Source organism: Homalodisca vitripennis, chromosome 4 (assembly GCF_021130785.1).
Source record: "Homalodisca vitripennis isolate AUS2020 chromosome 4, UT_GWSS_2.1, whole genome shotgun sequence".
NCBI classification, from domain to species: domain Eukaryota; kingdom Metazoa; phylum Arthropoda; class Insecta; order Hemiptera; family Cicadellidae; genus Homalodisca; species Homalodisca vitripennis.
In genome coordinates, this window is record NC_060210.1 from 65,880,226 (window position 1) to 66,024,404 (window position 144,179).

Below are 144,179 nucleotides of genomic sequence, written 5' to 3' on the forward strand. Positions count from 1 at the left end.
TGTATTCATGTTCATATACAGGTATTCATTGGATTGGTCTCAGATGAATATATATAATTATATACATATATACAGTGCCGGTTTTAGCATTACTAGCGCCCTGGGCGAGATTTCTTTGGCACCCACCCCGTAACTGCAATTCAATTACATATGAAAAAAGGCAATGGCGCCCCTTTTCGTCCGGCGCCCCTGGGCGGTCGCCCAACCGCACCCTACCTTAACGCCGCTCCTGTATATATATATATATATATATATATATATATATATCTGGACTCTGAAAAGAAATAATTAAGGTGAAATTCATAATTTGGAATAAATAATTACACATTTTCTAACTTACAAAATGTATAATTGTACAATTATTTAGTTAACAATACATTTGTAAGTAATAAAGACAAAAATGAATGTTTATTTCATGTTGTTGTGTTAAAACTAAAAATATGATTGAGGTTTCTGGCTTTAACCTATTTCTACTATCATCGGTGACAAAACCTGCAGTAGAAAAGAATCTTTCAGATGGGACTGAAGTAACAGGTAAACAAATACATTGTTTCTGAAGTTCATAAATCATGAGTATGACATGTTTGTAGGAGGCATAAAATAGCAAAGGATTTTCCCATTTTATAGCAATTTTGGGCAATTACAAATAACCAAGAAACAGTTTATTGCGGGAAAGAAGTAACACATGGCTACACTTGTCTGTTAGAAATACTCAATGCAGATACAGAACTCTAATACAAGGGTACTTTTGAATACACTGTATTTGATTTATCACTACCTCTAATCAGAAAGTTACTATGTTGTGTGTGAGTAGTCTTTCTTTCCTTCATATGAGGCAGCTGCCAATAAATTCGGTGTTGTTAAGGGTCAATAATTTTTGTCATTGGCAAAGCCAGAGAGATATCAGGATGTAACCCCCCCCCCCCCAAATTTTGGAAGAGTAAAATATTTTAAGAATAGTAAATTGTCAATTGCCACAAACAAACCAGCTTAATAAGTTGGAAAAGTATAATATAAATTTCAGCTTATTAATAGTACGGTAATTAATAAGTAACTATTTTATTAGTTAATGGATAGTGCCTAATCCTAAATAACCCAACAATGAAAATCAGGGCTTGATCAAATGGAAGTACAAGTTCAAGTTCAAAAATCGTTATTTATTTAGGAATTTACATGTATTACTACATTTCATATGCCAACATGGCACGTGCGAAATGAAAAAAAAAAAAAAACATAAATTTAAGTTGATTTACAATATCAGGTATTAGCACACATTACAAAAAATATTTTTGCTAATGTTTTTGTAATAGAGTTTCATAATTTTAACCTGCTGAGAGGGCTGGATCAAGTTCCAAACTGGCTTAAATTTATAAATTTTATCTGTTTATCTTTTTCTGTTGTATATGATAAATATGAAATAAATTCTAACAGTCTACAAGTTAAAGGTATTTAATCCTGATGGTAATTAGTAATAATTAGACTGAAACTGAACCGAGCATAAAATGTTTTGAAATTTCCTGGGAACAGCCCTTTTTTAAACCATTTGGATATTTCAATCCCATGCCCCCTCCCACTACTGAAAATTTAATCCAGCTATGCCTCTGATTAACGTATATTTATTTACCACAATTTTAATTTAGGCTGTAATGATAATGTACACATTGTTAGTTTTTAATCTCAAACAACAAATTTTGATGTTAGAAGAACAGGTTTTTAAACCGCAAATAAACGAGAACAGAAAACAAAGTTATTTACACCATGTCAAGATTGTCTGGTTCCTAATCTTAACAATGGAATAAGGAATCAATTCAGGCCTCACATTACTACTGAATAATAATAGATTAAAGAATGCGGTTCGAAGAGGAATTAATGCTAATTAGACTAATTAATAATAATATATTTGTTTAAAGAAAATTAACGTGTTTCAAGGGGGAACTTATCCACACATTGTGTAAGTGAAAATCACTACGTAGTATATAAAGGGCAAGTACAATTAGAGAGTTTTAAGTGGTGTATGTCGGACAACTCACTCGGGTTCACATTTTGGAAAGGAACGTGAGAGAGAGTGAGAGGGGGGTGGGGGAGAAAGCCACCCCACACTGTCAGATTTTGAAATGACTGCTGACGTTGGCTGACTCGGGCAGCGAAAAAGGGGCCACGCGACGACGGTGGCGATCAGGTGATGACATATGAAAAGGGGTATTTTAAATTGTGTCGGCCAATATGGAGCAATCACCTGATCTACGTAGTCGTCTAAATAATGGATTTCAGCCAGTATTGAGTATTAGTCGGATAATACAAATATAAACCAAATTAACCTAAAAAGTTAAATTATATTTTACACTAATGAAACAGAGTTGTAAATATTTGACTCAAGCACCGTAGGAGATCTCACTATGGTAATTCTGTTCCAAAATGGCTTTCCTTACCCTGTCCTGTCATCATTCGGAATCACAAGCAATCTAGCAAATTTGATCCTTCAGTGGAGAAGTGAAATTATTCAAAATAACTCAGGCTATGAACGTCAGATTCTCATACGGAAGGAAAAGTATTATCAACTAGTGACCTAGCTCGAGCACCAGAACCTGAATCATATGAAAATCCAAGATCTAGTTAGTGATTAAAAAAACCTTGTTGATGAGACAAATCGTATACGTATCACCAGACCCTGCCAAATTTGCCAATGTCTACTGGTGATAGGATTGCCTATTCCCCTCAAGGTAGACATTATTACAGAAAAGTATTAAACACATGTCATATTGAGTAAACTTTAACAATAATACAAAAATACTTAAAATTTCAAATTTGATGCATAAAACGGAGGTAATAACTAATGTGAGATTATAATGGATTGAAACTCCAAACAAAAGTTTTTGTATTGCATTACTTATTTTTCAAAGAACAGAAATACGTAGATTTACGAACCAAAGTTCTGCTACACGATCCTTATATGAATGCAATGTCTGTTATCTGGAATCTGGATAGTCAAATGGCCACTACGTTAACTACAGGCTACGTAACAGAATGAAGAATTATGTAATGTCTAGCAACATATTAATCATCTGTGTATTTTACCGGACTATATTCTATAATAAACTACTCCTTGATTTGTGTACATTAACTACTATTAATTACTAAAGCAAAATGTTCATAGTTTACTTCTGTCTAATAAAATTTATCTTTAGGTATTTTAATACTTGTTTCATTCCCCATGCTAATCACTTTAGGTTGAACACTTAAAGTATATTGTTTGGCAGGGTGTGACCACTACAAGAATAATTTCACCATTCTTCACCATCCTCTGATTTTTCTTTCTTTTCCCTCCGATTCAAATAATTCTTGTATTTTGAATCATTTAGATAAGAAAGCAAGACACCAAATTATATGAGTTTCACATAAAAATATATGTACATTAATGTTACTGTTATAATAGATCCTAAGTGACTACAGTAATAGTAGTAACTTAAACAATTAATTATGGAAAGAGAAACACCTTGCATGTATAAGATTCTGTGGGAGAAAAGCTGTGCTGTCAAAACCAATCAATACTAACAACTATGAACTAATCACTGTTTAACTAATAAAATGTACGAATACGCCACACCAAGAGTCACGTAACAAGTTTAGTAGAAATTAATTGCAAAATTCAAATGATATAGCACATTTCATTCTCGAAATGTCTTGCAGACAGACAATCAACCATATAGGAATAAATGTTTACATCCCCCGACAGTCAAAAGAGGAATGTCAGACTACTGAGTGATAGATAAGCTTCAATGATACTCAGTCCAATTCCATGGTCGGACATGCACCATCACAGAACTCATTCTTGTCTATATGGAAATGTAGCCATGCAAAAGTTAATGTCTATAGATAAAATCTTGCTCGAGATATGCTACATGACATATTAACATTTTTCTTTATTGAGTTAGATAGATTTTATAGCAGTGTTCAAATAATAAAGGTTCCGGTGAGCTAAGAAGGGTACTACAACTCAAGATTGCGCTGAAATCAAATCTCATTATTGACTTTTAACGTTGAGTTCCACTCTCCTTTTTCTATTTACTCAATGAATAACAATGTCACAAGCTAAAATATGTATTATATGATTGTCCTAAGTTTGTTTATTAATTTATTTATCCTGCTATTTTCTAGTTGGCATCATGGATACCCATAGAAATGAGAAATGTACAAATATACGCTAGCGCTCAGCTAAATCCCATGGGGTGTCATATGCTATCATCGAACTCAATGTTGCCTATATAGAAAGCAAGCTTCATGCAAGATTTAAAATATATATGTCAGCTCGTTTTCTAGTTATCGTGCAGGCGGACAGGCAGATATGCAGACATACATACAGACAGAAATCACATTTGCCAGACCCTCGAGAGATAGGTTTCGCTAACGCTCTGCCAATTACATAAATATATAGGTAGTTTAACTACATAAACACTATAGCATTTAATCTAAAGTTTTTTATGTCTTCATCACAAAGTCCTATTCGCGAACTATTAGAAAATCTGAGAAGAGTTTCGCTCTATTTTACCAGAGAGATTTTCGGCAATATAGGTACAATTGCATCTAACACTTTTAAATGTTATTTGTTTACACCACATAAAATGTTAACTCTTTAAGCTTTATGGAACATTTTAGAGTTACATGGAAGCTTCATAAAGGTACTTGTAACATGATCTACACGAAGAAAATATACAAATCAGTGAAATAAAGTAATAAAGTAACGTGTATAAGACCCAAGTAGCAGCACCGTGTTAAATATTAGCATTATAACTACGTATATCTTTATAGTTAGACTCATAATATTGTATTAATTGTTTTGGTAGAGAGCATGTTTATAGTATTTGAGAACTAAGAAAGCATGTTGTTTATATAGTTTGATAACGGACATTGTATGTATCTATTATGATTTTGACGACAAGGGATATTTATTGTACGTTTCTTATGCAAAGAACCTTATCTTTATGTTATCTTAAAAACAGATTTGGTACCTACTTTTTGATAAGGTACTATTGTTCTCTTCAATAAAGTAGCTCTGTACTGTAAGTCGTATATTTATATAGCTTTCTTATAACATTATTGATTAATAAATTTAGTTGTTTAGAGATGTTCTCTTAAATTATGGTATATAACTGTTACATATGATTATACTCTGTCAAATTTTTGTGTCAAACACAAAAGGTAATTTATAAGGCATAGTAATAAAAAATGTTCAGTAGACGTATGGTCTATAGTGCTGCTACAACTATCACTGTGTTGTTTTGACGTCTTCGTGTTTTCATGTAATCTTGGGGGTTGGGCTGTCAGGTTGCATGTCAATCTCGGAGTAATTATTTATGATTTAGATATCAATAATTCCCTTCAATATCTCTAATGTTTCACTCATTGAACATATTTTCGTTATCCAAGACAAATGGGTAAGTATTGACCCCTTTTCTAAAAGTAGGTTACAAAAAATATCGTACCTTGTTCAGATCTTTGAAAGATTAATTTGCTTGAGATAAATTAATTTTTGTCTCATTTTCAGCCGAACGTATAGAGGCAGTGGTTGAATTCGAATATAAAGCACAAGAATCTGATGAATTAACAATTAAGAAAGGAGACTTTATCAATGATATCAGAAAGCAACCAGGTGGTTGGTGGGAAGGAACCCATGCCAAGACTGGAAAAAGAGGAATGTTTCCTGAAAATTTTGTAAAGGTTTGTTATAATATTTTTAAATGTTATAATAAGATCAGTTCTGATAATAAAACTTATTTAATGGTGATCTTTCTAGTTGAACTTTTAACCTAACAGCTAGGCTAGATCTTATAAATTTAATATCTTCTGCCAATGTATGTGTGTAGTATAATCATTCTTGTATCTGAGCCTTGATATTCAGAACTTTCGGTCACGTTTCTCGGAATGACAACCTATGTATTAAAGTTCAGTACTACAGAATAGGGTATATATTTTTAGGTTAGATAGGCCTAGTGCAAAACGATACTTGTAGCGTGATTACTAATAATATATCAATTGTGAAATTGTGTAACAAACAATTAATTGCTTTGTGTAATAGCAAGTCGTGGAGCATTGTTAGGTGCAAAAGACCTTGAGCGTAAAGTATATGTTACACGAGCCTACACACTCTATTGGGGAATATTATGAGCAGCTGTGTACTGCTAGTTACGCCCGGGCTGCAGTGGAATGAATAGCCACTATAAAAATCAACTCATTGATACTTCTGACTATCTAAACTAGCCTACTAACAATGAAAAATTAAATGTCAAACTAAATTATGTTATAGGTAGGCCTATCTCAAATTATTATAGTATAATTTAGCTAGGTTTTTTAATTTAATGATCAATTAAAAACTATCCAAAGTGTATTTATTAAAATGTAGCAAACAAAGCAGTTTAACTTGCTTAAGTAGCCTACTTCTTACTACATTAAAGAATAAACATGCCCTACAGCTTGAAACAAATTTCCATTTGTTCATTTTCATTGCATGTCATATTGCCACTTAATTACCACATAGATTGTATTACTTTGTTTGATTTATTAATTTTAAACAATATTGTTTACATTAGAAAAATCAAGCAATAACTAGGTAATTATTGTAAACTATTATAAGTAAAATGTTTTTGATTTAATATAGTTGAAGTATTTAGTTGATAACATAGTTCACTGCTACAATTATTTTGGTGGCCACCTATTATACTGCATTACTGTAAACATACAGGGTGATGCTTGGCACCGCCATGTTTATTATTACATTTAACTGTTCTGTTTCTTTTAAATTTACTTTATATTATCGGGATTGCTAGTGCCACAATGATCTAGATATTGGAGGTCTTATTATATAGGCTATTTACATTTACACAATAAAAATGGAAACCAGTAGAGCCTGCTATAGTTTTATATTATTAGATCACCAAAACGATCAAATAAAATGTTGAACAAAATTAATTAGGGTAGATTTTGCAAGAGATTCCCTTAGATAATTGATATTAATAACAATAACCAGATTATCAAATGCTATTGTCAATAGGTCTAACTAGAGTATCACTGTCTCAATCTCTGTTTGAACCCTAGATCTGTGTGATGCAAAATGTTCAATTAAATATAAATTTAAAAGTTTTTTACTCAAGATAGGCCTAAATTAAGTTTGTGTTCATATTTTACAAAAACCTTTCTTACTAGCATTATTTTAATATCATCTGAATCCACAATCTGAATGTGTAAGGTCAAAAGTGACACCACAACAATAACACATTATCCAGGACCATGACCACTGACTGATTCAAATCCTACCATGACGCTCACTGTAATTTTTAACAGATATTATATATTTAATTTACATAAATGTAAAAATGAACGTAATATTCATTTCTAGATGTATAATTATTAAAGACTAAAAGTACTATAAACTTATATTTAGGTAAAGAAAATAAACACTAGCCTAAGTGAAATAATGACTTGATTCAAATTTTTAAAGGCCAATATGTTGTGTGTATATAGTGAAAGAAATTTGTTTAATAATAATTATCATTAGAGAGTAATTTAGAGATTCACACAATATAAAAAGACTTGCAAGATGCTACTGCTACAAGAAATAAGCATCTAAGTAAACAGTGTAAATATCTACAAATAGATTCAGAATTTCGTGGAACAATATTTTAAAAATATCAGGATAACAATCAAAGAGTGAATGGATTTTTGGATTCAGAATTTAAGAAAATATATTTTTACCTCTAATTTTATTTGACTATGTTTCTGAATTAAAATGAATGCAAATTCTGGAGTCATGTGAAGATGGCAGAATCCATTAAAAAAAGTACTTATTGTAATCTATTTTTTAGAGTAGTTTAGCTACTTGCAGCGTTCGTTTTACATTCATGTGGAAAATATTATGAAGTGCTGTTTTATCCAAGGGATGCCACTTCTAAGAAATTTACGGTCTTGAAGGATTATAAAACAATATAAATTTAATTTAGTTTTCTTTGATATTGAGTGGGGATAGCAATCTAGAATATTTGTTGGTATGTCACACAGAAATATCAAACAAAAACTTAAATCTACTTGATTTTTATATTATTGGCTAAAAATAACTAAACAAACCTTAATAAAATTTAAATAAAGAATTCTACAAGTTTTTGGTGTATGTTTTACAGTTGTTACTAACATTGGTTCCAACAATTTCCGTTTTTATAATGTGTATTCTGTATAATGTATATACATTATATCACGTGATAGAATTATAAAAAAGTATTGTTCCTTTGACTAATAAATATCATGATTTAGAAATAGCTTACTGATAATAAGTACAAAATTCATAACTCAAATATTCAGAATATGTTTGTAGAAAAATTACTAAATTTCCTTGGAACAATCTTATTTGTAACATAAAGGCCTAAAGCGACATGTAAAACATATTTAATTTAATTGTATCTAAATTTAGGGGCATCTACACTGTTTTTTTTTTTTAATATTTCACACATGAATACCAAAACAAACAGGTGTAATATGTTTTTAAGTAATTTTTTAAAATGAGTACCACAGGTTATGGCTGATTCCCTGGTAATATTTGCTCTGCAATTACAATAAACAAATCAGGACAATCGTTAAAAGTAACAGAAGTTAATTTAAGGTGGTGCAATCAATTTTGGGTGTGGAGAATATTATTATGTTACATTCATAACATTTTAAGGTAACTTCCTTCAATACAGAAAAAGAAGGAATTTTTTATCACTTCACATGAAATTACACTTGTGGAAGGTAGGAATTTGAGCACTTCTGTAATCTGGCTGAAATAATAACAATTAACAGCTAAAGGTAAAAGTATGTAATGTTTACAGTTTATGCATTATAGCTTCAGTGAATGACATGATTTTTATTTACACATGACTTAAGAAAACTATATTGTATAAATTAAGAAAATAACATGTTTTTAATAATCTTTTCCTCAACAACCCCCAAGAATATAGTAGTATTTGAAACTATTTTAATATATCTATCTATCTATATATATAAAAATGTATGTTTGTGTGTTTGTCCTTTATGGAATCGTGAACTATGTGGCCGATCATTATGAAAATTTGTATGTATATGTATTTTTCCGCTGAGAAGGTTTATGTGCTATGCCCATTGATGTAACTCGTCACAAGACGGCGCTGCAAAAGATAAAAGTTTTCAAATCGCCTGCATATTATAAACTGCAATTGCAAGGCAGTTACGTATATTTAACTGCCAAATACTATTTGAAGGCGCTAAGTTATGATGTATATTTGTCTTTAAAATAAGATTCTGGTTGAACTTAAAGGTTGAGTGTTAGACCACTTTATAATAAAGGACATCAAAGCAAACTCTACATTGGCGATGGAAATATAATTTACTTGAACCAGAAATGCTCTTACACAGGGGCAAAGCTTACGAAAACCGTGCAAAGCCGCGGGAAACAGCTAGTTGTAACATAAACCTACTTTAAAATTGAAATGTTTTATCCATTTTTTAAAGCTGTCCACTCATATTTATATGAACCTCTTGTTAGGAACAAATAAAGTGACCCATTATCATAAATCATTCGTAGGTGTATTAAGGAGACTAGGACAATAATTTAAAATGTGTGTCTTTCGATGGATCTTAATTATGGTTATGTTATTTGTAGAAAAATAAGATAATGATTTATACAATTTTGTTTATTTTGCTTTTTGATTTGTAATATATAAAGTCACATTTTTTGTGTAAGGGGTTTAAGATAAATAAAACTGTTTTAGTGAATACACAGAGTTTTTGACTTAATAAAAATCTATGACTTTATAAATGATGAAACTAAAAGTAAAATAGACCAAGTTTCATGAATCAATATTTTATTATTAGTAAATAATATACTGTTTATATTTTAAAAATAATATAACCACATTCAAGATGCACCTAAATACACACATATACTAAATTACTGTCATACTCTTCTGAATGTGCCTGTAACCCTATGACCCATATACAGGGTCCGGCAAAAAAACCTCCCTGATTTCAATAGGCATTTGCAAAAAGAATAAGAAACATACAGAACAATTACTTATATTTGTGAATACCCTATATGATGCCATTTTACATCACTTAGTACACTTTACTTGGTTTTGAATATATGATGTCCCCCATTGTTAAGACATTCACGAAGTCTTTCCCTGAAGTTTTCCATAGTTCTTCGTGTAACTTCCCTTGGAATGGCTGCCACTTCCTGCCTAATGGCATATTTTAGTTCTTGCAGAGTTCTGGGACGATGTTTGTACACTTCAGCCTTTAGGTAGCCCCACAGAAAGAAATCACAAGATGATAAGTCGGGTGACCTTGGGGGCCAGGAAATGTCTCCTCTTAAAGAAACAAGACGTCCAGGGAACAACTCTCTTAACATTTCCATGGACCGCCGAGCAGTGTGAGCTGTGGCTCCGTCCTGTTGGAACCAAACTTCTTCTTCCTCATGGTCTAAAACAAACTGGTTGATCTTGGGTCGGAAAAATGTCTCTATCATGTGACAATAGCGATTGGCATTGACCTTTACTGTTTGTCCATCTTCTTTAAAAAAGTACGGTCCCCACACACCAAATTTCGCAACGGCGCACCAAACTGTGACTTTTGGGCTGTGTAGTGGTTGTTGGTGGAGTTCCTTAGGATTTTCTGCAGCTCAGTAGCAGAAATTCTGTTTGTTAACAGTTCCACACAAGTGGAAGTGGGCTTCATCAGAAGAAATGAAGACAGCATTTGGGGGAATGTTTTGCAAAATGTCATAACATGCAGCCCTGCGAGTTTCATAATCTTCTTCAGACAAGTTTTGGGCAACCATTATTTTGTAGGGATGCAGATGAAGTTCCTTATGCAGAATTCTCCTTACACTCCTTTCTGACAATCCCAGAGCAGCTAGCTGCATGTTTAACCGCTGAACGCTTTGGAGACTGTTGGATGGATGTTTTCACTCGCGTCACATTCTCCGGTGTTATTGCAGTACGAGGTCGGCCAGTTGGTTTTCAAACACTGAAAATGGCATGTACGCCGCTACGGAACAATACCCCCTCCACATCTCTACCCCCACTACAACACATGCAGTGGCTTGCTCAAACCGAGGAGGTTTTTTTTCCGAACCCTGTACAATTACTATAAAAATTTAATTGAAATGAAAATTAAGTGCATTGGTGCATTTTATGTCTGTTCAAAAGTCGTTAAAAGATTGTCTAGACAAAATTTTAAGGCCTTATTTTAAAAGCTGCAAGGTTATGAATTGGATGAATAAAATTGTCTCTATATCTGGTGTAATAGTGTTGCTATGTAAAGTTGTCTTGTTAAATTTGGATATTTGTGAATAGCCTACATACAACTTAAATAACGTATGAATTGACGAGAAGTAAACATTTTTTATTTGAAATGATTTTTATGATTCCCTGGGTTTAAGAGCATAAATAACTGTTTAACTTTGATTTTAATTTTCATAAGTCAAATAAGGAAACATAGAAGCACAATATACCGTCATTAAAGTATTTGGTACTAACAGATAATAATCACAAAGTGCGTTCTACCGATATTTTTTGTAGGTTTTGATTATTTGTTTTGAAATGCACAATAACTGATTTACTTCTATTCAGAACTAAATTTGCATTAAACTATTCTGGAACTTTATCACTCAAATTCTGAATTGTATGAATAGATAGATTGTTTCAATAGAAATATCATCAGGAAACATTTTAGTACCCATTATGTGGGTGGCATATCATTCAAGCACACTAGAAACAGAAACGGAGCCAGTAGAGCCTTATGATGCTTTATTTGACATAATTTTATACCTGGAATTAATATTTGATGATTTAAAATTGATGTTTTAACTCACAATGATTTTAACCCTTTAGTAAAGTATTTAATATTTGTAATTTGTTAAAATTATTGGATTTTAAAGCAGTTCTATTAAAAAATTTAAATTTAAAGATTTTTTTAGTGCAACAAAAATTACTCTTTGTTAGCTTATAATTTTATAGCAATACTATAATCTTGAATGATAAGCAGATAAACTAAAATTTAGTTGTTCTAGTTAGCATATTGGAAATTGTATTAGCTAAAATGGGCAGGTATTTGACTGAATAATTGCCATCAAGATGCTTCTATTTTCCAGCAGTTAATGTGTCTGCCTTTAATTTGACGTAGATTTTAGTATTTAATGTTTTACAAATCTTTCTGCGGAATACCACTAAAATATATTTGTACATAATAAAGATATACGACTTACATAATTGTTTTTCTATATCAAAACAGCAAATTATCTAGCAAATCCTTGTGTGTTCCACATTTTTTGTTTTTTGTCATGAGTGAAAATAATTATAAAAATATAAACATTAAGCTCATTATAATATTTTATATTCTTGGAGTTATTGTGAAATGATGGTTTTACTGATTTTTTCCATATTGGACTAAACTTTAATCAATTCGGTGTAGTAACTAGATGGAACTGTATTTTTTTTTTGTAGTAGCCTAGTGGCTTATGCAAGTAAACTGCACATATACAGTATTGATTTTAAAACTAATTTGTATTGATAATTAGTAACGAATAGAAAAAAGCTAAGTTATTGTATTCTAATATTTTAACGAATGCAAATCCACAGCACGCCTTGTATTAGGATCAGCTCGACAGTTGTCAATTGTCATGCATAACATAGTTCATTGTCTGCTGTTGTGTAATGTGACGGGCCTGTGTTGCAGATGCTGGATCCTGCCAACCCAAAGATGGATGTAACTTTAAGACCAGGTGAGTTGCTATCACAATACTGTCAGTAATTATAAATAGTTACAGCTGGTTAAATGTAAAGCTTACATTGTTCTAACTGCCCACATAAAGATAATTATCAATCAATGTCATTGAGGGAGTTTGTGGTGTTTTCTCACCATCGTCAAAAAATCTTGTTCATGCATTGATTAAGGTTGTATTAGTTTCCTGAACGAAATGCTATATTTGAAGAATTATTTCTTATTTATGTTTTATTGGAGTTCAAACATCTTAATATTAACACTAGAATTAGCAGTAAGATACGTCTTCCTTATGTGGGCCATTTGTGTGCTTTCTTTAAAAATACAGAAATAAAAGATTTTCGTGGCAAGCCTATGGTGTTGTTCAACAGTACGTACTTGGTTTTTTTTGTGAATTAATTAGATCCACATAAAAGAATATTTAGATTTTAATACAAATATGAGAAATCTAGATACAAGCGATTTTTAAGGAAAACTTGTTTAAAAGATTAAAAATTGTTTTCAGCATTAAAAAAATTGTGATTAGATTGTGGGATTCATTAAATTGAACAAAAGAAAGACCTTGATAAATGTATATGTCTACTTTTGTGTGATTTAATGTGCAGCCATGTTTACTTGTTGAAAACTTTGCTGTGTTATCTTGCACAGTGTCTGGCCGCCGATGTCGGGTGCTGTTTAGTTACCAGCCAGCCAACGATGATGAACTGGAGCTGCAGGTGGGCGATGTCATCGACATCCTCTCAGAGGTGGAGGAGGGTTGGTGGAAAGGCAAACTCAATGCACAGGTCAGTACAATTCAAAATGGATAACATTTGACTAACGATACCCAACTAGAAAATTTCTGAAATAATGATTTATAGGGAATGTTTATCTTAGTTATGAAACTCTAGAATGTAACATAATAAAATATGGTCTTAAATACATGAGGAAAAATTCAGTCCACTTCTACATTACATTTCACATTCCTCAACACATTCAAAAATGTTCCAATGGACAATTTGTTGAAGTAATTATTTGAAAGATTCAAAAGATTAAAACTTCACCAATAATAACACATCAAAATGTCTAGAGTACATAATTAAAAATTGGCATAATATAATAAATTAAATGTCTACAAATAGGGTGGGTCCAGTATGATTATTTCTTTTTGTTTAAAATTGTGTAGATACGTTTTTAATATGCTACTTCTTATACATGAGATAATTGATCTTCTTAGAGTAATAAGTCATTATTCTTTCTTAATTTAACCTCCGGTGATTTTAGAAGTTTAGTGATCTTCTATTTGGAATAGTAAATGGTGGTACATTTTTACTCTACTGAAATATAATGAATTGAATATAGGTTTAAACAGCTGCATTAATTTGAAACTTTCTGTTTCATACTGTTTCCATATAATTTCCTACTTAGCTGGTTTCTAAACTTAAAATAATTCAGTAACTGGTTAAGATGATAGCTGTCTTATTATGTCTGTGTTTTATTATGTTTTGGTACATTACCAACTAATTTTATGCATTATATCCCAATACTAATTATATAATAAATGTGCCTTTGTTTGTTTGTTTTACTTTCACGCATAAACTATTCAACTGATTGTACTGAAATTTTACATGGGCATTCTTATGAACCCTGGGATGAATATAGGTCTATTCTTATTTCAAAAACCCCTCAGGGATAAACCCCACTGGTCTTTTAATTAGCAAAAAATGCCATCATCGTCTCTAAAGTTGTCAAATATTATTTTAAAGAGCTGTCAAATGTAATCAACTATTTTAGTAAACAACATATTTTAATTACATTTTAATAAAACTTCCTTTGAAGCAGTCTGCAAGAACTATGCTAGATGAAAGTTCACTGGACTGTGCTTTTGAACGAATGTACCATTTCCAGCTCTAAATTTAACATTAACAATATTTTTCAGCTTATAAAGAAACAAATTGTGTAGTGTCATTGTTAATGTAGTTTTAACTGTACAAGTATTAGATCTAAAACACAATGTTACTATCAAACTTTTACCATAAATTTAAAGACTGATATGAAAGTCATCATAGTTCAGTTTTGAAAGTAGTGAGTGGACTTATCTAATCTGTGATATATATTTTCTTGATCAGGAAAGAGGCAAAATCAGCTGTAGAACAAAAATACTAAAATCAGAGTAAATTATAATCATCATAAATATACACTTTTCTTAATCGAAGGAAGAAAGCTAACACAATAATGGTGTCTAAAATAAAACTCACTCAAACCAGAGGTGCTCATAAAGGTGCAAAAATATTTTTATGCAAAACCACAGGTAGTATTGCAAACTGCTAGTATTGTATTGAAAACTGGAAAGCACAGAGAAAAGTAATGTACCACCTTTTCTCTCACATCTGCATTATTTTTTTTACTACTAAGAATATGAATTGGGGTTTTGTTTCATATATTTTAAAGTTATTTTATGTGTGGTATTAACTTTTCATGTCTTCCAAATTGAGTAAAATTTGATTGTAAAAACCAATAAAGTTTTATTCCCAACAAAATCACTTTTTGTGTGTACTACAGTACAGGGGAAATAAGAAAATATATTTTAGTGTGATCGTATTTTGAACAAAACAGATACACAGAATAATATGTTTTAATAGTAATTCGATATCTGCATATTTTTAAGTGAGAAAAAATATAATGCAAATGAGTAGCATTTTGAATGCATAGAGGCTTAACTAAGTATACTGTTATTCATGTATAACAGGAATGTACGTTGTAAGGTATATTGTAAATAATATCATTCTTATAAGCTAATAACAGTTCTGATATGCAGCGTAGCATGCCTTATCAGTGCCCATGTGACACTTGCAATAGTGCTGAATGAAGGTTTTCTTTATCTACTTGCTCATCATTGTTCGTTAATTAATATCAAACTCAAATATTTTTATTCTACAAATTTTGCATTTTGCTCCAACTTAATTGAAACTATTGGACATCTTATATTTTTAAGATGTCTGTCTTTCAACATAAAGTTTATTAATACATTTTTACACACATAAACATTATTACAACTGTTTTGGTGTTGGGTACTCCAAAATGGAAATTAAAAGTTTCCTTATTACATTTAAACACAAAAAAACCAATATTTAATCCTTCTATTTTTGTGAGGCCTTTCGATAGCAAGGCTATCTTTGTCAGACACATCACAAAAAATATATGGCCTTGCTACCGAAAAGCCTCACAAAAATAAATGTATTAAATATTGGTTTTTTTGTGTTTAAATGTAATAAGTTAACTGTAGCCAATATAAGCTCCATCTTCAACATTTTAAAATTTTCCTATAAACTAAAAACATTTAATGTAATGCCTTTGTTTAACATTTCCTAACAATCAAACCATTTCTTAAAATTAAAACTAACAATCAATTGAGTTTAAACCTTTTAGTGTCCTGGCTTAAAATAAAAATATTTTCGTAAAATATACTTTGTACAAGATATTTATAAAATACCAGACATGTTTAGGTTATTTTTAACCTTTAGTAAAATATTTGGGAAAACCTAATATTTTTATATAGGCTTTTAATTGTGTTTGAAAATGTTTACAAATCTTCATATAAATGACTCTGAAAAATATTTCCCATTATATAATTGAAATAGTATATTTCTATTGATTCTGAATATTTAATAAAAGTATAAAGACAAATAGTAAATTATTGATGAAAAAACAAATAAGCTGCAAAAAATTACAAAAAAAGAAGTTCAAAGTACTTTGATTATAACTTAATTTCATTTTCTGAATAATAACATGGACTTTAAAATTCTTATCACATTAAAGAGATATAAGCATGAGTACTGTATCAACAGATTGAGCAATCGTTGGTGTCTTAATAATTTATTTATTTATTTATTTATTTATTCACGGCAATACGCCAATTACAAAACTAAACACAGATTGCAGATGGCTGTCTGCAATAATAAAATAAAAGCCATCTGCTAATTGTTCTGCTACTCTTGCATTAATTGTTTTGGATTACAGTATCATTTTATTTACTATACTGTATGAAAACAACATTGATTCTGCAGTATGTCAGCCATGTAGAGTTGTGAAAGTTTCTAGAAATCTTTCTGCAAGCAGCAGCAACCAGCATTTTCTGACCTTTAACCTTGTTGCTTCCTGATGGCTTCATTCTCTGGTTAACCTTGAGGAATTTCTTTCCACTGGTGCCAGAATTGTTGATTTACATTAGTTGACTGATTGAGTAAGCATCACGTGTAAAGAACTTATTCTTATGTATGCGTATTATATAAACTGTAGAATGAGTACCTTAATTACAGCTGAACATAGATAATATGTGTGTGTTTCTAATATAATAACTTGACTGATGTTGATCCAAATGGGAATAAATTAAGTATTTATTGACCTCCAGATAATTTAAAAATTGGTTTTATTCTTATTAAAAATAGGAGGTTTGGCTAAAAGAATTTGAGATATTGACAGATTTAAATTACAAATTAAAATTTCATGTTTTAATGCTTCTAAATTTGTTCTTGTCTGTTCTAGTACATAGTAATAATATATTTTTTATTATGTGTTTATAAGTAAATGTATAATTATATTAACATAATAATTTTATTTGTGTGTATTTCAAGTTGTTAAATGTCTAAATTGCACTGAATTTTAGGCATGAATTTTAAAACACAACTTCTGGTGGGGGTTATTCTAAAATTAAGAAGGAACAATCTGAAACTCTCCTAGACAGATTATTTACAAATACTATGGGTGAGACGTACACCCAGTCATAGTGGCTGGACCCACCTACATTGAGTCAGTAGGTGACTCACACCATCTCCCAGTAGATGATGTCACCAGTCTTATTCAGATTACAACTGAGAACAACTTGATAATTGTTCCTTGTTTGCTCAATTAATCAAACAGTTGAGTTTAATCCAGGGCTAAACAGTGTGACTTCTGTGGAGCTATATGCCTACTGTTTGTTAAAAAAATCATCTATTAAATATTATAAAAATCTATTCAACACTAAAATTTACTTTTAACCCTTTTTGTGTTCTAATATACATTTTATTTTAACAGTAACAGAATTTATTTAATTGGTATCTTAAATAAAAAGCTATGTGTTTAATATCAGTGCAACAATCAATAATTGAAAGAGTTGTCTTCATTTTAAATTATATTTTACATGGTATTGGTTCTTTGGTTTATTATTTTGCTGTCAATATTTTTAATTGTAAATACTTTCAGTTACTTTATGTATATTTAGAGTGTTTCCATTGTATGTAGATTTATTAAGAACAATTTTTTATAATACCAAATTAAATTCTTAGAATGTAAAAGACATGTGAAAATTAGTGATTATAAATCAAAGTTTTGCTTGTGAATGTGTATGCTTATTTGGGTTTAAAAATTGGCCTTTTATTCTTTCAACGACTATTTCAATGTGCAATGTTTTAAAATTTAATTATGCACATTTAAAATTAGTTTAAATTTTGGACAATTTAACACTATTTTATGTACGTTAATGTGCATTTTTTTAAAATAAAGTCATTGAGTAAATGATTGTTGAGAAATAATAGTGATTTCAAACAATTTTAGTCTTGTTGTGTATTGGTAGAATATTGAAGTAAACAAATCACTTTTTAAACCCCCATTTCAGTGTCTTCGAAAACTCAAATTAAAACTTGTCTTATTAGTGCACATCACTTTATTACTTGGCAAATTTGGATATATTCTGTAATTTTTGAAAACTATTTGACATTTTATCAAATAGAGTATAGATTTGGAGGTGTCATAATACTATGAGAATAATTAAAACCCTTTTCAATATATTAATGTAACTCAGTGTACTTCATAAAAATGTTAAAACTTGGATCTACTTGTGTGTAGATTATTATATTGGAAAATGTTGTATTCATTTATAGTAGTCATAGTACAATTAGATCTACTTGTTTTGCACAACATTGTAGAAGGCAAACGTAACAGTTGTAAAGGGACAATATACATAATTGCAGATTTTATTTCACAATAATATTAACACGTTACTACACTCATATTTTTGTAGTATTCACCTGGTGTCCCAAATAAATTGTTGCCCCAACAAATATTATGTACACACTCTGCATTAGAGGGTTAATAATGCACAAATAAGATTATACAGAGATTTATTACTCTTAAATGTAACACAGATTGAATAAGCCAAAATCCAAAACTTAAATTTGTTATAACTTACATCCAGTTGAAGATAAATGATTATATATGTATATATATATATATATATATATATATATATATATATATATATATATATACATGTGTGTGCGTGCATGCGTGCGTGCGTGTGTGTGTGTGTGTGTGTGTGTGTGTGTGTGTGTCTAGGTACAATATGATTGATAAATTCATTACCATGTTTATCAAAATCTTTGAAAGCCTTTGATTTTTGTGCTCTTTGCAAGGAGTTTTGGAGTCCACCTTGCACAAAACTTTTAGTAAACAAGCTTCTTCACAAAACTTTTTATGAACTAGACTGTATGGAATTTGGAAGAAATGTCTTAAAAGTATTTGTGAAACAAGGAATTTACGATTTTTTTCATTGATTTTCTTCAACAAGTATTCAGTAAACAGGCTAGGCCAACCACTGCACATTGGTTCAATCATTTTCTAAATCATTATATCACTGCCTCACTCTGCTTTCACTTATTTCATTGCCATGAATGTTACAAAGTTGGCAATGGATTTCAATCAATCTGCAGTTTTTGCCAAAAGAAATCTTATTACAAGTGGCGGGATAAAATTGCAACGCACATTTTACGTAGTCACAGTGAGAAAATTAGAACAATCTATCACAGCTCGATGCATACTGAGCATAAGACATGTTTTTAACCCTAGATGACATCTCTAGTATCTCTAGCCCCACCCACTGCTAAGCTAGGCCCAAATGTATGTATGTTAATTTCTGGGTAACCTCCTTATTTTTGTATACTTAATATAAAACATGGTTTATTCCAAACAATTATTTACTTTTCATCTTTATTCAGACTTTAAAAACCACTCTTGGAATTGTGTTTAATTTTTTTAAATCTGCATGGATGGAAAACAAACATCTACTAGAAATTTTATGGTTGGTCATATAAAATAATTATGTTCCAGGTAGGAGTATTCCCTTCAAATTTTGTTGCCGAAGTTTTTGAAGATGCCACTGAGACTAAAGAAGCATCGCATCGGAAAACTTCAAGAAGCAGTTTGGATTCTGATTCAACCAAACAATCAAATGGTAAGAGACTGATTTATTATTGGCTGAGCTTTAACAAAGCCTTGTGGGACTGGAAAAATGTCATTTCTCCCTGTCTAAACAATATCTCAAAAAGAAACTGACGTACAGACTTGAAATTTTACATGATAGTTTATTTATATATTAGTAACACTCACCGAGTTTAATGTTGGTGCGTCAATCCATGGGATTTGGCTGAGCATTTGCAAATATTTTTACATTGGTCTCATGGGTAACCATGATAGCACAAGAAAATATCAGAATAAATACATTTGTAAACAAACTGAATCGAATCATTTGAGATTTCAACATGCATTTTTATTCATAGAGTAAAAAGAAAAAGTGTGGAATATCAATGTTAAAACTCTGTTACAAGGTTTGATTTCAGTGTACTCTTGCGTTGTAGTACCCTCCCTAGCTCACTGGAAGTGAGTTTTATTATTTTAACACTACTGTGAAACCTAATGTAATGAACTAAAATAGGAATGAATTATGTAGCAATCTCTAGAAAGATTTCATCTGTCAACTTTAATTTGACATCATTTAGAAACATGAGTCAATAGCAATTCAATTCAGTTAAAAACATTTTTATTCATTATTTAACAGGAAGAACAAACAGAAAATTGTATTATAGATAGTATAAAATTATTTTGCAAATTAATTATATGTGTTAATAAACCATAGTATAATATGATTTAGAACATTTCCCATCATTATATGTTATAAAATGTATAACAGTACATTTCAAGGATTGAAATCTACCCTCTTCCTCAGGTCTATAAACAATTTTACACATAAACATTATACATTTTGGGTCATTCCATTTCAAATCAACCAATGATAAAATAATTTCGGACCTTGACCTCCTGATGATTTTTGTATAGAAGTTGTACCTACCAAAACTATTTAAATACAACATTTTACATTTTTATGCCTTTTGTTTTGAGTGATATCTTTTTAAAACCATTTTTGAGGGTTCCAAAAAATTTTAAATATACAAAAAATAGTCATATGATATATGAAATTAAAGAGCATTTCAAATGGAAAAGAATACCACATATTTGAGTTCTTTAGCTTTGATGGTTTTTTAGGTATGATGTTTAAAAAATACTGAAACATAACCAAAAACTGCTTTTTTGTGGGTTTTTAAAAGGCTGTCACTCAAAAACCAAAAGGCATAAAAATGTAAAATGTTGTTTTTTAACTAGTTTTGGTAGGTACAACTTCTATAAAAAAAACCACAACACCTCAGAGGTCAAGATCCAAAATTATATTATCGTTGGTTGATTTGAAATGGAATTACCCTTTTGTAACATATAACGATGGCAAATATCTAAAATCCTATTATCCTTTCAAACCGTCCATCCTCAATAACTTTAACCTTAAAATGGCCATGGAGATACAATGTAGTCATTTTAGTAGTCTGTTACAAATCAACATTTCATTGTCAAATACTATTCCAAATGCAAAGTAATACATATTACTTTAAAGATAATAAAATGAACTTGATATTTCATGTATAATATGCCTTACATAGCCTTGTAATTTGTATAATCGCAATACAAACTATTTATTAAGTTTTCAAACATAGGAGTTTACGTTAGTTGAGGTTTACACAATTAAAAAGAATTACACCTTAATTGGTTTTTAGACGATGGCCAACCAAACTGTACCATTGGAAAGCTCAAATCAGTACTTAATCTTGTCCATTGTAAGTTTTTGACTGTGCTAAACTGTTATGAATTTTGTTTGTGTAATTTATGTCATCTATTCAAATGATATATACAATTCAAGCTGAAGAGTTGCATCTATTGGCCCAAATAAACTAGCTGTGGATTTTAATTATGGTGTTTCTACAAAACAAAGCCAACCTGTGCTTTATAACTCAGTGAGTCACCAATTTATTGAACGCAATATTCTTGGAGAAGGTGTGTTGTGATTTTTGGATTTCATTGCACAATATAAGATTTATTGTTGTAATAGAAAAATTAGTGTAGTTTTGTAGGTATATTGAAATCTATTGTGTTTAAAACATAGTGAGTTTTGCCAAGTTCTAACCTAGGTCTATGTGGTCTAATTTCTGTGTAATGTTTAAGTAGAATTTCTGAAACTATTTTATTACTGTGGTACAGTGTGTCTAGAATGAACTTTAGCAACACAAAGAGTACAAATGCAATTTTATGAAACATGAATTACCACCTTAGTAACAAGTACTATCATGGTACAAAAAACTACATAATGTGAAGGTAGATATATACACAACTACACTACATGCAGATATGTAACTCTAATGTTACTAACAGTTGAGATATAAACAATCAAAACTAAAGTAATAGGTAACTGTTGTTCTTTTATACAAATTAAGTTTTAATGAATTATTTCCAACCACATCCTTCCTGACTACAAACCCACTTCTCTTCATCTCCAGCATAAACATCTCTGATAAGCTTCCTACATGTTAGAAAACTTACAAAACCACCTCTTAACGTTCTTTGTTTTTGCTGAAAAATTGGCTTGGGTATCTTTAAAAAAGCAGCTTTAATGTTGGAGGTAGGATGTTTATTTAGATCTTAATTTAAAGTGGAAAATTAATTTTGTGATGATAACGTTGCATCATGTCTAGTATCCAAGACTGGGGAAATAAACGTGAATTAGTATTTGTGTCTTTCCCAACCAATGATGAAACCGGCTTAGTTCAGTATGTTGAGAGATACTGCTTCTGTGGACTAATAATTGATAAACAGGAGGTTTGATAACATGAGCACTTAAAGATAAAATGTCATAATGTTCACCTCAAGCCAAGATAAAACTTGCAAATATACACTAGCCACATTATTATCTCATTGAAATATTGCAAGAAAATTTAGATTATATTTTTGTGTTAGGTATTCCATTTATTTTATTTTTCTTAGTGTTTCAAAACAATGTTTTAAAATATTTTGAATATCAGAAATTGTGTTTATTTTTGTTTTTGCTCTTCTGACCTTTTGATATTAACACTCTTGATAGTTTTCTTCACTTCTCCTTTTTTTCTTGTCTTCGTAGAATTCAAATCTTGGTTAACCAAACTTCTCAGGCATTAAATATTTTAAACTTTTTTTATCCTGTATTGTGTAATTACACTGTAATTGCTTTTATTGATTAGCTAATCAAGTAAAATAAAAAAATAATCTCTGCTTTATCAGTGGCTATAAAATTGATATACTGAAATTAGAAGAAATAAAATTGATTGTTTATAAATATATAATGTGATTTTCAACTGCACAGAATAATTGTTAAATATGTTACAGTTGGTTATTGAGCATTGATAAAAATTGCATTCAAAACCTTAAATTTTATGTATAAGATTAGAAATGTGTTAGTTCTAACTAATGAAATAAGTGAATGGAAGACATTACCACTCACTTGTATTTTAATAATAAAAAAGCATACATTCAGGAAATACTAACTACAAAAACTAAAAAAACATATGATATTAACCCATTGCGGATCGTATTGTTTTGGCGCGCGGGGCACCAGCGGGTGCGAATTAATTCACGGCCAGCGGCCGCACGAACAGCAATGGTGCGCTACATCATATCGCTCGCTATTGTTTACTAGAAAATTCAGCTGCGAAGGTATTCATTCAGATGGAACATGGGCCTGCTGGGGTATCCGTGATGTAGGAACGATAACACGCGAGCAAGGTTACGGCGTGGCAGGGATGATGTCTGAATCATAGTCTAAATAAAGCGGCTCGGGCGAATCGATTGCAACATCCGGGCCATTGTCTAGACTAAACCCACCAACATGTACGTCTGCGTCGTTTAGTTGTGTCACTACCTCAAAAGTATTATAATAACAACTGAGGAAAACACCCAATCAGAAACGCTAAAAAGCAGAGGGTAAACTCATATGAATGATTTTTCAACTTCGACATACAACTGCGATCTGTAGGATATTTATACAACTTTTGAAAACTCTAAACGTAGACTGTGTTAAACACTCTTAGTAGACAACTGAAGACGATCGCCCGATCTATCAGACATTAACAGAACTATTTGGAGGGAAATTTAAAAGCAGACCGCTTTTGCGACCTGAGCTCGTCACCCTGCCGTTAGACCCGGCCGCTGCGTGACGAACCCAGCTCGTCAGTGATCCACAATGGGTTAAGATTTAAATTGACACATGTCAAATAGTCTTTGTACATAGCACTCCTTCTATCTCATAAAGGAGACTACTGATTCACCAGTCTCCTAGAATGTTCTGAATGACGAACAGTGCCTTGGTTGTGTTTCATTTAGTTGGTAAACCTATATCCACATGATTCTGGTGAAGAGGATTGTTCATCGGGTGTATTTCATATATAGCTCATGCTCCTGAAACTTTAATATTAACTTTCGCGTTACACACTTCTTATTAATTGGTAGTGGGTTTTCATCCTAAAGTTTCTGAAGCATATATCAAAGTACAAGTTGATTTTGATTTGGAAGCATTTATAAAAAAGTTAGTATTAATTACAAAAATTATAAATTTCGTAACAAATTATTGCCAAAAAATTTGTTTACAATGCAGCTTTTTTTTATTCAGTAAAACTTGTTAATAACGCGTTAGTAAGCCGTGTACGTTATAGCTTTCAGATTATTATTAGAGGTGGTTAGATTTGAACTTCAAATAGAGGAGTACACTGATGCAGATTAATTCTGTGCAACCTAAGTTGTTGCAAATTGAGCGCAATAGAGGTGAAAAGTTGACTGACACTTGGGCTACATTTATCAGTTAACAATGTGTACTGATGAACATCTGTAGTATCATCAACCACAGGTTTAAAGAAGGAGGAGAGGAATACAGAAATCTATACATGTTTTATAGAAATTTAATTTTGATTTTTAGACCGCCATGGGCAAGAATTGAGTCAATTTGACAGTGTGATTTGAAAATAGGACAGCACTCCCGAAACTAGTAGGCGGAATAAAAAATTTGGTTTGATAAGGGAAAGGTTATTTATTTGTAGAACACAAAAAACATTTGGGTATCATTATAGATTAAACTGATAGTCAACATTATAAACCTGCCTTCTGCTCAGAATAGTCGTCTTCTCCGGTCATTTAAAATCCAGTGTCTATTTTTTTGTTAGTTACAAAAAAGTATTTATTTCATGAGAGAGTGTTAATTATGGATCTTTTGAAATAGATACGTTGTGTTTTGTTAGTAATTTCATGGTTTTAAACATATTAAACAAAGTAAAATATAAATGATTTTCGATTTTATTAAAATTTAAACATTTGTCTAAGAATGTGGTTAAATTGTCTGTTTAAAGATTTGTGTTTCAACCACTCCTAATACAGTAGAGCAAAATGTATTTGTTGTTTTTAACGTGACTGATTAAAAATTTAATTAACTCACAGTTACCTTAAAAAAAGTATTCTTTTTAGTTTGTCTATGAAGAAGTTAATGTGCAATATATATTAGTGAACGTAAATTTTGAACTATTTATGAAATTAATTAATACATGTGTTGAATGTACTCAGTACTTAGTACATGTGTTAAGAAATTGTTTGATGTGGTGGTTAACTCTAAGTGTTAATAAACAAATTGCTATTTTAAAATTGTGTTACATTGACAAATTTAATACAAAATGTGATTTATATAAATTTATTGAGATTATTTGTTGAATGGAAACTCAACTAGTTTCAACACACAAATCTGTAAACAAGATTTGTTGTTACATAATGTAAAACATAAAATCTCAGCAAGTAGTTTATATGTCCTCACAGATATAACAAAAACTCTTTAGAAGAAAAAAGGCTTTAAGAAAGAATACATTATTTTACATCCAAACATTAGTTCCACAAAATTTGATTTGACAAATGACTTGAAAGTTACATAGTCTAAGATACAAGATAAGCGGGTAGTAACAACATAAGAAGGTAAGAATGACATGAGCCGTAAGTGTCATTGCATAAGCAAGTCCAACCCCCCTTGAAGGTAGGTACACTGCGCCTGAAGCAGTGCAAGTGTCTGCAGCCCTACAAGTGACTGGGTTTATTTGTCCACAGCCACAACACACAACATGAGCCATGACGAGACCACCCCTGCAGACTCTGAGGTACCTGAGCTTCCTCCTAAACCTAGTGAGTACACAATGTTTTCTTTTGTATGTTGTTGAAGATCATTAATTATTCTTTGGGCTGTTTCTAATTATTTTCATGTCAACTGTTAGCATCATTAAATTTGCTCTTAACTTATATTTGAAACCAATTTATTTGTAAAGCGTAAACTGATTATTCAAATGTTTCCTAAGTTAAAACCATGTATTAAGTTACTTAATTACCATGTACCAAGTTACTTATTTGGTAATTATATATCAACTTGTTTTATACAATTTGTATATTTTATTTTTGTTAAAGTACATTTGCTATCAACCTTAATCATTAAACATCGTTTACCATTGAAATAATAAAGTTACATTTCAAGCTATTTATTAATGTTAAAGTTGAAATAAGTAAAAATAACAAGTTGATATATCTCTGATTAGTAATTAGTTATCTTTGCAATGATGTGCATTTAGTATTTAACCACTTTTATAAGTTATGTGAAAATCAATATGTGTAAACCTCTGTTCTTTGGGAATTCTGACAAATTTTAATAATTTCATAAATAATATATACCATAATAGACATATTATATATAATTTTACAAACTACCTTTGGATCATCTCAAACCAAACGGCATAACTTTATAAGGACTGAGTCAAAGGCCTAGACATTGTGTAAACAATTCTATCAGTAAACAATCTTTAATTATTATATCAGATAATAACCTTAAAATATGGAATATGACTTCATATCAAATATACTACACTTCTATGATAAAATATATTTCAAATTTATTTTTAATAAAGCATATGTATGTTGTGAAAGTTTCCTGCTATGAAGCTTTTCAATTGGTAAACAGAGGTTTAAAACTAAGGCAACTATTAACTGGTTTATCTGGAACATTATCTTCTTTTCAACTAATGAACTTATTAGGCTTCTTTCAGTCCTTGATTTTTAGCTTTTGTTGGTTGTTTGTGTTAAACTCATATGCCTAGTGTAATAACATAAAAGTTAGTTGTCTTTATTCAAAATGCATTTGTAATAATTGCTATAAGACCTAAGTAGTACTTAAAAGAAAAATTTTAATTTGATCTTGGGACGTAAGTGCCAGATTACAGTTCTTGAAACAAAGTTTGTGTTTTGAAATTGTAACTATTCTCAAATAATAACTTAAATTGTACATATATTTTGAAGTAAATAAAAAAGGTGCTAGAGTATTATAATGTTAAAAATTGCTAAGTTTATGTAACAAGTGTTACGTTTATGTCGGTTGTTATGTTTTCAATAAGAATTATACTTGTTAACTATAAACAAATCCTATTGTGAGAATACATAAAGTTGAAATTTGAAGTAAATAAAAAAGGTGCTAGAGTATTATAATGTTTAAAATTGCTAAGTTTATGTAACAAGTGTTACGTTTATGTCGGTTGTTATGTTTTCAATAAGAATTATACTTGTTAACTATAAACAAATCCTATTGTGAGAATACATAAAGTTGAAATTTGAAGTAAATAAAAAAGGTGCTAGAGTATTATAATGTTAAAAATTGCTAAGTTTATGTAACAAGTGTTACGTTTATGTCGGTTGTTATGTTTTCAATAAGAATTATACTTGTTAACTATAAACAAATCCTATTGTGAGAATACATAAAGTTGAAATTTGAAGTAAATAAAAAAGGTGCTAGAATATTATAATGTTAAAAATTGCTAAGTTTATGTAACAAGTGTTACGTTTATGTCGGTTGTTATGTTTTCAATAAGAATTATACTTGTTAACTATAAACAAATCCTATTGTGAGAATACATAAAGTTGAAATTTGAAGTAAATAAAAAAGGTGCTAGAATATTATAATGTTAAAAATTGCTAAGTTTATGTAACAAGTGTTGCGTTTATGTCGGTTGTTATGTTTTCAATAAGAATTATACTTGTTAACTATAAACAAATCCTATTGTGAGAATACATAAAGTTGAAATTTGAAGCATTGCATTATGTTTTAAGTGATTTTATTGTAGCATAAATAATATTCATCTTATTTTTAGGGAGCACATGTAGGCAGATAAGTGGAACACTGCAAAATTTTATAATGTTATGTTTGCAAGTTGTCTTTAACATAAATTACTGAACATTTGATGATATAAATAAATAAGTCTTTATTGGTCATATGGATTTTTACAATCATTGACATTGTCATAATACAGCCATTAGACAAAGTCAGAAGAAAAACAATTTAGACAAAATAATAACTTAATCAACTATTTAGTATGAAATTTTATGTTGTAAACTAAACTATTAATTTCATTACTTTCACGAAAATACAAACAAATAAATTAACAGAGAGGTTAAAGGAATGTCACAATCTAGTTAACAAAATTACTCTATAAGGTAAACATTAACTATTAAATTTAGGGTTGATTGAAAATAATGAAAATTAATAAAAAATAATCATTATAACAACAAAAACCAACAGTAATGCAGCTAAAATTCAATTTTCCCCATTATTAAAAATTCATTTGAGCTATAGAAGGGGTGCTTCAAAAGCCAACCATAAAGAAGCCTAGTGAAAGGTTGTGAGGATATTTATTCAGTAATCGTTCTAAAGAATTGGAGATTTTCGGGATATCACTATATGGCTATTCAAGGTTATACTGAGACAGTGAAAACCAATCGCAGCATCATTCTTAGTTTGTGTATTATATGAATCAATTTCATTGTAAAATTGTAGAAATTTTAGATTTTAAAAAATATAGATCATTAAATCATATATATATATATATATATATATATATATATATATATATATATATATATATGTATATTAATAATGGTTTGAATTTCTAATACAATAAAATGTGGTTTACAATGTCCCAGTTGATTAGAATTAGTCATCACTCTAATAGCTTTTTTCTGGAGGATTAAAATGTCTTCAATTCCCACACAGTTGCCCCAAAAATTAATCCGTTTCGAAGAATTGCTTGAAAATAGGCAGGCCTCGTGTAGTTTGTAGGAACGACCATTTTAAGACGACCCAAAAGATAAAGTTACTCTAGAGAGCCATTTACTTATGTATTGTGTGTGTTGGTTCCAATTTAATTGATTGTCTAGATAAATTCCTAAAACTTTTGCATTGGTGACGAAACTATTGTCAAGAGAGGCCGGGTAAGGTTTCAAAAATTAAACTTTGTGTCTTCTCTTCATATAAAAGAAATCCATTTCTTTAAAACCAGTACAAAGCACCTTTTAAAGTATCTTCAAACAATTTTGAAAGTTCTTCAACATTATTTACAATATTAATAAAAGTTGTATCATCGGCATAGAGTATTGTTCTAGCTGACACAGAGTAAGGCAAATCATTTATGCTGATAAAAAAGAGAAGTGGTCCAAGGACAGAGCCCTGTGGGACACCATATTTTACTGTTATGTCCTTGGACCTTACACTATTGATGCTGACAATCTGTTATCAGTCATGTAAAGAGGATCTAAACAATTTCAATGAAGAGTCTGAAAACCGTAATAATTTAGCTTCTTTATGAGATCACCATGATCAACACAATTAAAAGCCAATCAAGTATGGGTACAGTTTTTCATTGAAAGGATATTGTTGTATAAATTGAAATAATGTGTTTTTTATAAAATGTTATAACTCAAATTATTGAAACATTTCCCTGTAACCTACTTTATATGTAAAATCAAACATTCAATGTGACCATTTCATTCTGCATTTGAATGCATGAAATGCAAATGATAATATAGTTTATACAAAATTTTCTTTAAATCAACCAAATAAGAGAAGGTGATGAAATAAGAAATTAGTGCTCACATGATCATAAAATTGGCTGATGCAGATTTAACAATACTGATGCAATATGCAAACTTGCAGCTTAATGTTTTTGCACATTTAGCTGATTGCATTTCAGAACCTGACCTCCAAGTTGAGTTTAATTGTTCTCTAGTATTTAGAGAACACTATAGTACTAGAACCAAAAAACAAGGTATACAAGTTTAAGCATTTGTTACTCTTTTCACTTAAAGCAATTAACAGTTAGAGTGGATCAATTTTGGTTTTCTCTTTAAAATACGTTATTGTAAATTACATTTTTTCTTTAACTTATGCTTAGAAAGTTTAACATATTAGGGTCACTGAAAGTTTAGAGACATATTGAAGAGTTTTTGTGCTACTTTTTCTAAATGTTAGGTATGTTCAAAGTAATCATCTCCAATATCAATGTAATTTTTTAAACGGAGTAAAAATATTTATGTATCTCATCACCAATTTTGCCCTCCAAAGAAAAGTGACCACACAAATGTTTCTTCACATGAATAACAGTCAGAAGTCACACATAGCGGGACTATGCGAATAAGGGGGTGCCTCATCATTTTGATGTATTTTCAGCCACAAACTCCAAAGTTTTTAAGGCATTGTGAGAAGAGGCGTTGCTGTGGTGCAAAACGAAACTGTTAATTTTCAATTACTGAAGAACTTTCAGCAAGCATTGTTCAGTGTACCAACTTGTTGTGATAGTCCTGTGTTCAGCTCAATAGCCTTTACCAGTCCCATACTCTTGAAGAAAACGGTGTACATTACTTTTTTCTTCACTGAGTGTTGTCTTTAATTGCAGCTCTGAGAAGGTGGTTGAAGAGCTTCCTCCCGATGTATGATGGTTTCTTCTTATACAAAGTTAGGTGGTGGTTTGGTAGGTTGTAGAGATCTCCATGTCTTGTGTTGTAATGGCGTAAGTGTTTATTTCTTGGTAAATCTTCATCATCAACATACATTATTACTTCTAGGAAGTACAATGAAGCAACTGTAAGAATTCGTAAGTTCTTGAAAGCTTTCTGCAGCTCTCTAGATATTGAAGTCCAGTCAAGTGCAAAAACAGTATTCTTTCGAGGCTGATGAACCACCCCAAACAACTAATCCATATTTCAGATGTTATTGAGAAAGTGAGAAATATGCTATTTTTGCTGTTTCCTTGCTGCGTAGTGATTTTATTTGTTTTATTACATACAGATATGTATTGAGTTATTTGCTGAGGTTGTCAAGATGTAGTGTTCTTGTCTTAATCTATTGTAATACCCAGAAATTTTGCTTTTTGTTTCATCTTAACATCTGGAATGACTGGTACTTTAGCTGTTTTTTCCCAAATGCTACCTGCTGGTTTTGATGGATTTACCAACAGGTCATTTCCATTACAGAATTCATATGCTGTGTTGAGCTATGTAAGAGGTTAGCAGTGTTTTTCTATTTCCCATGCAATAGCAGATTGGTGTTGTCTGCATACATCAAGGAGGTACAGACACCTTGTATGTGTTGGGGTATATCATATATAAATAAAATAAATAGGACTGGTCCTAGAACCGAACCTTGTTGAATATGATCAACAAAGATCAAAAGAATATGATCAACTACTTAAAAGGAGAAGGAAAGAAGCAACTGCAAAGATCATCGATGAAGCTGAAAACAAAAGTCAGGCTATCTGGAAAATTATTAATAGTGAAAGGAAAAGTAAGCAAGACCATAACACACTGTCCGAGCTGGAAGTGAACGGAAAAATAATCTATAACCCTATGGATATAGCAAACCAACTGAATATCTACCTAACTAGTGTTGCTAAAACAACCTTAGCACAACAACTTAAGCCCAGACAGAACACAATGACGAGCAGGATTACTAACTGTCCCTGCTTGGTACTTCACCCAACCACTTCAATAGAGGTAAAACAAGTCATCCAGTCAATGAAATCAAAAACCTCCTCAGGAATAGATGAACTGTCACCAAAAACATTGAAGCGATGTAAAGACGAACTTGCACAAACACTAGTAAATATTGTCAACAAGTCTCTCTTACAGGGCACATTTCCTTCTCAGCTAAAAATCGCTAAAGTGCTACCAAAACATAAGAAAGGTGATAAAAAGCAACCATCAAACTATCGGCCGATTTCACTTCTGTCAGCTTTCTCTAAAATTATAGAAAAAATAGTACTGAACAGACTCCTACAACATATCAAAACCTTTAATATGCTTACAGTTCATCAACATGGCTTCACTGCGGGTAGGTCAACAGTAACAGCATTAATCAGCCTAATAGAAGGACTTATAGACAATATAGAGGCAGGAAACACTGTGACAACCATACTCCTAGATTACAGCAAGGCATTTGATTGCCTTAACCATGAAATGCTTTTAAAGAAATTAGAGGGAATCGGAGTGACCGGTGTTGCTGCAAGTTGGTTTAAGAGTTACTTGGAAGGCAGAACCCAAGTGGTTGAAATAAGTCATACAGATCACAAAGGGACAATGCAAACAATTCGGTCGGAAAGCCAAAAGCTAGATAGAGGTGTCCCGCAAGGATCAGTCCTGGGCCCTGTCCTGTACATCATTTTCACCAGCGACATGCCAAATTTCCTTGAGCGGCACTGCTCATTGCTTATGTATGCAGACGACACAGTTCTTATAAATAGTACAAAAACCCCTGAAGAACTTGAAATTAAAGCATACATAGCATTTAACATGGCACTTGAGTACTGCCATAGCAATGATTTGGCTGTTAATGAGAGTAAAAGCACACAGCTCTTCTTTGGATCAAAAAAACACCAAGTAACTGAAATACCTGGACTAAACCAAACCGAATATGCTAAACACCTAGGCCTCACCATTGACTCAGACCTGTCATGGAGTCTCCATGTGGATACGGTATGCTCTAAACTCAGTTCTGGTGTATTCGTTATAAAAAGACTCAAATCGATCACAGAAGATCAGAGCATACTCCGAACAGCATACTTTGCTCTTGCTGAGTCACATCTTCGATATGGCCTTGTACTATGGGGAAACTCTTCCAAAACAAACCTCCAAAGAGTACTGATACACCAGAAGAAAATCATCAGAGCCATGCTGGGTCTAGGTCCTCAGGAGTCCTGCCGAGGAGCTTTTATAAATTTAAAAATCCTCACAGTGGTAGCTCTCTACATTCTTGAGGTAATCCTCCATGCTGCACGTCAAGATCTCCCCAGAAGAAACAACTTACATAACCACTTCACAAGAAACGGTAGCGACTATGTTCTTCCCAATCACAGACTGGCACTCTATGAGAAGAAGCCCTCATACATCGGTGCCAAACTTGCCAACTACCTGCCTGATGAGCTGAAAACTCCAGGGCCAATCAAGAATATGAGACAGCGGCTTATCAACTGGCTCCTAGTTCGACCCCTTTACTCAATCGACGAGTACATTCGGTGGAGGGAAGACCCGACTTTTCAAAATCAAAACTAATTTTCGTACATGGATTCATCAAGTTCCAACTCTTGCAAACTTTTGACGACATTTCTGTACTCAAAGTTCATGAAATAAAGAGATTTGTCTATTGTCTATTGTCTATTGTCTATTGTGGCACACCTCTCTGAATTGGCAAGATGTTTGATCTTATTTCTGTAGTAACCCCTTGTACTATATGCTTGAGTTCCACAAATTGTTTTCTTCCCCCCAGATAGCCTTGAAACCACTTCTTTGTTACCCCTCTCACACCTAGGTTTTCCAACTTCCTTACAATAAGTTCATGACTGAGACAATCAAACACCTTAGTTATATCAAGGAAAATTGCTGTTGTGAGCTCACCATCTTCAGTGTTATCTATTATAAATTTGGCCAGTTGAATCATTGCTGTTGTAGTTAATTTTCTTTGTGAAACCATGCTGGTTTGCTGCCAATATACCGTATTGTGTACAATGTCCTAGGAGTCTCATGAGAACTAGTTTTTTACATACCTTTGAGAAAGTTGGAACAAGTTATATAGGCTTATAGTTTTCAACATTTATATTGTCTCTGAATTTTAGTTTAGGGTTTACTTTTGGTATTTTCATGCTGGATGGTAAAATTTCCTCTCTGAATGATTTATTGAAAATGATAACAAGAGGTAACCTATTTCAGCTGTACAATCTTTCATTATTTAGGATATTATTTCATTCGATGTTCAGAACTTTTTGATTTTAAGTTTCTTATTATTTCTTTAATTTTTTTGCTGTCTACGTATTCACCTTGAGAGAAATTCAATTTTAAATCACAGAAAATCGTAGTCTTGAAATTTTTTTCTTGATAACTCCATTACTTCAGGAAATTTATCTTTCTGAACAAACAACAAAACTGCATTGATAAACCCACCTTGTTATAAGGTACTGATAGTAGACACTCGGACAATTGGATAAGAATGATAAGATTATTGCAGTATGCACTGTCTGTTGGTATCTCAAAACTTTCAGAGTGTGCCTTGATCACTAATTATCTTGTACTCCCATTTAGATTAGTTTGTTATTTTAATAATACCAATAAATATATAACTTTAAAAATGAAACTTATAAGACTATGTTTGATGCCATTGCAGTGAAGGAGCTTTGTCGTGTGATGTACCCGTACGACGCAGTAAACGATGACGAGTTGACGTTGCGCGAGGGTGATGTAATCACTCTGCTCAGTCGGGATGGTCAGGACAAGGGATGGTGGAGGGGAGAGCTGCATGGCAAAGTGGGAGTATTTCCTGACAATTTTGTCCAGGTCATCACAACTGATGAGGTAGGTTTGCTCTTTGTTATTGGTTACATGTGTGTTACGGTAAACTTAATAGGACAACAGGTTTATTGCAGATGATTGCTATCACAAAGTGTTACAAGTAACAAACATAATATCTCAAAATTGCTACCTGATAAACCCTGTATGAAAAGAAAAGCAGAAGTACAGTTAGTAAGTAGCATATGTTGTATATGTAAAAAAGTCAATTAGAGCACACCATTCCTACAATTACAGTTTGAGATTCCATTTTACATATCTAGAACAGGTGTTGCTGCAGGTTATTATCAAAGTATTGCTGAATAATTAATCTCTAACAACAAGCGTGGTTATTACTGGGATAGATGTCTTTTTAAAGACTTATTCCTTAATTTTAGCTTACATGGTCAATGGTGGATGATGGTTTCCGGATTAAATAAGGATTGGATAAGCTGAAATAAAGAATGTTTTTTCTGTTTATCTTGTACCTAAAAAAAGGATGCAAATAGATAAGACAGAGAAATGAGTGCAAGTAACACGATGCTTCAATATACTTTAGTGTTCATTCCATCTGTGATCAAATACTACATGTATGTCATAAAGTATAATATGTATGTTTGTATGAATTCGTTACACAGTACAGTACAATGCCAAGTGGTAAAACATATCAGCTGAAGTCTTTAGACAGCCAGATGGAGTCTCAGAGCAGTTACTGTCCATGTGGAGTGTGCATGTCCAATCATGATACATACTCTATTTTCTCTTTAGTTTACATAAATTCCAAGCTCACTCTGGAAGAATATGCAATTATTTCTAGATATTTTCTTCTGTAAATGGATTTGCCTTCACATAAATTTCAAGGAACGTGGAATAATACAAAGGGCTCTTTAGAAACCCCAGTAATACTGATAACAATTAATCACTTATTTGCCTTTTCTCGTTTCTATAATGATATTTTATATCCTAAGTGTAAAATGAAGTCAGACATAAAAAGGACCATGTTAGGTCCTATTATCTCCTCAATGACATAAAAAGAATTTCCATTTTAATTCCTTTCTACCTGTTGTAACAGGGAACGTGGCCTGTTCTTCTGTTATGACATTAACACTTGTTACTGTACTTTCAAGTAGTTTGGAAACACTTTGAACACATCTTTTATGTTCTTAAGCTTTTGTAATCAGTGTCATGATTGTCATCTAACTTTACCAGTTCACATTAATTTAAAATATTACCATAATAAAAACCTTGAGATGTTTTGTCATTGCTGTGAAAAGCCTTCAGCCTTCTTTAACCAAAAGATTACTGAAGCAAAACCTTAAGAGTGTCATTAATTTAACAATTAGACAATAGACAATATCTTTATTTGCATAATCTTGGAGATCAACATGGCGTCACAACTGTTACAGAGAAATGAGTGAAGTATGAGAAAGTAGTATAGTATCGTCCGTGGGCTGTGGAACAAAGTCAGGTATAGTCTGGGAAGTCCTTCCATCTTAAATATTTTTCTATAGAGTAGAAAGGTCTTTTCAGCAGCCATTCCTTTAGATGCCGCTTCAGCTGTTGGGGGGTAATGGTTCTTCATGTCACCTGGCAATAGGTTGAAGAACTTGGCTCCGGTGTAAATGAGTTTCTTGCTGTAGAGTGTCAAGTGGTGGGGTGGCAGGACAAAGTCTGTAGAGCTCCTTGTTCCGTACTTGTGGACATCTTGATTTCTGAGTTGCGAAGTTGAGATTGTGTGGAGGATGACTTCTTGTATGTAGATTGCCACAACGGTAAGAAATTTTAGCTCAACAAAGGCTGTTCTGCAGCTGTCCCGGTAGCCAAGTCCTGTTAGGTGTCTGACCGCTTTTTTTTGTCGGATGAGGACCTTTTCTAGGTTAGAAGAGACAGTTCCCCCCCATGTAGCTATGCCATATCTCAGATAAGATTCCAGCAGAGCAAAGTAAGCAGTTCTTGCTATTTCTGAGTTGCTTACTTGACTTAGTCTGCGAATAACATATATCCCAGAGCTCAATTTCTTACACAATTGTGGGGTTTCCAATTTAGTTTGGAATCGACTAAGATACCAAGGTGTTTAGTTTTTTTCCTGGATTCCAGGCCAGGCAGTGCCATAATGTTTGCTTCCTTGCTCTTAGTAGTGAAGCCCAACTGTACCGTTTTAGATTTGTTCAGGACCAGTTGGTTGGAAGAACAGTACTCGTTGGTCGCAGTGCAAGCCTCTTCAGTGCTAGATAAGAGTTGTTCCTTGTTTTTCGTGCAGGAGTTACGACAGTGTCGTCCGTGAACATAATTATAGTATTACTCAATACAATTGTGTCAGCACTCTCTGAATCTGAAATGTTAGGTGATATTATTATCTCCAGCTTCCTAATACAATGTTTAGAAGAATTATCAGCAGTAAATTTCAGGTTTCAAATACCTGCACATTTCAAGTTTATTTATTTGAAAATTTTTAAATTACTCAAGCAGTTGTTCATCAAGTTTTTGGTTTAAATTTCATTATAGACTAAGAGTAATTTCAACTTTAGTGATAAATTTGCAATTATATTATTGGGCTATCTTTTTTGGGTTATTTGACTAAAAATAAATAAAATTGTTAAATTGCAGTCAACTAAACCTGCCCGACCCCCTGCCAAGACCAATGTTGTGACGACCAATAGAGTGAAGGATTCCATCACCAGGCCATCGCCCTCCGCTTCCCAAACCACTGCACAACGCAAGTCCATTGAACTTCCACCCAAGCCTGGTCAGTACAGAACATTATAGAAAACCTTCAATATCTTTTTGTTAGTTACTTAAAAGTTGGAAAATAAGTGAAGTGACAAATGTGATTCAAACTAAACAAATCAGATACCTCCATGTGATATTTCTTACTGTTTGTACAAGAGCTTGTTAGTAAATACCAATAATTATGTATTATTATGCAAGTGATTTATTGAATTTAAAAGTAATTCACCTGTAGAAACACTTGATAATATATTCCTATTTATTAGTGGGTACATAACTTCTCTACTGTGTAATAGTGTTAAACTTTCGATTTAGTAATGTACAATAACAAATATACCTGAAATAGAGTAGGAATACTCAAACATAGAAACAAACAAGAATGTAAAAATTGATGCATTGATAACTAGTAAAACAGCTTATCAACCAAACGCCTCCATCAAAAATTATTTTCAAATAAAATCTAAAGCTGGGCAAGTCAATTTAGGTAGTGGTAAAAAGAGGACTAGAAATGACAGTTTTTAATAATATTGCTTGATGTTTTATCAACATATTTGTGATGGCCAAAATTATCCTACTTTTTCAAATAATGGTGTCATTTCAACTTCAATTCAATTTCAATCTCAAATGAAAAATGTCCATACATTTTTTCAGTAAACATGGAGTAAAAATGGAGTGATTAATTATGTCCGTGAACATAATTTCAATGTCTAAAATACAGCCAGATAGTATTCAGATATTATTAGAAAACAACTGTTGTGTACCCACCGGTGAGTCACTCCGACAGTAAAAGAGTCCATGACTTGCCATCACGGATATCAGTCAGTGGTGAGTCATAGCATCATATACATATAATTTTTCTATAACTTCCTATGTTCCATATACGATACTCAAAATGTGAATTATTTTTCCATTAATTGAGCCACTGATTAACCCAGACTACAGCTTACCATCCTCAGATAATTAGGAGTCGACCACAGTGAATTGTCACATTGGTTTCTCAATATTCATGTCATGTTCAGGACTTACAACAAAAGAGGTTTTTAATTAGCCTATAAAGCAGCTCTTGAGAACCTGCGGTCACGTGCAAGGTGTACTTGTTAGAACTCCACACGCTCACCTCTCATAGATAAAACTTAGATTCATTCATAATCAATAAACCAAAGAATTCTTAAGAACCAGGAATGTAACTTGTTTATTTTACATTTGCATGTAGATATTTTATGCCTAATGACATTACCTATAATTTTGATAACTTATTTCACATTAACTATTATGTTTAATAATAATTGTAATATGTTTCAAAAGTTAATACATTCTCATTCTATTTTAAGATTATTTCTTTCAATATTTACTTCAGTCTACATAAATTAAAACTGCCTAGTGTATTTAATTAGCTTACCAAAAATGTTATTTTTTAAGTATACATGCAACTCTCTCAAGATTTTTTAAACCCTTCAACGTGGCTATATTTGTGATTTTTCCGCCTACCACCAATGTAACAGTCCATCATGTAACTATCTGGTCACAGCCAGCTTGCTTTCTAAAATATAGCATAACATAGCCAAATTTCCAAACTAATACAAGCACTTTCATACTGTAAATTTTCCACATTATACAAAATAATAAAATACTTTTCACTTCTGTTGGGCAATAGGCCTACAATATACTCAATTCACCTCACTACTGTTGGGCATTAGGCCTACAATATACTCAATTCACTTCGCTACTGTTGGGCACTAGGCCTACAACATACTCAATTCACTACATTTTTGGCATACTTTTGCAGTTGTTATACATTTAAATAATACTTGGACTAATAAAGTGTACTTTTAAAACTGATTAAAACATTGATATTTTAACTTATAAAATGTAACTAAATATTGTGAAGCGTAATATAGACATTACATCAGTAATAAGCAAATATAGACAACATGTTCTGGATAGTTAGAATAATTAGCTGATTTAATTCTTTCTGAGATTTAGTATAAATAACTTATGGAATAAATGTTCTGTATCGATTGAGATCAATTATTTTAATTAGACCCAACTGATAAGCGTAGGTAGGTACTGAAACATGACTCTCTGAACACCGTAATCTGTTATCTGTTATGATTGTTTCGTGAAACCACGTTGAAGGGTCAATGACAAAATGTAAATAAAAGTATTAAGGAGTGGCAATACAGAGATTTAAATTAAATAACACAAATATTTTTTCAAGCTCATTCGCCTATGGAAAATAATCAATTTCTAAATTAATAACATCAACACCCTAAAATTTCACCAGTTGTTTTTTACTTGTTTTTTGTGTGTAGGCATCTACTCCCACACAATTTTGATGCGTTTCCCTCTTAAAACTGAGGTCATTAAAAAAAAGTTGAGTGATCAACCCAACTCCTCAAGTGAGTAAATATTCGTTGCATTTGCTATGTGTTGTATGCTTTGCTGCTAAACTACTAAATATTCAGGTACTCCAGTGTTAAAGCTTTGAGAGTAAAATTGTGGATGAAGACAATGTAACTTAGTAATGTTTCCTACGTAATCGCTGGAGAGGTTTATAAAAGATAACATTTTGACCGAGTTAAGTGCATTTTATAAGAAAATTACTGTGAACCTGATTACATCATAACTGTACAATAATAATATTACCTTAACAATATTAAAGATTTGTTATAACCATTATTGATTGGAATTTATAATTTGAACCGGTAAATTTATTTTCCAAAATAACAGCTTGAGGTTATGGAATAAGCTTTGTAGCCTAAAACATTAGAACATTTTAAAATATATGTAAGTTTATTTGGCATTTAGCTAAAATATACTGCAATATAGGAAAGAATAAACTAAAAAGGTATTACAATTATTTTAATAATATTCTTGAAATGTAAAAAAGTATAAAAATTAAGTTATGCCTTATATAATTAACTTCATTATTATTTGTTGTAATTTAATTGGATAAAATCTACTAGTAAGTGCCCAATAGAAAAAAATAATATACTTTTATAGGAAAAGCCAATTGTGTGTTATTTAGTATACATTTGTAGGGTAAAAAACTTTTTTTTCAGTTAGTATCACAAGATTGCCTCTGCCCCCAAAATACCTATTAATCAATCAATCAATCAATTCTTTATTGTCATTAAACAACATACAACATTGTAATAGACATTGTCAAATAGGAACATAAAATATACTCTATGCTAAAAATTTAAATATAAATATAAAGGCCTACAACATAAAACATATAAAATATTAGACTAGAATGGTAGGCTATGTACAATTGTTAAAACTTAAGGTCACTCATGTCAGCAGTGTCCCAGTCCTCAACACAATAAAAGGCTTTAATTTTTAACCAATTTTGTAAAACTTTTTTAAAATTATGTACAGTAACATTCCTAGCAGCTAATGGTAACTTATTAAACAGTTTGACTCCAATGTAACCATAACTGTGTTGTGTTTTACTTAGTCTAACATATTTACAATCAATTAGGCCCTTATTTCTAGTGTTATGCTCATGGCAACTACCTCTTAGGTTATATTCATCCAAATGTTCTTTAACATAGATCAGACATTGGAGAATATACATTGAGGGAACAGTAAGTATACCTAGCTCTGTAAAATGTGATCTACAGCTATCCAGAAAGCCAATACCTGAAACACATCTGATTGCTCGCTTTTGCCATTTAAAAACCTCCTTTGCACCAGGGGCGTTTTCCCACAGGATTAGGCCATACAATATGTGCGAGTGGAAAAAGGCATAGTATGCATTTATGACTAAACTGTCATTTGTGTACTGTTTTAGCTTACTTAGTAGGAACACTACTCTAGATAAGCGAGTACACAAGTTACTTGTGTGATGATGCCAGCCCAATTTACAGTCTAATGTAATTCCTAACAATTTCACAGTCTTATCATCTAAGTTACATAAACTAAATACAATTTCCTCTGTTTTACTACTATTTACAGACAATTGATTGGCACAGAACCATAGGTTAGATCTCTCAACCATATAGTTTTTAACAATACAGATAGTTTCAGAATTAGCGCTTGAAGTTAACAGTGTCGTGTCATCTGCATATAAAATACATTTATCAGGGATAAAAGCAGGTAGATCATTGACAAATATCACAAACAGAAAAGGGCCTAGGACAGAGCCCTGAGGTACCCCACTTAAAACATCAGATTTTTCTTCAGAAATTTTTACAAATTGATATCTATCAGTCAGATATGTCTCCATTAACAATAATTCTTTTCCCTTAATGTTATAAGATTGTAGTTTTTTAATAAGAACATTATGAGGAACAACATCAAAAGCTTTACTTAGGTCTAATAGCACAGCAGATGTTTCTTTTTTGGCCTCAAAACCACTCATTACATGTGATACAACATCTTCCACAGCCTTAATAGTAGAAAGGTTTTTCCTAAACCCATATTGAGATGGGGATAACATTTTGTTGGCTTCAAAATAACACTCTAGTTGACTTTTTATTGCACTTTCAATCACCTTAGATATTACAGGAATGAGCGAAATAGGTTGATAGCTATTAGCATCCTGCCTATCACCTTTCTTATAAACTGGTACTGTAACTGTTATTTTTAAACACTTAGGGTAGGTACCTTCATGTAGAACCCAATTAATCAGGAAAGTTAGAGGATCTACTATGCTAGAAACAATCTTTTTTAGAACAAAATTAGACATACCATAGACATCCTGAGCTTTAGAATTACTTAAACTATTTACAATTTTATTTACATGATCTACAGTAACTTCTTTCCATTTAAAAACAACCATTTGGAGGAGGTGCATTCCATGTTGACAATAATATATCAATAGGATCAGAGACATTATCATGACTTGTAGTACTGTTAACATTAGGCATACTTCCTACATTTATAAAATGAGTATTCAAAGCATTGACAGAAATAGGTATAGGCCTATCATACTTATTTGTTGAATTAGACAGCCTTCCACACTCAGAGTTAATGATATGCCAAGCTGCTTTACATTTATTTGTAGCATTCATAATATAGTTTTCATTTGCCTGTTTTTTTTTTTTTGCTATCTTAACTTGAGACCTGTAAATTTGCTTTAACCTCAAGTAACTGATTTTGTAGTTAGGATTAACAAGGGACTTATTGTAATACATTAACATTATTGATCTAATATTTTTCAACTCAACAGTATACCATTTCTTATCTACACTATGAGACATTACTCCAGTTACCGGTACATCATTAGGCTGCGTAGGCTTAGTTTTAATTGGACAGCAAATATCAAAATAGTATTTTAAAGTTTCCATGAAACAATCAAATGCATCTTCAACCAAATTGTAAGGCAATAGCAAATCTAACCAATTAATATTATTGAACATGACCTTAAAACTATTTACAGTGGAATCATTCAGTAGCCTAAAAGATTTATTCTTACTATTCAGTCCCTTTGCACTGTCAGTACCAGTACCACCATGATGCCTAGTATTAGGCTTAATACTTAATATTAATCCCAAATGATCTGATAGATGAGGCTGTGTTACCTTACAGTCTACATCTTCATAGTGAAAATTAGTAATTATATTGTCCAAACAAGAGTTATGTCTGGTAGGCTCAAAATTTAAACAAAAAAAGTCATAAGACCTTAGCCTATCTAAGAAACCTAATTTTGGACACACCTTAAGAATTTTAATATAAATCCCTCTCAAATTACACATCAGTGTAAAGGTCTTTATGAAAGAAAATGGACAGTGTAGCTTAGAAATTTCTATCTCAAGCCAGTACAAAATGGTGGCTAATTCAAATTTAACATATTTTTTACTGGAAAAGGAATTAGTGTCAATATTTATTGTTAACGGTGAGCAAAACGCACAAAATAACATTCCTAGCAAGATTTAACATGCCTCGACAAACTAGGGTCTCCAGGCTTTATCAGCTATTGTTTGACTCTAGAGAACATGTATTAACAATAATTGTATCCAGATGTCTACAAATTATTCTATCAAACGTCACCATTTAATTTGTCAGGTTAAAGTAAGTAAAAAATGTTGTACACAGCATTTTTCTATTTTGCTTAGTTTACCTTCTGTCTGTCTATGTTTGTATTAACAACATTATATCTTTACATTGAATACAGGTATAAAGTTCAAATTTTGCAAAATTTTTAGTCTGATTAAGATCTTTTAAAAAAAAGTTTTATGAAAATATCATATTAGGTTTCAAGATGGGGAAAATTCAAATTTAGTCTCTTGCGAATATGAAACTATGTACAAAGGATGACTTCAATAAATAATTAAATATAAATCCTATTTTTATTTTTGAAATGTGAAATTGTCCTCTTATTAAGATTTTTTGTTTACATTGGTGTTTAGAATTATATTACATACATATATTTTCCAAGTACTGTTAAATGTATAGTATAATAATTTATGTTATGTTTGCATAAATTGGAAAAAAATACATAAATGTGAGATTTTGTAATACAACATTTTGCACAGTTTATTTATGAATATTTTTGGCTCAAACTTGTAGCATGCTATTTGTACATAATATTGTATATATACATAAAGAATGGACATCAACAACAATATTGAGTGCATGTTTTGTGTTTTAAAATATCATTTTATTGACAAAAATACTTTAACAAACATTTTTTTAAAAAGTAAATTTTACTTTTATGTAGTGTATGTCATGTAAAAAGAACGTATCTTGATTTTAAAATTATAAAAATCTTGACACTGCTGCATATTTAGGAAGATGTGAGTTTTTTTTTTTAAAACAAATTAAATTTACTTTTAAACTAGATGGGATTCTTGAGTACCATAGTACATTAGTGCTGGGACTTGCCAACAAGTCTTGGGATTCTTTGAAAATTGAATCTGGAAAAATGCATAGAATCTAAAGGGTCAATAACATTTACATTTAATTTTAATACTGGATGCTAGGCAAACCTTTTTACTCCATGGCATGTTATTTTCAAATAAAATATTATTCTCTTAAAATTGTATTTTTACTTACATTGCTACATTTTAGTATTGTGTTATTTTTATAAAATGAAGTGATCCCTACATCTAGCTTTCTTTTTAGTATTTTTAGTTAGTTTATTGTTAAGATTCTAATATATTTACTAGTCGTGTAATTTATGTACTTCGTGTATGGACTGCATAATGTTATAATGTTATTAAGAGGTAATGTTTCAGTAATTAAATATTTCAAAATTCAAATATTCAGATATGGTGTTTATACATATATCTATGTATTATCTTTTTTATCTAATAATTATCATACTCTGTTTTCAGGTCTACAAGGTTTTTGTTATGATTTATCCAAGTTTTATCTAAATGTTAAAAAATATTAAAATATGGCCTAATTACTTTGTGAAAAGTATAATGAAGTAAAAATCCAAGTATGAAAAACTGTGTTCTTTCTGTGACAGATGAGAAGACCAGCCCGCCCAGCTTGAGCAAGAAACCAGTGCTACCACCACCACCACTTAAGAAGCCCCAGCGCAGTGCTAGTGGACCTGCCATCAACAAGACGTTAACCGTAACGCAACCTGAGATTAAGGGCAATGTAACCACACCAACAAAACCCCCTGAGAGTCCGACTAACACAGGTAATTTCATTATATTTCTGACATGTCATCAATTGCTCATTGTTTTGAAGATTTACTATGGTACTTGACACAAATTAGAATCACACAGATAGGTATACATTAAATCCTACCAATTTTCAGCACTGTCATTTAGTGACACATTGTTGGATATTGTGTCAGATTATACATATAGTACAAACAAAAATATTTATTTTTACAATTTATTATCTTTTAACTGTATTTTTTTAAACTTATTTTTATGTATTAGTGTACAATATAATATTGATATTTGCCTATCTAAGATATGTCATGAAAACAGTAATGAAATTGTAAAAAAATAGCCATTGTTTTCTGTATTTATTGAATTGTATAGATCTGATTTCTGATTATAACAGAAAAACAAAAGTGAATTACATTAATAACCATGCGTAAATTAATGTATACACACCATGCTTCCATCGCAGTAAATGTGTTAAACTACAATACATCTCTAACTACAGTATACATTATTAGCACCTTCACTGTGACTTTAGTCATGTACCGACTTTAGGACAGCCGGAATAGTAGTAAGCTGCGTCCACCGCACTGCAGTTGATGTGTTGAATATACTTCAGACATTTGTTGTTATTCAAACAATAAACTGGTGAATATACTATTGTTAAACTAAACAAAAGAGTAATAGGCTAAAAGTAATATTAGAAATAAGAAAATAAAAACGAACAAATAAATACCAAATATGTTTGCTGATCTCTTAGTCAACATGCATTGCATTTAGAACAGGATACAAGTGTAGACTGTTTATAAGTTTGATCACAACCACAATTCAGCAGATACACTGACAAAATACCTGATGGTGTAGCTGAGAGGAGATAAGTTGATGGACTCTGTAATCTTATTTTTACTCTTGCTTCTTGTAGTTATATTATTTTAGGAAACCTAATAAAATTACAATAATTGGAGACCTCATCCAATAATATCAATCAAACAAAAGGTCTTTGGGTGGACAGCAAGAGATAAGAGTAAAAGACCTTATGTCCACTCACTTCCATCTCTCACCAATATTAATGTGTATTTGAACTGTTTACAAGGCTTCTGTATTGTTAATTGAACTTCTGGTCTCCATTTGATTCACATTATCTGAGTACTCCTTCTTTGTTTGAAGTTTGTTTTTGACGATGGAAGATTGTGAAGGAAACAGGATTTTTCTCGACATTTGCCATTGTTCAGTGATACAAAAAAATCAGTAACACTACGTTTCGAGATCTGCTATCTGATCTCTTCTTCATCTAACATGAACCAATAATAAAAAGGTCCCACTCCTGTTCCCTTTTTTTTACGGTCCAGTACTTTTTACGTAATTTAGTAACACACACATAAACACGCAGATGGACATCATTAGAATTTTTTTTAATAGTAAAAATTTTACAAACTAAAGACTTTTTCAAATAATGTCTCATTAATAAAACTACATTTCTATTGCACATTATAGTTTCTTGTAGAGCTAAAGTAAGTGTGGACCGACAGGAACAGCCAAGATTCCACTGACACCTCTGACGTTCTCACTAAGACAGAGCTCCGTGGACTCAGTTCGGACGATGGCAGACTCCACAGACGGTGGAACTACCAGTCGGATGTCAAGCTCTCTCATCCTGGAGGCTGACAGGGATATGGACCTTGATTGTGTGGGGCGAACCGCAATGCTGACCCACCCCACGGCCTCTCGAGTGCGAGCTCCCCGCCGTCGCCCTCCCTCCGGGGTACCACTCAAAGAGGTAAGCCTTTGATATTGTGTTTATTCAATATTAGATTAATTAAGTGATATTACCATAAAATTTAAATTACTTAAGTTGACTAGTAGATATTGTTCAATTTTCATTATCATTTACTAACATCTTCAACAAAAAAAAGAGTATTAACCATTTGAACCCCAGACCAAAATATTGATGGTGGTAAAAACGTACCAAAACCATTTGACCTAAGAACTACAGAGAATCCCTGGAGCAGAAACAGCTGTACTGCATACTGTTCATAAAAAATTAATATTTTTGCTATTTTTTATGCTATTGTTTTGTATTACACACCAAAATGTCCAGAATGAAATTGTATACACAGAAAAATTTTAGTCTGAAGTATAAAAAATTGTTTAACAACATTAAAATAACTTTAAAGTATATGTATATAGATTTTTAGGTAAAAAAAATAGATTTTAAGATTTTTTAATTCAAAAATAAGAAAAATTTTTACCATGAGTACCCACATTTTATTTTTCTAAATCTAGTTTTATGTATGTACAAAAACAATTATATTAATATCTCTAAAGATAAAGATTTTGCAACCGCGATCTCACTGAGGCTGGTTGGTCATTGTCCGGAGTAGGCCTAGCGGCGGCGTTACTGCGAGAAGTAGATAGCTGGCTAAATGGCATTTCTTCGTCATCTGAGTCCGAGATAGTTGGCCTATAGGTAGGATCAACATCAGTGTCATCACTGAAAATTGATGAGACGTCAGATCAATCGTCATCTGATAGGTCAACATCCAGTTGTCTGTCCAATTCACTCGGGTTATTTACAATGATGTTTGTCACTCATTGTTCACAGAACTGATTATTACTGTAAGATTAAAACTAAAGCAAAAGTGACTATAAACAGTCCTCAATTACAACATTTAACTTAATTCACACGCACAAAGACAATATACGTAACATTAGACCGCTTTGTAAACAAATACAGTTGTGGAGTAATATATTTTTTTGAGCATAGATGTTATTTTAAATACACTATATTACTAACAAAAAATTAGTATTTTACTAAAATACTCATAAATATGTATTAATACTCATGAAATAAGTATTTTACGATTTCAAATAAATATGTATTAAACACATATACCATGGCGACGATATTACGTCGCCTGGGGATTCTCGCGTCTTCATTGGCGACGATACATCGTCACCGCGGGGATCTTCGCATATTTTCTCGGTGACGATGTATCGTCGCCTGGGGTTCAAAGGGTTAAGTATTAGGTCTCAGACAACTATCACACAAAAACACGCCATGGTCTTCCAAGCGGCGGTCTTCCTCATATAAATTAAGCCAAAAGGAGCAGAATACTTAATTCATGCCCTTGTCAAAATAGACTCAGAAAGCCTTTCGTTAGGACCAGAGCCGGCCTGTGGAATATCCTTCTCTTACAGTAAAGTTCTAGTAAATGTCTAGGAAAAGGGGACTTGTTACATAAAACCATATAACTATCATTTTTTTCTTTTACGTGTTTTTTTTTATGAGAAAAACACAAAAAGTTATGAGTTGTTCACGAAATATTCTCCATCTTCCAAGAACCATTAGAAAGAATTCAGAGATTGATTCGTAATCTTAGTAGTTAAATAAAAAATTTAAGTCACTTTTATTGATTAACTGTCAACCACTTAAGATAATTTCAAGCTCTTTGTTGGTTAGGTTCAAGTGGTATAATGTTGTCTGCAGAGTGAGATTATCACATGTTTTATCTTTCATTGCAAACTAAAACTGTGAGAGTTCAGGTGCTTTTTGATAACTTATTTTATTTCATTTCAAAATGGGTAGTTGGGAGTGTGTTAAAGTGAAAATGCTTAAAAGAGCATACAAAACCTCTTTACCGGTAAGTAAAATATCATAGTGTCGGGTATTAAGTTATATTCACTTAAAAGTAAAAATGTTTCAGTAGTAAAACTCATTTCTTTAACATTCTATTTTTTCTAACCAATTTTATCCACTTTATTTCTTTGTTTTGTTGTTCATGGTTCGCCTCTTTTATTGCTATACTGTAGTCAAACATGCAAACTGACTATGTAGATGTTGACCTATCCTTTGTATGTCCAGGCAGCGGAGCAGTCAGCTGGTCTGGTCAACGGCAATGCCGAGCCTCACTTCAGTCTGTTAGACGACAAAGCCAACAAGGCACCCTGGGTGGAGGAGTTAAAGATGAACCAGGCTAAGAAAATCTCTGCACAAGGTACTTATGCTTTATCTTTCTTTAAAATAATTATTATGGTTATACAAAAAAACAAGCTTGATTTTTCTCATGCACAAAACCTATTAGATTTTACATAATAGCCATTTTAAAAATAATTCCATTTTATTTATATGCACAACATTAAGTTATGTAACCAATGTTCTACAGCAAACATTGTTTTATTTATTTCGGTTTTCCTAAAATTTCATAAATTTTATTTGAACAATAGTTGTACAAGTTTTAGCCTCACCAAGAGTAAATAAACTTATCGCTGAGGTCCTTTTATAATATATCACGTAACATTTAATGAGTTAATCTTCTTATATAATAAATTATATATTATTACTTCATCATATATATTTATAACTTACTGCGGGTGGTTTAGGGCAGGCACTACAAATACACTACTACTGAGTGTGGCAGTTTAAAAAATGAATCATCACTACTAGATATCTGAAATAATTCTTATTAACTAAATAACATTTCAAGAATGGAAATAATGCGTGCTAACATAATTAATTACATGATTATAAATCAGTTTCAGATTGTAAAAAATTCTATATTTATTAGGAAAACTGAACAACCAGACTGGTACTACAAGCGAGTATACAAGAACACCATCTTTATCTATCAAAATTGTTCTTATAGTGATATTTCAATCCTCATACTGCGACAGTAACCAATTCGTTAGCAGCAACAGATGGCAACCCTGTCTCTCAAGAAAACTGACATCGCTGTCAACAGGAAACCCAAAACTCCTTATCTTTGTACAAGGTACAATCGCCCTCAAAACTCGATTGCTGCTATGACCTCGTCACAAAATGTTGGGCCATGTTTTACGTTATATACACATATTATTTGTGCCTGTGCATCAATTGTGATGTGATTCCTAACCACGGCTTGACTTAATGCCGTTATAATATCCTTTAACATTGTATTATACACAAAATCATAGCAATAACAGATTTATTATAAATATTTAAAATGTATCAACAATACAAAAATACTTTTCAACAACCAGCCACATGACTCATAGCAATTCAACGATTAAAAACACACTAAAACGAAATAACAATGTGGTTGTGCACTAATGCATAGCATTAATAATTTAGCCACTAATTACCACTATTAAATCAACATATATTTTTGTATAGTCTGATAATAGGTATCAGCTATACAATATACCATTGCAACAACTATCAACACTGTACAACTCCTTACAAACTTTCTGCTGTAGCTTTAGGTATATAGAGGTTTTGTATTAGCTCTTCATAAATATCATCTCTACTTATATTCTCTTCTGTGTTTTTATACTTTCATACATGTTTTGTGTTATCCAAAACTTTCCTGGTGTTATTTTTATTTGTCTCAAATATTTCTTTATAATAATAGCTTTTTTTTTTTTTTTTTTTTTGTATAATTCTGTCTATTCCTTAGCCGTTTTTATAAATCTCGGTGCCTATGATTTGATGGATCTCCATTCCATAATCTCAATATTCTATCTCTTTCCTTTATTAAATTTAGGAGTTCTTCATTCATCCACTGCTTTACAGGCCACTTGGTATAAGCTTGACAGTGCTCTCTATCCCTCCCACATTTGTTGTGTATTGCTGTTGTACTTTTTTCATGAATATTTGAAAATTGTTTAATAAGTTTATGAAAGCCTTAATTTTTTTATAACTGTCCAATATTCATTGCTCTTTTTTCAGTTTGTCAGTTACTTGTGTTTCATCTAGCCTTCTAATATACTCAGCCCTTCCGTCCTCCTCTCTTCCTCCAGCCAGTTCCATCCTAGCTACTATAGGGTTTGTGATCAGATACTTTAATTTTTATTACACCGATAAATATTCTTTCCAGTGGTCTTTTCAAAAAACAATATATATGTTCAATGCACAACTTGGCCAAACTTCCTAATCTAATTTCTTCTGTCGTGTAGTCCCAAATGCCTTTATCGAAGCCCAAGCCTGCTAACACAGTCTTGTATTTTAGTGTTTAGGTCATTGGTTACCATTATATTAACATTTGTATCTCTTATCAATATTAGATTTTGGTATCTCTTAAGTACAGTCAGAGCGATCTTTAACTTAACTGTTGTGTGGCCTGCTGGAGATTAGATGAGGTGGTGAGTCTATAAACTGTGTGTTTTACTGTTTTGTGGGGAGTCTATAAACTGCGTGTATTACTGTTTTATGAGGAGTCTATAAACTGTGTGTATTACTGTTTTGTGGGGAGTCTATAAACTGTGTGTATTACTGTTTTGTGGGGAGTCTATAAACTGTGTGTATTATTTGTTTTGTAGTTATATTTTGAACCTATCAGTTCCAGTTCAACTGTGATATACTCATATGCACTAATATTGTCTATAGTAATGTGTGCAAAGTTAAGGGTGTTGGAATTAATGAACATGGCAAGTCTCCCTCGTCCCTTATCTTTTCTTAGCTTAATTATTCTAACATAACTCGAAATATTGAATAAGGCTATTTTATGCTTATCACAGGAAACCTCTGCAAAAATCACTGTCAAACTCCAATTTTCCAATCGCTAAATGTGATATGAGTGTATCCCAGTGCTTTCTTAATGATCTAGTGTTGAGTTAGGCTAGCTCAATACTCTGTCTGTTGCTGTTTACCGATGTATACCACTCAGCAAAGCTGTAATGACTGTTAAATAGCAAACATCCATCAGTTAAGTCCATAAACTGTCCTTTAAGACTCTTTCAAGTTTTGATAATAATTCGTATTGACATTTTTGTGAGACAGTGTCTCATTTGCATTACAATATCCTTATGTAACAATACCATCTGGTATTAAGGATATATTTAATACGGTCCATATTGTAAGACAGTTTGTTGTGCAATACTTAAGTTTCTCATTGTGTATATATATGTCAGGAGAAACATTTGAGCAGACTTTGTTGATGTGTTCGTTAAAATTTAATTTTTTATTAATCATAAAATTTATTCTAGTGTCCTCAACAAGAACATGGCAGCTAGAAATGTCTTAAAATCAATTATGTTAACTTTGTAGAGAAAAATATTTGTTTTTATAAATCTATCTCTATGTCTTAATAAACATGATATGTTGGTGAATTAAAAAATAATGTGTGTGTTCAAGAATATAGATTTTTAATAATATCACAAAACTTATTCACTGGCTTTTTAAGCAGTAGGATTTGCATTTTTGTTAAGCATTTCATCATTGTTTTCCACTTGTTCGATGTATGGGTGCTGTTTATTGCAGTTATCTCAGCTTTTTATACACAATCTTATCACTTTGTTATCACTGACCTCTTCGGTTCTTTATGAGTTTCCAAGTACTCTCTTGTGTCTAGAACTTTGCTCTTCATCAGGAACTGTTTTTGTTTTGACTAGCTGATTTCTTATCAGTACCTCATTATGTTAATTATCACAAAATACAATAGTTTAGTGACAATTTTCTTTTCAGTATAACCTTTTTGGTTTTTGTTCTAACTTAGTGCACTGCTAGGAACTGTAACAATATTGATATTACTACTAACATTTAATATTAAATGTTAGTACTTATAAGTGATTAAACTTAATCAGATTCTGAAGTTGTTGGATTTCTAACAGATTACGTACTAGAAACAATGGCTCTTTATTTTACAGGTAAGTGGTAAAATAAAAAGTTTAAACCACATTTTCAAATCAATTGTTATTGTCTTGATATATGTAATTTTGGTATCAAATTTATTTTCACACAATGTATAACTAATTTATCAATTTTTAGTACCTAATATTAGTTATAACTAAAGCACTAAACCTTTTCAATTAAATATATTAGTTAGGTTTAATGTTAAATGTTATGTCTTAACGTAAACATTAAAATGTACACACAAATAAGATATTCTGTTTGAATTGTCAATGTTTTCAAATTACAGAAACAAAATGCAGTAACCACTTTGTATTCAGTGTTTTTTTTTTCTTCCTGAGGTATTCAGTTACATGAAATCTGACGATACTTTCCTTCAAAGGAAAAGGCCTTAAAACAATAAAACAAATTTTTTACTTTTAAATGAACGAAGAGAAGGGTTGCAAGAAACAAAGATGTTCTACTTTAACTGAGCCTCAGCAATCTCTCTAACGGTGATTCAACAATTGGCCAATACTATTTTCTTCACTTCATCAATTTTTTCATCTGTGCTCGGGTGTCTGGCACGCTGTTCGTTGTTCATATCTTCTCGGCCCTCTGAGAACATTTTGTACCACCGATAAACGTTGCTTCGGTCTAAGGTACCTTCTCCATAAGCCACAGTCAACATTCGGAATGCATCAGCGTACTTAATTTTGATTTTAGCAAAAACTTTATACAGATTCTTTGATCCATTTTTTCAAATAGGTACAAATCAAGGAAGAGCAATGACACATGCAAGCAAATCAGCTGTCAACAATTAACTGAACATTCAAAATAACCAAACTTGGTGGCATACATCAGAGACATGTGTACCAACATAACGGTACAAAAAAAACGAATATATGTAACCCATGGAAATGAAATTGTTACGATATTTTTTTAACAGACTTTGTATACAATTCATTTTTTCATTTTCAGTAGGTGTTCAAGGGCAGGCTTTTTTTAAGATTAGGTGCGTTTCTGTATTTGGATACATACTTTTAGTGGTTAACTCCTATCATTCACCAATTAGTGTCATCACACACCTCTATTGCTGAGGGCCGCTACTTCAGTATGAGTCAGTATACAAGTTTTTTGTGCTAAAACAATTTTTTTTATGAGTTGGACCTAAATAGTGTATTATTATATAAAAGTATGTGTTGTTTTGAGCATATAACAAAAGTTACAAGTATATTCTGCTCAATTTATATAAACAATGATTAATTGAATAAATATAAAAAATAATATAAAAATACCACTTTAGGATGAAAACACACATATTATTATAGAAACAAGTAAATATCTAATATGTTATTATTGGAATTATGCTAAGAGTAATAGAATTATTAGTTTTTTGTTTGGTCTTTATATAATTGTTTGCAAAATTATATATTTTTTTCCCAAATTATGTTATTATACTATTATATAATAGTATATAAACTTTCATTTTTAATTAAACAATGAAATACTACCGTATTCACAATCATACACTGTATTATTGACTAAAGAAATACATAAAACTGGAACTACATACAATAGTATACAACTGAGGCATTTAAAACTGCTGATTCCACAGGCCTACAAATCACTACATTTCCATAGCATAATAAAATTGTAATAAAACACACACACACACACACACAACACACACACACACACACACACACACACACACACACACAACACACACACACACACACACACACAGACACAGACACTATAGTGGCTTGTGTTACTCAAGGTACCACACATATACAGAGCCACTATAGTGGCTTGTGTTACTCAAGGTACCACACACATACAGAGCCACTATAGTGGCTTGTGTTACTCAAGGTATCACACACACACACACACACAGCCACTATAGTGGCTTGTGTTACTCAAGGTACCACACACATACAGAGCCACTATAGTGGCTTGTGTTACTCAAGGTACCACACACATACAGAGCCACTATAGTGGCTTGCGGTGCTCAAGGTACTATTACACACACACATTTGATTTGCAAATGTTATTCTCAGTATAGCATAGCCTCCACACAAGACCAGAGACATTTTAAGTTTTTAAGAATTGTGCCAGCAATATTTTTTGCCACACATGCTTTACAGCACTTGGCAACATTTGTACTGTATTTTGTATTTTTTTTAAATAAAGATGATTTGAACTGTGAACATACAGAGCACCTATAGTGGCTTGTGTTACTCAAGATACCACACACATACAGAGCCACTCATGGCTCGTGACTCAGGGGGGTCTAAAAGTTAAATAATTATTTAGTATGTAAACAATTGAATGATATTTGTATTATTATTAACTTTGTCTTTTCTTTGTGTTTTTATCCCATTGGGTGCTTTGATTATCATAACTCATGAGATGAATTTCTCTTGTTGCAGGCAGGACACGTGTGACGATTGGTAGTACTGGAAGTGGTGGGGGAGGAGAAACAGTTCCACCCTCCTCTTTATCTCCAGAGCCCCCCAAGGTGTCTCCCAGCTCCGGAGTTACACTGCGACCAACTGGTAGTTCTGCTGGCTCCCGACCACAGAGCATGTTTGGTGGGCGTTCTTTCAGCCTTTCACCTTCGCCCTCATCTCCTGACACTATCACGATATCCCACAGGCAGTGGACAGAGCTCAATGAGAAGGTGGGTGCTCATTTTTCTATGGTGCTTTAGATAGATGTAAATATAAGATTCATTTTATTGATGATTATTATTCGAGTGCTGTCCAAAAAGTAAGACTTTTGGCTTATAACACAGTAGGCAGGGCTAGCTGTCATCTTGTCCCTACAATCAGTATTCATCCAACCAACAACACTGTAAAATGTTGACTGTGTCCCTCCTACTTTACTCCTTGTGACATGTTAAAATGTGAATTGTAGTAGAAAATCCAATAATGTGTTGTGCGCTCTCTCATTGGGTTTTTGTTAGTAAAAAATTCAAACCAAATAAAATTTATCTCCATCATGGGCATGAAGTTGTGGTGAGAAAGCCTGCCTATATTTGTATATAATACAAATTTGTTTTTTTTTAATTTGTCCTAAAAAATCCGATACTCTCTAAACAGCCCTTCTATAATTCTTTAAAAAAGGAACAAACAAATTTATTAACATTAAATTTATTTGTCTGTTACTTTCTTCTTTAAAAAATTAATAAGCTGCAGAAAGATTAAATTTTTAAAAACAAAAATTCAAGTCTGGTTATAATATAGAAGGCTTCTCTTGTTAAGGCAGTTTATTTTGGTATGTTTTTTACTTTCTGAATATTGTTACTTTTCCTAACTTTTATCTTTGTAAGTGGAAGAAACAACATTTTTTGGTTTTGATAATAAGTTGTTACATGTCAGAGTCCTGATAGTTTACAGTTTTAAAACATCTGAACACAATAAAAACAAGGCAATATCATCAATACAACATAAAAAGAACAAAGCTGATGAAAGATCGACAAAAAATAGGCTGATGTGTTACTCTTGCTTCCCAACTGGGGAAAAAACTGGGACATGAATAATTTCCATCGTTTTCCCATCTAATCTCTACACTACCACTCTGTAGTATACCAGATTTTATATAATATACTAGTATATTCAATTATCACCAATCAGATGCTTCTAGTTGAACTGACTGTTCCAAGGGAGGAAAACATATTCAGCCAACACTCAAGTAAAATTAATAAATGTGAAGAATCAATGCTTGTGGGGTTTCTCAGATAATTTGGAACAGGTGAAAAAGGATTGCCAAGGGTGAATAATTTTCTGATAGATTTAGGATTGTGTAGGAAAGAAAAAGTCTTTTATTGGAAGGCTACAACGGAAAGTTCATTTCTTGCTAACTAGAGGATAACAATGGTAACAGTGCATGAGAAGCATTCATTGGTTGAAGCATCATTCAGCTAGTATAATCTTCCAAGACCATATATTATATGTGGGGCGCTTTCTGAAGAAATATCATTTAACTAGAGTTTTGTAAAGGTCCATCACCTGGTGATAAATTTGAGTTACTATATGAACAATCATCTAGAACAATAGGTTTTAGTTTGTTTTGATCACATCACCAGTATCTTGGTCGTCCAGGCTAGTATTTTTGTTACGACTTTCATAGTTGAAACACGGAGGTTTTTAAAACATTATGTTGTTTTAAGTACAATTTCCCTAAGTTTTATCATATGTTATAAGTTTTGAATACTATAACATACTCTGTAAGCCTATATTATTATGATGGAATTTAATTCTCCCAATACACTATAAATATTGTCCATTTTTAATTTTGTTACTTACTGCATAATTTTGAGATCACTGTGTAGGTCTTTATTTAAACAGCTAAATTTATTGAGTGTTCTATCAACCTAAAAAGGCTACAAATATTCCAAATCACTGCCAAAATGACCTTCACTTTATAACAAAATGTTATCCTAGTTTTCAAAAATTCAAAAGAGTTATGAAAATAATTTTCATAGCCAATAATTTTTAATAAACTCGCCCTTACTGAGAAATTATTGTCCAGGCCACCTAGAATAGTATTTAAGGCACCTCAAAATTTGAAGAATATGCTTGTAAGACCCAAAATTCATGTTGGAAAGATTCTCAAAATTCATCTTTTGGCTGTAAACCATGTAATAATCCACGTTGTGGTATTTGCAAAATTATAGATGATTGATTAATTCCAAAGTAGTGTCACTAAGAAAACCTATTCAATAGCTGGTAAATTTGACTGTACCTCCAATTCAATGTACCATCTAACCTGTAGGTTTTGTCCTAAGGACGACATTGGGCAAACCTCAAACTCTTTGTGAGGAAGAATCACCGGTCAACGTTTTTCAATTAATCACAACTAATATTTAAATCCAAACAACCAAATCCAACATCCAAATGTTGGACTTAACATTTGCTAAATTATTGTTTTTCACTTGGATTCTTAGATTCTTATCTACAAATTTACCTAAATACAAAATTGGTTTGAATGTCAAAATTGTTATTTACGTTTAGAAAGTTTGTTACCAGGTGTTTCTTCTTTTGTTTATCTATTTTTATTCAGTCTATGTTAATACAGTGTACTTAAGGAAGTTGCAATAACAACAAAATCTTGTACAGTCAATAATTGTAGTTTTCTTTTAAAACTGCTCTAAATGTGTATATATATATATATATATTCCCATATATATCCCAGAAATTTATTTTATTTCTGGGGTAGGTATATTTTTAATTATATTGACGAGTCAGCTGTTCATTGTAGATTTTATCTACTGCATTATGTAATGTTATGTGACAATAAGTTTCTGATTTCTGGTTCTACATACATAGACTTTTCTTTAAAATTGTCTGTAACTGTTTTGCAGGTCCAGAGATTGGAAGCTAGGCTGGAATCACAGCATGAGACTTTTGTAAAGGCCATCAAAGAGCTGACAAGTAAACTTGCTGACGAGACAGAGAGGAGACAGCATATGCAGACAGAGATGGAGAAATTAGCCAACTTTGTCACCCAGGTCTGAGGTTTCAGTCCATATATATTCACATTCCTTTTTACATTCCATTCTGCTGTGCAGAAATAGAGGACCCTTATCAGTCTTTGGAACAATGTTCAACATTGGTTTTCTTCACCATGCTACTTTTGTTTATTATTATTATTTTTTTACTTCAACTAAAAAAGGGATTAATTTGACCATTGTATTATAACTGTGACATGGTTCTTATAGTGAATAAAATGACCCTGTGAAGCGTTTTAACAGAAAAATAAATTAAATTAAAAAGAAAATAAACACTGAAACATGCCTCTTGTTTACATTCTGTTAATAATTCCTTTTATAGAAATAGTTAATGGTTTTACAACAAAGAACTGCACAAGAAACGACTGCCTGCGTTTTGTGAATGTCAGATCACATGTATAGGTTGTGAATTGTTATACCACAACAAAAAATTTATCTAATAAGCATTTATGTTAAGTTTAATTGGTTCAAGAAATTAATTCTAATGTAACCTTTATAGACTATACTATAAGTCTGACTGCCATGTTGAGACTGTTCGTTGCCAGTCTGAGAGCTACAGCTCAAAACTCAAAAGTGCTGATCAGTAATCAGCCTTTTCATAAGGTACAGTGAGCTGCATGTTCCAGGACAATCATTAAAGTAACCAGAACTGCCTAAACAATCAAGACTTTACTGTATAGTCTGTGTGGATTTACATTTGATTCTTTTTTTTACATATAAAAGTTTGTCACATTAATGCAAAAACATTAACTAGTTCAATAATAATTTAACGGACAAACTTTGGGCCAGCAAACACTTAAAATTACAGTTAGACATTAACATAACTTTGTTTTATTATTTATTCATAAAATTCTAGTAAAGATTTTGCCACAATGATAACTCAATTATCTCTTTAAATACATAAGCAAGTAAGTAAATACTTCATACTATATATTTTTAAAAGAAAACCAATGTTTTAGGTTCCAGACATATAAATTAATCTTTTCTAACTAAAAAACGTTTTATATTCTCTTACATTGTAAGCTTATCATAAAATACAATATGTGACTTAAAACTGTTTTGTACATATTATTTCTCGACAATTATGAAATGTGAAACAATGTATTATATTATTTTGTAATTTATTCTAAACGATTTCATAACATTGGCTTAGAAAAGAGACAATGTTATAAAGTTGACATTGGTAAAATCACAATATATCTTGCCATTTTAATAGTACACAACTTTGAATACTTATTGCGCAAGTGTTCATCTAGTCTTTTTGTTAAGCATAAAATTCAGGTTTGTTTTTCTATACTTTGTAACCAACAAACTTTGTCTATGGGTTGCCATGTAAAACCACAGAGATTGTATTTAATAATTCAAGATTATTTACTACTTTGATCATAGTACTACATTCCACCTAACCTTAAGTGTTCTAATGCGTAATTTAAATCTCTTATACCAGAAATTTGTTGTTCTTCAGTCATTGTTAAATTGTAGTGCTAGACATTTTTCAATTATATCTTATTCAATATTAAAAGCTATAAAAATAACACTTAGTTTCTATTTTTTAGTAAAAAACTTTGTTAGGTAGGATTACACAAATCTATATTAATTAAAAAATATATTTTTTATATAAGTTTCATTCGAAAATAATAAGATTTTACCAATCATAACTGATTTTTTTGTGTAAGAAAACATAATCAAATACAACGCCACATTTTAGGAAATACGTGTTATTTAAGTTGTACATATTAATATGCAATATCATAGGCTAAGCTGTAACTGTGTATTTTTAATACAAGATGTACTTATTTTGTTTTCAACTGTATAGAAATGATTTGAGTTTGTACTCCTGTCATTTCATCCAGTTTTTACAAAGCGTTGCCATATTGTAAGTTTAACAAATTTAGTACTTACTAAGATTGTATATGTATATTGTAAGGATATGGTTTTAACACTATTTATTTTAATAAGATTTTATAACATTTATAAAATATAGTTAACTAATGTGTATCTAGCATCTCCTGTATGTATTCATACCACGAACCTTGAACAGTCCTGTAGAATGCTTCTTAGACTACTTGCTTGGGCTAATTTAAATGTAAAATACTGTTCTGCTTTAGTTCCAAGAAATTTACAGTTGATGTTGAGTTAACTATTTTATGTGCATTTAGAACCTAAAAGTTAATTTATAATTTTCATGTTGGGGCCATTAATGTGGTCTTGTGTCAGTGAGTTAAGTAATTTGGCTAAGACAGTATAAAAACGACTAAACGACTTATATAAGTTTAGTGTGATATTGTTTTTGCATGTTTTCAAATGTATTAAAAATTAATAGAAAAATTATTTATGTAATTTAAAGTTAATATCCCAAATTTATTTTGTATTATTTACTAAAATATTTTGTATAATTCAAAATGTTTGTAGTTAATAAATTTATTTTTTATTTTTAAAAGCATGCCTATAAAACTTGTTTTTAGCCATTACTATTGTTGTCTTTATTTAATGTTTTCATAATTTATTAATTTCAACACTTCATCACAAACTTTCATAATAAAAGTTATGTAATCAATGAATAAATCACAAATTGTATAAGTCATTCATCATTGAAATACTTTGTTAATTTTTATTAACTTAATACGTTTACAACGGCATGACCCAGCGGTGAGTCCAGGCGTTTTATTATGGATGGAGTGACCCACCAGAAGGTCATGCAACTATAGTTTTCTAATACTCTCTGAATATTATCCGGTTGCATTTTATAGAATGAAAATGTGTTCACAGACACTATTAGTCACTTTGGATCATGTTTATTGAAAAAATTTGCATTTTTGGTAAAAATGTTATTGTTTTTTAAAAAGTATGGTAATTTCAGTTGTTGTGAACGTGTTAATAATATTTTTTTCGTTAAAAAAGTGTTTAGTGGTGAAAGTAAAGAATACATTTTGTTGATGTAGTGTTTATGATAATTATAATGGTGCTTATACAGTAGTTCTCTATTGATCAATATTCTTTTTTATTGTTAGTGATGTAACAAACATTATTAATTTTTTTTCCAAATGCTTTCTTTTCTGATGGAGGAGACATCTTTTATAATGAGTTTTACAAGACAATGGTACATTATTTATTGTATTCAGTTCATTTTTTCTCTCCCCCAAACACAAAAGATTGGCTCATTACAGATTTTCAATTCATATATTTATTCTAAAATTGTAGTCTTGATTGATATTTTGAGTTAAATTTTAATTCATTACTTGAAAGGTTGATATGGTGTTATCTTTATCTGAGTCTGTCTGTAGAAAGATATCCAACTATATGTCTTCATCAAGAACTTTTTCTCAATGTGATGATATAATGTATTAGTTGGTGAAAATTTGAAAATATTGAATCATTACAGAATGACCGTGAAAATGTGTGACTCTATGAACAATTCCTAATTTGACATACTGCAATATTCCATAGAATATCAAATCTTCACTAGTTTTATTGATGGTTTGCATCAGGAAACATCGGTGCACCCATACTACGCAAAATTTTAAAAATTTACTAAAACCATTTTGATTCAAAATCATTATTATATCTGTTATAGAAGTCGTGTTTAATTATTGTGTATCGATTTTACCATATGGCCAGAGTCAAATATATATCTAATTGAATAAAATTAGTAAAAAACAAGTGCAAAACACTGAATGACAGCATTCTTTAATTTGTTTGCTTCAGAAAGATTCTCTTTTGGGAAGTAATTGAAGGCAATTCTAGATAGGTCTAAAATGTAAATAATTGTAACGATGATTTGATACCTTGATAGTGGTCGGAAATCATAAACCATTTCATCATTGTTCCAGCTTCTTCTTTAAACATCAATATATTATTAAAACCACTATTGGTATTGAAATGCCTGTTTACAATACAATTTACGTGTTAAAATGAACTTTGAACCTTGTCAGCCTCTGTGTCTGCTAAAAGTTTATATAAGTGTGAATGCTTGTTCAGAGAGTTTTATAAACTTTTTTTTTTTGTTATGTCAGGACTCAATATCTGTACCGATATTTTACCATTTAGTAATAAAGGGAAAATCAACGAACCGAAAAAATATTTATTTATTTAATAAAAGTATGTTATAAGTAGTGTTAAAAAACTAAAAATTGTACTTAAATTGTTATAATCCTATTGAAAAAGAATTTTATGTAATCCGTATTTTCTGATGTAAAAATTGTATTGAGAAATGGAATAAACTACGTAAAATAAATTAGCTAATTTCCTATTCCAGCAATATAAAATTACTCTGATAAATTTTCCTGACCAAGATGACGTAAGTTATTGATCCCACCTTATTTGCTGTGTAAAGATTATAATACTTTGTGAATTCTTGCTCAAATTCCGCTATGTTTTGTTAGTTTAAGAGTGTAGCATGAAGAATGAACCATATTACAACAAATGTATAACTTAGCTGCTTGCATCTGGTTGTATAACAATAATAATTGACTGGAAAGTTTGTAAAGAAGTAACTGATGTGATTGAAATCCATGTTTTATTTCCAGTCTATAAATTTCAAATTTGCCTAACATATTTTCTGTTGCAGCTTTTTAGATTATAACTACTGTACTATCAATCATGGTGCTGTTATTTCCGAAATGTAATTAAAATTTAAGTGTTTAGATACAGTGTTACTTAACTAGATCTGTAAATTTGTTAGAGTTCCCTACTTGCTAATAATTTATTATATTATATTAAAGGCAAAATGCCATTGCTGATTTTAGTTTTTCATACTAGTCTTAAGATTGAAACAACGTAAATGAATGGTGCAGCTCATCTATATATCACAAACCCTAAAAAGATCAGTAGACTCATTACATGGGTATGTGAAGTTTAGTGAAATAGTGTACCTCTAGGTGAAGGGCTTTTTTATTTTGTATACTTAATTAATGTTATTTGTTACATTTTTACAGACTGTCATAATGTGATTTCTTTTTGTATTTTTCATCCTCTTCAATTTTATTTTTATTATTAACATACATATTTAGTCAATTTTGCATTTACTAAAACAATATAATTGGACAAAACCTTCCTTCCATTTTTGTCTTAAAATCTGTGATGCATAATAGTGCATGAAATGAGTTAATAATGTTAAGTTATATTAGTCAGTAGTCTCAGCTAAAAGTTTTCAAACAGTCAATGCCCTGTAGCATAAAATTTAAAAAAAAAGATGTTTATTCCCCTCGAACTCATTGTACAACATAGAAAAATTCTTTATTTACAGTTACAACACAATGCACACAAAGTATTGTGGTTTAGAAGTGTAATGAGAATTTCTGTTAGAAAGATATTATGATACTTCTTACAAAAGGTTATCCCAGATAATAACCTCAATAAACTTTGAGTTTGTATATAATTCCAACTTTCTAGCCATCAGTGACTGCCTCAATTGAAATGCTACTCAAGTGTCACCACCTTAACCTCAGTAACACAAACCTCGCTATCAAGAATCCTCCAATAACACAATCTATATAATTATATAAAACTTAATCGTAGAATACAGTAATACGGGGAAAGTCTATGTAACCAAATTTGAAATGGTTAATTGTAAATTTATCTAATGGTTGCTGTTGTGTCAGTTGTAATTGCCACATACCTCAGAACTCAACATTTTGTTTCGAAGTCAATAAACTATATTTTGAAAGATTGCATTTTAAAATTATATTCGGATAATGATAACCCAGCAATATATAGGATTCTTGTGGTTTAGTCGTAAATCTAGAAATGAAATTAATTGGTACCGTTGTATGTTACATAATGTGTAACCTACGTTTTTGAGAATTGAAATTACCGTCTTCCTCAAGTGTAAAAATAACGTAATACATAATCATGCTCTTTTTAGGTGTGCTCAAAACATAGTATTATACAATTTGTTATACACAATGATCATAAAAACCAAATGTTTGTGTGTGTTTATTTTGGTTATAAATGACTGAAATCCTATTATCCTTTCAAACCATCCATCATTAATAACAAATTTTACACAAAGAAAATTAATATCTTGAACTTCAGCCTTGTTGCTACAGATTTCAGTGTCATATCAAAATAAAATTTATACATGTCCCTAAGTATTATGTAACAACATTATTGCTACTTCAGAGGCATTGGAAACAGAATACTGGGGCAGGGGTGTCCTCTATCGTTTCATTAATCTTTATGAGAGTCATGGTAATGGCATTCAATTGTAACATAATAATTTCTTTAACATTCTCTGTTGAATTTAAGTGCTTTCTTCAAACAAGCTGATTTATGAATTGGTATCTTTATTTTTGAAACAATAATATTAGTTAATTATCTTTAATTTAATAAGTTTTTGTTTATTCTGGGTATCATACAAGTGAAGGGAGGTGCAGTCCTTGAAATTGCATATTTTTATCTTAAATTACTCAATAGTATATTTTACTAAAAAGTTGTATCATACTAGTCGTAAATGTTCTCTTGGAGTATTATGATTTTATGTGTTGCATTTTAAATATTGTTGAAAAATATGTGTGCTCAAATAATGCTTTTATTAGTTTTAGTTGATGTCATACCTTGTAACGTTAGACGTACAAAGGATTAATTGACAAAATCAAGAACGATACTATAAAGTAGTGTGAAAATATTACACAAAACCTAAGAGAATGTGTAATTACATTGAATGGTGAAAGTAAACTATTGAAAAATGAAAATGTGGAACATTTTCAAAATTGACAAGTTAACCTAAATTAGTCCGTCCCAGTGCATAACTGGACATGATGTGTATAAACAAGTGTACAGAACTCTGGTTGTGCTTGCGAGTGGGGCCTTAGATCGGTAGTTTACCTTTGTTTATAACTTTACTTCTAAAGGGTTTCAAATCAGTATTACTACTACTGTTACAGAAAAGTAAATACAATGTTATGTTTTGTAAATGTATTGTCTAATTTATTGGTGTACCTTACCTTGTGTAACCGAAATGAGAAAGAGATAGGATGCAGTCTACGGATGCCGTGTCTTTAAACATGTTGACCAAAACTGTGAAAATCACTAGATATGTTCTGTTCTACAAGACAAGTTATACCTCTTTCTTTTCATAACCGTAATAAGAAAAATGTTAAAGATTTTTAACTGAACATAGTAGTCTGAAAGACAGTTTTACATTTAAGATTTTATTTTAATTGAAAATGTATTGAAATCAATTGAATAGGTCTCTTAAATGTAGTGTGGTCGGACAGACAGACAGAAAGTAGACTTAATTTGCATATTGAAGACAGAACACTCACAAGGGAGTGAGTCCTTGTATCATGCTGCTATCGTGTTTGTGTCAACAGGCCTGTCAGTATTCAGTGGAATGCCTGGAGACTCCAAAATGTTAAAACCCTGGATCTAAATAATTACAGTGATAATATGGTCAAAGTGGGATTTTGTTTTTAAAACTATAAATTGCAATGATTTCCAAAAAATCTTATGTGCTCTGTTTAAACAAATTATTATACAAAATTAATTTTTGGGGACATAGTTTTACTTTAAATAATGTTTTTTTATTTATGTGTGGAATTTCACCTAAATAGATATAGAGGAACATCTATTAAAGATAACTGAGTGTATGGAGGGTAGTAGAGATCTTTAATAGGTAGTAAAATGTGGAGGAGAGAGCGAAGCGGCAGCAGTAGTGTACAATAGAATTTCTTTGCTAGTTTAATTTTAAATTAAGCTCTGAAAATGTAATGTATATTTAATGAAAATAAGCAAATTAAGAACAATGAAATAAAAAAAAGAAAATTATTAATAGAATATTTATGTATATAAATATTTTACATTTTCACATAGATCAAATACTTTTTTCAACTTCTTTTATATGTATAATAGGCAAAGTATTGGAACAACTTTTTTGCTGCATTGTAAACATGCTACATTACAGTATAAGCAATTTTGTTTGCATTCAAATCCCCAATTTACACACTTTACAAATTAACAGCTGTATCGACAATTAATTTGTCAGCATCACTTTCCGCTTGGCATGTAAAAGTATTGTTAGCTAATTTGATACTCAATATTTCTATCAACCAACTTTTATTTTTATTACTCAACACTAATTTTTCTTGCACAATTTTAAAGGCATATTTTTATCAAATTCAATATCTGTACATTTATTTTTCGATGCCCAACAGTTCCTTTGAACAGATTTAATATTTTTTTATTTTTACCCATCAAATACCACATAAGTGTTCATATTATAATTATTCTTTAAATATCTTAAATAATGCTTACATATAATTGAAAACGTTTCATTCAATTGCAATTTAAAACGATGTAGTTACATGCCTCCATCAATAACGTAATGTACGTAACGTTTATAAACTTTTTAAATTGATAGAAATAATTCGTAAAAATTTGATTTTTATGTACGGTGTACGATGAAGAAAGTTGGAAAATATTGGTGAATGAGGAGCAGTCAGATTGTAACATTCAAAGAAAATGCTAAATAAAGTAGATTTAGTATACAAATAATAGAATAATGAAATATGTCTGTTGTTACCATGCAAGTGATTGGTTTTGTTCAAATTGCTGCAAAACAAATTAAATAGGGTGGAACTGTGTGGCTTATTCAAAATTTATATACAGTTAGATGAGAAAGAATCAGCGACATGATCTTGACCCGTATACATAGCAGTGATATGTGATCTCTGCCTCTGATGTGCCTAATTGCAATAACCCATTCACTGATACGGTTTTTAAAATCTGACACAGACTGTGACTTAAAAAGTTAACAAGGGTGCTTCCACAAAGTACAATACCTTCTAGTTCATTTATTAGTTTGTTTTTCTTAACCTTAGCCTGGTGCAGTGTCAGATCTCCCAAAGTGTGTTTACTTGTCATACACTGTCCACTTTAGTCATAGTGTAACATGACTGTGTACATTGCAAACACAGTTGGATCAAACAGTTTAGCTACATGAGGGTAAAAGTTAATAATTAACTTATAATTATTATAAAATGACCAGTAGAGGTACAATAACAGGAATTTCATTTAAATTTTGCTTGTTTATTTTATATATAATAATATAAGAAATAATAAATTAGTTTCTTTTTACAACAAAAAAAGATATCAGTTTTTGGCGCTTTTCAACCAAATTGCATCTTTTAAAATGTATAACTTGGAAACTTGTGATCCAATTAAGACCAAATTTGTATACACTTCTTACAGCAGTCGCCTTGCAGTCTGGCAGTTTGCGTGTTCAAATGTGCAGGCTTCTGCTACGGTAAACTAACAAAACCTGCACATTTAAATTGGTGTTGTAAATTAAACGTCTTAAATAGTTGTTACAAAATTATACACCCATTATAATTAAGCAGCTACATAATGAGACCTATACAGAATTATTTTAACTGCCCATTCAAGAATAAAAGATGGCAATGTGGTAATAACTTTTTGTCATATAATTCTAAAACTTCATACTAAAAAACAATACGCTAATAACAATCCAGTATGAAAAAATTTGGTTTTAATAAGTAGACAATTTTCCAAGCTATGATCAAAGTTCCAAAAAAGTTCAAAGTTTGGTTGAAAGTGCCAAAAACTGATACCTTTTTTCTTTGTTACCAGCATAAAAACTAACTTATTGTTAGTAAATAATTTGGTTTGTATGTTGTACCGATTATAACAGTAGAGTAACTAGTGGGGGCATTTTTTTTATTTTGTGTTCGCTCACCATCCGTACTCTCGAATCACGTGACCGTGGCTTGAGGGAGACCGGGGGTGACGTCTTGGTTTTGTCAGTTAAATCTAAGTTTACTACATACGTAACCTGTTTGTCGGGTTTCTGCTTGCTCGGTAAGGGAGTAGACTAGCGACCAGTTCATAGTTAACCTACGAACCAAAGACTTGTGCCCTATACGACTACACTCACATATCTTGACTGTACTGAAGCTTACCAAGTAAGTAAACTGCTGCATATTATAATTAATTTGTACGTTGAGTCTCACCCTTTTGAATTTTCTAGGTGCCCCGGTTATTTGATGTGAACTAGCTTAAAAATGTAATAATTTGCCCTTAATAATAAAAATCTGCTCATATCGCGTAATATTGTTGTAGCTATTTGGTAATCTGTTGTTGTCTGTTCATAGGTACTTTCAAGAAACCTTTTGTTGTAGGAGTATAAAGTTAAAATATACTCAATAAAGTAAAGTGAGAACGAATCGATATATGGTAAAATATAAATATATCGAAGCACCAAACAAGTAAGTGAGGAGAGCAGAAATTTATTAGAAGTATCTTAATTTGAGTGAAAGGATATATATTTTAGTTTATTTGAATTTAATAAATCTTTTTTGAAAAGATCTTTTAATTTCATTTTTATTTTGATCATTAAAAAACTTAAAAGTTTAGTTTAATTTTTATTATAATAAAAACCTTTTATTTCTAGAAGAAGTTTCATTTTCTTTCTTTTAGCAAGTAAAAGTCCACCACGTAATTCGTTTTATACCGACCTTTCGGTATAATGTCATTAGCTCATGTACTACCAACCAAAATAGTCTGGGCTTTTTTGACATGGATTTTAACATGATAATAATCTCTTTTCACTCACTTTATAGCGCTACTCTCCTGTTCGAGATATCTATAATCATATTTAACCATAGTCGTGCACAAGGTTCATGATTTGGAGGAACCTGACATACCGGGGATTTGGAGGGTATGGAATACCCCCTAACAAAATGGTCCAGGAAAATTTCTGAAAATTGTATTCAAAATTATGAATTTTTTGACACTTGGTTTTAAACCTACAACTCTTACAAACCACAGCACTGTTTTGCAGTGGACTACAAGTAATTGTGTCATAACAAAGTCAATAGACATCGATCTTTGATAGTAAGTAAACAATTTTAACGGAGGAAAAATAAATTTAAAACAAGATTTGAGAATTAAATCAAATTATTTATTTAAAATGTAGAAAAAAAACACTTGTTGAAAATTACAATAACATTTGCCTTTCTCCAAGAATCAGTAATTTAAATTTCTCAACAATGTCTGAGTAGTAAACATTCACGGCAAGTTCTTGTTCAATGAACAGCAGTATAACAAACTTCTGTGTCATTGTTTTTCTAAACCTTGTTTCAATAACGTTTAGTTTGAAAAGCTCTCTGATGAAGCATTTGTCATTGGTATTACCATAAACAGTTTCAATGCTACGTAAAGTTTGGAGAACAGATTAGCTAAATTTTCAACACTAAGCCCCTCAAACCATTCCTTCCAGGCTGTCCTTGTCGTACCTATAAAATACATTACATATTGCTATTCTATTAGAATTATTTTGTAACAGAGTCATCAACAAGTTATATCCATTGAAAAGTCTGAACACAATTTTATTTAAGTTACTACTAAATTAAAGTTGTATTTTGTTATTAATACTTAATAACAAAATTATCTCAATTACAAATCTGGAAAGTTTTTATACATTATTACATTCCGCCTTCTTACCGTACCTTTGATCTGATGAGGGCTGCGGTAAGAAGCCAAAATATAATAATTTTGAAAAAAACTATCTAATTTTATATTTTAGAATTTGACTATGCCAAGTGTAAATAATTATAAACCATATCTATTAACATTTTGTTTCTAAAAATGTTAATAGATGTAAAATTAAGAATTTTAATTACTATTACCTTTGGAAGGAGCTCCACTATCATGTGTCTTGGCCCTGCAGTAGTTGATGTTCGTTCTACTTGGATGTTGTGCAGGTGAACATGGATTATTTTAAACTGTTTGCAAATCGTCAACATCTGCATCCAACTTGAGAAGTTTCCCTACTGCTAATATCAAGTCAGATGTTTCTTATGTCAAATCGTTCGTCTTTACCCATTATTAGTGAGCCGAAAAATGTCAAACATCATTCCATTTTTAATTTTAAATTAGTGAGAGTTTAAGTCGACATCAGACACACACGCATATTGACAAAAACATGTTGTGTAATCTAGGTGAAGAGGTATTCTCATTGTCTCATCAGATTCCAGAAGTGAAGTCTGTGACAGCGTCAGATTTCAGGCTGTGCAGTAAGAGGAAGGTGAACTTAGTTAAACTCAACAGTCACATCGAATCAACCTTCCCACCATAGCTACATTCTTCAGATTTTTGTTTCTAATAGAAATAGATGTTTTAGCAACAAATATCGTATTGCAAACTATATTTTATAAATTCCTCATAACGTCTACATCAGCGCAACCCAGAACGGGAGAGGAGGGCCAGTCGAAATGAGCCAATTTAGTTAAAAGAGTAGCCTATAGTAGATCTAAGTGCGATGTGCAGTATCGAAATCTGCGGCAGAAATGGCACGTGAAACAGTATTAATTATCAGACTCACTTATTATAATCAAACCTGTACTGTAGTGATCACAAATGTTATAATCCATGGGCTGAGAGCCAATTAAAATTTTTTAAGAACTCAACAAGAGTTTTCTTTAAATCGATTAAGTTTTTTTCTAAGATGATAAGAAGAAATTCTGAATTTTAAGTATTTTGTCACCGGTAAGCCGAAAACCTTTCTATGTGTAGAGCAAATGCGCATTTAGGTCACTGTAAACATGACGCCCCCCCTCTCACACACACTCCCTCCCTCTCTCTCTTTCTTCCCCACTACCGTTTTAAATGTATACATTCTAAGTTTGCACTAAATTATAAAGTACATAGTTCATAAATATTTAAAGTATATTGTTTCATTCAGTCATCCAAGAGAGTTTTATTATTTATTTGTTATTTATTACACCTGAATATCCTGGGCTAGGGTCCTTCAACGTGTTTACCGAATGAATCCGAGAATATTCTAAACAAATTTAGCGTAGATGAGGCCACATAACAGTCATAATTTTACAATATAATTTCAACAATAATATAAGAGGATATTTCATCTAATAGTATCGTTTCTTACCACTTGAAATACGGTATTGTTAAGTGGTGTCTAGCGAAAGACAAAAACAGTGATTATAAATATATTGTAAAAAATGATCTTATAATGAATAAACTTTGAAAACAATGAAAAATAGCCAACATTTAAAATCCAATTTGTAGAAAATTCAAACGGATTGCAACTCTCTCAGGAATAGGTTTAATATGGTAGCAGTATCCACATGTCGCCACACTGAACTAGCTTCATTTTACAAAGTTTCTGTCAAACAAATTTCATATGTATGCAAGATCTATTTTTATTTTAAAATTTAAATCGTATGTATCCTTCAGGTAAATTTTATGCCTTTCTGTGTATACAGAGGACCTTTACTAACACTAGCGCTCTTGTTTCACTGCTGCAAGATACTATGAACTATCATCAGGCTGGATTGAAGACCTCCTCAAGACCAGATGAGTTACAGACAATACTATTGAGATTAAAAACTGCACTGCATAGTCCTTAGGCAGAAATGTTGTCTGGCTAGAATAATAACATGGTAATACTAAATATTGTAAGAAACACAGAACCCATCATGCAAGAACAAAGAATTGACACGAGACATAAAAACTAGTTCATAAAAAGAAATAATGCTAGTTACGGTATTAATTACAAAATGATGTAAAATAACTGAGAAAATGAAATTTTATGCTGTTGTGAAGCTACATATTAAATATTTACATGTTGATCTACGATTATTTAAACGGTACCTAGGCAAAACGTATATAATTTAGAATTGGTGTTCATTACATTCATGTGCCGATTCCTAAAACACCAAATGCTACTGATGTCACCAGCTTCAGGCCAGTCGTCATCCAGCCTGCTTTGGCTAAGGTTGTGGAAGGTTTAGTGCTGGAATTGATATCTAATGACATAAAGAGTATCATTGTCCCCCAACAACATGGGTTTTGCAAGGGTCGTTCCACCCAGACCAACCTTGTCATCTACACAGACTATATTCTTTCTGCGTTTAATCGAAGACATCAAGTGGACAGCATTTATTTAGACCTTTCCAAGGCATTTGACAAGATTAGTCACTCACTTCTGATTTCCAAGCTCGAAGGATATGGTTTCTGCGGACTCTCTCTAGAATGGTTCAAGAGCTATTTAAGTGGACGCTCGCTGAGGGTCAAACTTGGAAACCATTTGTCTGAAGAATTTCCTCCCACCTCAGGTGTCCCACAGGGGTCCAAGCTTGGCCCTATTCTTTTCAACTTGTTTGTCAACGACATCATCAGCCACCTATCATCGGAATATCTCCTCTTCGCAGATGACCTCAAGATATTCAAAGAAATCTACTCTCGTGATGACTGTCTCAATCTTCAACGTGATCTGAACCTAATTGCTGAGTGGTGCGATGATAATAAGATGGTCATTAACTCAACCAAATGTCTTACAATCACCTTCTGTCGTCTGAAGAATCCTGTTGCTTTCAATTACACTGTATCCGGCGACATCAAGCGAGTGACCTCGATAAACGACCTTGGAGTAAGTTTGACTACAAATTTGTCACCCGATGCACACATTGATGCGGTATCTTTGAAGGCAAACAAAATGCTAGGATTCATTTTTCGAATGTCTAGAGGGACGTTCGGTGACGAGACACTACTGCTCTTGTATAAGGCTTTAGTTCGGCCTAATCTGGAATATTGTACTCTTGTTTGGTCCCCTCATTACGCATCTCATATTCACAAACTACAGAGTATTCAAAACAAATTTTGCAGACTTCAAGGAGTCCGGAGAGGTGCAGCCTATCGGGAGGTCTCTGTCCCCGCACTTGAGCAGGAATTTCTTCTGCCTACGCTGGAGTGCAGAAGGAGAATGTTTGATATTATTTTCCTGCACAAGCTTATCAACGGGGCGATCGATTCACCAGAGCTTCTGAGTAGGATATCCCTCTTTTTTTTTTTTTTTTTTTTTTTTTTTTTTTTAACAGAGGGCCAGGTTTCCTAGGCCTGGTAGTTGCCTCTCAGCCATCCGGCTTATTGTGCACCCTCTCCCAGGTTTAAGCTGTATCAAATCCCAGGCCTTTACAAAACCATGAGATCTTCTGAACAATGCCTTCCTGTTCCAAACCCCTCTTCCGTATGCATAAGAACACCTAGGGATCTTGAGCGTTTGCTCTGTAATGCCGGACATTCAAATATGACGTGCTTGGCTGTTTCGTCAGCCTCGCCACATTTCCTGCACAGTGTTTCCTGAACTGGAATACCTATTCTGTTCAGGTGACTTCGGAATATCCAATGACCTGTAATAAAACCAGTCACCTTTCTGATCTCCGTTCTACTCATTCTAAGGGCATCTGCTGCAATGTTCCTTGATGGTCCCTTGAGCATCCGCTTTGCCTGTACATTCCCCTCAGTGTTTCTCCAATGTTGTAGGTGTTTGTTAGCCATCCACTTGGTAAACTGATCTACGTGCTAAGTTATATGAGACCCCACACGTTGGTTCAGGACCGGTAAGGAAGACGGTTGGCTCCAAGTTAGCGCAACCGTCTGCCCCTTCATTTCCTGTGATTCCTCTATGTCCAGGCACCCAAGTTAGAAATAACTTTATTGGTTTTCGCCAGCCAATTTCAAGACCTTATGGCATTCCCAGACTGCCTTCGAATTACAGTCATGGTTGGCCAAGGCCTGCAGAGCAGCCCTGCTGTCCGAGTTAATGTAGATGTTTTTGCCTTTGTAGCCCCTTTCCACATTAACTCTTGCACATTCTGCAAGGGCTGTAACTTTCAGCCTGAAAGACAGTTGCCAGTTTACCTAGGCTAAAGCTTAAGTTAACCCTCGGTCTGGCTCCCCAGACCCCTGCCCCAGTACCCTTCAGAGTCTTTGACCCGTCCGTGTACCAGGTTAGAGCCTTCTTCATGTAGTCAGGCTCACCTTTTGACCATTCCTTCCTCTCAACAATGTTGACTTGAAATGGTTTTTTTCCCAGTCCGTAACCTTTGCCATTCTGTCAGACATCATTTCTAGAATATCCAGTTTGAGAATGTCAACGATCTTGGAGTGCTTACTAGCATGGTGATAATGCCAGTTCCCATTGCACTTCAGTCTGTAGGCAGCCATCCTAGCCTCTCCTATGACGAATATGTCTAGGGGTGGGAGGTTTAGCACTACTTCCATAGCAGCGGTTGGTGTTCCTCTCATGGCACCCGTTGTCCCAAGCCAAGCATGCCAACCGCTTGTACCTTTGACAGGTTTTTTGCGGCAGTCACCTGTTGGACTTTTGGCCACCATACCACTGAGCCATACACCATCATTGGCCTAATGACTCTGGTGTACAGCCAGTGTGACATGTCGGGTCTAAGCCCCCATGTGCATCCTACTGCACGTCTCACCATCATCAATGTTAGTCTGAGATCGTCTGATTATGTATTCCATATGACAATTCCAGGTGAGTTTATCATCCAGTTTGACACCTAGATATTTGAACTCCCTGCTTAACTGTATCTGGCCCCCACATAGGACTGGCTGTGTGATTTCCAGTTTCCTTCTTCTTGTAAATGGTATCATGACGGGTCTTCGAAGGATTTACTACAAGTCCTTCTTCGTCACACCATCGCTCCACAATGGCCAGTGCTCTCTGCATCATTTCCAGACACGTTACCATATGCTTACCTCTTATGAGTATAAACAACATCATCTGCATAGCCTTGAGCATACATACCCCTGTTCATTCAGAGTCCAGAGTAAGTCATCCACAACTATGTTCCACAGGCTTGGTGATAATACACCTCCTTGTGGACATCCTCGCTGCGTTTTGACCTCTCTTGTGATTCCGCACAGAGATGCCTGTGCTCTTCTGCTCTTAAGCATGTTACTTATCCACCTAACAACAGTTTCCTCCGTTACCCCTGGATGTAAGCTTAGACACTATAGAGTGAGTACTCGTATTATCAAAAGCTCCTTCTATGTCCAGGACACTGCTTAAGCTATTTCCTTTTGTTCAATAGCTTGCTCAATCTTGCCAACCAGACAGTGTAGGGCTGTTTCACAAGATTTACCTTTCTGATAGGCATGTTGATTTGGATGTAAGGGACGATTGATGAGGACTGTGTCCCTTTAAATGCCTATCCAGAACCTTCTCCATGGTCTTGACAAAGAAGGATGTTTAGGTTTATTGGTCTATAAGCCTTTGCAACCTCATAGGAGGGTTTGCCTGGCTTCGGGATAAATATAACCCTAGAGGTCCTCCAAGATGAGGGTATGACTCCTGTCGCTAGACTAGTTCTAAACAGTCGTAGGAGCAGGGGTATCACCAAGTCCCCACTCTCCTGCAGTTAAAGCGGGAAAAATGCCATCGGTACTGGTGATTTGAACGGCTTAAAAGACTCCAAGGCCCGTTTTATCCCTAAGTAGTTGATGACAGTCTTTGCACCAGTTCCAGTCCACCTTAGACGAGCTATCTCTAGGTTCTCGCCGCCATTCACTAACAACAACTGTTTCACTGGTTTGAAACGATCCTGGGAAGTGTGTATTCAGTAAACACTGAAGAGTCTCCTCAGGATCCTTGGTGTGAGTCCCATCTTCCCTAAGTATAGTACCCACCGCATTTGTGGGGCTTTCGAGCTAGGACTTTTTGGAGTTTTGCGCAGTCAGGAGCCTTATCAATACTCTGACAGAATTCTCTCCACGAGTTTCTCTTAGCTCTTCTCACCTCTTTATTGTACTCTGTTAGAGCAGCAGAGTACCTATCCCAGTTCCCTGCACGTTTGCATGTATTATATGCTCTGCGAAGGTTTTTCCTCAAGGTTTCCAGCCCCCTGGTTCCACCAACATGCTTTTTTCCTTGAGTTTTTTCTCAATCACGGGGCAGGCTTTGTGGTACGATTCTATCATGGCGTTTTTCAAAGAGTTCGCCATGTCCACTCGAACCCCTTGCCCCTGATACCCATTTTCCCTTACTAGATTGTTTTTTAGCTCTGCATTGAAAGCTACCCAATCTGTTTTCTTTGGGTTTCTATAGGTCTCTTTATTTTATACGACCTCATGTCAAAGGAGATATACTTATGATCTGAAGCAGATGCTTCATCAAGCACACTCCAGTTTAAAACTTTAGTTGCAATAAAGTTGCTAGTCAGAGTTATATCTAAGACCTCTTCTCTTACCCCCTGTACCTCTTCTTTGTACAAAAGTAGGTTTACAGCCTTGATTCATAATAACTAAGTTAGATTCTACTATGAAATTCAAGAGGCACTCACCCCGATTGTTGATGTTGCTGCTCCCCAAGCGGTGTGGTGGGCATTCGCGTCAAAACCGACAATCAGGTGCCTCCGCAGGGTAAGGCGAACTCCACAAACCGCCTCATCTCCGCAGTTGGCGGTGGTTCTGGAGAATCGTATGGGAGGTAAACTGATGCAACAGGTATTCTGATGTCTGCCATCACCTGTCTGCAAGTGAACCTCTGTCACGGCTGTGTCTCTAAGAACACATTTGTGCCATTTTTAGTGATTTGATTTTGTTACTGACATATATACATGCTCTAGGGTTGTTACTGCCAGAATCATATATCAAATTACCTTTAGCGGTGCTCATCCCCATCACACGGCTGCCAATGGTCCATGGTTCTTGGATTCAGGACCACGCCTATGTCGTCAGCCAGGATCTTCTGGCAGAGTGTTGCCGTAGCTGCTCTGCTGTGGTGTAAGTTTATCTGGAGCACCGCTGTCATCCACTATTGATCATTACTCCCTGCAAGCTAGAGGTGAAGGTGATCCTGTCACTGCCCAAAAATGGGCGCATCGCCAGAGTCTTCAGCTTCTTCAGGGAGTCTTCGTCCACATGAAGGACCAGGAATTCGCCGTTGGTACTAGATTTCCCTCCAACAGCAGTCCATTGATCCGTGTCAAGGTCATTCTGGTTTTTGAGGGCTTCGAACAGCTCTTGCTTGCTGTCCACCTCGATCGATGTCCTTAGGGATAAAAGTGGATACTTTAAACATCCTTACCAGACTTTTAGCTGGGCCCATTTTCAGCTGAACCCCTTCGAAAGGACTCAGCTCCTGGACCTGCTTCTCTAGCCACACCTTTGTTTCTGTGTTAACACAGCCGACCACACTATCGCTCACCTTCAACATGACAGCTGGACATCCTAACGTTTTTGCCCTTAAAGGCGCGTTTGCCCAGCACTTTCTTCAGGTTGTTGGCTTCTTCCGTCGATTAGCTTCACTTCTGGGTGTTCGAGCCGGACAATAGCCAGCTTCTCCACTGAGATCTTTCGGCATATGTTTCGGGTGTCTTCTTAGTGACACCTCCATCATGCCCCTTCCTTCTTTTCTCCCCTCCCTTTGCTTGTTCTTCAGGTGTCAGCTGCGATCGCGCCTCTTCACACCTGAATAGCTTGGGGTTGTTGTTTTTGGGCTGGTGCGGAATGAGTTTTCCCTTGCTCTGAGGCCCCCAACAACAACCAAGTTCCCTTTTGAGGAACCGGCTTCGTTGTTTGGTTTCACAGAGCTCGGTTTTTCTCTTCCCACCTCTGCCTTTCTTTCGGATGCTTTCTCCGGGATATCGGCTACTCTAGCGATAGCCTCTTCTATCCTCCGCTTTCGTAGTTCGCCTCTCGAGAGCCGCTTCTTTTTTGGCTCTTCCGGCCGAACTTCGCCTTCTGACAACAAGAGAAGTCTGTCTTCCTCTCATTGGGGTCATCTCAGACACTCTTAGTTGTTCAATCGGTAGCTCTTCTGGTTGAGTTTCGCTTACCTCTTGAGTTTCAGTTTTGGTTTTGTTTTGGTTTGGCATTCTCCATTCTCTGATCCCACGAGAACGGGTTTTTGCGGTCCATCTTCACAGTGACCTAGGAAGATTAGGAAGATAAGGGTAATTACGGTTGAATGGGTGTCCCCTGGTTCCCAGAAGGCTCCGTTGTAGACACTGAATTACCCCCAGTGCACGAGACTCTCAGCACGGGTCGCATAACACCTTAGTCTGGGGTTGTTGGTAAAAGTAGGGGTGTGGGACCATCAGGAAAGGAAGGGATAGGTAGCTACTCTCAATTTCAGGGCCAAACTAAGAGGGGGAAAAGGTTTTCTACCCTTGTCACTGGAATAGTGACAAGGGAAGGTGGCTTCCCTGCCTTGCCATGCCACTCCTTAGAAGTTGCAGCACAAGACGAGGATGGTACATCACCCACGATCCATCTGGGACAGTGGCTGATGCCGATGAGGATGCCATTCCCCACGGGGTGGATATCCCTCTTGGTTGCTGCTGAGATGCCTGCTGGAACCAGATCAGGAAATATGTTTTCAACCTGCCACCACTCAAACAATTACAGCTATCACGGTCCTATTGCTCGACTTCATAGGCGTGGAAACAGCATTCCTTCCGATGGTGATATGTTTTATGACAGCATCGCACACCTTAAAAAGAGACTGCAACAGTAATGAGTGATAGAGTTTTTTTCCCCTTAATATCAGTTGGAGATGATGTTTGTGATTTTTCACTATTGTAACATTATTTCACAAATCTTAATACTTATTTATTATTCCACTGCATAATCACTACTTTCTGTAATTTAATTAGTTGTTATTTATTTTGTTGATGTTATATTTAAGTTGCATGAAAATGTTGTGAAATTATTGTATATTGGCGGATGCCGTTGAAATAATAATAAATAATAATAATAATAATAATAATTACAGCCTAATGATATAATTATATGAAAGTCTGTTGCTGATCTAAAAAATTAACAAATTATTTCATAGTTAGGATAATTAGGATACTAGTTAGGCCGAAAGTGAATATAAGGATTATATTAGACTTAGTACCTGTACGATGCACCCAAGATACGTCCATGGACGTGGGGAATGGTGTAGGTGATGCTTTACAACCGAGAATAATATAATTGAAAACTAAATATATTTAACACAACCTAGTTAATGTCCATTTGAAGAACTGCTCACTAATGTCCGCCATCACAAAATAAGATCCCTGATTTCTAAATAATTAAAATTAAAAGATTAAAATTTGTAATGAATTTAAAAAGAATAATCATTTCAACAGGTATATAACATTACAACATCAAGCAAAGGGGTTTATTATCAACCCAACTATTCGTTTTGAATTAGCCAAAACTAACCAATTAGCACAACGTATTAGTGAATAATAAAATAAATACTTCAAAAAGGAATACAAGATTCGACATTTAGAAGTTGTTTTTATTTTGTATGGTGCTAGAGGAACCCTATCAACCTTTTTATTTACTAATTGAACGTAAATAAAAATAAATTGTATTCTATAATTTATAATTAGTGCTCAAATTCCATATATAAATATATGGCATTAACAAAAAAATTGTCTAAAAGTAGTCTTTATAATAAAAAATTTGTATTGTGCTAGAAGATTAAGTTTAAAAATTTTCTTTATATTGTATGTAATTACATTTGGGTGTAATAAGTAGTGTAAGCTGTATTTTAACTTATCGGCTAGAATCTTGCATTACAAAAATTTAATATGTTAAATGCAAAAAATATGAATTTTCCGAAATCAGACAAACAAATTGACAGGGAAAATAATTGCCAGATTTTTTGTATACACAAACAACACTCGTATTAACTAACGAAATACAATATGGTTGTTTCCATTAAAAACATAAACTTGAAAGCAGTTTAACAATTACTTTACTTATCATATATCTGAATTTTAGGGAAACACGTTATTATAAATGCAGTGGCATTTTGCTACTTCTGATTTTCAACAGCTGTTTGGTGACAGAACCACATACAGAGCAGAAAGCTGCTTGGTTGCTTTTGCAGGTTAATCGCCTCACTTGTCGTAGCTAATGAGTTATTGGTGTGAATGACCGATTTCTCTGTAACAACCGGTACATTGATTTTGTTTATCTATTTAATTGACAGCTAGATACTGTTAAATGCTAAGAAAATGGCAATTAATATAGAAAAATATAAAGAACCATTATTGGCTGCTTGGAAAGATGTAGTGGACGACAAATCTAATACTAACTGGTAAATATCTGGCAAGCTAGCCTCATCTCGTAATTAAGTGATTTTTATATTCAAACTTGAAATAATAAATCAGCACGCTTTTTATAGTTTGTTAATATTTATTGGCTTTTACGTTTCAGGGCTCTATTCAGCTATGAAGGTCAGACAAATGACTTGAAAGTTGTTGGTAAAGGTGGTAAGTTTTTAGTTGAATTATTACTGGTTTAAGTTATTATTTTTAAGTTTACTGGTTTTCAGTGAAAGTTTAGTTCAAAAGTAATATTATAATACAAAGAGCAATGTAATGATATATTAGATTTGTGATTTCTTCATATTTTAGCTTTAACGAAACTAAAAATCCAAATAATTATTAATTTTTTAAAGGTTTATTACCTTATTCTAAACCTAAACATAGATATCTTGGGGGTTGTTGTTCAGAAATTACGTTTTCATTATAGGATATGGAACTACTCGAATTTGGCTGTAGTTCACAGTATAATAACCGGTCTCGATTAGAATTATACCTAAACTAACGAATACAAAAACATTTTTACTAAAGTTATTTACGATTAATTATTGCTACCTTTTATAATGTATTAACACGTTGACTGCAGGAGACACATTGTAACTATTCCGGCTGTCAGTCGATACACAACTATAGAGTCACAGTGAATATGTTGTTGCCAACATATTGTTTAAACATCATTGTTTAAAATTAATTCATACATTAAAATCATTTGCGTAATGGTTACAAGGACAATGGTGATGAACATGCGTTATATGTATCACAAACTGTCAGACACTTTAAGTTTATACTTCATAATAGCTTTTACTCTCTGTCTATAATAAAAGTATGTAAGTTATTCACGGTTTTGTTTGTTACATTTAATAAATACACATTTTAGGTAGCCTAGTTATCATTTAATTATTAATTTTGTTTGGATACAAAAAACACAGCTGAACTATACTATAATTTGAAATATCTACAACAGCTACAACATTATTCAGTTTCATATTTATTTTTGTATTGTTTGGTAGTATAGATAATCAGAAATATCGCTGATTCGATTGTCATTGTGAGTGCTTATTATACTGCAGTCCTGGTCTAAGTTATGGGTTGCAGTATAATAAACGGCCACCACCACACTCGAATCATTGGTACTCATGAGTATCAAATCCTTGATATTCGTGACTATTTAAATATACAGAAAACAAAATATCAGACCAAATTACACAATAAGTAGCCTATTTCAATAACAATATATGTGTGCTAGTTGTTAATCTTAAAATAATATATTAATAATAAATAAAAAACTATCAATGCTATATATAGTGTTACGAACAAAACAATAACACATAATTACCTTTTACTATATACATGTACATCGTCATTGTTGTTGCCGCAATTAGTCAATAACCACACATGATTTTACGAGTTAATTTGGAGCAATAATGCCTAACTGAATTTCACTTTAGGCTTTTAAAATTGGGTACTTTGGGATTATACCGACCACACCAGTATGAAGAACACAAAAATATAAATTTATAGAAAGAAACATTATAGAACGAAAAACAACTCTTTAATTACAAAATTACAAACTTACAAGCATTTCCAGGTATTGTGATCGGTATTGTTGTCGCTGTTATCTTATCTTTCTCGAGAATTCCGATTACGGCAGGCAGCGCGGCATCACATGATTATCTAAGTTTTTTTGCACGGTACATAATTGCCTTTCCATTACAATTCAATTTATATTTCTGATCAGCCCCTCTAGAATTTGATAATTTACTGATAGGTACTATCTCGAGGGATGTTTTTCTTTCGTTGACATCAGCGCGGGCTTCGGCAGGACTTTCGGCCGGAGGCACTCGCATTTTGGGTGGCGGAGTGTGATCAAGAATAAAAACAAGTTTTGAGTGTTTTTTTTTTTTTCAATAAAGAATTTAGTTTTTGTTTGGTAATGTTTGTTTTTGTTGAATTTTTGTGTTTGGAGAAATGTAGGGGTAAAACACAGAAGTACAACAAAGCGACGCACCAGCTGAACGGGCGGCGAGACTCTGCAATCACGTTATCTACTAGACCGCTCGACTTTGACCTAGTCTGTCTGAGGATGGGGAGGGGTTTGCGATAAGACAATTCCTGTTTTATATTTACGAAATATTGTTCTACGCTAATCTAGTAATCAGTAGAAGCAAAATATCAAATAACGATTCATGTCTGAGTGTGGTCGTTATAATCCCAAAGTACCTAAAATTGTATTATAGTGAAGCTATACTTTTATATTTTATAAGAAATGTATTTGTTTCAGATTGTATAAAATAATTAAACTTTATTTAAACTAAGCAGCGTAGTACTTAAGACTATTTAACACAGTGAATATGTCTGAAAGTATTTAAAAAATGCTTGAATTGACACCACCAATAATTATTACTTCTTGTCAATACGTATCTTCTTGTCTACAAGATGATCGGTTTCTGAGACCAGTTTTTAAGATCCTTCTTTGTAGGTCTCCAATTTAGAATCTATTGTTTGAGTGTTTGCAGAAGTTAGTGGATCAGCAAGGTTTTACTGTGGTTGTAACAATATGGTTTTAGGCCAAAATAGTAAAATCCCATAAATAATAATAAATCTGTAAAGATTGTTGTTCCTTGTTTTACATGCTTCACAATTAATGGGATAAGTGACTCAGCATTACGTCTATTTTCTGGGAAAATCTCCAAATGGAATTTACAATCTCTTCTTTCCCTTTTGGAAATGTCTATATTAGTGTTTATTTCCATCATGCCTATTACACATGTACCCTCTGCTAGTCTTCTACGGTTATATTTTCTCTTTCTGATCTTTGCTTCATCAACTTCTACTACAACTCTTTCACCACGTTTCTTCAATTCTTCTTTTTCAAACTTGCCATCTAACTAATCAAAACAAACCTCTCTTAAAAAATAAAAACAATCTGAAATGGTATTTCTGCAGGTACTGATGCCGTCAAAACAAAATTAATGTAATTAAAAAGTTATAATTTATTTGATTCAACTAAAATAGTAAATGATTTTCATTAAATTCATAATACCAAATTTAGAATGTTCAAATGTACTTCTCAAGTACGTATTTTTGCAATTTCGTGTTTGTCCTGACTTTTCTTACTGCGGAAAACTATTTGATTTCTCCCTTTAATTTTAGATTTTACTTCCTCACTACAATCTGGACACTTTGAATTGAAAGGAGCAAGGTCATTATCTTACAACCATTAAACATTGCTTTAATAAAAATAAATATATTTGGAGACAATTATTGCATGTTCATCGCTATTGTTCTTGTCGATGTCACCATCCTACTCAGTACATAAATGAAATAAAAACAGCTGGCACTGATTTATTATGAATATCTGTAGGTCAAATGTTGTATTCGATACTTTATATATTTCTAATCGATAATCATGATTCATGATAATCACTGATTGAGTTGGTGGCCGCTTGTGCATTTATTAATGTTTAGCTAATAAATTACTTGATAATACTTTCTTAACAGACTACAATATACATATAAAAAGTCTTTATAGTAGAAGCATTAGACAATTTTGTTAAGATAAGAGAAAAAAGTGGCACTTTAAAGACCTTGAGGCACCAGAATTGTTATCTACATCTATTTACAAATCCATTGTTATACCCATTCATCCACCCACCAGGTGGTTGATTATCTCTTCCAAAGTGTATGGAAGCTTCCAGTGCAGATCTAGAAATGCACTTAAAGATGACTTCTGTGGGTCTTCTTTCCAAAACAAATTCTTTCAGGAACAATTATAACGAATTTATGAAATGGCCAAGGGCTCAGATTTATACTCTATAAATATTACTCTTAAAGTCATTTACTTGGTTAGGAATTATAGTGGTGTAATTATGATGTAAAATAGACTGTTATTTTATGTTGTGATGAGTTATTTGTGGGATGTTTTTGTCCAAGGACTAACGAGTCTAAGATAATTCTGATTACATCCTAGCAAAGTTGTAAAGTAAGACCACTGATGTAATGCAAGACGTAAATATTTTTGTTAATTTTAGTAATTTTTTTTTATAGCAAAATTAGTTACACAATTTTTACTGATGTGAATTAGTTTTAGCATGGCTCTGTAGATGTCAGTAGTTTTGATTTCTTTTATCAGAGAGTTTTCAATCATTTCTCATTAGATGTAAGAATGATTTTTGTGCATCACATAAATCACAAAATCGTTGAACTTTAAAATCAATAAAGCCAAGGTGTGTATGGGAAACTTTTTAACACATGTTTCTGGTGACAAAGAGAGACAATATCCTATAGACCTCAATCTTAGAGCTTTCTCAAAATCATTATAAATTGTTCTGTCTTCTAATTTCAGATGGTGGAATTGAGGAGATGAGAGAAGAGCTGAATAGTGGCAAAATCATGTATGCCTTCTGCAAAGTATTAGATCCAAAAACAAGTTTACACAAATTTGTTCTCGTCAATTGGGTAAGCTTCACATATGTTTCAACAGAATTTGGTTAAGATAGTGTTATTTTTAAAATTAAATTTTTTTAACATGTCTAAGGGACCAACAGTGCCTGAAGATAATAAATGGTTTTATAATTGGGTTATTTGCATGATTGTATTGAAATATTCTTTAAATATATTATATTGCTCTGCATATGAGTAGATATATACGACCTTTGGTTAGTGTAGAATAATTTTCTTCAAAGATACTATATTACTCAGCATATAAGTAGCTTTATAAAGCCTTTGGTTGTTGTCAGATTCATAATCAATGAGCCATTCTGGAGTATTTGGAACATTGTCCTGACAATTGATTGTTGCACAGCAAGGAGAAGGTGCACCTCACCATCGCAAGGCTACAAGTGCCAACCACATCCGAGACGTGAGCAACCTGCTGAAGGGCTTCCATGTGACAGTAAATGCAAGAAATGAGGAGGAGGTTGACACTGACATCATCGTAGACAAGTTATCCAAGGCCACAGCTTCAGCATTCAGCTTTAAAGATCGTGGAGAAACTGTAAAAGAATCAGGACCGGTGGTAGGTTTTTTTAAGTATAGGCAATGTGTTATTTGATTTTTTATTGAAAATACATCATGTGAGATGCTAAAAGGATGCTATTTACATTTTATTAAAAGAATGGATAAATGAAATAACAGTTTAAGCTTTAAAACATGCCCTTCATCAAATTAAGAGTAGATGTAACATATTTACTTTATTTTGTTTCTTTAGCAAGTATTGTTTTGCTAAAAAAATATAACCCACTGCTGTGTGACGTCTGTCGAGCAAAACTAATTATTCAAAAATATTTATTTGTTCTAGCGTTGAATGAATCATTTTATGCTCTAAAAGAACTATTATTTTAGGTTTCAATCCATCCAGTGTAATCTCTAGAGATTCAACTGATGATTCAATTCAATTCAAAACAATCTTTATTTACAATTTGTACATCATACATTATACAATATACAAATACAAAATGGCATCAAAATTACAATTGAGAAGCTTATTAAAATAATGGTATCTAAATGATCACCAAATAATAATGGTATGAAGCATAATATACACTTAAATAAATTACATCGTATTGTCATTCAGAAAAAAACTCATCAAAAGAATAAATTGTTTTATGTAATAAATAATTTTTAAGTTTGAGTTTAAAACTTTTAATGTCATTAATATTTCTAATATTTTGTGGAATACTATTGAAAAATTTTATACCTGCTACTAATGGGTTTTTTTTTCTAAATTCTAAGTTTACTTTTGGAATTGCAAACTGGTTTCGATTTCGGGTCAAGTAGCTATGAGACGAACCCAAAACAGGTAATCTGTCTCCAGCTTCCTTAACTGCAACTGCCGTTTCTAAAATATACATACTGTACACCGTTAGGATACCCAATTCAGAAAAATATTGTTTTACTGACTGATGTAGATCTAAATTGAGAATGATCCGTATAGCTTTTTTTTGAAGAAGAAGAATACTTTGCAAATTTTGATCGCTAGTTGCACCATATAGTACAATACCAAAATTTATATGGGAGTGTATGTGGGCAAAATACACTACTTTCAAAACGTCCAATGTACAGAATTTGGATATACTCCTCAACGCATATAAACCAGAAGCTATTTTATTCAAAATTTTATTTACATGTTCGTTCCAAGTTAAATTTTTGTCTAATGTAATTCCTAAAAATTTTACATTGTCTAATTGTGTCAGTTTTACTTGAGAAATTTCTATATCAAGATCGCTTGAGCATCTGTTTTGCCTTGTATTAAATAAAATATAATTAGTTTTTTCAAGATTAAGTAGCAAATTTTTGTTTGAAAAGTAGTTTTTAACTGATGTTAAATAATTTTGTGGATTGGGTTTCTATTTCTTTTAGAGACTTATTTGAAATTATAAGATTCGAGTCATCCGCATATAGGCACATCTTACCAGCAACAGTCTTCGGTAATCCAGTAATATAACATAAGAATAATATAGGCCCAAGAATAGATCCTTGGGGGACACCATTAATTACAGTTCTTAGATTTGAGTTTACACTTATTAATTGATTGAATTCATTTTTAAAAGCTGTTTCTACAAATTGTTTTCGATTGTTTAGGTAAGACTGTATCCAATTTAGCGGAGTTCCAACAATACCCAAATCACTAAGGGTACTAATGAGATTATCATGAGAAACACTGCCAAACGCCTTGCACAGATCCATGAAAATACCTGTGACATATTCTCCTCTGTCCACTGCATCAACAATTGCTTCAATAAAATCAATACCAGCAGTAATAACGGATTTATTTTGTCTAAAACCATGTTGTTCACTATCAAATAAATTATTAGATTCAAGGAACTCCATTAGTCTTATATACATAGCTTTTTCATAGATTTTTGAAAATATAGGCAAAATAGATAAAGGTCTATAATTATTTGGATCAGTGGTATTTCCTTTCTTAAAAACTGATTTTACTCTTGAAATTTTTAATTTATCGGGGAATATACCAGTTATAAATGAGGAGTTAATAAGGTGAGTTAACGGTTTAATTAGATTAGTTTTAGCTCTTTTAATGATTGGCATGGGGATTCAAGACCCCTCATATTTTGATGGAACACAGCTATATAGCCAGAGTTTACATTGCTTGTAGAGGAGTTAGTCTGTAAAATTGGGTTTGTTCTAAAAAATAATTAGTTTGTACTGAACCACTTCCATTAGCTGTATACACTGTTCGGCTGGTCTGTTCTGAGCTGACCGAATGGAGGACTAATTCTCAGATATAAAGAGATACAACAGTGAGGATGTTGAACTTTTTAGTTCTTTTGCAGCTCTCCTGAAATTAAAGTCCTGCTAGGCATCTTAGGCCTCTCTTTTGTTGTATGAGTACTGTTTCCAAATAGGTGTTTGCAGCTCCTCCCCAAAGCGCTGTCCCATATTGCACATGTGTTTCAACCAATGCAAAGTAGGCTATCTTAGCTGTGTCCATGCCACTCACTTGTCATCTACTGTTGTCATAATCGTTTGGTGTTAAGTTATAGGTATTTGACTCATCTATCTGGGCAATTCCAGGGCTTGAAGGATGCTGAAGGAATGGAATTCTCTGGGTCACGATGGAAGAGTTTCTTTAATTCTGTCTGAAATTCTTTAGGGGATAATCCATTTCAAAGTAGTCCGTAGAAACCTGTAAAGTAGAACACTACAGTTACTGTAGCATTTGTATATATTCGAAATTTAAATATGCAAAATGCATGAGTCGACTTTATCACAGACACAGCCCATCATGGAACAAATAAAATGTTTTAGATCTCTCCTTTTGAAATCCCAGATTAGGTAATTAAAGGCAATATCATAATCATGTCTTATTGGCTTGTCAAAATATTTTGCTTTGGAACCTATACACTGATGCACTAGTATCACTGTTTTGAAGAGCCAGGTGGTTGGTAAGACAATGTGTAGCCATAGGCTTTCCAAAAGTTGGTTTCTGAAAACCACAGCCACTCCTGCTGTCATAGGGCGTGAATTTGGTCACTGGAACTGCTGTGAGCAAATCCGATGGTCTTATCCTGTCTATATTGTTTAATAATGTGTATTAGTGTCTGTTAGTGTATCAGTGTCTGTTATATTTACTGTATTTTGCGTTATAGTATACTGTATAGCCTCGATATATTTCACAAAATCAACTATAATGACAGCTAGCTTCCTTTTCCCTATGTAGTTTAGATACATTGCCAGTAATCTCAGGAAGGCCCTTTCCTTGACTGCCTGTGAAGAGTTCAACTTTGACTTGTTTTTCTTGAGAAAATTTAAATGGCTCATAGTTAATTTACGTTGATTTTTGTTAAGTAAACTTATTTTCTCTTCTTTGGTTTGGTTTTCTTGCTTTATGTTTGAAAGTACCTTGAAACTATTTGTCAGGGTGAGTTCTGAACTATTATTTATCGTGCATATTGTAAAACCCTTTTAAATGCTTAAATAAGCTATCCTAACTTTGTTTGGATTTCCAATTTTTATAATAAATTTTAAAGTGACCAATTAATTATATTTGAAATTTTGGAGCCTGTTTTATTAATTTAAATTATAGTATATTTAATTTAAAGGTTTGTGTTGCCATGACTTTTGCTTATTCTAATGTGCAATGGAGATGCTTAGTAATTTTTTTTAAAGCCATTTTTAGTTAAATTTAATTCTTGAATTATCTTTAAAGATATGATTTTATAATGTAAGCAAAACAATAAAGTTTAAAATTTTATTTTTCCATTTGTCGAACAGGAAGAAACTTGTTTATTGTGAAATAACCTACACCAATTTTAATAAATAAAAATAAAGGCAAATCCTAGTGGTATGCCAAAAACCCACAATAGCGTAGTGTAGCTATATGGACATACTATGTTCAGTCCTCACACAGACTTTTAATTTTGTTCCAACTTTTGAGAATTAAAAGTTGGTTATCATTATTAGCCATTACAATGAGACAATTACCCAAGTAGTTTAGAACCCACATTAAATTTTAGGCTCCTATCTATACAATAATAATTAATGACTATTGCCATATCAGTGGACTTAATAATTTATAACGACCATGTCAGGTTGATCTTTACTTCACATATAATTTTCATATCTCCGTACTATTTGTCTCAAGGAATAAATAAAATATGCTTAAAATCTTGTATTTTTCTGATCAGGGTACTACGTATAAGAGGGTTATTCCTCAGCAAGAAATAAATTCTAATGAACGTGACAAGTTCTGGCAAAAAGAAGAGGAGGAGGAAAAGAAAAGGCAGGAAGCAGAACGAAAACGCAGAGAAGAAGAGAAGAAGAAATTAGAAAATGAAATCAAACAGAGAGAGGTGAGTTAGTTTGAAAGTGGGCTCTATGCTATTTTGAACAACCTTTAGTAAAGAATAAAAAAATTGATGATTATTTATAATAAATTGGATTTGTTGGTTTGTTACCCTGGATAACAGGAATGGTTTAACATGTGTGATTGGAGATGGCTAACTATGTACAGCAATGCTGAGACATTTGTACCCCTCAGAAACAGGTCTTCTTCCAGGTCAACAAGACACTAGCTTGTGCTTATGAATATTTAATTCAAAATTATACAATAATTACAACCTATTTTTATTGCTCAAGACTAGGAGTTTATTCCACCATGCCAACAAGTTAAAAAAATCTATTGATAATTAGATTAGTATAAGATAATATTATTAGTTTATTGATGTAATTAGATAAGTGTAATTAGATTAGTATAATTATATAATATTATTAATTTATACCAAAATAATAAATTTCTGCCTTTTAAGTAAACAGTTTATATATCAATTCAATTTTACTCTGTCAGCAATGATATACAAAGGAATTTTTGAATTTTGTAAATGAAAGTAATTGTAATTAGAATGTAATATACAGTAATGAACTGACTAAAATATTTATTTGATAATATGTTGACAGATTGAAGAAGCTGCACAGAGAGAAGCTAGGATCAAGGAGAGGAGTAAAAGTATATCAGTTCTGAGAGAAGCAGAGAGGAATGAACTGATGAGGGTAAACGCTGCCAATTTAGCGGAGAGAGGGAACGACATCGAAGATAGAGAGAAGGAGGAAATGGAGAGAAAAGAGAGAAGTGAAATATTAAGGAGGCAGAGAAGTCAGGTAATGCTAAATATTAAACTTAATTTTTTGTCGTATTAAAACCCTTTTTTCCAGAAGAAATTTAATTTCATGTAATAAGTATAAACTATAGGGAATAAGAGCATTAGAATTTCAACTTTATTATATTTAATATTTTAAATGTACAGGAAATACGTAAAAGGCTGTTTAGCCTAGGTTCTCAGAAAAGTCCACATTAATCTATAAACGTTGTTATATAATATGAACAATCTTTGATTGTGAATGAGTTAGAGTTTAATTTTTAGTTTTAAAATAGGTTTAAATTACTTTGCACGATATAGTTATAAGCTAAACTTGGGTTTCCTGTGTTTTTTACAATAGACATACATTACTCATCTATTCCCTATGCTATTGAAATTACTTTAAAAAAAATAATGATAATAATAGTTCTTTGTTGCAGTAAACAGTTGACAAAACTGGATTGCAAACATCATTTCATAATATTGATTAAACATATATAAACTAGTCCTATCTTAATTTGTCATACGTATAGTGAATTCCAGATGTTATTGTGTAAACCTATTGGTATGTTACAATGATATGTGTGTATTTGCATGTTTTGGATATCAGAAAAGAAAATAATTATAAAATAGCAGTTTTCATTCCAGCATTGTAAACTCCTCAACAGCGTAAAATGCCTTTGACAACAAAATGTTTCTTAATTGGGACTTACACTGTTGGGGTTTATTGATTCTAATATATCAGATAGGATAGCATTAAAATATAGAGCCTGGGTAAGGTCAATAATCCAAGCTCCACGAAGGTAATTTTACATGACTATGGGTTTTAATTTTTAAATGATATTGACAGCTTTAATTTGTAAAAAAGTAAAAGGAAAGTAAAAAGTGTTTACTTTTACTTTTTACTGTACTTTTCTATCATAGCCTCAAATTGTAGGCCCAAAGTGGATGTACTCGGCCAAAGCAGGCTAGTTTTAGTACATCCAACAAGCAGAATTTCACTAGCTGGCATAAGACATAAATGCCTGAGGCAACCTTTGAGCAAACGCTCCGTTTGTCCCCGGGCCAGGTGAATACTCAGGCTTCATATAGTATGGCTTCTTCCGCCATCACAATTGGATGATATTTATCTACAATTACAAACTTGACTACTTAGTAATTTTACAAAGATTTTTGTTTGTGCTGTAATATCTTGTATTTGGGTTTTTAGTTTGTTTATTAGGATACTCTTCATCCATGGCCAGTCTAACTGTTTAGCTATATATGTTAAAAGCCTTATCAATGTCGTCTATGTTCAGGAGAAGACTAAAAAGCTGCCGGAACCCATCCCCTATGTGAGAGATCACTGTTGTGGGTATGAATAATTCCTACCATTCCTTTAATCTCCTACTTTTATCGCTTTCCCTGTTTGTTTCCATATATTTAGTGGGAATATTCAAAAAAACTAAATATGAAAAATCTCAATGGTATGTTCTGTGGTTTTCTAGGAAGCACAAGCACTGATATCCAAAAGGACTATCGATGCTCGAGCCGTATTTGAACAAAACACCTCAGCAGGACAGCTCCACCACAGAAGAGCGTCATACCAGCCCACCACAAACACCTCAGGTAGATTTTGGCATCAATTAGGGTCACTTTAGAATCTCCCACTCAGTTTTAATTACTCGTACTACAGATCATATGGCTTAACCCTGGAACTGGCAAACGCCCGATATCGGGCGTTTTAGTCGCATCCTGGATGGCAGCGCCCGATATTGGGCGTTTTAATATGTCTTTTATTTCTCAATATTACGTACTTAAAACACGATCAAAGAGTATCGGTATTGATACCAATCGAAAGAGGAAGGTTCAATCTATGTAAATAATACACTAATAAATAATTTTATCGTTTCGTTACACGTCCATACGTTTTATAATCTCTGAACTGTTTGTTTACATTCTCCTGCGTACCGTGCTAGTTGCGCATGCAGCGATGAGTCAACTGGTTCATTCGGCTATTGTTATTTCGTCAGCTGGATGGTGTTCTGTCTGGTTTATTGTTTGTTTGAGTTCGTTGTAATGATGGTTGTGTATATGACACAATAATAGTAAGTTTTTTGTGCGTGTTTATGTAATGGATCGTAATTTCCGCGATCGTTCATTCCGAACTGGTTCATTCGGCTATTGTTATTTCGTCAGCTGGATGGTGTTCTGTCTGGTTTATTGTTTGTTTGAGTTCGTTGTAATGATGGTTGTGTATATGACACAATAATAGTAAGTTTTTTGTGCGTGTTTACGTAATGGATCGTAATTTCCGCGATCGTTCAAGTGACATTCGAGAGCTAGTTGTGCATGAAATAAGGAACGATGAGGATTCCGATTTAGACATTCAATCAGAACATAAAAAAATATATAATAAAAAAATACATAATAAAAAATAAAAAAAATAGAAAATTAATATGAACTAATAGTTAAAAGATCGTACAAATCCAAGTGAGCTTTGAAGTTCTTACTTTTGTTGGTAAGTAGCACTTTCGAATGTCAGTGTATGATTTTTGTATCGTTTACCAAATGTAAAAATAAGTACCTTATAAACTGTGTTGTTTTATTTTTACTCAGAATTAAATGCTCTTTCTTTTATATTTTGGATATTTTGCATATCACTCACAACAACAATTTTACAAATCAAAAACTTTGAACTAACTTTTCTTTTTTCTAAAAAAAGTTTTTTTCATGAAGAGGTAGAGTAAGGTTTTTTTTTTTTTTAATTATATTATGTGAAAAAATGTTCCTTGAACAATGCTGAATAAAAAAATATATGATATGATATAGGTACTTTATAGTAAACATGTAATAATAAAATAAATATAAGGCAATCTATGAAGTACTAAAATCACTCCGCCACTGAGAGAAATATGACCGCCAGTTCCAGGGTTAATTTATACAGTGGTATACAATCTTTTACAGTTTTTATAACAAATACAAAACGATAAATGATTATTTTTGGAATGCTGCTCTACTTGAATCCGTAAAATTCTAATTCATGACAAAATCATAAAAATTTTCAACTGACAGAATCTGAAATTTCGTCTTCTTTTATTCTGTTCGTCATTATCATATTGCAGGCATTGTTCTAAAGCCAGCCCATTGTCTCCAGTGCATGCAAGTTGTTTAACAGTATTCAAAGATGTCAGCATTGATCTTCTTTCATGTTCACAAACTATCATTATTCTAAAGTATGAGTTCTTACAACATTGTCTTGTAGTTTCAGCAATGTTCATTTTATATGCTGACATCCACTTAAAATTTAAAGTGCATTGGTCTATAAACTTACATTTTTTATATTCTAATGTCATGGAATCCATAGTTTATAGTTTTTTTAAATAATTATTAGAGAAATTCTTACAGAAAAGCTAAAACTTCAAAATAATATGAAAATATTTAAATATTTGTAAACTATTGATTTTTAGTAATTTTTCATTCATGAAATTTACTACTGATAAAAACTGTATCGTAAATAAATATGAGCGATGAAGAAAACAGTTATGTGGATGATTTTAATCAATGTCAAGAGGTTAAGTAATGGTTTTAGATTTTATAAATTTAAATGTAAAAAAGCATGATTTTAAGTTGAAAAACACATTTTTTAACATTGTGTCACTTAAAGTGCTAGTATTTAAGTTAGAGTCAAATATTATTCAGTAATGTAAAATTTGACAGACTCCTGAACTACATGTTTGTAGCAAACTAACAATATGCCATAGCTTTACCATATTTGACAGCTTAGGAGTAGCTATGTGGTCAAGAGTATGATTCCTGAATAGAATAATTTTAACAATGAGTTTTAACCACTAATGTGCAGTGCTCTTTCTAAAATTTCCTTAAATGCAGGTGGGAAGGGTTGATTCAGTGTGAATTTTGAGTTTTGCTTCAGTTAATTTTCCTCTTACTGCAGCATCTGGAAGGTCTGTGACTGTGTCAGATTCCAGACGCTGCTCTGAAAGGAAGGTGAACTGGAGCTAAACATACATTCATATGTCCTTAAACTTCAACTTTTTATTAAAAATTTCTTTATATTAATTTGTTTGCAATGTTGTGTGATAGGCATATATATATATATATATATATATATATATATATATATATATATATACACATGGTATTCCACAAAAGAGTGTCACAAACTGTGTAAGAAAAAACGGATGTGTCACTTAAATCTGGGCAACCTTATGGATGTCCAGGAACTAACCGCAAATGTTGAGATTGTGGGGTGCAAGTGTAATTCAATAGGTCTAGTTTACTGTGGGAGATGACTGTTGCAGTTGGTAGGGTTCGTTCCTTAAGAGTCGAAGGTTCTTGCCAGCCTAGACATAAGAGTGTGCCACCCCCTGCCTGCTTTGACTGTAGAGGCTGGTTCAGAGCTGGCTTTCCTTTCTTCCGAGGGAACATGACTTGAGATTAGTTCCCTAAATTTTCCTCATGAATCTCGATAGGAGGCAGCCCCTATCCCCAACTTTACCCATCCTGTCATTCCGGAAGCAGCGCAAATATTCTTATATGACTAGGTGCAATTTTCTAAACTTCTTTTCATAAGAGAACAAAAAAACAAACAGCTTTTGTTGAAAAAGTACCATTGAAATTATTTAAAAATGTCAAAATAGTTAACACTTGTAAATTGTTTATATCTGATGCAAAACAGCTGATACAAAACTTATTTCAGCTGTCAAAATGTTTGTTGCTCCAGGTTTGTGCAAGCATACCTCTAAAAAATGATCATGCTTGCTTATGCGTTGATGGTTTTCATTAAAAAAAGACTGTTGAAATTTTTAAACAAAATGCAAAATGGTGGCTAGCAGCTAACTGACACATTACTCAACCTATGTTTACAAAACATTTTTTTTATATCATATGTACTATCAGCCACAGAATTTACACCCTGTATATATATACATACACACACACACACACACACACATATATATATATATATATATATATATATATATATATATATATATATATATACATTATATTATATATATATATATATATATACGAGGGCTGTTTTTTTTTCAAGTTCCGTTTGTTTCTCCAAATAACCAGCGTAGTGGCGGGAGGCGGGGCTGCGTGTTGTGCAATTGCGCCGCTCCCCCACTACAACCAACGCCGTTGCCGGCTCCAATCCATCAGTCGTAGCCGAGCTACGGGCGAGTAAAGATGGCCGCTACGATCAATTCTCCCGCCAGTTGTGAGTTGCGAAGTGTGATTCGTTTCCTTCAAGCTGAAGGATGTAGTGCTGCTGAAATCCATCGCAGAATGAGTGTTGTGTATGGTGAACACTGTATGAGTGATAGCGCGATAAGAAAATGGTGTAGGCTATTTGCTGAAGGTCGAACAGACGTCCATGACGAAGGCGGTCAAGGACGCAAGTCGGTCGCTACTGCAAGTTTGGTTGAACGAGTTGACCAAGCGATCCGGGAGAAACGGAGGTTTACAATTGATGAACTTTCTACCGAATTTCCAGCCATTTCAAGGTCTTCCTTGTACAAGATTGTGACCACCGAGCTAGGGTACCGAAAATTGTGTGCCCGTTGGGTACCCAAAATGTTGAGTGAGGATCACAAAACGAAGCGAATGGCGTCAGCCCTAACTTTTCTGACGCGATATGACAACGAGAAAGACAGTTTTTTAAAGTCTATTGTTACTGGGGATGAAACTTGGGTCCTGTATGAAAATCCAGAAACCAAGGAACAATCAAAGCAATGGATGCACACTCACTCCCCTAGCAAGCCCAAAAAATTCAAGCAGACTTTGACCAAAAGGAAAACAATGGCTACAGTGTTTTGGGACCAAAAAGGTGTGCTTCTGGTTGAGTTCATGCAACAGGGAACAACGATAACAAAGGAATCATACTGTGAGACTCTACATCGCCTCCGGAGAGCAATACAAAACAAACGGAGAGGAATGCTGTCATCCGGCGTGGTCCTGATCCACGATAATGCACGACCGCATAGTGCCAATGTCACAAAACAACTTCTGCAAAAGTTCAAATGGGAAGTTTTCGACCATCCGCCGTATAGTCCTGACTTGGCGCCCAGTGACTATCACCTCTTTCGAGAAATGAAGGCGTGGTTAGGTGGACGACGCTTCGCTGACAACGAAGAGCTTCAAGCAACTGTAAGGGTCTACCTGAGCTCACTGGCGGCAGACTTCTTCGAGGAGGGTATAGGAAAGCTTGTCTCTCGCTACGACAAGTGCCTCAACATTTTTGGTGACTACGTAGAAAAATAAGTAAGAAATTACGAATCTTTTGGTAATAAAATCATCTTTTTATCTCAATGTGTTTATTATTTATGGCCTATCGGAACTTGAAAAAAAAAAAAAACAGCCCTCGTATATATATATATATATATATATAGCTGTTCCAATTTTAATAGTTTTTATGCACAGACACCACATGATAAAACAACATTAAGCACCTTTTTAAAACAAATTAAGTTTGATATATTGTTCCACAATATTATTAAATATTCAATATCTAATTTTTTAAAGTAATGTCTTAAAAATTCTGAGTGATGAACATAATAATTTAAGGTGTGTATCACTATATGAGTTCTAAAATCAAAGTGCAAGGATTAACCAGTCATCAAGAATAACATGTATATCTCAATCTCATACTGATAACATTTTTATAAGCTTTGTATTAAATCAATATACTCAGGTTGTTATTCATGTTATATTTGTGTGTGATTGCTGTTCTGATCATGCTTATCATGTGCTCTATAAAAAATTAGCTGCTACAAGCTTGTTCTAAGATAACAATTGCTTATAAAAATAATATAATTTAAAACAGTGGGTATGGAATACTGGCAAACACTAAATTGTAAAATTATAAAACTACTAGCAGTTACCTGCGGCTTCACACACAATTGTGTGTGTTGCACCTGTGTTTAAGCACTTCTAATTTGAGTGAATTATATTTCCAATGCCAATGTCGAGTTTGCCTTCTTCCCACGATCAAGAAAGTTTGTTTAAAGATGTATATTTATGGTCATTGTGATTTACTCTGATCTTAGTATTTTTTATCCCATAGTTTTGTCTGGTTTCCTGATCAAGAAAGTATATATCACAGATCAGAGAAGCCTACTTCTGTCAAAAGTGAACTAAGATGGGTTTTATATCAGTCTTTAAATTTATAGTAAAAGTTAGACGGTAACATTGTCTTTTAGATCTATACTTAATATTTGCTAAAAATGTAATAATTACATTAAAATTAGCACCAGGTAACTATGTTACTTTACACCAAGTGTAAATATCATAATCATGAATCTTCACATGTGGGGCTGAGAGTATTAGCATTGTGTACTTTTCAGCTAGTCCATTATTGGTATATAAATACGTTAATTAATACATGTTTTGTGTGGGTAATGTATGAATCTCACAATTTTAAATTTCGATCTTTGATATATATATCCCATATTATTGTGTTTGTACAGAAAATTATTTAAGAAATGCGTTTATATAATCAAAAAAATACATTTTTCAAATTCGTTTAAGAATGAAAAAATTCCTATTAATTTGGTTTAAATTACTGCATTTTGTGAGTTACATATATTACAATTGTTGAAATTGAGTTCCAAAAACTTTTTGAAATTATAGTTCAATCTATTTTTGTCTGGTACTGTAATGTAATACCATTTTTCATGTCAAAAATCATGTGTCATCATGGTTAGGCCATCAGTCTATCAAAAGCATTAGCTTATGTAACTTTATTTTCTGCTTGTCTGAGTTACTACAATTTAATATCTCATGAATAAGTTAAATAGTAGTTTATGCTGAAGTATTATTCTTCGTTTTAAAGCCTATCTCCGAAAAGTACCCTCGCTTTATAATTAATACACTTTAACCACCTTGATTGGCCATATTGATTGTATGTAGGTTTTATTCACCTTTAAAGTAGACATATTATTTCATTTACTGTCTACCAATCATTCTGTAGTGATAAGATAGTGGATCCACTATTTCACCTCAGTATCGTCATTATGTAGATAACTGGCTCAATCAATAAGATACTCTTTCACTTGTAACCAAGGACATTATATTTTCATTAAAACTGATAATTTAATCAACATTTTCAAATATTGCCAAAATATAATAACTGGACAAAAATACGATGTTGACAATTTTGTTGATATATTTGTACTTTTGTGTTTTAGTGTTTTAGCGGCCAACTTTTAATTAGTTTTAGATTATTAGAATAGAAATCTTATAAGTTTAAATATTTTCTATTCCTATAAACAACTCATTAAGTCTAAAAAAAGAACGGGTGGCTCTAAAATCTCCCTTTCGTTTGATCCTTCAAGTGCTTGTAAATAGTTATAAATAGCAATGTCAGAACTGTCACTGTTGCAAGAACTAAACTATTCCTGAAAAATATTATTGAGATAAATATTATTCACATCTATAATGGTGGGTTTTAAAACATTCTTTTTCATCTTGATGGTTTTAAAGGGCTTAATAATAGCTCTCAGACAGAATACCATAAGAAGGGAAACTCCTTCCTCTAATTTTACCCTCCTAATTTTCAGTTAATTTATTCAACTTGCTGCTCAAACACATTTTTCTCCCTAGGAGAGTATTATAATACGATGATATTATGGTTCATGATCCAAGTTCAGTTCTGTCTCGGGTGTTACTTGGGATGGCTGTATTTCTTGTTACAAGGTTAGGAAAAAAAGGAAAAATTTCTGTTTTCCCTTATGTTTTCACATAAACATGAGTGCACTGCAAATATTGCATAAGCAGGTGCTTAATAGTAGAGTAGTAGGGAATTTTTAGACACAAATCCCACAGGAACTTCTGTATATTGTTGTGCGAAATTCACTGAAAAATTCCACAGAAACTCTAATATATATACTTATTTGACTCTATTACTATTATGTATGACAAAAGTCTTTGTGACAGAACAGTATCTTTTATTTCATAAAACAATATGATTATTTATTTATTACAGGCAGAAAACTCTAATAAAAATTGTGCGATTCATTCCAGAGGTTTAAATTTGAAACTGTTTTGTTGGTGGTTTATGTATTATTATGATTATGTTTGATTCCATTTGCAGTTATTTCTCCTGTGAAAGAAAAAGTGTCACCTGTTGCGGAGAAAGTCAGGTGGCCACCTGCTCAGGCTGTAGAGACTACACCAGTGCAAGAGTTAACACCTGTTCCTGAGGCTAGGGTGAATAGTGTCAGTCAACAGATCAACAGTATCAGTCAGCCAGTGAACAAAGTGAGTGATGTTTACACTAGGATTCAAACTCCTTTTTGTTCTAGATGTTGAAGTATTGGAGCATGCAGTTATCCAGAATGTGTTTACACTTTCAAGTAATATATTATTTAAGTAATTCTGTTAGTTTTTAAATAGTTCTATAGCTTCCTGTGATATGTTTTGCACATTTCAAGATCAATATTTCTGTAGAATATTTAAACTTGTAAGATGCATGAAATAGGAACAAGAGAAATTTTTTACAGGCTGTGAGATTATTGAAGAAACCAAATATGGATGCCGGTGGGTTAAGTGGATATCTCTAATGGTTCCTGTTATCTGTCCAGGGGTATTTTACAATATGGGGAAAAAGCAGTGACTTAGGTGAAGAGTATTTAAAAGAAATCAAGGCTTTTGAAAACCAGTGATTAATTTTCATGCTGGATTTTGGCTGCATTATTTTAACAATCATCGTTTGTTAAGAATTATTTTACAGTAACGTTTGTTAAATTAATTGTAGCAGTAGAAGCAATTGACGTGTCTAGATACTTCTCACTTAAGCATCAACAATTGGCTTTTGCTGTGTTACAGGTTATAGAATCACAGCCCTCTATAGTAGAGGAACTGCCTGCCACACCACAAGAAAACAATGTTCCAGAACAACAAAACAATGGTCATGTTCCACAGAACAGTGTTCCAGTCAATGGCAATGAGGAGGCTGAAGCAAACGGTAGGGTTATTTTTATCATATAGTAAGTTCGATACTTATTATGTTCTAAATAGTTTTAGTGCATTGTGATTGTAAAAAAGAATGACTAGGTTTAACACGCTTAAAAAGTACATGATGGAAAAATGTTCATAACAATAGCAATCAGCTACATTAAAATTTATCTGAGTTTTGTTTTGTGCTAAGTATTGTAATCAGGTGTCATTTAGCTACGTCACCTAGCGAATAAAAGCACAATAATATTTAAATTATGATTTTAATTATATAGGTTTGTAATAAATAATAGCATCTAACCCGCGTCGTCCCCCACAATTACTATGCAACATTCTGTGTATTTGTTTGCATAGCTCCCAAGATTTCAGTAACAATTGAACTATTTTAGATCAATATAGAGGAACTCCAAAGTTGAAGTTCATAGTTTTATTAGTGAAAGCACTTATGATGTAATATGATAGTGTCCTATGATATTTTAAAAATGGAACTAGTTTTATATCGTGCAACAGGTATTCATTTTGCAGTGTTCATGATTAAGAGGGCCAGAAGCTAAGCAAAAGTATGAGTAATTCTTATTTCAGATTCTGCACTTCTAATTCAGATTAATTATACTTTCAACGCAAAATAGGATTTTGCTATAATTGCCTAAATGTTGATTTAATATGTGATAATCACATTCTTTTGACATGTTCATAACCAGTCAGTTAATGTATTTCTGTCACATTAATTCGGTGGTCACCTAGCACCATTTGGTGAACTTTAGTGATGTTTTCGTCTGTAGGTTAAGCGAATCACATTATTACCACAATTATCAAATTAAAAGTAATATGAATCCATCTTGGTGTTTAGATATCGAGAGAGCACAGCCTTATGTGGATGATTTGTACATGAACAACGGAGCCGCCATGGAAGACTATGAGGACTTGGACCTAAGAGCTCAAGCGTTATATGATTATCAAGCAGGTAGGTTATTTTTTGATGTTACATCTGGTCTGATCTACTTTCTTTAATGAGGAGAGATCTAATAGTATTGTGTGTTTTAAACGCGGTTCTTAAGGAAATCCTTAAATCTCTTAATACACACATCCAAAAAAGGAAGCTTGTTTTGGACTTCTACTTCCATTGTGAGGCGGATGGAAGGAGAAATACTATTAATGTGATTCAAAAACTCATTCAATTCAATTCAGTGTCTTCATGAGGAAAAATAACAAAGGTATCATCCAAATACCTCCACCAAATCTTCAGTTTGAACTGAGCTGAAGTCGAAGCTTTTTGCTCAAATTCCTCCATAGGAGACAGTGGAGAACCCATCGCCATCCCCTCATCTTGATGGTAAATTTGACCCTCTAACTCAAAATAATTGTATTGAGTGCATAGTTCTAACAGTTCTAATTACTGGCACGGGAAGTTTAGTTCTTTCCTTTAATGTTTGGTCTTCTTTGAGACGTGATTCAATGTGTCACAACGCTCAGGTATGATTTGTTTATTATAGCCTAGTTTGTAATTATGTGTTAGGTTGGTTATTTACCTGAAGAAGAGATCAGATTGCAAATCTTGAAACGTAGTGTTACTGATTTTTGTTGTTTCACTGAACGATGGCAAATGTCCGGAAAAATCCTGTTTCATTCACAATCCTTCAATTGTCAAAAATAAACTTCAAACAAAGAGTTAATCTCCTTGTCGTAAAAATTCACAAATTTGCCTATATAGTGTCGGTTAAAAATATGGATACACTCTGATTAGTTTTTGATGAATAAAGATGGAGGGATGGAACTCAGGACATCTTTCTAGGAAATAGAAGTGAACTTTTTAGTTACTGTTACAAACTTTGTCCATTTCCCCAAAATGGGATTTGGGGGGCTCAATATTTTTAAATTTAAAGACCCATTAAATGACACCTCATTTGAAATGTCTTCTCAAAAGAAGAAGAACAGTGGAATCTAGAACTTTATATCTCAACCCAGTACAATTGAAATTATGTAATTAAAAATTATTTGAAGCAAAACATGAACATCCCCCCATTCAGAAGGTAAATAAATTTCAAATTGTCAGTTAGAAATATTACATATTTATATACATTTTGTATGAAATCCTAATATCGCGTTTTCCAACAATGGATCGATAAAGTTAGACTCATGTGAACTAAACTAAATATTTTCCAGATAGGTCTACTCTTAGTTCAGTGCACTGACAATAAACAAATTATTTACAAGATTAAAAAATGAATATGTGTTAAATTTAGCACACATTATATGGATAACATATTCTATGCAATCCTCTTTCGCACTTCTTGTGATGTGTTCTAGATTTTTTCATCATGCCACCATTTTGTAGGCTTTTTTGCTGCAAACAGCACAACACCTTTCCTTATTTCCAGGCAGTTTGAAAATCCTTTCCCCTTTTTTTAATTGTATTTTATTTTTGCCCATTGTGACCTACATTTGTTTTCCTTGCAATCGAAAGTAGGCTTACTTCTTCAATGACAGATATCATATACTGAATTTTATTAATATATTGTCAGGCCTAACTATTAGTCTCTTTTACCATTAGCTTCAACAAAGCCATGCTAAAAATAGATTGAAATAGGCTATAAGCCTAGAGTCTGGTGGAGGATAGTGCTTGGGTCCAGGTAGTTAAAAGTACATAAATTTTCACTATTCTGGAGCAAGTAGGACATATCATCCCGTTTTTCAGTTTCATTCCAGTCATTATACTCTTCAACAGGAATATCTGGAACATGATCATTGCCAACCCTTACACCCCTAGGCCTACCTCAAGCTTTCCCTCTACCTCCCTTGCTAGGCCTACCTCATGACCTATTTCTAACACTATTTTGGTCGGTCTCAACGAACTCTCATCACTATCACTGCATGGAATGAAATGAATACGCCTACCAGATGTTAATGATTAGGGTTGATTTGATTTGATAAATTTCCATGATGGATCTTCATCAGAATCATCAACAAACGAGCCATCCCTGAGGAAAGAACCTCATCCTCACTCTCATCTAACTCACTTGTTAGAAGTTTATCAAGTTCAATGATAATCGAAACGAACACTCATTGCTCCTCACGTAAATCAAATGAAACACAGTGTAAATAACGCTATTTACAATGTAAATACATCTTAGCATCTGTTTGTTTGTTTACTCCTGAGAAGCAGCGTCTAGCGTGTTGTCTGACCATAGAGGAAGCAGACGCACGACATTGCATGTATACAGACATAGAATAAACAAACGAAAAGTCAACTACTATTTACAAAACTGGTATATTTTGTTACTTTGGTTATATATTTAGACTTCTTTGCGAAAATTCGATCGAAATGTGTTGTTGAGTAAATGAAAACCATTTATTACGAACCTTTGATGTATAGGAAGTTCACCATATTCTCCACTATTGCCAAATTCTGATATATCGGAAGTTGGTCTCCAAACGGTTAATTATAAGCAGCAAATTTGGTAAATTAAACAAATATATACAAAAATTAATGTGTGTTATGTTTTAAACTTTTAAATGTTAGGTAATGTTAAGTACGCAAAATAAGAAATGTACCATTATAACCAAAACAAAATATATTTAAAATGCATTTTCAGTGTTATTTCACATTTTTATAATGTTAAAAGCTTGCATGGTATCATCTTCATTTTCTAAACCAAATTTTTAAACTGTTATTTTTTACACAAACTTAAGGATTGGAAAGAATGCTGTTATCTTTTTTTATTGGCAAATATACTTAAAACTGTGAAGCAATAATTAAGTACAACAACCTGCATTAGGATAAAATCTCAGTAATATGTAACAAGTATTTTGGTACATTTATGAAACATTTCTAACATGGGAGTCTGGTAGAACATTTGTGTAATGGTGTCAAATAACGAATAACCACATCAGTATTTTAGGATAAACTGTGTTTAAAACAGTATTTCCAATGCATTAAATTCAGCAATCTGGAGTAAAATTTAGATAGTAACTTTGTCTTTGATAACTGCATTGCTACTGATCAAAACACAGGTCTAAAATATAAATTGTAAACAAAATTTGTTGCCTCTTTAACAAACTTCAACTGAAAGTGTCAACAGCTGTTTAGTGTCACTTGAATTTGGATTATGAATCATAAATATTACCATTTTTTCTTGCGCCTAAAATATTGAAGTTAAATGTTTAGGTCTTTCTCTTCATATAAACCATCCTCAGATTTCAAGGAATAAAAAAAGAACAATTAGCCAAATTCATCTAGCCGTTTTCAAGATTAGCACTTAGCAACACATGTAGCTATTCATTTTTATTTATAACATATATATATATATATATATATATATATATATATATATAAATATAAAATAAACCACAAAAATAAGATAAGTGAAACCACATTATTTGGAAGTATTTCAAATATTTTAGTACAAATATGTTGGTTGGTCAGTGGAACTTTTTATTCCTTGAGCTTGTGTACAGGAACAAATTATTTTCTTATTGGTTAAAGATTATTTTTTTATATAAAATTTAGTTTTACATATAAAACTTGTGTGAAGCATACAAGGATAAATGTTTTTCTTGGCTTATTACATAAAAAAACTAAATATTTTAAACAATTATTTTTTCTTTTTTCTTATGGAACAAAAAATATTATTCTTGATAGTAATATTATTTACTTTTAAATTAAAAATTTTAAAAAATAGCACATCTTTCAGCCATTCTGTTCTCTGACAATAAAATTGTTATATAATAAATCAATACATTTTAACATATGTTTTGTAATATTCATCTTAAAGCATGTTGATATGTAGAAAGTTTGTAAAAGTTCTTTGGTTAGTTAGAGTGTTGGTTATTGATCAGACCAACAACAACAATTAATTGACTACTATCACATATGTGAATAAAAGATTCATAGCTCTTGATTAATTGTGTTTACTTCTCTCGATTTCTGCACTGCATTCGGTATTATTATGTGATTTTCATTGTATTAAAAAAAAACAGAAATAAAAACACATACTCTAAAAGTTCTGTAACAAATAAATCCTACTTCACTAGAAGTAGTGTGTTATCTTTATTTGATCGTATACTATGCAGAATATGTACCTATTATTTAGTACAACAGTCTTAAAGAAAGATAACTTTGGTTGCAGCGGATGACACAGAAATCTCGTTCGACCCTGGAGACATCATCACGAGGATCGACCAGATAGATGCTGGCTGGTGGCAAGGGATGGCTCCTGATGGCAGCTATGGTCTCTTCCCTGCCAACTACGTGCAACTGTTAGACTGAGGTATGCTTATAACTACAGTTTCATGAGTTCAGATGTCCCCCCCCCCCCATATGCGGTTATAATAAGTAAATAAATGTATTTGTAAATAAACTCATATTTGTTGCTGTTCTTCAGAAATCTAAATAGGCTGACTCGAGTTTCAGTACCAAAAACTGAGATGGCATTAGCAGTACCAACCTGACCTTTAACTCTTCTTATTGCCTTTGTTGGATATTTTACTTAACCCTTTTAATGCCAACGATCGATATAGCGATCGTCAATGGCACTGCGAAAATTGCCGACGATCGTTATAAAGATCGTTCGTTTAAACTTACTTTACAGGCATTTAATGTACATCAAATCTCACAAAACGTATTATAGCAGTGTCTAGAGGTTACATGGAACATAAGTAAACCTCATTTTATCCTTTTTGGATTTTACTCTATGTATTATAATCTATGAAAATATAGTTGTTTACTTTTGTTGTTTGGGTCACTTCAGTGAGACTGACAGCTCAGTGTGTTGAGGTTATTGTAGATGATTTATTGTTTTATAAAGATATTATGTATAAAACTTTTTCTTTTTATTGGTGTTTATATTGGTTTCGAAGATGAGTAAGAGGAGTAGATCACCAGTTAGTGAAAATACATTAGTAAATAGTTTGTTAGGAAGTGGAATTGAAGTCTTGAATGACTCAGACTATATTGATGGTTTTGTGAACAATCTTTCTGATTCTGAAAATGAATCAAGTACATCTGAGGATTCTGTGGGTCTAGGGGAAGAATATAATGACGATTCGGACGCTGACCCAGACTATATAGGCCTAGAATCAGAAGACTCATCTGACGAAGGAGATGACAACCATAGCTTACATATCAGACGTAAACGTAGACTTGATGTACAAGACCATGTTTCTGTAAATGAAGTTATCGAAGATGTAATATCTAATTTTACAGATGTACTAATTAATAATGTAGGCCTAAACAACGTTCAAAATCAAAATATACTAAATCAAAATATCCCCAAATCAAAATATACCTGGCTCTGACTGGAACGTAGTTGAGGAAAATAATGACACCCACTCCCAAACCACATTTGCATTTGATGAACTACCTGGACCAAAACATTGTCCTCCACATGATTTCACCACCGATTTCATATTTCAATTTATTTTTTTACGGTAAATTTGATCAATTCTTTTGTGCTTAGAACTAATCAATATGCCCGAGAATACATTGCATCCCATGCCCAAACACTATCACCTTCATCTAGAGCTCAACAATGGAAACCGGTAACTATGCATGAAAATGAAAGCTTTTATAGCTACTATATTAAATATGGGAATAATTCAAAAGCCTACAATTGATAGCTATTGGTCGCTAACTGGCTCACTTAGCACACCTTGGTTTGGAAAAAATGTTCAGCCGGAACAGGTTTCAGTGTCTCCTACAGTTTTTCCACATTGCAGATAACAGATTGTTAGCGAAACCAGGACATCCTGAAATATGATCCTTGTGGTAGGTTTGCCCCTTTGTTAGAACATTGCCAATAGGATTTTCAGAACTCACTACACCCCTCATCGGGAGATTTCTGTAGACGAAAGTCTAATAGGAACAAAGAGAGCCACTCGCAAATATTGCATATACTTGCCTAACAAGCACCACCATCGCTGGGGGCATAAAGATGTGGATGTTATGCGACTCGGTGACAAAGTATTGTTTGGCCTTCTTCTGCTATAGGGGTAGTAAAAAATAAAGATAAAGAAACTGGCCTTGCTTTCAATGTTGTTCGGAAACTTTTAGAAACTGGACAGTATTTAAAAAAGGGTTATCACGTTTTTTATGGACAATTTTTTTTACCAGCTTTCCTTTGGCTAAATTTTTATTTGAAAACCTTACGTACATGACATGCACTTTAACGGAGCAATCGAAAAGGGATACCTCATCAGTTCAAAGAAAAGTTTGATGTTGGAAAAAAGTTATACATGAGACAAGAAAATATGTTGATGTTAGGTTACCGTGAGAAGGCTTTCCCAAAAAAATCCAGTTTTGCTACTTTCTACTAAAGAACCAGCACAGTTCAAACAAGTTAGAAGACAAAAAAGGCAACGAGAACAATCCTAAAATAAAGCCTCAAATGATAAACTCATACAACATGTATATATGGGCGGCATAGACGGATCCGACCCAAATGTTGTACTGTTATTTAGACGAACGTCGGACCGTCAAATATTGGAAGAAGAATATTTATTCTCTAGAATTTTATTTATTTATTTTCTTATTATTATTATCAATTTATTTTCTAGAATGGTACTGAATGCCTACATAATTTACAATGAAAATAGTTCAGGGAAAATATTGACAAGATTTCAATTTACATCTTCAATAATTGAAGATCTTTCCAGTGAGTGGCTTAGGCAGAAGTCCTCAACCTCATCGACCCAACCCGGATATGGGAGGGGGTGAGAATCTTGGAGCTAATCCCCCCTTTGGCCTAGAATCTCTTCCTGGGATCTTGCTAAGAAACTTGTTGTGTTTTGCAGCAAGCAAAGTACCAGTACTGGAGGAAGAAGAAAGAGAACAAAAAAACTGTTTGTAAAGCATGTAAGAAAGGTGTCCATCCGACATGCTTTGGTGACCACAGGTGTTAGAACATTACACACGGAAAATTGTATATAGTTCTTGTAAATATACATCACAATAGTATACACTACATAGTAATAAGTTATAAATTTTCTGTTTTTGAGTTTTCATTGTGTTTTTATTGGACTTAGAACAATGTATGATCTCAAAACCAATAGGACTATACGCGTTAGAATAAAGTGATTTTTCAAGATATGTATATATCTGGAAAATATAAAATAACTTCTGTATTTATTGAGGTAAGTACTTGAAATTTTGTGTGTGTACTAACAATTAACTGTGTTTATTATGTAAAATATTGAAATTATTGTTGGTATTAATTTTAAGCTATCTTATTATAGAACAAACTAAAAATTTATAAAAAATATTTTTTTTAATGATATTTTGTTATTTTTATTTTTTTATCATTTTTGAAAAGTTTTAAACAACTATTTTTTTCAATAATGGAACTAAATACAAACAAAACAAGACCATTTCCATGACCCTATGACAATAAATTACAAACATATGAATTTTTATACAAAACTCTGCATTTTCTACAAAATAGGCTTGGCATTTGTCGCATGTCAATCTGATATTGGCTTGGCATATTTTTCTACACAAGAAAAATTTATGCTGGCATTAAAAGGGTTAAAAGATCATACAGTATTGATGACAACCAAATGTTTTTTAAATCAGTCAATCCTTAGTAGTATTTACTAGGCCGATGGTCGAGCGATCGAAGCCTTTGAATCAGAGTTAGAGATAGTGCTGGTTCAAATCCTGTCTTTGACCGTTTCACTTTTAAACAGTACCATCAATCTTGTATTGTATTGACTCTCCTTGTTATTCTACTTGATAAGATCCTCGTACAGGCCAGTGGCTTATGAAGACAGGCGCAACAAGACATAAAAGGAGATTGGCCTCTTCTTAAAAAAAGATTCATAAGATAACAGAAATAATGCCCCTCATTAAACATTGTTGTTAAAGCTTTAAAAAAAAAAAGCATTAACAGTTATAACTTCTTAAACTAAGAATTCAATTTCAAAGTATAACACAATTGTGTTTTTTGCATTCAGAAATGATATTTAACTTCTTTTATAGAAATTTGACTCACAGTATCTTATTGTGTCAGCTAATTAAATTCTGTGAGATAATTGTTACCTTGTTTCAGCAACAAAACTGACTGCCATGGGATATCAAATATTGCTTGGTCTGGAACCACTTAGATTGGTGCAATACTTACAACAGACTGCAACCTGAGCTAGTCTAATCTTCAATCTCTGCTCCGCTCTGCGCGCTCAACCTGACCCTTGTTACATCACAGTTTCCATCCTTGGTGTTCTATAACATTAGAAATGTAAATTTTATAAGTTCTTTTTATAATTATGGTTTTATTTTTATTATATTATTTAATATTTTCCTGACCTTATAGTTATACGAACAAAAAACTAAATTTAGTAGGACATTCACATGTGTAAAGTGTAGTAAAATATTTCCTTTGATCTTGACCTCCCTCTAAACTTCAATTATATATATATCTTTTATTAGTTTTATCCAGACCAGTATTATTTTTCAAACTTCAAGCAGCGTCAAACAGAAATATCAGTGTCTGATCAAAGCATTGAACTAATAAACATGGATATTAATACTTCTTTTAAGTAAAGTTTTGTACTTAGTTTTTTTTTTACTTATTTCAACCATACCTATAATATTGTAACTAATTGTAACTTTACGATAGGAATAGATAATTTATTTCACATGGAATTATGACTATTCATGTTTGTTTCTTTTAATATATATATATATATATATATATATATATATATATATATATATATATATATATATATTATGCTTTATTTTTATATTTATTTTTTATCTGAATCACAATAAAACTTGTTTTCTTATTTTTTATATATACTAGATTATTTAATCAAAAATAAGCATTAATTTTAAGTCAAAATTGTATTTTAGAATTATAATTATTACTAAAGCTATTATTGTGTGCAACTTTCTAGTCAGTACAATGCTTCATAATGGTGCATAATAAAACTTGTTCATTTTTCAAATGATTTTATATTTTTTAATGTAATGCAATTATTTTTGGGAGTTGGCTTAGTATTGTACTAGATTTTGTAGTATCAGAACTCTTTAATAATTAATGATGGGTTCTTTCTGCAAATTAAGTGCACTCATCGTTTTGTGCATCATATGATGTTCTTCAAAACAATAACAGACAGATTTGTGTTATGTACTATAAACTTAATTTAAAACACAAGCTTTTATTTTAAAGTGATACATACGGATGAATTAAATAAAAATGCATATGTAGGTTTTATTCTTAAATGGACCAATAAGCACAATAAAAATCACATAATACATATTATTTTTAACTAGTAAAATAAGTTTTTATTGATTTGCTACTTAATTTGAAGTTGATGTTACTCTGTAAGAGTTAGGATGGGGAGCAAACCATTTTGAAATGGAATTTTATTGGGTTTTCAGTTTTTTATATTTTTCGGGTAGCTTGATTTCCTCTTTAAAAGTATATATAATACAGTATGGTTAAAGTTACCTTAATTTTGAAAAATAATCATTTGAAGAGTCTGAAATCAGCCTTGACCATCTGGATTGCAGCAGTTGCAAGATTGAGCTTCCCATGTAAATAGTGTTCATAGTCTATATCATAAAGTCTACAAATTTGTGTTGAACTATTTATTACAGTGACATTAAATAGTAGCTAATTAAAAAAATAAAAGGAATTTATTACCAACGGACAAATCCAAATCTTTTATGGTGCCTAGCCATCAGGAAAAATGTTACAATAGAATTTAATGCTATGAAATATGCAGTATGGGCAGAATATTTTCATTTAGGTTCATCTGAAGAAAACCTGAACATGAGTTGTGCTCTAAAGCCAACTATACTTGGTATAAGTATCAAAATTCAATAATAGAGGGAACTGAATACAAAAATTCAGAGGATACACATCTTCCTCCTGCAGTACTACCAGAAATAAAACCCATCTTCCTGGACCAATCCAGTCATACTTGCAGTGTGCTCATGGTGGTACACAGAATATTAGCGAATCGCTAAATAACATTAACAGAATTCCAAAAAAGTATTTGTTAGACTAGGTACCCTACATTTAGATGTATAAGATGCAATAGGAGGCTACAATAAAGGAAATATTACAAAGTGCCTGATTTTCCAGTGGGTCTGCCTGCTGGGGAAAACTGTGTGCCCACAATGACAATGTTTGACCTTTGAAGAATAACAAAAAAGCAGATAAGGGATAATACATGAACTTAACAAGTCTGTCAAGGCAGCTAACAAGAAAGATAGAAGGGAGTTTGAAGAAAATGAAGATCCAGACCGGCCCAGGATACTACTAATTGGCAATTTTTACCGTTTTCTTAAATTTATATTTTTTCACACTTAAATACACTTTTGCCAGGAGCCATTTGACTTAGAGAACTGAAATTTGGCACACTTCTAGAACTCCCCCTTTTACACAATTGGACATGTACAAATTTTCATATGCTTCACTTTGAATTTGTGTTAATTTTTTACACATGCCTTAAGTTTTTTTTAATCTCATTTAAGCCTCAGCGTTAGCTATGCCAGATTTGTAGTGCACTGGGTTTTTATTAAAGTACAAAGTACATGATTAAGACCTCCCCGGGATTTGAACCCATGATCTCTCGGTTAGAGAGCCAAGACTATAACCATTAGTCTATAGAGGAGGGGTAATATTTTTTTTTAACATCTCATAACGTAAAATGTCATAACAAATTTTTAGAGCAAACTATTACAAATTCTACATGTCCAGTTGTGTAAGAGTTAGTTTTATAAGTGTACCAAAGTCCAGCTGTTCCTGAGAAAAGTGTACCGTGGTTAACATGTACAAGTATTGAGTTAAAATAAAAGTGGTCTGCTCCCTTTAATGAATTTATCAGTAAAACCATTCAGAGTGTATTTAAAATCAATGTCCATACTTCAGGGACATATTTCATATATCAAAATTGTGTTAGAAACATAACGGTTTTATGTCTGCCTGTCTTTTTATAAATTAAATATGCTGCTTGTCAATTTTTTAATATACATTCTTTGGTTGATAATGATGATCCTGCTCTGAAGGAAATAAATACTGGTATGAGTCCCTCCCTCTCCCTGTAATCTTCAAAACAACAACAGCTGGCTAATAAAACTTGGTAGGCGTACATCACACTATATGTTGCGTAACAGGCTTCACTGAAGTTGCATTCCAAATTTCATGTCTATATCTCATTTTATCCTCGGAATGTCCTGCGGACAGATAGACAGGAATTATTTCATAATGCTGTAAATACTTCAAATCATAATAAGTATGATTACAGAAAATTTATACGTTTGTGAAAAATTGTGTTAGCCTACTCAGTGATAGACTTCGATGACGCTCAGCCAAATTCCATGGTTTGACACACATCATAGAACCCACTCTTGTCTATGTAGAAAAGAAGTTTCATGCAAAATTTAAATATTACAGGTGAAATCTTTGTCAATTTATCTAGCTATAAGGCTTCACATTCACGTTTTTTCATTGAGTTATATTTCATATTGGTGTCTAAATAATAAAAGTTTGGATAGGTAGAAGGCGTAATACAACGCACAAGTGCACTGAAATCAAATCTTTTCATTGATTTTCCACTAAATTATTTTTTCTTTTTACTGTATGGAGAATGTAGGAGTATGCCACACTATGTGTCGCATAACAGGATTCACTGACGCTGTGTGCAAAATTTGAATTCCATAGCTCATTTCCTTCTCTAGATGTCTTGCGGATAGATAGACAGTCATTCAGCGAATAAAATTTTACATCTCCTTGGACGACATAAGAGAACATGTGCCAGTCTACTAAGTGATAGGTTTAAATGACGCTCAGCCAAATTCCATGGTTGTAGTTAGGTTTCATAGCAGAGTATTTAAAATAAAGTTTCATGCTAAATCTAAAGTCTATAGATGAAATCTATCTCGAGATATCTAGGTATCTTCACATATCACATTTTTGTTTGTTGGGTTTATATTTGTACCAGTGTCTAATAATAAAAATTCTGGTGAGCTAGGCAGGGTACTACAACACAAGAGTGCGCTGACATCAAATCTAGTCACCGACATGTAACATTAACTTTCCACTCTATTATTTCTTAATTTCATTCTATGAATAAAAATTTCACACAATAAATTCTCATATAATTGATTGTACTCAGTTTTTTTTACAAATTTATTATTCTACATTTTATTGTTGCCATCATGGTTACCCATAAGACTAATTAGTGTTGCCTGTATAAAAATGTAGGCTTCTTGCAAAATTTCAAGTCTATAGTTCAGTTTGTTTTCGAGATATCGTGCGGAGAGACAGACAGACAGACAGACATAAAATGTTTCCAACTTGATTGATAAGCTACATGTGTTAATATGTAACATGTTACAATCTCACATGATTGTACTCAGTTTGTTTACAAATTTATTTATTCTGCTAGTTTCTTGTTGCCGTAATGGTTATGTGAGTTAATTTGTTTTCAAGATATTGTGCGGACAGACAGACAAATGAAATTTTTTCAGCTCCTCAAGTGATAGACTTTGCTATCGCTGACACTAAGCCAATAAGGAACCTGTTCAAGACTGCTATCGCTAACACTAAGCCAGTAAGGAACCTGTTCAAGACTTTGCTATCGCTGACACTAAGCCAGTAAGGAACCTGTTCAAGACTTTGCTATCGCTAACACTAAGCCAATAAGGAACCTGTTCAAGACTTTGCTCTCGCTGACACTAAGCCAGTAAGGAACCTGTTCATGACTTTGCTATCGCTCACACTAAGCCAATAAGGAACCTGTTCAAGACTTTGCTATCGCTGACACTAAGCCAATAAGGAACCTGTTCAAGACTTTGCTATCACTGATACTAAGCCAATAAGGAACCTGTTCAAGACTTTGCTATCGCTGACACTAAGCCAATAAGGAACCTGTTCAAGACTTTGCTATCGCTGACACTAAGCCAGTAAGGATCCTGTTCAAGACTTTGCTATCGCTGACACTAAGGCAATAAGGAACCTTATCAAGACTTTGCTATCACTAACACTAAGCCAATAAGGATCCTGTTCACTGTTGCTGCTATCATGTAACAAATACAATTATTAGTCAAAGTTTCATGGCGAGACAGTAGTACTGCTTTTACTGGTGGTTAAATTTCGTCATAATATGCAAATGGGTCAAAGTAAGTTGAGATATTTTTTGTATAAAAATATAAACATTATATTATTACAACACACAATTATGATCACAAAGAAAAGTTTAAAATCTAGTCTTAATATATTTAAATGTGTAAGTGCAGCATGAAATCACAACCAACCATACCTTATTTACCTTAAAAAACTCATTTAAATTATTGCCAAATGTTAAGATCATTTAAAAAAATCACAATGCTAATTTTTATTTTGGATTCCTTGGCATTACCTTTACAAGTAAAAAATATTAAAATGTGTTCTATATATTTTTGAAATTTGTATATGTAATGAAAAAATTAGAATTTGGGTGTAAACAGCATTGCAGGATAATGCACAAAGAAACACTACATGACAGGTTATACTAGAGAAGTTTCTGCATAATTAGTATACACAAATGAGTTTGGTAAAAATGTGCAAAATATTTGCATTTAAAAATGTGGAATTTTTATGGTAGCCTATAAAGGAAAAACGGAAATATTGTACTTATAAAACCTTATTAATTTAGAGTAAAATAATTAGAGTTGTATGATCAAATTGTTATAATATACAAAGCACAAAATACACACAAAATATTGCACATAAAATACATTCAAACTATGTTGTTCAAAAATTAAAAAATCAGATTGATTGTGGTTTAGTTATTTTGAATGAAGCAGTCCATCATTAATATCCATGTTCTCATCATTTTTACTTAGTTTACAGAGAATTGGATTTTCATCCTCTTTACTGTCCTCAGTATCAAAATCGAGCGCACTTCTGAATGAAGTGTTCATAATATTACTTACAAATTCACCAAAATTTGAATCATCTGGATTATAACAAACAAATATACAAAGTCAGTAAAAATAACTAAAACACCATTAGAATAACAACAGTCTCCTTCAAAAACTGTGAAAACTTTTATTTATTAAAACACACACACACACAATGTAGCAGCTGTATAACACGAACACATCTATCTATAAGGTGCGTAAGCCATATGTGAAAAATGGTGACTGTTGCTTTCTAGGCAACTGTCGATCGTTACACCTATCACTGGAAGGGTTAAATATACAAATGAATTATTTCAGTTGCTTATTGATTCGATTTTGATAATACCTAATAGTTTTGCACCTTAATCTGAAAATTTGTCTATTTATGAATTATTTTAGGTAGATATTGTATACAAAACCAGACTAATGGTAGCACTTAAGGGAAATCTCTACATAACTTCACCAAACATAATCTCCAGATCCCAAAACTGTCTACTGTTTCAAAATTTATGTTTATCTTTGTTCTATATAAAACTTTGTACAAACAATGATTTTATGAATAAATATCTTAGCTAAGTTCTTTGACAAGCTTGGTACACCATTTTGTTCTAATATAGCTGTCATTTGACAAAATTCACAACTCTATTATTTGTGAACATACTAGAGAATATAGTATTCTTGAATAGTTCTAACTTTTCATAAACGTTTTCTAACTAACCATTTTTTTGTATTGACATACATTTGACATACAATTAATTGGTTGAAACCAGTTTGTAAGATATTGATTACATGTAAATCCCATAAGAAATAAATTGTTATTACTTCAGCTGCCACAAAATCTACCTATTTGTTCAGAATGAGCCAGAAGAACTATTTGTGTCTTTTTTAATGTTATTTAGCTTTGTATATATTTATTAATAGTCTCCATTTAAATATGTAGAGTTTTATTTCAATTTTTTGTCTATTTTATCACTTCAAAATTAAAATATTATTACCAAACTTTGGCATTGTATTTTTCAATAAAATTAAGCTTTTTATTGTGTATGAAATCAAGTAGATCAAAATGTGTTATAGGAAATACAATTTTAGGACAATTTTTGAAAGTATGAACATGAGAGGAACCCAATCCTGAAATTTGGGTATTGATGTCAGATACATCTTGTCTCTGTAATGTTGTATATTGTACTTGTTACTTAACAATAATGTGAAAAAATAGCCAAAACAAAAGATTTTGTTTTAATATTACTTAATACAGACTTATTATCTTATTAAATTATTGTATGAAATCTGCTTTATTTTAATTTTAAAATACATAACACGTTTTCTGCGGCAAAAGCCATCAATAATTATTTGAGATGTGATAAAATATGAACTTACAACTTCCATTAAATTTATTTTGATTCGATAGGTTATAAAATAATCATATTGGATAATGTTATGTTCTTAAGGACAGGTACCTAAAAACCTGTCACATCTCATGAACTGAGATATAAAATGTATTTCCAAACAGCCCGTGTGTTTTCCACTAGTCCTGGATTCTCAGGAGTTTCTTAATCCCCATATCCAGTAGAAGAGCAATAAAAGTTTTTAGCTCATTTACTGTTAAGCCTTTCCATTTTGTAATTGGGAATTTTTGAAGAGGCCATGTGAGAAAAGTATAGTAAATGCAGTATGGTTTATAAACCGTACGATATTTTCTAAAAAAATAACTTCCAAAAGTAAATTGAAAAATTCTATTAGCTTACCCTTATCAGGGACATCAACCATAAGCCTTGCTCTCGTCTGTTATCAAGTTGCCTCAGTCCATTGGCGGCCATTCAGGCGGGGGTCTTCATTGTCGCTGGATAATTCAAACTCGCCCTCATCAGTAGAGAACATATCCTCAAACTCATCATCAGATAATATTCCCACTAAACTACTCAGTCCCAGACGATTATTACTTTTTGTTGTATAATCAAAGTAATGTAACACCACACACGCAGAGAAAAAGAAATAAAATCGAAATGCAAATAAGAGATAACTCTACTATCATCACACAGTGGACAGTCGCCCGCAACGAACGTGTTTAATAGTATTGTCAATATATAAACTAATGTTTTAAATTAGTTTTACTATTTCTTTTAAGATATTTGTATTTTTCCTTAAACAAAATACTAAACATTTGTATTGGTGAACCACTTTTTTGTTCATATTATAAAATTTGCCTTATGCTTATTAAGCTTAATTCCATAGACTAATAATTTGAAGTTTTATATAACCAGTGACTGCTTTGATTTAAGCATTTTTCAGAATCATCATGTGGTTTCATAACAATATTTTCCAACAAAAAGTTTATAAATTTGTTCATTAATATTTAATGTTCAAATAAAATATTTTTAACAGGCTTTAAAATGCTGTAATATAGTAATCAAAGTATTGTTGAAATGTGATGGTATAATTTTGATTTAGTAATCAATAGTTGTAAATAGTTTGAATAAAATAATATAGATTTCTTATTATAGTAATAAAACTATTGTTAGTATTTGTATGTAATCGACTAACAAAGATTGCAGTATCAAAATATGTGTAACATTTTTATTTCCGTTGGACATTATTTTTATACAGTATTTATAATTATATTTTTGACATATTTAGTGTTTTACTGTTTTTAGTAAAATACAATTTTATTCGTTTTGATGTTTGTTTATTGTGTTCAGCTTTCAATTTTTTAGTGGAAAGCTTTAAATATGTTAAGTTTTTTTGTTACTAGTATTATTTGTCATTGTTGATATGTAGAAAAATATGATATATTTTTTAGTGGATTTGATTGAAATTACTTAGTTTTTTTTTAACTACATAAGATGACGAAACATTTCAAAATAAGCGTAATTAGTCTTATAATAGCTGTATTTTTAAAATTTGACAAAAGGGAATCTCATAACTTAAAAACTATCAATACATATACAAAATTTGATTGGGATATATTGATTAAGGATAGATAGAGCATGTTAAAAATCTGTATTCAACTATTGTATTATAATGAACATTAAGGTTTTAAAAAGTAAGGTTAGTACAAACGTTGATGACAACTTTAAGAGTCCACTGACATTTTACTTTGAGGAAAATGTTTGTGGTAACATCAAGAGTTATTACATTTGTCAACATATTTTAACAAATAAAAACTATTTTTATTTAACAATAACTTTGCAAAAGACTTGTATATTTTGTATGTGGCAGTTTTGTTCTTTGTGGCAGCTATCATATCAATAAGGTTTATTTTCTTAGAAAGAAACAATTTCAGAAAACTTTATATTTTTGTTAAATAATAACATATCATGTAAAACATTGCATGTCCTTTAATGTTATATGTTTTAGTGAGGATTAAATAATTTTTCTTGAAAGGTATGTCCTTTATACACTATACATCCAAAATAAATCATATATAATTAAAGTTAAGTGTTTTTACTCCAACTCCTTTATGAACAAAAATGCTAACACTTCATTGCTCAAGCACTTTTTCCCAGTTTTCACTTGTAGCTTCGGCATTACAGCTTGTTTTCCTCAGTCTTCAAATTGAAATTATTCTTTGAGTAAGACCCATTTAGAAGTTAATAAATCCAAGCTGATCATGTAATTGTAGATTTAAATAATTTGGATAAATAGTTTGAGGACTTCAACAGATTACTTTAACCAGGAGATAAATAGATATGCGATCCTAGATTCCGTAATGAGTTAAATAGTTAGCAGAGCAAATTCTTTAATTTTTGTTTTAATACCTTCACTGCAGCTCTATACCAGGGGTATAACTAAGGGGGGGGGATAGAATCATTCAAAAGTCCTAAAAAAATGTTAAAAAAGTATGTATAGCAACGTTCCTACTGGTTTGAAATACATCAGTTAACTGTTCTCTTAGAATTAGGCCTATTTAATTTATTTATAATATGATCAGGAGCAGATTAAAGGTGCATTTGGAGAAGGGGCTTGACATATAAGGAGAGCTGGAGATCCACCCCTGGACAAATTTTGAAATGTAGGTGCATAAGTAGAGGGCTTTCAAGAATTTAAACTTAAATTTCAGAAAACTTTTTTGTTATTTTAATATGTGTTCAAATATTTACTAATAAATTAAAAGTATTAAATTATTTACTCTTTCCTCATTAAATAGTTACTTAACAAATAGGCCGAGGTTATAATATAAGATCAATTAAACCAAATACCAGAAGAATGTTTTTCAACACAACATAAAGTAATATTTTTATATTCTGTCTTTATGATTGAAGCAATTTTTGAGTAGAAGAAAGTATCAAATAAACACCATCAGTGCTCGTATTCCCATTTAAAACAAGTCTTGTGAATGAAGATGCCTCAAAAGAGCCTTATATCAATAAGATGTTAGTATTCAAGGAAACAGAAAGCAAGGATTTGTGTGTTTTGGGGTTGGTGTATCAAGGTGTGACTGTATAATTTTAAAATGTTGAAAGAACAAATTCAAATTTTAAAATCCTTTCCAATGATAAGACATTATATAGTACTTTGAAAAATAAATAAATAACTTTAAAGGTATTAACATAACCATTTGGTAGATGATTTCTTGTTTTTGCAGACTGAGAAGGCAAGAAAGGCTACAATTGAAAATACCCTTACTCAACCTTTATTATTAGACTAAATTTATATTTTTTAATTAGTTCCAAAAGTATTCTCTTAATTTGTTAGTGTATTACCTGTATTTCTGATCATATGTTACTTTTCTTGGCATGGTAAATGGCAGGTCCAAAGAATGCACATACGATTAACAGGCAAAATAGGAATGTCAAGGTCGTATCACGTTGTTATCAAACAACTTTTTAATCTACCTATTTATTCCAGGATTTATTTTTTTCTGTTTGAAAGTTAACTTAAGGGCATGACTTTGAGGCTAGAAGCTTGTACTCACCATTCTGATAACTATAGTGTGTGGATTTCAGTTATCAAGTTAAGTAGGTCTTTGGATTAAACCTCCTAAGACAACTCCTAAACAATTATTATGCAGCAAGGGCGGATCCAGAGGGGGGGCGCGAGGGGCGCGCGCCCCCCCCCTCGGTAGTCACAAATTCAAATTTTTGTTTTGTTTATAAAAGATTTAAGCTTAAAGTAATACTATATTGTTCGTTAGTAAAGGGTGCTTTCATCGGCCACACTATTCGTAATTGGTACTGTCGGGTGTTTCAAACATACATTTTGTACTTAAGATTGTAGATTTAATTCGTGTATGAGTAGAGGGGAGGTGGTAACAGTGCGTATGATCACCGGAAGGGGTGGGGGAGCGGTGCGTGCGCATGAGTCGTCCTAGTCCGCCCGCCCCAACGATAGGCCTACACCACACCGCCTACTACGGCCACTCAGTTGATTCAGTGCGTACGTTTCGTGAATATCGTGAAGTACCCGTTCGCTTTGTGTTTATAATAGCTTTTTGAGTGTTAACAGATTTTTGTGCAATATGGATCGTTATCTTGTTTAAAAGACCAAAGTCAGGCAGTGAAGTTCCTTCTTCAAATGTTGAGGTTTCCACCCAGCATGAGGTTACAGACGTGCCGCTGCCACCACAATCGGCGCCATCATCCTCCAATTCACAAGTTAGTATCTCCGAAAACATGTGCTCTTTCGACATCGGGTCTCACATTAACTACATCTCTAAGATGAGTGACCATACTAAGTATAGTATTTTTACTAATCATTGGAAGCCTAAAAAGGACTTTAAGTTTCCTACATCCTCTCATGTAAAACGAGGACGGGAAGAACAAAGAAAAGCTAATATTGGCCATTTTGAAAAGTATCCATGGTTAGTTTTTTCAGAAGCTAAGCAAAGGGCTATTTTGTAAATTTTGTGCAGTACTATGCCATCAAAAGTTAGTTGGAGGACAGCATACAGTTTCTTTAAAGAAAATTAGTTACTGAACCTCTACAGAAATAATGCTAAACTCTCAGGCAAGGACGGAGATTTAGAAAGTCACGCAGCGACACAATATCACAAAGATGCTGAAAATTGACGCCAAACATTTTATATTCTGTTTTTGAAAACCCTGAGGGAGAAATTCTTAATTTGTTAAACGAAAATAGGAAGGCCCAAACCATGCAGAATCGTGCAAGGCTTGTGCCAATAATTAAAAACTATTTTGTTGCATGGTAGGCAGAACATACCCCTTAGAGGTCATAGGGATGATGGCAGTTTGATTGAAGTTGGAGAAATGATCCAGTACAAAATGACGGCAATTTCAGGGCACTTTTGCGATTTAGAATAGATAGCGGGGATGTTCAGCTTGAAGATCATTTGAAGTCTGCAGGAGCAAACGCCACTTAACATCAGCAAGACAACAGCTAACTGCCTTATAAAATGTTGTTCTGATGAAATTTTGGAAGTGATAACTCAACGAGTAATCAGAAGCTAAATATTATAGCATAATATTTGACGAATCAACAGATGCGTCTCATACTTCCTCAGCTAAGCCTTAGTTTACGTTACCTGTATAACAATGCTATAAGAGAAGACTTTGTAGGTTTTGTTGATCTCCACGGTACGGGTACGAACTATTCTGATCAAGAAGTTGAACCTGTTATCACGGGGGAGGTTTTAGGACAGTCTGTGCTGAAAATTCATGCAACAGCTTGGTTTGAACATGAATAACTGTGTAGGGATCGGTTGTGATGGATGCTCTGTCAATATGTCTGACATGCGAGGAGCAGTGACAGAAATTAAAAAAATTGCCATAAACAGCACCTTATGTGGCTGCAGTAATCATGCATTGAATTTGGCTATTTCAAAGTGCAATAAAGTCCAAAGCGTGAGAAATGCAGTAGGCACTGTAAAAGAGATTTCTAGATTTTTCACCTCCTCTTTATTCGGCCAAACGGAACTCTATTTTGAAAAAAGTACTGGGACATCAAATGAGAGGAATATTGTGAGACCCGTTTGGGTAGAACGGCATGAATCAATTTTTGAGTTTACAGAAGACCTAACAAAAATAGCCGAGGCACTTAAAATTGTCTCAAAGTGGAATGATAGCTCAACAGCAAGCAAAGCAAATTGCTTATTGTGCTCTATCTCCACTTGCGAGTTTATAATAACTAATGCATTGTCTTAGTGAAATAACGGATGCAACCTGTGTTCTTAGTAAAATATCTTCAGTCAGAGAAACCATAGACTTGTGTTCAGCAAGAGACAAAGTAATGCACACAATAAAAGTACTTCAGAATAAAAGGCAAAATCCTGATCAATTCTTTCTCTGATTTTCAATACTGCTGAAAAGACTATGGAGTCAATGGGCATAGAAGTTCGTATTCCAAGAATTGTGGGACAGCAAGTAAATAGACCAAACTACCCCTCAACGTCCAGTGACAGTCGGGAATGTACAATACAACATTGGAAAAAATCCGCATACATAACAATCCTGGATAACATTATTGCAGATATGACAGATAGATTTTTCAAGCGATTCACTGGAGTGTTATATGCTGAACCTAACCGTTCCGACAAACTTGGACAAAATAGTGGATATGAAATCTAGTTTGAGCCCATATGTATGAAGTATTGCAGTTTAGTGTCATTGAACAAAAACACGATGCTACTGAAACTTATGAACGAAGTATGCTCCCTCAAGAACATTCCTAATTATAATGAATTTAAGACTATAACTAAAGCAATGAAATGTTTTGAAGCATTAAATGAAAACCAGCTACCCTCTTCTAAGGGCTTTGGTACAAATTCTGCTTACTCTTCCAATTTCAATAGGTAAGTAATTTTTGTTTATACTATTTTTTCAAAATTATTTATTAGCAGATAATTTCTAAAACCAGTAAAACTAATAGTATTTTCTTAAATCGTGTGGTTGTTAGTAAAAAGTATTTTTTTCATTGGTATGAAACATTTGACCTTTTTTGCCAATCTGTTAGAACTTATTGTTTTTTTCCAACAGCAACGGCAGAACGATCTTTTTCAACTCTGAGAAAATTGAAGTCATGGATCAGAACAAGGATGGCAGAGGATAGGTTGACTGGACTCGCTCTGCTAAACGTGCACAGGGACATCGAAGTATGCCCCGAAAAAGTCATTAACAGATTTGCAAGCCAAAAAAACAGAAGACTCGATTTTGTACTTTAAAAGATAAAATTTTGTATTTTTACAACTTTTGTCAGATTATATACAGTTTATTGGAAATATTACATTGTTTTCATTTATCACTTTAGCCCTTTTTTTCATTAGTATACAATAATAACATTATATGTCAAATTACAGAGCTTTGACTACCAACATGAATCATATGTGTAAAAAATCTCCCAAAATCTCAGACCGCCCCCCCCTCACAAAAATCCTGGATCCGCCCCTTGTTATGCAGTATTATTGAAGTGTGAAGAGAAAACTCTCAAGGTCCGAAGACTACTAAACTGAAGTTTGCAGCTGTAATAAGTTGACAACTAAATATGACTGAGCGTGAAGGGGGTGAGAGGTGTGACAAAAGAGTTAGGCCTAGCTCACATGGGCGAGAATCTCACCAGGTTGTTTGCTATACAGCTCATAGTAATTCTTCATGTATTAGTGTGGTTAGTAGTGTATTTAGATGAAATGGAATGGTTCACAATGAGTGAGCAAAAACTGACCGACCGCAGCATGATGTGAGACATCACCAATGCCAACACTAACATGGGTGGAAACAGAGGTGCAACTCGGCTTTTGTTATAAAAATGTAAAAATAAACACTCTTGTCATCAGCAAAGATTACTCACCTTAACTAGGCCAAGAATTGTTTATTTTGCTCTAGTCTGTGGAATATATAATTGAAAACTGTACTAAAAATAATTAAACTCATTTCTATTTGAAATGGATCAAGTAGCTATTGAGTTTAAACAGTTTTTCTACTGTGTTGGACCTTTTAATAGGAACCAATTTTGAGCTTCGAAACCGAAGCAAATTACTTGAAGTTTGTGTTTGAGCTGTTGTATTTTTAATTACATTCCACGATTTTAAAGTAAGTATTTATTAGTTTATTTTCGATATCCCGAGCGTTGGTGGCTTTTATTTCTTTGTGACAATTTAGCTTGTATGCTCGTAAGAAACTGTTGGATTCCTTCATTTGTTAATTCGATGTAGCCTAAATTGAAAGATAAAATTGTAGCGTATTTCTTTTAAATTGAGAATGTCTTCATTAATCCAACTTTTTTCCGTTCGCTCTTTGAATGACTTATAGGAGCAAGTGATGTTTAAATAAAAGTTAAAACAATCTATACACACAGGAAACGCTTCATCCGCATGACAAAAACGATCTATCAACAACTAGGGTTCTTTCTGGAGATATCTGTTAAGATTTTAGATTTTAACCTCTCTTCTTATCCTTAATGAAAGAAGTTCGATTTTCGGACTGAGATTCCCGATCACAGATTCCTGCGGGAAGTGGTCGGAGATAGCCGCGTCCAGAACGGAAACCGAAACGCATAATATGTTTGTAATAACGTTGTGTATGGCCGTACTCGATGTGGCATTCACTTGTGCTGGCCTATTCACGGATCAAACTAAACCGATATAGATGATAATATCGCTTAGCCACTGGGTCAAGGAGTTGGTTTGGTTCGAAACGTCGATGTTGAATTCACCAAAAATAATAAAGTGCAACGAGTTTTAACAGAAAAAACTTCAAAATTTTCCAAAATCTTTATGGAGCAACCATCTGAGGATCTCTATACAGGGTGAGTCAGAAATATGGTAAAATATTTTAAGACGGGATTCTAGAGCAAAAAATAAGAAAAAAATGTTATATAAAGGTAGGTCCGGAAACGCTCCATTACTGAGTAATGGCTGGCGAAAGATTTTGCTTTGTTTTTAGTTCACCTGGTGAAATTAAGTGATTCTGAAAGGTTTTGTTCTTACTTTTTAACTCAAATAAGATAGATGTATAAAGAAAATCACCTGAAAAATCAAATAAAACCACTCTAGAGGTTGTAGTGTGAACAGTTTTTGAGAAAACGTATGAAATTTGCCAAAAATCTAATAACATAAATACCGTCTTAAATGTTTGATGTCGAATAACATTGTTAAATGACCAATAAACAAATTTCTTTTCATAATACAGATTGTAGAGAATTTAATTCTGAAAACAACCATAATAAACAAAGTTAACTAAATGTGTAAAAAAGTTATGATATTGACTCCTCACGTATCACACTACACAGCAAACGTTTGCTGTTTTATAATAAGGAATGAGTATCTGATTGGTAACAGCTGGTAATAATTAATTATTTAAACAACAACTGTTTAAACATTTTTAAATAATAAATAATCAGCTAGGCATTTATTATTAGATGACATATGTCATCATTGTTGAACAAAACAACAAACTGTAAAGATACTATGTGCTTGTGTTAAGTATTTTAACTAGTTATTTCCATCCATTTTATTAGTGATGTTGTGTTGTGTGTTTCATTTATTAAAAATGGAAGGTAATATTCATGTGTATTCAAACTCTGATTTAGCAGACATGCATTTTAATGTATGGTTTGGAACGCTGCAATAGTACTTCAGCAAGACGTCTGTCTAGCAAAAGAACTCTCCTAACCGCAGGTGTCAAAGCGCTAGATTTTTGCCACTATTCATCAACGCCTATCTGAAACAGGTTCTTTGAAGTCTTCGGAGCATAGTAATGCAGGCATCGCCCGATCATGTAGGACTGTTGAATTAGAAGAGTTGGTTCTTAATAAAATTTATGATTATCCTGAAAAGAGCACTAGAGAATTGTCACTACAGTTCAATGTCAGCCAATCTAGTATTCGGAGAATACTACACGAGTACCAGTTACACCCATACCACTTCCAGCATGTCCAAGCAACTCCATGTTTCAGCAACTCTTTTGCCGCAAGACTATGCTCCCCATGTTGTTTTTGTCGATGGCTTCTGTTAAAATGTGCTGATCCAAACTTTTTGAATACAATTTTGCGCGAGGCTCACTTTACAAGAACAGCTATCATTAACTTCCATAACAACCACATTTGGGCAGACAGAAATCCTCATGCTATCAAACCTAATCGCCCGCAACATCAGTTTTCAGTAAATGTTTGGGATGGAATCTTAGCAGATCATTTTCTCGTATTCGTGCTTCCTCCCAGGCTTAATGGCGTGGTGTACTTGAACTTTTTAAGAGACGAGCTACCTAACCTGCTTGATGATGTACCTCTGCATATGCGCCAAAACATGTGGTTTATGCATGACGGGGCACCTACGCACTAGCCTACTCTCTGGCTGTTCGTGGACACCTAAATGAGAGTTTCACAAATCAATCAAAAGGCCGAGGTGGACCAGTTTCATGGCCAGCAAGATCACCGGACTTAAATCCTTTGGACTTTTTTTACCTTTGGGGACATTTAAAAACATTAGTTTACTCTTCCCCAATAGATACCATTGAAGAACTCCGATTAAACATTTATAATGGAATAGAAACCATTAAGCAGACACCTGGAGTTTTTGAATGGGTCCGAAACTCGATGAGAAGACGCCTGAACGCGTGCATTTTGAACAATGGAGGTCATTTAGAGCATCCTTTTTAATCTTCCGGTGAGACTAAAAGCGATTGTAGATGTTTATTGTATTTAGAAATAAAACTTTGAATTAAAAATTGTTTATTTTTCACCAGCTGTTACCAATCAGATACTCATTCCTTATTATAAAACCGCAAACGTTTGCTGTGTAGTGTGATACGTGAGGAGTCAATATCATAACTTTTTTACACATTTAGTTAACTTTGTTTATTATGGTTGTTTTCAGAATTAAATTCTCTACAATCTGTATTATGAAAAAAAATTTGTTTATTGGTCATTTAACAATGTTATTCGACATCAAACATTTAAGACGGTATTTATGTTATTAGATTTTTGGCAAATTTCATACGTTTTCTCAAAAACTGTTCACACTACAACCTCTAGAGTGGTTTTATTTGATTTTTCAGGTGATTTTCTTTATACATCTATCTTATTTGAGTTAAAAAGTAAGAACAAAACCTTTCAGAATCACTTAATTTCACCAGGTGAACTAAAAACAAAGCAAAATCTTTCGCCAGCCATTACTCAGTAATGGAGCGTTTCCGGACCTACCTTTATATAACATTTTTTTCTTATTTTTAGCTCTAGAATCCCGTCTTAAAATATTTTACCATATTTCTGACTCACCCTGTATAAAGCAACGGTTGTAATTGTTTCTAGGAAATTGTGTTCTAGGTGCTACTCTAAAGTGTATTTCTTCCGAAATAAAATTTAGATTGGAAAATCTGTAATGATTTATTAGTGGTAATAAATTAATATTTTCCCATTGATTCATCATTGTGATCATTTTGAATTTCGAGTTGTGATCAAGATTGGACTATAAATATAACATTTTTGATTATGGACAACCGCTTTTAAAATCATCCTTATGTACTGCTACAGTATCTAAACAAAGCATTGTGAATTGAGGGTTACCGAACCTTTAGAAGTCAAAAGTGTTAGATTGAACACCAACAAGAAAATCCAGCATGGCCGATTCTACTACTTGTAAAATCTGTATGAAGAAAATATCGAATTCCTTGGGTGGACTCCAATGTAACTCTGGACCGGGATGGTGTCATACAAAGCGTGTAGGAATAACCAAATCTGACTAGTCTCAATATTCCAACAATGTAAACAAAAATGGTAACAGTAAGTGAGAGTATTGCTCTATTGCCAATTCTAATCCTTCCCAACAGATTATGATGAAAATTGATGAATTGCTGCTAAATAGGTTTTCGCTCATCGCAAATAAGGAAGAGGTAAGGGGCGTCACTGAAAGCTTACAAAAAATTTAAAACTGACATAAACGTCGTAATTATAAATTATCAATCACTTGGTCACTTGGAGCCACGCCTCAATAAGCTTGAAAAGGAAGTCTTCGAGTTAAGAAAAAAATTTTGATGATATGATTCACGAAATGCCTGTTGAGGCAGATATTAGAGGAGATAAACGATAGGCAGCGCCGCTCACGTAACGTGATTATTCTCGGGTTAAAGCAATGTAAATCATCCTTACTTACAGGTACGAAGGAACACGATACAATTTGGTTTCATTGAACGTATCATGATGTGGTATTATAATTTTAATTATCTTTAAGTGAGTCCGGTTTTTAAAATTAAGAGGTAACAAAACACAGACCTCGAGCGATCAAGCTTATTTGCCTCTCGTCTGAAACTGAGGCCACGACACTTTTCAGATATTTTGGCTCTAAGAATGACGCCGATTTAGGGTTAAATGATGTTTCTCTCAACCGAGATCGAACCGTGAAGGAAAGACAATATCTGTCAGGTCTGCGGGAGACTCTTAAAACCAGTTCAGAATCAGAAGAGCTGGGCTTACCTATTAAAATTTGTAAGTGGTGTTCCAAAGATTGTGCATAAAAACAATTTCTTCCAATTGCAAAACAAAATTAAATGTGTATTTTCAGAATGTCAATGGCTTACACAGCAAACTTGTTGAATTGAGGCATACTTGGGCTTACAATGTGTATGATGTATTATTACTTTGTGAAAGAAACATATGTGTTGACATTTATAGCTCTGAGCTACAGTTAACCAATAATTATAAGATATATCTGAAAGATCGAAATATCTCCTTAAGCAAAAAGATTTCTGGCGGTGGGATATTAGTGAGTCAGCAATCGTCTTCTTTCACATGAAATTACAAATGACTCACCAATCGAGAGCTTGTTTATTTCTATACCTGCAAACCGGCTGATACTGATCTAAGTGGCGTAGCCTAAAAATTATTTCATGGTGGGCCATAGCAAGAGTAAGGGGTGTTACAACTACCAAAAGGAGGGTCCGGACTTGCTCCCTCAAAAAGTTAAAAAAATATAATGGCTTAACACTACTTTTAGACAACAGTTTATTGTATGAAACCCTTTATTAATTAAAAGTTAATACTGAATAAACAAATATTTGAAAAATAACATAACAGCAGCTGTCCAAGATAGCCATATTGTTTTAGTTTATTATTGTCTTGCACATCAAACCATTTTCTACATCATAGTAGGTACCTAGATGCAATACTTGATTGTGATTCTCTATCTTCATAGAACAGTTTAAAGTAACTTAACTGCTGGACCTACTTACAAGAAATATGAATTCTTGATCTTCTTTTAACGTTCTGGGAGGGATAGCCTGACTGATCTGTGCCTATATTCCTCCAATCCAGCCTGTCTCCATTTACGATGTAATTCCGTAGACGTAATGGTATTCTATTTACCATCTTCTTCTTTGAGATCTCGCTGGTGACTTCAACATCCCATCGTATGATATCATTATCTTGGAACGGACTTTTGAGGATCGTGCTTAGAAGGAACTTCTTCGAAATCTTGCAGAGCTGCATTCCTTAGACCAAACAAATCATATGAGGAACCTCAGACAAGTAACATTGCATCTAATTTTCAAAAGAATTAAAAGTGTAACCGTCGACTCTGCAGATTATCACCTATTTCTAGTTGATCCCTCTCACCCTCCTTTATATTTCTCATTGCCTGGACGAGTGTTTCTTTATATTAGTTATTTCACTTGCCTTAATCTGAAAAAAATGCAACCTGTTTGCTGATCATGAAATGCTCTCGCTGTAGATTTATCATTCATCCACGATGAACCAGGCATTCAGGAGTGCTCCAAAAAATAACTTTTTGCAGTTTAGTTGATTTACTTTTGAACTACAGAACATTAAATTCCACATAACCCCAATAGCTTCTGGAGCTTTGTTCGTTCCGTAGGAGGATCTCTTAGAATACCACCTAAGGTTACTATTGGTGATCGCTTCTCAGAGGATTTGCAGGAGAGTGCAGATATGTTCTCCGACTTCTTCGTCTCCGTCTTTTCGCAGCCACCCTTCAATTTTGTTACTTTCTCTTCTCTGTATCAGAAGTCTTGGAAGCACTTAAACAACTTGATGTTAAGAAGGGTACGGGTCCCGACATCATTTCACCACTTTTCCTTCGAAACTGCAGTGAAGCCCAGCCTCTGCCGACTCTTTTCAACTATCCATTCTTCATGGACTAGTTCCTGAGAACCTCAAAATAGGTCATATCGTCCCTATACTGAAATGTAGAAACATTCAGACAGGATGTTGGGATTCATCACAAGGTCAACTTGTGGGATGTTTTGTATTTTCAATTTGTGTATGTCAACTCCATCGAAGGTTGAGAACTACCGTCTATAACTATCTTCTCATCAGTGGGGAAAGTATGTGAAATGCTTGTACTGTCTCGACTTACATGTTTTTCAGACCTCTAGTTTGCCCAAGTCAAGATGGTTTTACCTCCTCCATACCAACATTAACAAACTTGCTGTTTTTTTAAAGAAAGTGTATTATACCCTTGAGGGCAAGAAAACAGCTAGATGTTGCCTTTGTTGACTTTGCCAAGGCCATCAACAAAGTAGACAACTCCATTTCAACTCCATATGTTAACTGGAGGCTTATGGGACCTAAGCCTCAATACTCTCTTGGCTCAGTTACTACCTGCAGAGCCAACGCATGAGAGTGAAATTGCCAGGTTCACGATCCAATGAGTTCCATCAAATCTCGGGATTTACTCAAGGCTAAGTAATGGGCCTATTCTTATTTATTGTTTTCATCTCTGAGGTGGTTTCCATCAATACGATGTATTCTGTTGCAGTTTGGACTCATGGCGTGGTGCACTTGTGTATGTACTGAATTTGAGAAGATGTATATAAAAGTTCATTGTACATAACTGGTCAACTTAACATTATTTGGAAAACAATAGGTGACTTGGATAATCATGGACGAAGTTAATAATAATGGTTTTTGATATTATTAGAAACATGTGTTTCGTTTTTTTTACCTTGAGCCAACATAAATGAATAATAGTATAATATTTTAAACATTTAGTTTAGACAATATAATTCTCTTATGCTTATTAGAAAAATCAAAGTGGAAAAAACAACAAAATGGAAAAATAAATCGTAACAAAATCTTTCAGGTAAGCAGGCTAGCGATGTGTTCTAGTAGAGCGGCACAGCACTTGATTTTCATTTCTAGTTTCATGTTGAGGTTGCTCAGTGTCTTGAAGAGGGGGTTGGCGTTGTTGAGTTGGTAATATGGTCATGTCTTCTATGGGTAATTTTGGTCTTGGTGCTTCCTCCGTAGACTAATGGATATAGTCTCGGCTCTCTAACTGAGAGATCACGGGTTCAAATCCTGGGGAGGTCCAATCAGGCATAGACAGGATTAGTGTACTTTGCAAATAAATATCAGTGTAATAATAATAATAAAACCAGTGAACATCGAAGCCGGCATAGCGTAAAGCTGAGGCTTAAAAGAGAGAGAGAAAAAAAACAAAAAAAAAAAAAAAACGCTTCTTGAGCATCGTTACGTTAGGAGAAAAGGGGACTCTTCATTGGTGGTCCACCAAGTCTTAATTGGTTGACATGTCTTTTGAAAGTGTTGCCGCAATCTACTCTGATGAGGTAGTATAGGAGTCCGTATTTCACTAAGATATATTGTTCCTGGTTTTCAGAGATTCTTGTTGTGTGAATAATAGCGGGCTTGGAATCTGACTTCTACCTTGTACTGTCTTGCAGTAGTTTTTTTTAATGATGATTATTTTTTATGCTTGATGGTTTTAATGCATGAAGCTTGGTTTCTGGCATCGCAGGCGAGTTGAACTGGTAAGGCTGGATCAAACGGTGTAAGAACTCGTTCACAGAAAATTTCTTGCTTGAATCGATCGAAGGAAAACAATCACAGAGAAAAGAAGATTAAGAAGAATATGGCAAAACAGTAGAAATCCAATTGATAAGGCAAACTTTAACAGGGCAGCTCAACATCTGAAAAGGTTATTGTTATTAAAAACCAGTTTTTTGAAGAGTATACACAGTCTCTCTCAGCAATTGAAGCTACAGACTATTCGTTATAGAAAGTAACTAAAAGAATTAAGCAGCCTAAGATATCAGTTTCCTCTATTTTAAAAACTGATGGAAAGTGGGCAAAAGTAACATTGAAAAATCTGAGGCATTGCCAGAATATTTCACCAATCTTTCCGAACAACTTTGTAAACAACAAAGAGGAAATACAATTTCCCGTTATGAAAATTCAAACCACAATAGGTTCGCTCAGTTATAACTCACAATCTCAATCCTCATATAAGTTTCTTGGCTATGACTGTATTACTGGAAAAACACTGAAAGAACGTCCAAGAAAAGCGATTATATTCTTAACATTCTTATTTAACGCCATACTGAGATTAGGATACATACCCATTCAATTTAAAAGAGCCCAGCTAACTGTCATCCAAAAATCAGGGAAGCCCCTCACCCAGCTGATCTCATACAGACCAATAAGCCTCTTACATATTATTTCAAAACTGTTAAAAAAGCTTCTTCTGAGGTGACTGCAATCATTAATAATTAATCAATTATTGATGAAGATTCTGTAGTACCTGCTCATCAGTTTTGTTTTAGGAGAAAACATGGCAGACTAGTTGAAATGATACGGGAGTGCTTAGAAAATAAAATGTATTGTTCGGCTACCTTTTTAGACGTCAGTCAGACGTTTGATAAGGTGTGGCATACTGGTCTACTATAAAATTAAGACGTTTTTGCCTCACTCTATTTTTCAATACTAAAATCATGTCTTTCAAACCGATCTTTTCAAATAAAGTGCCAAGATGTTCTTACTCAGCTACATTCAATAGAATCCGGAGTTCCTCAAGGAAATGTACTTGGTCCATTTTTATACTTACTCTAAATCGCTGACCTCCCAAAAAATGAATATACTCAAAATTCAACTTTCGCAGATGATACTGCAATTTTGTCAGTCCATAAAGATAGTATTTGAGCATCTCATTACTTATTAAGTCGCATTTATTTTTCAAGATTAGATCATCCAAACCACCTTGCGGTAAATCTACTTGATAATTCTAAAAATGTGTACAGACTTCACCGAACCTGGGTCTACCTTTTAGGTTCTTGAATTAATTATGTTAGTGTTAACAATGGTTAAAATCTAACTCAATTTAAATGTTAATGTTGTTCCTGTATATAATATTTACTTACTGTTCTTCTCAAATTCAACAGATTGTAAATAAATAAAATGTTGTTAAAAATGGTATATACATTTTTATTTTACTCTTTGTGTTAATTTAAGTTACGCTTTGGATTGTGTGATTGGTTAGTTTAATTTGAAGGGATGTCAATAATTATGGCTCTGTTGTTTGTACTAAGTAGGCCTAGTCCGTTTTGTTTATTTTGGTCGTATACGTAGCATTGTTAGAGGGTGAGTATGGTTATTCGTTTTTACGTTGGGTATATATATATATTAACAGTAGTTATAATTATTATATCCTGTTTGATAAGTCATTATTCATGAACACACCTTTATGGTAATAATTGGCCTAACCTAATACAGTAACAAGAAAGAGGTCGATAATAACCTTCTAAGTTAGAGACGATAATTTTTTATTTTGTGATGTACATTTTTAAGCTTTGTGTAAGAGATTTATGAATTCATATTGAAATATATGAGTATACGTCTTATACATTACTCGAGTTGCTTAAAGGCTGCAGCATAATAAGCGGCCACCAATCGGAAACAGCGAACTAAATAATCGATTAGAAATACCGGTACTTTGGGATTATACCGACCACACCCAGACATGAATCGTTATTTCACATTTCGTTTCTACTGATTACTAGATTAGCGTAGAACAATATTTCGTCAATATAAAACAGGAATTGTCTTATCGCAAACACCTCCCCATCCTCAGACAGAGGTCAAAGTCGAGCGTCTAGTAGATAACGTGATTGCAGAGTCTCGCCGCCCGTTCAGCTGGTTGCATCGCTTTGTTGTACTTCCGTGTTTTACCTCTACATTTCTCCAAACACAAAAATTCAACAAAAACAAACATTTACCAAACTAAACTTTTTATTAAAAAAACACTCAAAACTTGTTTTTATTCTTGATCACATTCCGCCACCCAAAATGCGAGTGCCTCCGGCCATCAGCGCGGGCATTGACAGCACCTTCGGTGCTGCCCCGCGCTGATGTCGACGAAAGAAAAACATCCCTCGAGATAGTACCTATCAGTAAAATATCAAATTCTAGAGGGGCTAATCAGAAATATAAATTGAATTGTAATGGAAAGGCAATGATGTACCGTGCAAATCACGTGATGCCGCGCGGCCTGCCGTAATCAGGATTCTCGAGAAAGATAAGATAACAGCGACAACAATACCGATCACAATACCTGGAAATGCTTGTAAGTTTGTAATTTTGTAATTGAAGAGTTGTTTTTTCGTTCTATCATGTTTGTTTCTATAAATTTCTATTTTTGTGTTCTTCATACTGGTGTGGTCGGTATAATCCCAAAGTACCGAAATACCTAACCTATTGAATAGAAACTAATTTTTAAAATAATTATTTACAATTAATTTAAGGTAGCTGTGTTTTTAATTTAATGTATTTTTTTAATATAAAGCAATGTAAAATCATTTGTGTGGCATTTGAATTATGACTACAACTACAATGTTGATAAACTTGCGTTATTTGTATCACAAACTGTCAGACTCGTTTATCCTTTAAAATATTAAGAAGTGAATAAATACTATTAAATACTCATGTGTTGTGATATGTCTAAAAATTAAAAAAGATACATGATGTAATGTGAAACGTAAACATAACAGCCTTCTTTTTTTGAAAATAAAAAATCAGTTATTAACTAATGAAATGAAGCAATTATTTACATATAATATGTTTTTACTGGCCTATATTCTATTCATTATTTTCTCTTAAAAAAATAACACCAGAATCATAAAAAGACAAACTGATTGGACAGCTAGCAGTGACAGAAACTGCCTCCAACCTCGTTTTGAAATTTTCGCCAGCAGGACAAAATTCTTTCTGGACAATTCTTTCAATGTCTTTATCTTCCAGGAGATATTTTTTAAATTTAGATCCATAAAGTTATTAAGGAGTCTATTATGTTTCCCCGAACAGTGTATTTTATCCGATTTACCATGCCCATTACAAGGGTTTGGGAGAACACTTATCGGAAACAAAGTAGGACATGGAATGAAATGGGAGTTACAGTGCTGAAAAGATGATTAATTTCAATAATTAATAAAAACTGTGTAGGGGTTATAAGATTTACAAGAAGTTATTCATTATAAAACTAAACATCATATTTTTAAGAATGAGAATGTGTATTCATCTAGTCATTTGTTTAAAATCAGAAAAATTAAGCTTTAAAATCAGAAGTTACCAGTGACTTACTCTTTGGCTGCCAAGGATCAATTGGTGTGGCCCTACTGATCATACTTAGAACTGCCAGCAACAGCTATAATCGGCCCTAGTGTCCTTTGTAGAACAGTCAATGGCCAATGTGATTGTCTTTTTAAATATTCATCATAGGACATGCATAACTTGCATTAAATTGTTAGAACTTTAACTGAAATTAAAGCTAAACAGTTTTCTGAAGGCACATTAATAGTGGTTTAGTCGATGTTTTTTTTCTAAGCTCATTTATGTTTTGGTGAATGAAGTTGGAAGTTTTTAAGAGATTCTGAGTGGAGCTTTTGTCCTTTTGAATCATCTCTATAAAACTTTGGTATTCTAGTTGAATTATGAAATAGTGATTAATAGTTCTTTTGATGTAGTAGGTATAGTTTTTTCCAAATTTTTGTTCAGTTGCCCAGTCAAAATTTGATGGACTTCTGCATTAGTGTTTTCATTTAATTTTTGTATAGGGTTTTACTGGCTTCCTTACTGTTGGCCCAGAAATTATATATCTCTGAATTTGAGCGATTTTTATGGGTAAACCAATCGGCCAATCAAAACTCCAATTATATCTTACAATTTGTATCCCTTTAAAATCCGTCATCACATTGCATTTCAATTTTAATAAAAAGTTAACAGGATTGCTTATTCCGTAGTTAAAGAATTACAGAATTTAATTTTTTGAATAAAAGTTTAGTTGTACATTTTCTAATTGAACTTTTTCTTGGACTTGTGAGGTCGTAAAATTCTTTTTTTGTAATCGTTGGGTACTTTATAGTTAGATTTTATCATTGCTACACACAATCCAGTGATTGTAAAATGTTTATATTTGTACTAGTTTCATCACCAGGTATTTGAGTATTGTTACCACATATGGATTGAGTGATGTTTTTAATTCATTTTGGGTTTTTATCACCATTACTGATCAATAATAAAATTTATAAAAAGCTTGTAATATAAACCCAATTCTACCTCAATTATACTGTTTATTAAAAGTTCACAATAGACTTATAGTTTCATCAATGAACATAAAGTTACCACAATTTCCACCATTGGTGATAAAAAACAGAATTTTTAAAATTAGTAAAACAATAATATTGAAATTTAAAATGATGAATTACATAGTATCTTTTGATGTTACTCTTCTATAACCTAATGTACCTGTAAAGATTATAGTTCAAGTATCACGGGATTGTCTTCAATCAGTAGATTTAACATGCAAAGAAATTATTGAAGATTACATGCTTCTAATTAATCTATGCATAGGAATGAAGATGGTTTTCTGTTCAAAAACCTATTTTATTTCAAACAGATACAACAGCATTGTTATCAAAAAGCAATTATTATAGTTTGATACATACTGTAAACCAACCAACACTGATAATTTTATAACAAATGAATCAAATCATCCACCAGCACAAAAAAGAGCAGCTTTAATTTATTATTTTTAGATTATTAAATACACCTCCATCAGAAGAAAGAGTAAAAAAGAACTTCAGTATATAAAACATGTTGATATTTTTAATGGAGATAGATGAGATTTTGTTGAATGTATGTTTTATAAAAGCAAAAAGAAACATGAGAAAAAGTCAAAGACAACACCTGAAACAATTGAAAACATTAACACAAACAGGATTAGCACAACAAAGCTCCATCTTCAACATAGAAATTCATGTTATTATAGATAACTTGGAGAATCAAATTCTATCATATAAACCATTGATTGATTTGTCCAAGGTATTTAACAGTATTTTCCATGATTTACTAATAAATAAGTTGCACTATTGTGAAGTGAAGGATGTAGAATTTGACTTATTAAGATCGTATTTAAAAACATAAAATATCTCGGACCTACAAAATATTCAAATTGGTGTACCTCAAGTTTACTCAATTAATTTCCTCTTACTTTAAGAAGAGTAATGCAAAAAGGAAACTTAGAAAGAAGAATCACTTTAGCACTCCTGTACAAAATGTCAAAAGCAAGCTAACCATGCTACCTTATTCTGGAAAAACAGGGTTACTCAACAGTCCTTACCAGCAGAACATTAATATCCTAAAACAGTATCCAACTACTATAAACAAAGATGAAACTCATTCACTTGTTACAAAAACCCATAATAGGAAAACATCTCTCCACCATATACTGCTCAGTCACTCAGAGAAGGAAAGACATATGAGGAGTGTTTCATCAAAAATATGGACTGGCTTACTGAATAGCCAGGAGTTTTAACTAGCGGAAATAACTTGAAGAGGTAATCACCACTTGAATGAAGGAGTCAGTCAAACCCTGACAAAAAATCTGATCAAAAATACTACTGAGGGAGCCAACAAATCCATGTCTAAAAAACTTTACAAACTCACTTTGACTGAACAATTAAATTACAATTTGGAACAAAATGGTTCATCTTTACAGTTTGATACATCCATGAATTCTCCACTCCTAAATCCAATTCTAACAAAAACCGACATCTTTGAGAGATAAGCTATTTGAGGAGAACTTGATTCAGAACTTTTCAAAATTCAAATCTTACTCAGAACATGAGCTACATGCAGATACAATGTTGACTGTGAAACTAATCAATTACAGCCTTGTAGTTGTATTTGGTAGGATCCCTTGATCATAACAAGGAAGGAGTGGCCATATTTAAATTTAGTATTATGGACAATACAACCAAAGAAATTTTAACAAGTGAACACAGTGCAGAGCTAGTTTTAGAAGTAGCAGAAGTTAAGGTTCAAATCTTAAGAACAATTGGCTGTACATAGTTAGTCTGTACTGACCTCCAAGTGCCAACAGCTCAATTTGTATTGTAGGAGACTTCAACATTGACTGGGATGGGAAAAAGAAAGAGAAAACAACAAACTCAATGAAATAAAGAAACAACAAGAACTACAATGAATTCAATCTCATCAATCTCTTTTCCTGTTACATGCCTTTAGATCATACTGCAGTTGAGATCATGAATACTGGAATTTTAAATCACACAGGCCAATACTGCAAAATAAAAACTCCATCAAAACTTGAAGCCATCAAAGATCAACTCAATGAGTGAAATTTAAAACAGCTTAAGAATCTATTGGAAATCCAAACATGGGACAGAGTGAGGGGTGCAACAGATGAGGGCTCCTCTCAGGTTATAAATACTATTGTGGTAGTGATCGAAATAATTTACCCAGAAAAAGTCTTGAGGTCCAAGTAAAATTCAGAAGAAATATTTTGACCTAGAAGGGATTGTATTTAAAAATTGTTTTCTAGATACCAAGCAAAAGTATATCCTGAGTGATAAGGAAGAAGATAGGCTTGTAGCTAATATAAGTAAGAAGACATTTGGCAATAAAAAAGATTAATAAGTATCCATAAAACCTTGAATGCACAATAGATATCTGAAGCATCGAACAAAAGTAAAGCAGTTTGGAGAATTATAAACAGTGAATAAGCTCCAAAAACTCGTTCTCCCACCTTTCCTCTCTAAACGTCATTGGAAAAAAGATGAAGACACCTTACAATTGGCGTAAAGCGTCAATTTACAAGGTGTCAATCACAATTGGTGTAATCATAAAAAATGATTACTTTTCTACCATTGCAGAGAAGATTTTACAAAAATCTCACACCTACAACTTTTAAGGAAATACATAGTATTTTAACCTCATTGAAACTCACACTGTCTTCAGGTATTGACAATAATCCATCATCCATTCTTATGTGTATTATAGACTGATTGTGTAATTTATCTTCAGCTTTACCAATACAAAACACCATTAGAATCTTATTTTGTCAACTTTTACTATTATTTTAATGCTAATTTTATTTATTTTGATTTGTTTTTATTCTACTTGTATTGTTTGAATGCTGATGAAGTCTGTTGTAACAGAACTGATATCTAATGACGAATAAAGAATCTTGAGTGGCTCACTGGAAGACATTTTGTTCTCGAACTCATCTCTTTCGCTCTACTGATCTTTAAAATTAAGTAGAAGTTACTGTAGTCTCAAAAATTGCAATACCAAATACCATGAACTTTAAACTTTACTTCAAGAAGGATTAGAGTGAAATGGCTATTAAATATTCTCATTTCCTACCTAGAAAACTAACTATATTATACAAAAGAATGACTCATAAAACTTGTAATGTGTTTTGATGTGCAGAAAAATGGCAGAACTGCTAAAAATATTGGAGAAAGAAAATAGAAACAGATCTGAAGAGACTTGCACAGAAGCTTTGTACTTGGAAGAAGAATATGTGAAGGGACTGATACACGACACTATGCCTAATGTAAGTATCTGAATATAAGCAGAGAGTGTAGCTCTTGAGAGCAGGAACTTTGAATGCAGGCTTAGGAAGTGGTCCCTGACCAACCCTCTCTACTCAGTCAGAGATTTTTTCGGGAACGCGAGCAGCATAGCCTAGCCTTGCCGCCACTTGCATTTGTAAATAGTGTACATAGTAAAATTTAGTTAGTTATTTATTTTATTGTGACGCTTTCAATCCAGCAACGCTGGTCAATGAAGAAGACATCAGGTAAGCCTAACATATTTCTATGCAACAGTGTTCAGAGAAGGTAAGCGTTAGCTAAATCACTTGTCTGTTACTGTTTTTCCGACACGCCTCAACTTACACTTCACTGACTAAAGGCTACAAGAATAGCTGTACACCATTTAAATTTCAAATAAAACTGTTGTTTATGCATCAGTTCATTTATGCAGGAAATAAAATGTAGATTTTATTTTCTAAACATTTTTTAATTAAGATGTACGGCACAAGATTGTAATTTAAGGAAAGCAAATGAGGTAGTTAATATTTGATACCTTGTGCTTTTTGATGCTCATAATATTTAGTAAAGCATGTAGTTGTATATAGAAGTAAAATTTTCATATCAGTGCTCAAAATTCACTAATCAATGAAATATTTCTAAAATAATTGAAAATTATCTTCCTAGTTTGATAACACTGTTATACATTTGACTAACCCGAAAAGCATGTCTTATATGCTAGAGAGTAAGCTCTTTTAAGGCCAATGGGAATATATGTTTGCTGCATCTGTGGGCCAAGGACTAATTTTATGAACTTTTTCTGTGCCATGAGGACCATTGATGGCTCTCAGGTTATTTATTTTTTTAACTTTTAAGTAAAATATTTCAACAAGTATATTTATATTACCTGAAAGCTTGTTAGTTGAAGAGAAAAAAGGCAAATGGTAAATGGATAACAATTTTACAGCTCTAAGAAAATAGGCTAAAAATTTGGCTTCTGTTTATTGCGGTTTACACGATAGGAATAAATCCAGTTTTAAGTTTTTTTTTATTACATGAGTAATAATGATAACCATAAAACTTTTGTAGTCTTGTACATTTAGATTATGAGTAAAATAATTTATGGTATTAAGTACATTTTAATTGTAGTCATAATTTTAGATTACGCACTAATATTACATGAATGGGCTTTTATGAATTGCTTTGAAGCAGTTCAAGCAAAAACACAGATTGTACATGTCACATTTTGTTGTTACTCTCTTACAGTGTTTCTGGGCATGTTTACTACAATAATACTTTGACAGAGTTTTGTAGCAGTTACCACAACATCGATGGGTTGAACGTTTAGGGCCCTGGAGTTCAGTAAGCTTATATTTGAGAGTTCTTGTAACTTGTGTTTTATCGTCCTCTCCTTATTTGGTATCAATTAAAAGAAACTGTGATTTCATATTTGAACTGGGTGATTTGCGTTTCTTTTTCGTTTACAAGGCTGTATAAAAGAAGTGCGTTCATCACTGCTGTGTTAGTAGGAGTTCAAACATTACTTCCTTATACCACTTAACACAGTTTTGAAGACACCTTGTGTATAAAACCATTTTATTGGACAAATCTATGAAAGATTTAGCCTTGTTATAATCCACCACACATTTTGGTTTTAATTTGGTTCCTCACCTGTGAGAAATTTCTCATTCATCAGTGTGCTGAGGAGTTATCATCATGACTCTCTCTTGCTTTTCCATTTCAGCACCACAATCAATACAAACTTGTATTAGGTGTTTGTATTCATCCCATCCATATTATGAGCCCAAAAATCTTGTTGGCTGGTGGGAAGCCAGGATTTGAGCCGACATTTATCAGAAAGTACACCAAAATCAATTGTCTGCTATGCAGATAGGTTTGTTTGCTGTGCAATTTCTGTAAAAAAAGAGGTCAATAAAGACTTGATGCAGACTACATGAACAGAACAAGAATAAGCAGGAACTAGATAAAAGTAACTTGTCTGAACCCTGAGAGCCCACACAACATAACAAAACAACTGGAGTTACTAGAAATGGCCAACAGAATTCAATAATCAGTACTATTAGCACTCTTGATAAACGCACTGACAGTCTTTGCTTAAAAGTAATCAAGGATATTGCAACTCAGACTGACAACTTTAAAACAATATTAATGCTTGCAGGGCTAAACAATAACATCAGCACAGCAACTCAAACAATGGGTGATGAAAACTCGCTAAGTATTGAGTCCCCAACATTATAGTTAACCCAAATGAAGTCCCAGCAAGTTGAAATATTGGCTACTGTCCAAGAATGGGTATAACTTTTAATTACCACTGCCCCACCAGTCAACAGATCCAAAGCGAAGAACCAGTTGACTTGTCACTGAAAATAAGAAATTCAACTTTTAAACCGACAATCACAATCCCAACCAATCAACCCCTCAGTTTTATCTGTCCAAGTTAAACCTAAAGACATTAAAGGATCTACTCTTAAATGCAAAAAAAAACTCAAAAGACAGCCAAGAAAGTTTTGAGAACTTTTGAACAATATTTATAGTGTTTGGTCTTAACTAAACACTATAACTACGAAAAAGCTGCTACAGTACCCATAGTCACAATTGTCCCTGAACAACACCAGATTCCCACCAGACATCAGATAAGACAGAAACCTTTCTCCCACAGGATTGTTTAGACAATGCAAACCCAAAAAAACCACTACCCATAGCCAAATCTGAAGCTAGGCTAGACATGTCCTTTTATTATACCAAAGTATGGACAGAATTGTCAACAAAATAGAACATTAGAATATCTGCTGCTCTATAAAAATCCAGATATTGTAATACAGAGCACAGATTAAAAGAATACAACAAACACGCCAGACTGGCAGACACATACTATTCAGCGCACATGGTATGAATGAACTCATGAAAGGAGGCATCGCTGTATACAAGCACAACCAACATGCTTATAAAGTAAAAAGTCTGGAACTAGAAGAACACATTATTGAGATGACATGCAAAGTCTCAGCCATAAAAATAAGCCAAAAAAATACTTATGTGTATTGGTAGTATACTGACCACCAGGTTCCAACCTTGACACTATGCTCCACGAAGCCCCTCTTATCTCTTACCTGAAGTCCTTGACAAATTCCAACCTCAAGTGGTAACAAACTTTTAATGGGTGAGATAAATATTGACAACCTTTAAGAGCTTTCAAGAGATCAGAAAGCACTGGACGAACTACTAAAGGGATATAACATCCACGGAATTGATCTACCACCTACCAAGAATTACTAAGGCTTCAGTGTCCTCAGTTGACATTGGATGTTCAGATTTGGAGGAGAATTATATAATGGTACTCTCGGACCATACTAGGCTAGGCAATTTTGTCTACTAAACGTGCCTATGAAGACAGAGAAAATCCTACATTTTAGAAAGACAACTTACCCATAGCAACCTACTGTCCCTAAAACATTTACTATCATCAGAAGCCTAGAAACCTGTAAATTTCTACACAAGATGTAGATGAAGTCTACCTACACTTCTGTGCAAAAATCAAAATTGCACTCGACCAGACATGCCCTAAGAATGTCTTGGGTGAAACAAAAAAAAGGACAATGAATCGATTACACTAAAGGAAATTCCAACCCTCAAAGAAGAATTCTTAAATACACAAAACAAATTCCTACTGTTGTACGTGGAAATGACAAACATGTTACTGCAACAAAGAAGGAAGCATATGGCCGAGAACTTAAATGGAGCAGGCAAGAAGCCAACACTACATACATACAAGAAGCGGACAATAAATCCAAAGCTATCTGGAATATCATTAACAGTGAGAGAAACACTTAAAGCCAACAATATAAACAACTATTCATCCACAATCACTCAAAACCTTCAAGCAGTTCCTACAGATACACTTACATTTTTTTTTCAATAATTATAAACTAAAAATAGGTCAAATCTATCCAAAACTCAGACAAGGGGACCCCCAAAACATTAGCACTTGTAGAAAAAATTATAATTACTAGATTTATAGAGTATTAAAGAAGTAACAAATTACTAACTGACAAGCAGCATAGTTTATCCACTCTAGTAAATCCATCACTACTGCAATTATTGACCTTATTGAGCTAATAATTGACAACACAGAAACAAATAACACTGTAACTACTCTATTCCTTGACCTTAGTAAGGCTTTTATCTGCCTAGGACAATCTCATACTGACTAAACTTAAAAAAAATTGGACCCAACCAACAGCACTCCAGTGGTTCGAAAGCTACCTGAAGTGACAAAGTCAGACAGTGGAACTAAAAGAAACAGTCAATGGGCTCACAAGTATAGTTCAGTCTAGTCTAAACCAGTTAAAAGAGGGGCTCCACAAGGCTCAGTCCTTGGACCAGTCCTATTCATATTCTTCATTAACGAATTCCCAGAACATCGAAGAGAATATTGTAAAATGCTGATGTACAGGGATGACACTGTGCTACTCACAGCTAATAATGATACTAATCAACTAGAAATAGACTTGTTCATAGACTTCAGTTTGGTCACATGATCACTAAAAAAATCACTTAAAAATGATCTTGTTCTCAATGAGAATAAAACAAAACCAATATCCTTTGGTAGTAAAGAAGCTCATATAAGTGAACTGCCAGGCCTCCAAGCATTTGACGATGTTTAACATCTAGACATAACACTTGATGAGAGGCTGAGTTGGAAAAGTCACCTAGACAACACATGCCTTAAACTTGTCTCAGATCTATTCACACTGAAGAGAAATAAACAGACCA

General features: G+C 32.7%; 3 protein-coding genes across 6 annotated transcripts in view; all 3 read left to right on the forward strand.

Moving 5' to 3' along the window:
* The first annotated feature begins 5,242 nt into the window (after positions 1 to 5,242).
* On the forward strand, positions 5,243 to 64,950 carry LOC124359429 (SH3 domain-containing kinase-binding protein 1-like). Of its 2 annotated transcripts, XM_046812165.1 has the most exons (14): positions 5,243 to 5,432; positions 5,543 to 5,715; positions 12,736 to 12,781; positions 13,429 to 13,565; positions 19,906 to 20,029; positions 26,065 to 26,139; positions 34,475 to 34,662; positions 37,243 to 37,381; positions 39,675 to 39,761; positions 44,783 to 44,962; positions 46,466 to 46,713; positions 48,799 to 48,931; positions 54,954 to 55,204; positions 57,890 to 64,950. In XM_046812165.1, exons 1-14 carry the CDS (start codon positions 5,429 to 5,431, stop codon positions 58,040 to 58,042), a joined length of 1,938 nt encoding a protein of 645 aa, XP_046668121.1. In that variant the 5' UTR covers positions 5,243 to 5,428; the 3' UTR covers positions 58,043 to 64,950. The 2 variants fall into 2 exon arrangements, with proteins under 2 accessions (XP_046668121.1, XP_046668122.1); XM_046812166.1 differs by lacking the exon at positions 39,675 to 39,761.
* A 14,726-nt stretch (positions 64,951 to 79,676) lies between these two features.
* Positions 79,677 to 109,526, forward strand: LOC124359430 (drebrin-like protein). Its single transcript, XM_046812168.1, has 12 exons — positions 79,677 to 79,913; positions 80,033 to 80,088; positions 84,266 to 84,378; positions 84,725 to 84,937; positions 89,070 to 89,234; positions 89,839 to 90,039; positions 91,505 to 91,625; positions 99,118 to 99,284; positions 99,852 to 99,990; positions 100,831 to 100,944; positions 105,107 to 105,247; positions 109,022 to 109,526. Exons 1-11 carry the CDS (start codon positions 79,831 to 79,833, stop codon positions 105,244 to 105,246), a joined length of 1,512 nt encoding a protein of 503 aa, XP_046668124.1. The 5' UTR covers positions 79,677 to 79,830; the 3' UTR covers position 105,247; positions 109,022 to 109,526.
* Positions 109,527 to 132,526: 23,000 nt separating this feature from the next.
* Positions 132,527 to 144,179, forward strand: part of LOC124359431 — a 15,996-nt gene continuing 4,343 nt past the window's right edge. The window contains exons 1-2 of one of the 3 annotated variants that reach the window (XM_046812170.1): positions 132,527 to 132,765; positions 139,285 to 139,411. In XM_046812170.1, coding sequence (XP_046668126.1) covers positions 139,289 to 139,411 — 123 coding nt within the window. In that variant the 5' untranslated portion in view covers positions 132,527 to 132,765; positions 139,285 to 139,288. Of the gene's footprint in view, positions 132,766 to 132,807; positions 132,973 to 132,993; positions 133,141 to 139,284; positions 139,412 to 144,179 lie in introns of those variants that run through there. The other 2 variants (XM_046812171.1, XM_046812169.1) reach the window with 2 other exon arrangements.

Coding starts and splice junctions, on each gene's coding strand:
- LOC124359429 (XM_046812165.1), top strand. Junction 5,716..12,735: donor TTCCTGAAAATTTTGTAAAG/GTTTGTTATAAT, acceptor CCTGTGTTGCAG/ATGCTGGATCCTGCCAACCC. Junction 44,963..46,465: donor TGAGAGTCCGACTAACACAG/GTAATTTCATTA, acceptor GTGGACCGACAG/GAACAGCCAAGATTCCACTG.
- LOC124359430 (XM_046812168.1), top strand. CDS start 79,831: ATGGCAATTAATATAGAAAAATATAAAGAACCATTATTGGCTGCTTGG. Junction 84,379..84,724: donor AATTTGTTCTCGTCAATTGG/GTAAGCTTCACA, acceptor ATTGTTGCACAG/CAAGGAGAAGGTGCACCTCA. Junction 99,285..99,851: donor TCAGTCAGCCAGTGAACAAA/GTGAGTGATGTT, acceptor GCTGTGTTACAG/GTTATAGAATCACAGCCCTC.